The sequence below is a fragment of the Lepidochelys kempii genome, chromosome 2, assembly GCF_965140265.1.
Source record: "Lepidochelys kempii isolate rLepKem1 chromosome 2, rLepKem1.hap2, whole genome shotgun sequence".
NCBI lineage: Eukaryota > Metazoa > Chordata > Testudines > Cheloniidae > Lepidochelys > Lepidochelys kempii.
This window is the reverse complement of record NC_133257.1, coordinates 269509774-269611298: the sequence shown is the minus strand read 5'-3', so window position 1 is coordinate 269611298 and position 101525 is coordinate 269509774. Positions and strand designations below refer to the sequence as shown.

The 101525-nt window shown below is 57.7% G+C and overlaps 5 protein-coding genes across 18 annotated transcripts; 4 read left to right on the top strand and 1 right to left on the bottom strand.

The window, feature by feature from the left end:
• Positions 1-3853: 3853 nt before the first annotated feature.
• On the top strand, positions 3854-12791 carry ZNF467 (zinc finger protein 467). Of its 3 annotated transcripts, none has more exons than XM_073329222.1 (6): positions 3854-3944; positions 5109-5428; positions 6689-6804; positions 7194-7307; positions 8010-8129; positions 8532-12791. In XM_073329222.1, the coding sequence occupies exons 3-6, from the start codon at positions 6771-6773 to the stop codon at positions 10115-10117; spliced, it is 1854 nt and encodes a 617-aa protein (XP_073185323.1). In that variant the 5' UTR covers positions 3854-3944; positions 5109-5428; positions 6689-6770; the 3' UTR covers positions 10118-12791. The 3 variants fall into 3 exon arrangements, with proteins under 3 accessions (XP_073185323.1, XP_073185322.1, XP_073185324.1); XM_073329221.1 differs by having other exon boundaries at positions 3854-4020; XM_073329223.1 differs by lacking the exon at positions 7194-7307 and having other exon boundaries at positions 3854-4020; positions 8532-12785.
• A 16829-nt stretch (positions 12792-29620) lies between these two features.
• LOC140905755 (zinc finger BED domain-containing protein 6-like) lies at positions 29621-39226 on the top strand. The gene is made up of 2 exons (XM_073329171.1): positions 29621-29698; positions 33800-39226. Exon 2 carries the CDS (start codon positions 34469-34471, stop codon positions 37883-37885), a length of 3417 nt encoding a protein of 1138 aa, XP_073185272.1. The 5' UTR covers positions 29621-29698; positions 33800-34468; the 3' UTR covers positions 37886-39226.
• Positions 29624-51959, top strand: LRRC61 (leucine rich repeat containing 61). Of its 5 annotated transcripts, XM_073329298.1 has the most exons (3): positions 40991-43401; positions 44582-44699; positions 48778-51959. In XM_073329298.1, exon 3 carries the CDS (start codon positions 48956-48958, stop codon positions 49745-49747), a length of 792 nt encoding a protein of 263 aa, XP_073185399.1. In that variant the 5' UTR covers positions 40991-43401; positions 44582-44699; positions 48778-48955; the 3' UTR covers positions 49748-51959. The 5 variants fall into 5 exon arrangements, with proteins under 5 accessions (XP_073185400.1, XP_073185399.1, XP_073185398.1 ...); XM_073329299.1 differs by lacking the exons at positions 40991-43401; positions 44582-44699 and adding an exon at positions 29624-29680; XM_073329297.1 differs by lacking the exon at positions 40991-43401 and having other exon boundaries at positions 44288-44699.
• Positions 51960-54749: 2790 nt separating this feature from the next.
• LOC140905807 (retinoic acid receptor responder protein 2-like) lies at positions 54750-58844 on the bottom strand. The gene is made up of 4 exons (XM_073329314.1): positions 58680-58844; positions 56032-56136; positions 55272-55376; positions 54750-54857 (listed from the first exon to the last, which is right to left on the bottom strand). The coding sequence occupies exons 1-4, from the start codon at positions 58842-58844 to the stop codon at positions 54750-54752; spliced, it is 483 nt and encodes a 160-aa protein (XP_073185415.1).
• Positions 58845-66869: 8025 nt separating this feature from the next.
• On the top strand, positions 66870-86240 carry LOC140905757 (uncharacterized). Of its 8 annotated transcripts, none has more exons than XM_073329175.1 (7): positions 66870-67455; positions 74069-74273; positions 75598-75731; positions 76264-76500; positions 76910-77023; positions 77805-77918; positions 78228-86240. In XM_073329175.1, the coding sequence occupies exons 4-7, from the start codon at positions 76398-76400 to the stop codon at positions 80735-80737; spliced, it is 2841 nt and encodes a 946-aa protein (XP_073185276.1). In that variant the 5' UTR covers positions 66870-67455; positions 74069-74273; positions 75598-75731; positions 76264-76397; the 3' UTR covers positions 80738-86240. The 8 variants fall into 8 exon arrangements, with proteins under 8 accessions (XP_073185276.1, XP_073185278.1, XP_073185277.1 ...); XM_073329177.1 differs by lacking the exon at positions 66870-67455 and adding an exon at positions 67519-67633 and having other exon boundaries at positions 74104-74273; XM_073329176.1 differs by lacking the exon at positions 66870-67455 and adding an exon at positions 67519-67633 and having other exon boundaries at positions 74099-74273.
• The last annotated feature ends 15285 nt before the right edge of the window (positions 86241-101525 follow it).

The following is a 101525-nucleotide window of genomic DNA, read 5'->3' as shown; positions in this document are numbered from 1 at the left end:
GCGCCGTCCATGGGGTGCAGTACATCCCACGGCTACCACCAGTTGTCACGGAGTCCGTGGGCGATGCTCTGGAACTGCTCCCCATGAAGCCAGTCAGGACTCTGGGGCAGTCGCCTTCCTGTGAGCAGCCTGTCTGCAAGACACACAGCTCACACAGCTTCCACCTTCCTGGGTCTGACCTCGGAGCATTCAGTATCCTCTGCCCCTCCGTGCTTTTCCCACAGCGAGTCCACTCAGGCAGGGTCCTGGGGAAGCCAGAGGGCCCTGCCCCCCAACTTCGCAGTCAGACGTGACTCTCAGCCAGCCAGTAAAACAGAAGGTTTATTAGACGACAGGAACATGGTCTAACACAGAGCTTGTAGGGCAGAGAACCGGACCCCTCAGCTGGGTCCATTTTGGGGGGCAGTGAGCCAGACAACCACGTCTGTACTTCACTCCATGTCTCCAGCCAGCCCCAAACTGAAACTCCCTCCAGCCCCTCATCCTCCTCTGGGCTTTGTCCCTTTCCTAGGCCAGGAGGTCACCTGATTCCTTTGTTCTCCAACCTTTTAGCTCTCACCTTGCAGGGGGGAAGGGCCCAGGTCATCAGTTGCCAGGAAACAGGGTGTCGGCCATTCTCTGTGTTCAGACCCCTGCACACACCTGCCCTCTAGGGCTCTGCAATTATCATACACCCTTACCCCACCCCCTAGATATTTACAAACTGCATAGGGGAAACTGAGGCACCCCCACACTATTCAAAGGAAACATTAAGAACAGTCCCACTTCGTCACACCACATCCATTTGAGCTTCATGCATTACAATGAGACAGCCCGCAGCACCGCTGGGCACCCTGTCCTGTTGTTCCCAAGCAGATGCCACATCGCTGTCAGGGAAGATGTGGCCATAGGAGGGGCTGGCCAGGGAACAGGGAAGTGTTGGGAACAAGACTGTGGGGGTAGCAGGGAGGATGATGGGTTCATGGTCTCACCAACCCCAGTGTTCTAAAACCATGAGTCAGGCCCCCGAAATCATGAGATTCTTCAAAAATGATGAACGTGGTGCTGGGCCCTCTGTTGTGAGAGTCTGCAGGGGGAACTCGGGTCACGCTCCCCAGCTTTTCTCCACAGCCAAGAGGGCCAGTACATTCCCTTCCCCCCCCTACGAAAGCTGAGATTCTCACGAAACTCACCTGAGTCCAGGGGCTGGGGCATTAAGAGACACACCCAAGGATTTGGAGACTCACCCCCACAGTGCGGAAGTTGGTAGGACAGGGATGTCTGGGGTGCCCGGGGGAGGTGGGACGCAGGAAAGGGGGATGGGAGAAGACAGCGTGCGATTGCGGGGGAACGTGGCGTGGCAGAAAGGGCGGATGTGAGGGGAAAGGAGGGGAGTATGGGGGATAAGTGAATGCCGGGTGTAGGCGGGGGATAGGAGCCAGTGCAGGGGGCCCGCAGCGGGAGTAGGAATGCTGCCTGTCCTGTCTAGTTGGGGGTGGGGGGAACGGGACAGGAAGGGATGGAATCCGCCCCGCCCCTCCAGGGAGAGTCCCTGGAGTCCGCCCCGAGCAGCGCACAGGGGCTCTGAATCTTGGGGACGCGCATTCTGTGTGGCTAACTCTTGTGCATTGACGGCAGGTGACGCAAAGTCAGCCCCCGCTGGATCCAATGCCCCAGTGCGGCCAGAAACTCCCCCATTCATGCCTTTCCGATGGCCTGGGGTCGGGAACCTCTCTGTGATTGGCTGCCTTCCCCACTTCCCTGCGAAGAGCAGCCAATCAGGACCGCTGCAGAGACACACAGCACACTCTTCCCCCCTTCGGCAGCCAGGAAGAGTTTTGGGGTAGGGGAGGGGGAGAGGGAACAGCTGACACTGCTCTCATGGGGAGTGGGGGAAGTAGGGAGCAGAAAGAGCCCAGCAGCGCAGGGCAGCTCCACTCCCTCCAGGCCTGCCATATTTCTCACTAGCTAGTGGCAACACCAGTTCTCCTTCTCTTTCTCTGTCACACACACACACACACACACACAGGGAGGCAGCAGGAGTTCAAAACACACAAGACAGACCAAACAACATGCTTTCATCTTTTTTTTTTTCTTTTTTTACCATCTCCTGATCTGGGAGGATCTGACTCCTGATTTTGAACGTGATCCTGGTGCCGTCTGGGTCTCATCCAAAAGGCAGCACCACCCAGCACATTGCTTCCCCCATCTTGAGTCCCCAGCACCAATTCTGAGGGCCCCTCGGTGCTCCTTGGGGAGCTCCCCCAGGTACTAACCTGCCCTGGAGCTGGCTGCCTCCGAGTCACAGCACAGGCTGAGCTGGCTACAGCCAGAGAACAGCTGTGGCCAATGGCATGTCCAGGGGCCGGTAAGCTACCGCTAAGGATTAGGCATGATCTCTGTCCTCCATCCAGCCATGCCGGAATCACTCCCTCCGCTGCTGAGCTTCTGCGGTGGGCATTGCCAACACCAGGCTGTGCCCCTGCCCAGCTCTGGGCTAACATGGAAGGGACCCTGTCTGGGAAAATTTAGCTCGCTGTTTAGGGTGTGAAAAAGAAGCCTTCCCCAAAGCCCAGGGCGAATAGAACTGTTCCAGGAACGGTCTGACGTGCCATGGAAAAGGGAGTTCAGCCAAAAACATTCCCCTGGTGCATTTGCCACCAAACCACAGCAGAACTGGGCTAGTGCATGAGAGCCCAGGAGGGGGAGACACCTCGATTCCCCAAGAGGCTCCCCCAGAAGGGCAGAGCAGTGTAGCTAGGTCCTGGAGGGGACAGGATGCCAGGGCAGCCTTGCCAGAGCCGGGCCTGCCTCACAGCCATTTACCAACATCCACCCAGCCGCTCTGCAAGGCGGGGCCACGGCCGCCCCTCACCACCCTGAAGTAGGAACTAAGGCAGCCTCTTGCCAAGCGCCGAGTCACTGACCAGACTAGAGCTAGAAATCGGGAGGCGCAAAGCACGGCCCGGACGCAGGGAGGAGAGCCAGCATGACAGAGGCGCTATGCTGCCGTGTCCGAGCTAGGAGGGAGACCACAGAGAAAATACCTCAGACAGTCAGGAGTCCTGTCGCAAAAGGGGACCTGATCCGGGCAGCCAGCATGGCACTACAGAGCCGCCTGCCACTGGCTCAGGGACAGAGATGACAAAGGGACACAGGGTCAACCCCCAGACCCGGGGAGGCTCTGCCCTGGCGTCGGTGGGCAGTGCTGCTCTGGCTAGTTAGGCCAATGATTGAATCGGGGCGTTTTCCCCGTTGCACAAGGGTGACAGAGCCCCCAGTCCTGTGCTCGCCGCCCTTCCCCCGGGGGGGGGGAGTGTCTCCACTGTGGGGTCCTGGCTAGGCCCCCAGCGGGCTAAGCGCCGTGCACGGGTCTCGCAGAGCGTGGGGGAAGTGACCGCTGTTTGCCCTATGGCGGCAGAGGGTTTATCTCCACCTTGCATGGGCCCTGGCAAGACCTACACCAAACAGCCCCGCGTTTCGGTCCCGCTCAGAGCCCCTTTCCCACGGCCGAAAAAGAGCTCGGCCCGGCTGGAAAGCGGGTCTGTCCCGCCCCCCCGAAGCCGGCCCAGCAGAAGACATGACCCTCTGCCCCCTGGGACCCCCGCTCCAGCGCCCCCGGCACGTGGGGCTAGCGAGGCCGAGGGCCTGGCTGCCCCCAGGCGGGGAGGAAGGGAGCAGGGCGGCCCCGGCTGACCCCAGGCGTGGCCGCGCCGGGCTCGGGCTCGGGCCCCTCTCTCCGGCGCCCCGGCCAGCTGGCTGCTCGGGCCCCGCCCGCTGGCTGCTGGGAGATGTAGTCCCCTCCCTGCCGCGGGCCCCGCGGGTACCCGCAGGGACACTACAGCTCCCAGGGTGCCCGGCCGCTCCCCCCGCCGGGCTGCCCAGCGCCTCCCAGCCCGGCCCGCGGCTGCCGCGCCTCCGGCAGGAGGGAGCAGGGGGCCCCGCCGCCGCCGCCCCTGGACCAGGTGCGGTCCCGTCGCGGCGGAGCGGGGGCTGCGCCGGGGAGCCGGGCCACGCGTGGCCGTGGGGGCTGCCGCGCGGGTAGGACGCGCGTGGGGCCGAACTGCGCCCGGGGGCAGCTGGAGCCGGGGGGGGGGGGGCGCCCGACGCCGCGGTGATGGGCGCGGAGAGCTCAGCGCCGCTGGGGTGGGGGGGGCACTTCCTGACTCTCTTTGATGCAGCAGCACGGGGGGGGCTCCTGAGTCCCCCGCTGCGCCCTGTGCTCTGCCCGCGGCCGGTGGGGGAAGGGCTTAACAATGGGGGGGGGGACCATCTAGGCAGGGGCGGGAGATTAGACAGGAGGGGAGGGGCAAAAGGGGGGGGAGAAGTTCTAGGGAGACAGCAGGATCACGGGGGGGGGGGAGACTCTAGGCAGAGTTGGGGGAGGGGGAGAGACGATGCAGGAAGAGGAAGGCGAGATGAAGCAAGAATTGAGGGGAGGGGAGGGGAAGCTGTACAGGAAGGGGAGGGGGAAGAAGGGTTGTGCAGGGTGGGGGGAGGGGAGGAAGAGGGTCTGTGCAGAGGCGAGGCCTTGCAGCAAGGGAGGAAGAGGGTCTGGGTAGAGGGGAGTCTGTGGGGGAGGGGAGGCCTTGTAGCAGGGGAGGGGGTGGAGAGGGTCTCTGCAGAGGAGGGGGGGGAGAGGGTCTGTGCAGGGGGGGAGGCCAGGCCATGTGGCAGGGGAAGGGGAGGTGATAAAGCCAGCCCAGAGAGGGGGAAGGGCTGGGCAGCTGGGGGAGGGCAGGGGAGAGACTGCATGGGCAGGGGGAAGAGGGATGGCCCCCGCGGCAGACACCCCAGTTGCTGGGACAATCTCAGTAGGGTTGAGCCCTGGGGTGGGATTCCTTGCTGGAGGGAGACACCAGCAGGAGCCCAGGCAATGTTGCTGGTCTCAGGCACAGAGTGAAGAGCCACTGGTGCCTTGTCTGGGGTGGGGCGTGAAGCCCTGTGAGCTCAGGGGACACCACAGCCACCTAATAGGGCTAGGAAGGGGTTAACGGGGGTCATGGGGAGAGGTAAAGCTGTGGCTATTGGGGAAGCTGTCACCTGCTAGCTAAGGTGCTGTGCCCATGACTGAGGCCTCCGCGAGAACACCGTGGCTCGCCATCTCACTAGCCTTGTCTTCACCACAGAGCCTTAGCGTGTCCAAACGCAGCTGGGAGGAGTCGGACCCGACAGGACACGCCCACCTCTACGCAGCCCACCAAGCTCCTCCGCAGCCACGTGCTAGCCCGCCAGGGAGACAAGGCCAGCCCCAGACCGTGTGCGCTGAGAGCCCGAGCTGCCAGCCCCGCAAACCCTGCCTGGGCTCTGACAGCCCTGCTGGGTCGTTCCCCCTCGCCTACCATCACTGCCAATGGAGAGCCCAGAGCAGGAGCCAGAATAGGACGCAGACCCCCCCCATGGCCCTGCGGAGCCGACCCAGCTCAGGAGTAGAAAGGAGTCACTAAGGGTACGTGTGCACCGCGGTGAAAGGCCTGCAGCATGGCTGGCCCGGGCTCGGGCTGTGAAATAGCAGTATAAACATCCAGGCTCGGGCTGGAGCCTGGGCTCTGAGATCCTGCAATGTTAGAGGGTCCCAGAGCCTGGGCTCCAGCCCGAACCAGAACAGCTGCACTGTGGTGTTATGGCCTTGCAGCCTGAGCTCTCTGCCCCGGGCCTGAGCCTCGGCGCCCCGGGTTTATTGCAGTGTAGACGTACGCGAAGGGGCATGGGGCACACAGGGAGCAGAGCGCCAGCTGAATCACTGTGCCCCAGCAGGCGGATTTTGTCTGCTCTCCCTGTGATGCCTCCGCACATGATACTGGGGGATGGTCCCTTGTTTAATGCCAGCGAGAATTTTCATTTACCAGAAGATGGGGGCAGGGCTGCAAGCAGATCCCGCATCCTAATGATAAAGGCGTCACTAGCAGCCAGGAGCCAAGCCTGAAGATGAACATCTAAGGCACGACAAGGGTCCCAATCGTACCATCCGCCCTGTGAGCAGATCTGGGCTCCAACCGCTCAGCCCTACTTTAAAAATGATTCTTGCCCTCATAGCAACAAATGAGATGCTGAAAGCTGGAGCCCAGTGTAAGCCGCGCAGGGATGTCTGCCTGAGCTAAGGGACATTAGCTTGGAGGGGTGTGGATTGCCCCATTCATCTCAATGGGATGTTAACTCTGAACCCTACAGATAGCAAGTAATAACCCAACAGTGCTAACTATTTGGGCAGAAGCATCCAGCCGATGTGTTGACCCCACACCGTCAATCAATCTTCCACCCCTTTCCAGCTGCCAGTTGCCCCTCCCCCAGCGGCCGAGACCTTCAGCTTGCCCCTGGAAGATGTCTACAAAGCTGTTCTGTAGTTTCGTTCCCGGATTCGATAGCACGTTGAAAATGGAGTGTGTGAGGACAGCGTGAGGCAAAGCGGATTTAACATCCAAACACAGAGCGTGGAGCTAAGCTGCTTAGCTTCATCCCTGTGTCCACAGAAATCTCCGTTTCTGAATGTTCTTGAAACTGCTGCAGACTTTCCACCAGAGGCTGCAGAATGTAGGCCCAGCTTCTCCCAGAGTGCACCAAGCCCTGACTGTGATGCTGCCCCAGAGCTGAAGTGGATTAGCCCATGGGGACGTTTCCAAAGCCCCTGGGATCTGCTGGGGTATGCCCACTAGGCATGCTGCTCACTCAGCCGCATGTTCTGATGGGCAGGTATCTCTTGTTGTTGCAGGTCCCAGCGAGGTGTGCGGACCAGACCTCCCTTCCCTTCTGGAGCAGTGGCAGAGCGGCACGGGGAGCAGCACAAGACCAGAATGAGGGAGAACTATGATGCCATGATTGCTCTGGGTAAAAACAGCCCCCGCCTGCCGGGTGTGCCCCGCATTGCACAGGGAGTGCTCCGGGAAGAGCCAGCGAGGGGCACCTCCCCCTAAATTCCCTGGGGGGCTGGTGAATGGAGCACCTACAGTGTCAGGGGCTCTCTCCTGGCTGCAAACAGGCAGGCCCTCTGGTGCGTGGCTCATGCAGGAGTTGTTGCTTCCAGAAGCCATTGCAACCCCAGTCCAGTGGCACTGTGCAGGAGTGTTGTCTCCACAGGGACTACGGCCCTATCCGGACTCCTCTCCTAAACGTACCCTCCATCAGCTTTGGGGCGACTGGGTTTGCTGTGCCTGAGAGCCGGCGGTGGACAGGCCTGCCCCGCACGTGGCCAGCAGCCTCTGTTGTGTCTCATGCAGGGTCCCCCGTCGCCAAACCCGAGATTGTCCCACGTATCGAGCAAGCCGAAGAGCCTTGTGCCAAGGCTCCTGGGGAGGCAGAGGAGAGGGAGGCCCCTGGCAGCGCCAGCCCAGGTCAGTTAGGGGCAAGGGGAGGGCTCTTTCCCAGGCGAGATGCTCCAGGTCCTGGAAGCAGAGTGAGGACGTGGGCTGACCAGTGCTTGTGCCGTGTCAGCGGCAGGAGCATCTGGGCACGGTTGTTGCTCTGCCAGCCTGGAGGTCCTGCTGAACCCCAGCTGCAGCTGTTGCCAAGACGACTTGTCATCGCTGGTGCTCGGCCCGAGGTTTGCGTTCCTTCCTGTGGGAAGCAGGAGCCTTTCTCGCGCCTGGCAGGCGTCTCCTGGGGGCTGAGCTGGAGGCTGTAGCAGCCCCCGCATAGCGCCGTGAGCTCGTGGCACTGGTGCTGGCTGCCTGTCCCTGGCTGCAGGCCCTTTGAGCAGTTGCTGTGGCCCCACAAAACCCTTCCTGCTTCGGGTCGCGGTTGCTTATGGGGCTGCCTCTCTCCGAGTGCCGCTGCCAGCGAGTGGTAGCCCCGTGCTGAACGCAGGAGGGAGCCTCTGATGGCATTCGCAGGGCGGGGCAGTGGAACTCCCCTCTCCTCTTGGTCTGCCAGAGCCAGGATGTGCTGCCCTTCCGGTGCCCTGATGCCACGGTGATGGGCGACTTTATAAAACCCTAGGAGATGGAGGGAGGTGCAGCCAGCCACTCCTGGGCTGCTTGTGACACTTCCTGAAGCGTGCGGGAATCTGGGCTTCATTCTCTCTCCCCCTCGGACAGGATCCGTAGTTCCCAAGCCCGAGATCGTCCCGCAAGGTGAGCGAGAGCAGCAGCAGCAGCGTGGTGGCGGGGAGCAGAGGGGTCTGGAAGGACAAAAAGGCCCTGAGAGCAGCTGCTCAGGTGAGACCCCCCCCCCCCCCCGCTGTATCTGCCAAGCTTGGGCAGCCTCAGCAGCCAAGCAAACTCCCTGGCACCATCCGCTGCCAATGTGCCCCAGCCCTGCGGTGAGAGGTGCTTAGTCTCCCCAGCCCAGTCAGCCCTTGGCCAGCGAGGGGACCACTCAGGCGTGCGTGTTGTGGGCCCCGTTCACATCCCGGGCCCCGGTTCCCAGGACTCGCTGGGCCGCGGGAGCCGCACCGGTAGCTCAGCAGGGGAAGGTACTGGAATTGCTGGGCGTGGATCTGTCCCTGAAGAAGCCAGGAACGTGGCTGGCTGATGGCAGGGGGTCTGTGGCTTCAGTGGGTTACCCGACGTGCCAGGCTGTCTGATTCCCCATCTCTCTCTCCCCTCCACCCCGGGCAGATGACTGGCTCATCCGGACAGTGAAGGTGGAGGAGGACTACGAGGAGTGGCCCGCGAGTCTCAGCGCGGAGGCGCTGCTGTCGGGGCAGCTACAGGGCAGCGGCTTGCTGCACCCTGACGGGGGCCACGGCTACCTGGGCGCGTGCAAGCTGGAGAGGCCGAGCCTGGAGGACTACGGCAGCTACGGCGACCTCCCGGGCTTGGCCCTGCAGCAGTGGCAGCTGCTGACCGAGAAGCCGTACGGTTGCACCGAGTGCGAGCGGCGGTTCAAGGACAAGCTGACGCTGCGGCTCCACCAGCGGGTGCACACTGGGGAGAGCCCCTATGCCTGCGGGGAGTGCGGCCGCAGCTTCAGCCAGAAGCCCAACCTGGTGGCCCACCAGCGCACCCACTCAGGGGAGCGGCCCTTCCCCTGCGCCCAGTGCGGCAAGGGCTTCAGCAAGAAGGCCCACCTGACACGGCACCAGCGCATCCACACGGGTGAGCGCCCCTACCAGTGTGCCCAGTGCGGCCGCTGCTTCAGCCAGAAGATCCACCTGGGATCGCACCAGAAGACGCACACCGGGGAGCGGCCCTTCCCCTGTGCCGAGTGCGGCCGCAGCTTCCGCAAGAAGACGCACCTGATCCGGCACCAGCGCATCCACACCGGGGAGCGCCCCTACCCGTGCGCTCAGTGCGCCCGCAGCTTCACCCACAAGCAGCATCTGGTGCGACACCAGCGCGTGCACACGGAGCCGGAGCCGGGGCCGGGGCCGGGGCCGGGGGAGCTGGCCGAGCTGGAGACAAGTGCCCCCTGCAGGCTGCCAGGGGTGGCAACGCCGTCCCCGGGGACCTCGCCGGAGCAGAAACCCTTCACCTGCTCCGAGTGCGGCAAAAGCTTCAGCTGGAAGAAGAACCTGACGTCGCACCAGCGGCTGCACCGGGAGGGGCGGCCCTTCTCCTGCGCCGAGTGCGGCCGCGGCTTCAGCGACAAGCGCCACCTGACTGCCCACCTGCGCAGCCACATGGGCCTCAAGCCCTACGCCTGCGCCTACTGCGAAAAGAGCTTCAGCCACAAGCCCAACCTGACCACGCACCAGCGCACGCACACCGGGGAGCGCCCCTTCGCCTGCCCCGACTGCGGCCGCAGCTTCACCCACAACCAGCACCTGGTGCGGCACCGCCGCGTCCACACTGGCGAGCGCCCCTTCGCCTGCCCCCAGTGCGACCGCAGCTTCAGCTCCCGGCCCAACCTCATCGCCCACACCAAGGCCCACTCCGGCAAGCGGCCCTACATCTGTGAGCAGTGCGGCCGCGGCTTCAGCCGCAAGTCCCACCTGGTGAGGCACCAGGCCGTGCACACCGGCACCCGCCCCCACGGCTGCGCCCAGTGTGGCAAGCGCTTCAGCTCCAAGACCAACCTGGTCCGGCACCAGGCCGTGCACACGGGCCACCGGCCCTACATCTGCACCCAGTGTGGCAAGAGCTTCAGCAGGAAGACGCATCTCCTGAGGCATGAGCGTACCCACGCTGCCCCCCTGCAGAGGGACAGGGACAGCGCCTGGGCTGTGCACGACCCCCTGAGCCAGCAGGCAGCCTGTCTCTAGCGGTGGGGGACTAGTCACTTGCAGGGCTCACCACACCGAGCGACCAGTTGCTCTGCTGTGAGCTGGACAAAGTGCGGGCAGATGCTGTGCCCTCAGTGCCAGCCTGTAACCCCCCTCCCTGCTGTGCTATCCCAGCCCCGGGCCCCCCCTCCCCCCCCGTATTCCAGTCCTTCCAGGTCACCCTGGTTCTGCTCATGCACTTCAGACCCACCTGCAGCCCCCTGCTAATCCAGCACTGGGCTCCCTCCCCCACCAGCAATGCTGGTGCCCCTCATTCCCGACAGCCAGCCATTGCAGTCCTTCTCTAGATCCTCCCTTCAGCCTGGCCCTGCCATGCCCGCTCGGGGCTCCCCACCCACACAGCTCTGCTGGTGCCCCTCATTCCCGACAGCCAGCCATTGCAGTCCTTCTCTAGATCCTCCCTTCAGCCTGGCCCTGCCATGCCCGCTCGGGGCTCCCCACCCACACAGCTCTGCTGGTGCCCCTCATTCCCGACAGCCAGCCATTGCAGTCCTTCTCTAGATCCTCCCTTCAGCCTGGCCCTGCCATGCCCGCTCGGGGCTCCCCACCCACACAGCTCTGCTGGTGCCCCTCATTCCCGACAGCCAGCCATTGCAGTCCTTCTCTAGATCCTCCCTTCAGCCTGGCCCTGCCATGCCCGCTCGGGGCTCCCCACCCACACAGCTCTGCCAGTCGCCCTCAATCCCGCACTCCGGTGTACGGACGGGACAGGAGAGAGAGAACTGGGAAGCCACACAAAGCCACAGGAGAGAATCTGCCTGAGTGTCCTGCAGCGAGACCTGCTTCTGACCCAGACGTGCCATGAGAGCCCAGGGTGCGGTTCAGACAGCCCAGCCCGCATGGGCAGGGACACCACTGGGTGCAGCTGCCCTCAGCCTGTCCATCAAACAGCAGCTGCGAGACAAGCCCTTAACCCTGCCTGGAGAGCTGACCAGGCAGGAGATGGGGTTAGGACTCATCTGTGAATCATTCCTAAACTAGAAAGGGGGATAATACCGTTCCCCTGAGCCAAATGGTGCCATAAACAGTGTTCTCAAACGGTGCTGGAGATGGGTTGGAAGCGGGCTTCTCAGCCTGCTCAGTTCCCCAGTTGCTGGCCAGGGCACCCAGCACTGGTCCAGCGAGAACTTGGGTGAGCAAGAAGGGGTGGGGGTGGGGTGTCTCTGTTCTCCACCTGGGAGGGGGCACAGCAGGGGACCCCCAAGCAAAGGGGCATTTGAATGTTAATGTCCCTCTGTAATTAAAGACGAAACTCAAGCCCTTTGCCTGGCTAGTGCTGTGAGCTGGGCATTTCCTTCTTCACACCCGTCTTGGGGAGTCTCTGAGGAGCCCTCCAGGGTGGGAAGCAGAGGCTTGGCGCTGAGAACAATCGGCGAGATCTGCTTGGGTCCACGGCAAGATGGTCACAGAGTGGGGAAGCTGGGACCGAGAGGGACCTGCTCAGAAGTTCCCGCCGTACCTGCCAGTAGCGTTGGAGCAAAAAAAGAGTTAATGTCCAGTTTGGGTGAAATCACACCAATTACAGCCATGGCAGGAGGGCTGCTAGCTTCTCCCTGCAAAGCACAATTGCCAAGGAGTTAATTTTGTCCCCACCTGCCTGTGTCCCCAGCTCTACTTCCATTCATTCTGCATCACTCTGTCCCCGCATCAGCTGATTCTGTGCCTCTCCTGCCCCTTCGACTCCAGATGTTGGCTCTGGCTCTGCAGCCCCCAGCAATTCTCCACCTCTGCTCCTCCTGCAGCCCGGGAGGCCCTCCCCTCCGCCTAGGAGGGGGCAGCTCAACAGGGACCTGTTCCTCCCTCCCTCCCCAGCTTGAAATGACTGGGTGCAGAGGGAGGGTGGAGCAGAGCCTCCCTGAGCTGTGCAGGCTGCTCCCTCTTCCCCATCCCTGACCCAGGATCTCCTAGGCAGGGCAGAGATAGGCCTGCTGTGGGCAGCAGGTTGACCCCCCAGCTCCCTGAACCTGTGGTACTGACATCCCTGTCCCGGGTGCCAGCTGTCTTAACAAGCAACGCAGAGACAGTGGGGCTGGGGAGCAGGAGCAGGCGTGGAGATGGCTCATGAGCTCAGTTGGGCAGGGACTGTCCAGTGGGGCCCTGATCGCTGTCTGGGGCACGCAGCAGAAATTGCTCGTCACGCTCGTGGATTTGGTTGGTTACCCCTAGCTCTGGCTGAGGGGGGCTTGGTGCCAGGCCTGATGGGCAGCAGGGGAGCGTCTCTGTGTTGCCAGGGTGCACTCACTGCTGGTGGTGCCTTCTCCTGCCCATCCTGGGGATTAGCTCTGCCAGGCGTTGCACCCTCCACGGGTGGTATCTTCACCCTGCAGCTCCTCCCTCGCTCCAGGAACTGCAGCCACCTCTTCTGGACTCGGCCCTCTGGCCAAGTCACTACGTAGTTCCCCTTCTGGGGGTTACCCAAAGTCCTTCCACACAGCCAGTCCCAGGCAGTCCTCTCCGACACTGTCCTGATGGTGCCACTTCCCCAGCAACCGGTAGGGAAACCAGGGCCACTCACTACTCCCGGGGCTCTGCACCTTGTAACCGGTCTGCTGTCCCGCAGCCCTTGCTGTTCCTTCCTACAGCTTCTGGTCCCCCTCTTCTCTGGGTGAACCAGCTCTAACTTCCTCAGAGGGAGTCACTGTAAGTGCTTCTCCCTGGGAGTGACTGCAGCCCCCTTCTGCTGCCAGCTTTCTGGCTTTATAAACCCAGCCCAGCTCCTCCCTCAGCTGGGCTTCATCAGTAAGTTAGGCCTTAGCATCCCCTGGCTCTTCTCCAGATGTGGTCTACAGGTTAATTGGTCTAATTTACCCCTTCAGCCCTTGTGTGGGGTGGGCACAGCCGATGCTCTCCATCCACGAGCTGAGGGGGGAGGCAGCTGAGCTCCATAGTTAGGAGAGTGGCGGGCGGGTGGTACAATCGGCCATCCAAGTCCTGGAGATAGGGGAGGGAAACTATCTGGCTGCATTTCTGACAGGGGAGGGGACCTTGCCCAGCCTGGGCTGTGAGGGGAGAGCTGCTTTCTGCCCACAGAGCTGGCCAAGGCCCCCAGGGAGACCCTTGAGGGGGAAGCCAGGGACACAGACCCTGCAGCTGGCTCCGCCTGGTCACTCCCTGAAGCCTGCAGGGGCAGCAGTCACTGCAAACACCTCAGCAGGGGCGCAGAGCTGAGGGCAAGAGGTGGGCAAAGGCAGCCTTGGGGGCACGGCTGGGAACCAGACAGATGCAGGACTGAGCAGATGGGTAGCCAGGAATTGGGAGCAAAGCTCAGAGTCTCCCTCAAGAAAACTCCACAGCATGGGGAGCCACCCACCCACCACAAAGCTGAGCAAAATCAAGGGGCAATTCTGGGGTGGGGCATTGCCTGGTGCCATTGGCTGCCAGGCTGGGGCTGGCGCCAGGCTGAAGTACCCATTGCCATGGACACAGGAGTAAGGCACCGCAGCCCAGTGACCAGGCCTGCCCAAAGTTTGGAGCTGGGCCTTTGCATGTGCCCTGGCCACTCTGGGGCTGCAGAGTCCCTAAAGATCAGGCACGGGCGCGATAAAGCTCTCTCAGCTCGATGGGTGTATTGCTGGGGGAGGGGGACAGGTTCTGGACCAGCCCCGCTGTCCTTCCCTGTCTGCTCTTCCTTGTCCCTCCACTCTCCCACTGCATCATAAAATCATAGACGATCAGGGTTGGAAGGGACCTCAGGAGGTCATCTAATCCAACCCCCTGCTCAAAGCAGGACCAGTCCCCAATTTTTGCCCTAGATCCCAAATGGCCCCCTCAAGGACTGAACTCACAACCCTGGGTTTAGCAGGCCAATGCTCAAACCACTGAGCTATCCCTCCCCCACATCGCTCTCTGTCGCTGTTTCAGTCCCAACACCTCCTTTGGGTAGGGCAGGAGAGACACCTGTGCCCCATGTTGGGGGCCCCAGCAGATGCTGTTAGGGGGTAGGTGGCCGTGCATAGGTCAGTACTCGCTAGCCAAACTACACAACTAACCAGGAAACAAGTCAAGCGCCCACCTGCGAATGAGTGGCCTACACACCTAGCCCTGGTCTACACTAGGACTTTAGGTCGAATTTAACAGCTTTAAATCGATGTAAACCTGCACCTGTCCACACAAGCCCTTTATTTCGACTTAAAGGGCTCTTAAAATCGATTTCCTTACTCCACCCCTGACAAGTGGATTGGAGCTTAAATCGGCCTTGCCAGGTCGAATTTGGGGTACTGTGGACACAATTCGACAGTATTGGCCTCCGGGAGCTACCCCAGAGTGCTCCATTGTGACTGCTCTGGACAGCACTCTCAACTCAGATGCACGATTGTTTGCCATTGCTCTGACGCAGGGAGGGGTGACTGACGACACGGCTTACAGGGTTGGCTTATAGGGAGTTAAAATCAACAAAGGGGGTGGCTTTACATCAAGGAGTATTTCAGGCAGGACTTCACGGAGGGTTCCAATAAGAAATGGTGCACCTAAGTTATTGTTCTTATTGGAACAAGGAGATTAGTCTGGCCTCTGATTGATACATGGCTAGATTTACCTCGCTGCACCTTCTCTGTGAGTGACTGCAGTGTGACCTAGAGGAATGAGTCCCCTAGACGGGGGGTGGGGGTTTGCAAATGAGTACAAAACAAATCTGGTCTATTTCTTGTTTTGATACACTCCATCTATCTTTTACATCTTTGGCTGGCAGCAGACGGTGCAGAAGGACTGCATGCCATCCACATCTCATGGCTGCTCCGCAGAAGATGGTACAATAGGACTGCTAGCCATCCTCATCTCTTGCCTGCCCGGCAGAAGATGATGCAATAGGACTGCTAGCCATCCGTATCGCCTGCCCGCTCACCATAAGACGGTTCAATAGGACTGACTGCAGGACTAAAGAGAATGACCTGATCAAGTCACTCCAAATTTAGTCCCTGCGCCCATGTCTGCCCAGGCGCTCCTGATCAACCTCACACAGGCCACCAGGAGCACCTCAGACATGACGATGACGGCTACCAGTCGTATTGCACCGTCTGCTGCCACAAAGCAAGGGGTTGCTGCTGCTGCGTAGCAATGCAGTACCGCGTCTGCCAGCACCCAGGAGACATACGGTGACAGTGAGCTGAGCGGGCTCCATGCTTGCCATGGTATGGCGTCTGCACAGGTAACTCAGGAAAAAAGGCGCGAAACGATTGTCTGCCCTTGCTTTCACGGAGGGAGGGAGGGAACGGGGGCCTGACGATACGTACCCAGAACCACCCGCGACAATGTTTTAGCCCCATCAGGCATTGGGATCTCAACCCAGAATTCCAATGGGCAGCGGAGACTGCGGGAACTGTGGGATAGCTACCCACAGTGCAACGCTCCAGAAGTCGACGCGAGGCTCGGTACTGTGGAAGCGCTCCGCCGAGTTACTGCACTTAATGCACTTAGAGCATTTTCTGTGGGGACACACACACTCGAATATATAAAACCGATTTCTAAAAAACCGACTTCTATAAATTCGACCTAATTTCGTAGTGTAGACATACCCTAGTGAGGGTTCCTTCCTCTCACCCAGCCCCTAGCTCCCGGCCCTGGGCTCTGCTAATGGACACAGTGTGCATGGAGAGCCAGATCTTAGCCCTCTCTCCTGCTGGCTGGGAGGCCAGACTTATGTGGGCCTCTCCCACAGAGCCCTGAACCCAGCCCCTCTCCTGTGGCAGACAAAGAGGAAGCTTCCTATTTCCTCCCATTATCCGGGAAGCATCAGGATAAACTGCAGAGGAGATGGGAGTGTGGAGGCGAAGGGAACCCACCAGTTACGTTAATCCAAGCCTTCCGAGTGAGTCGAGCTACAGGAAGCCGCTAACAGCTCCAGCCACGCTGCAGCAGCATGCTCCATTGCTGACTGCCAGCGACTGGGCATATTGGTTAGACGAGCACTCTCCACCCGAATGCCTCTCATCGCCCACCCCTGCTCACTTCCTCGGGCATTCCCTCTGGTGGTTTTGTTGTTTTCTTATCAGAACAATGCCACTAAAAGGGAAATGTAGGTAACTATTTATGGAGGGTTCTGCTCCACCCTCTTCTCTGCATCCAGCAGTCTCAGGGAAGGACGGTGAGACACAGCCATGCTGGATAAATTGGAGAGAGTTCAGCGAAGGGCAACAAAAATGATTAGGGGACTGGAACACATGAGTTATGAGGAGAGGCTGAGGGAGCTGGGATTGTTTAGCCTGCAGAAGAGAAGAATGAGGGGGGATTTGATAGCTGCTTTCAACTACCTGAAAGGGGGTTCCAAAGAGGATGGCTCTAGACTGTTCTCAATGGTAGCAGATGACAGAACGAGGAGTAATGGTCTCAAGTTGCAGTGGGGGAGGTTTAGATTGGATATTAGGAAAAACTTTTTCACTAAGAGGGTGGTGAAACACTGGAATGCGTTACCTAGGGAGGTGGTAGAATCTCCTTCCTTAGAGGTTTTTAAGGTCAGGCTTGACAAAGCCCTGGCTGGGATGATTTAACTGGGAATTGGTCCTGCTTTGAGCAGGGGGTTGGACTAGATGACCTTCTGGGGTCCCTTCCAACCCTGATATTCTATGATTCTATGATTCTATGGAGCTGCCATCTCTAGGCCTGGGGTGAGGGGTGCAGAGGTGTGGGGATGGGGAGACCTGGTACAGAAACAGAATAAAACCAAATTCCGACACCCTGCCTGACCAGTCCTGGGAAGGGTGTACAGGATTTTGGTTTTATTCCGACTAGAGCCAACTTTTATTATGACTTTAGAAACTTAGATCCAGTTGGGCAAATCTTTTCCCCCTGTGAGCTACAGGCTGCTCTGAGCAGGTTCATTTCCCTCTGAGCCTCAGGGGGGCTGGCGTTGTGATGGGGGCACAATGCTCTATTTCAGCCCCATTGCAGGGTGGGATGATACCAAAATGGGACAAGGCCTGATCCCTGCCGTGGGCCCACACTCCGCATTTGGACTTTTTGCCGCCACAAGGTCATCGGTAACAAAGCCCCATGCTACAGCTCCGATCTAGCCTAGACCAACCATGCACAAACCCACATGGGTGGGTGTGACCAGCCAAAAACCCTGCTCTCTCAGCTCCCGACACAGAGGTCTCTACCCTGGCTAGCACCAGGGCTGTGTCAGAGGGCTGTGGTTCAGCGAGTATGGACTTTGCACAGTGAGGCACTTGGGGGCACGCACACCACGCACAGTGCAGCTGGAGCTCACGGGCTTCGCTGGGCACTTGAACTCCCTTTCACTTTCCCGTCTTGAGTGCCACATCTCAGACAGGATTCCAGTTCCTCCCGCAGACAGGCAGCTCCTCGTATGGCTTCCAAACCCTGGCTCACCCACCTGCCCATTCCATAGCTAAGCTTTTTCCATCCTGCGACGCACTGAGCTGACTCCAGATTTACTCACTTGTGTAGGGGGGAAACCCCCCCAGTTCCTGAGCCGTAAAGGGCTGAGGCCTGTATTCTGAGTAAGAAACTGTGGTTCAACACCCAGTGTTGTCCAAAGGAATCCATCTTTGCCCTGAGCATTTCACTGGTCATGTTTAATAGCGAATGGAAGAGAGGCTAAGCCATGGAAATGTGGGGAGACGAGCCTGAGCCCGTCACGTCTGCAAGACACTGCAACATCCCCTGCAGCCTGCAGGAGGGGTGAAAGGAAATCAACAGTAACCCAAAGAGGCCTTTGTACAGTGTGTGAGAAAAACCAAGTGTCTGACACATCCTGTTCAGCACAGAATTTCTGCCATGCCAGCCTTACAGACCAAAGGGAAAGGATTGTAGACGGCATTCTTTGTATGGGAGGTCTCTGGCCTTGCACTTCAGTGGAAATGGAGAATGCTTCACTGGAAACCATCCAACCCATCTGACAGATCAACACTCACAATTTAAAATATATATTTGCGTATAAGAAATTCCAGGGCATTTTACTGGAGAGAGATATTACAAAGAGGCAAAACCCCCTGCCCCATCCGGCACTTGGCCCCCTTCTCTCCTCCCCTCCCTCAGAACCTGGCTCCTGCCACTGGAGCCCTTGGCTGTTCCCAGGGACCCTCCCCACTCCCAGCACCTGCAGACTGGGCCCAGGGCAGTGATTTCAAAGCTCCTGGCACATTCTCCATGCCCACTGTTTGCCTCTGGGACTGAGGCTGGGTTTGGCTGGAGTTTGGGGGGAAGGGCTCCATCTCTCACTTGACAAAGCCCGGGCTGGGATGATTTAACCCTGGTCTACACTAGGACTTTAGGTCGAATTTAGCAGCGTTAAATCGATGTAAACCTGCACCCGTCCACACAATGAAGCCCTTTATTTCGACTTAAAGGGCTCTTAAAATCTATTTCCTTACTCCACCCCTGACAAGTGGATTAGCGCTTAAATCGACATTGCCGGCTCGAATTTGGGGTACTGTGGACACAATTCGATGGTATTGGCCTCCGGGAGCTATCCCAGAGTGCAACATTATGACCGCTCTGGACAGCACTCTCAACTCAGATGCACTGGCCAGGTAGACAGGAAAAGAACCGCGAACTTTTGAATCTCATTTCCTGTTTGGCCAGCGTGGCAAGCTGCAGGTGACCATGCAGAGCTCATCAGCACAGGTGACCATGATGGAGTCCCAGAATCGCAAAAGAGCTCCAGCATGGACCGAACGGGAGGTACGGGATCTGATCGCTGTTTGGGGAGAGGAATCCGTGCTATCAGAACTCCGTTCCAGTTTTCGAAATGCCAAAACCTTTGTGAAAATCTCCCAGGGCATGAAGGACAGAGGCCATAACAGGGACCCGAAGCAGTGCCGCGTGAAACTGAAGGAGCTGAGGCAAGCCTAGCAGAAAACCAGAGAGGCGAACAGCCGCTCTGGGTCAGAGCCCCAAACATGCCGCTTCTATGATGAGCTGCATGCCATTTTAGGGGGTTCAGCCACCACTACCCCAGCCGTGTTGTTTGACTCCTTCAATGGAGATGGAGGCAATACGGAAGCAGGTTTTGGGGACGAAGAAGATGATGATGAGGAGGAGGTTGTAGATAGCTCACAGCAAGCAAGCGGAGAAACCGGTTTTCCTGACAGCCAGGAACTGTTTCTCACCCTAGACCTGGAGCCAGTACCCCCCGAACCCACCCAAGGCTGCCTCCTGGACCCAGCAGGCGGAGAAGGGACCTCTGGTGAGTGTACCTTTTAAAATACTATACATGGTTTAAAAGCAAGCATGTGAAAGGATTACTTTGCCCTGGCATTTGCGGTTCTCCTAGATGTAGTCCTAAAGCCTTTGCAAAAGGTTTCTGGGGAGGGCAGCCTTATTGCGTCCTTCATGGTAGGACACTTTACCACTCCAGGCCAGTAACACGTACTCGGGAATCATTGTAGAACAAAGCATTGCAGTGTATGTTTGCTGGCATTCAAACAACATCCGTTCTTTATCTCTCTGTGTTATCCTCAGGAGAGTGAGATATAATTCATGGTCACCTGGTTGAAATAGAGTGCTTTTCTTCAGGGGACACTCAGAGGAGCCCATTCCTGCTGGGCTGTTTGCCTGTGGCTAAACAGAAATGTTCCCCGCTGTTAGCCACAGGGACGGGGGAAGGTTGAGGGGGTAGTCAGGCGGTGGGAGGAGGCAAAATGCGACCTTGTAACGAAAGCACATGTGCTATGCATGTAATGTTAACAGCAAGGTTTACCCTGAAAGAGTGTAACCACTGTTTTATAAAATGTGTCTTTTTAAATACCGCTGTCCCTTTTTTTTTCTCCACCAGCTTCAATGATCACAGGAACTTCTCCTTCCCAGAGGCTAGTGAAGCTTAGAAAGAAAAAAAAAACGTACTCGCGATGAAATGTTCTCCGAGCTCATGCTGTCCTCCCACACTGACAGAGCACAGACGAATGCGTGGAGGCAAATAATGTCAGAGTGCAGGAAAGCACAAAATGACCGGGAGGAGAGGTGGCGGGCTGAAGAGAGTAAGTGGCGGGCTGAAGACAGGGCTGAAGCTCAAATGTGGCGGCAGCGTGATGAGAGGAGGCAGGATTCAATGCTGAGGCTGCTGCAGGACCAAACCAGTATGCTCCAGTGTATGGTTGAGCTGCAGCAAAGGCAGCTGGAGCACAGACTGCCACTGCTGCCCCTCTGTAACCAACCGCCCTCCTCTCCAAGTTCCATAGCCTCCACACCCAGACGCCCAAGAACGCGGTGGGGGGGCCTCCGGCCAACCAGCCACTCCACCACAGAGGATTGCCCAAAAAAAAGAAGGCTGTCATTCAATAAATTTTAAAGTTGTAAACTTTTAAAGTGCTGTGCTTAAAGTGCTGTGTGGCATTTTCCTTCCCTCCTGCACCACCCCTCCTGGGCTACCTTGGTAGTCATCCCCCTATTTGTGTGATGAATGAATAAAGAATGCATGAATGTGAAGCAACAATGACTTTATTGCCTCTGCAAGCGGTGATTGAAGGGAGGAGGGGCGGGTGGTTAGCTTACAGAGAAGTAGAGTGAACCAAGGGGCAGGGGGTTTCATCAAGGAGAAACAAACAGAACTTTCACACCGTAGCCTGGCCAGTCATGAAACTGGTTTTCAAAGCTTCTCTGATGCGTACCGCGCCCTCCTGTGCTCTTCTAACCGCCCTGGTGTCTGGCTGCGCGTAACCAGCAGCCAGGCGATTTGCCTCAACCTCCCACCCCGCCATAAACGTCTCCCCCTTACTCTCACAGATATTGTGGAGCACACAGCAAGCAGTAATAACAGTGGGAATATTGGTTTTGCTGAGGTCTAAGCGAGTCAGTAAACTGCGCCAGCGCGCCTTTAAACGTCCAAATGCACATTCTACCACCATTCTGCACTTGCTCAGCCTGTAGTTGAACAGCTCCTGACTACTGTCCAGGCTGCCTGTGTACAGCTTCATGAGCCATGGCATTAAGGGGTAGGCTGGGTCCCCAAGGATACATATAGGCATTTCAACATCCCCAACAGTTATTTTCTGGTCTGGGAATAAAGTCCCTTCCTGCAGCTTTTGAAACAGACCAGAGTTCCTGAAGATGCGAGCATCATGGACCTTTCCCGGCCATCCTACGTTGATGTTGGTGAAACGTCCCTTGTGATCCACCAGAGCTTGCAGCACTATCGAAAAGTACCCCTTGCGGTTTATGTACTCGGCGGCTTGGTGCTCCGGTGCCAAGATAGGGATATGGGTTCCGTCTATGGCCCCACCACAGTTAGGGAATCCCATTGCAGCAAAGCCATCCACTATGACCTGCACATTTCCCAGGGTCACTACCCTTGATATCAGCAGATCTTTGATTGCGTTGGCTACTTGCATCACAGCAGCCCCCACAGTAGATTTGCCCACTCCAAATTGATTCCCGACTGACCGGTAGCTGTCTGGCGTTGCAAGCTTCCACAGGGCTATCGCCACTCGCTTCTCAACTGTGAGGGCTGCTCTCATCTTGGTATTCTTGCGCCTCAGGGCAGGGGAAAGCAAGTCACAAAGTTCCATGAAAGTGCCCTTACGCATGCGAAAGTGTCGCAGCCACTGGGAATCGTCCCAGACCTGCAACACTATGCGGTCCCACCAGTCTGTGCTTGTTTCCCGAGCCCAGAATCGGCGTTCCACAGCATGAACCTGCCCCATTAGCACCATGATGCATGCATTGGCAGGGCCCATGCTTTCAGAGAAATCTGTGTCCATGTCCTGATCACTCACGTGACCGCGCTGACGTCGCCTCCTCGCCCGGTATCGCTTTGCCAGGTTCTGGTGCTGCATATACTGCTGGATAATGCGTGTGGTGTTTAATGTGCTCCTAATTGCCAAAGTGAGCTGAGCGGCCTCCATGCTTGCCTTGGTATGGCGTCCGCACAGAAAAAAGGCGCGGAACGATTGTCTGCCGTTGCTCTGACGGAGGGAGGGGCGACTGAGGACACGGCTTACAGGGTTGGCTTCAGGGAGCTAAAATCAACAAAGGGGGTGGCTTTACATCAAGGAGTATTTCAGGCAGGACTTCACGGAGGGTTCCAACAAGAAATGGTGCACCTAAGCTATTGTTCTTATTGGAACAAGAAGGTTAGCCTGGCCTCTGATTGATACATGGCTAGATTTACCTCACTGCACCTTCTCTGTGAGTGACTGCAGTGTGACCTAGAAGAATGAGTCCCCTAGACAGGGGGAAGCAAATGAGTACAAAACAAATCTGGTCTATTTCTTGTTTTGATCCACTCCATCTATCTTTTACATCTTTGGCTGGCAGCAGACGGTGCAGAAGGACTGCAAGCCATCCACATCTCATGGCTGCTCGGCAGAAGATGGTACAGTACGACTGCTAGCAGTCCGTATCGCCTGCCCGCTCACCATAAGACGGTTCAATAGGACTGACTGCAGGACTAAAGAGAATGACCTGGTCAAGTCACTCCAAATTTAGTCCCTGCGCCCATGTCTGCCCAGGCGCTCCCAGCCGACGTGGCCAGGAGCACCTTGGACATGACGATGACAGCTACCAGTCGTACTGTACCGTCTGCTGCCACAAGGCAAGGGGTTGCTGCTACTGTGTAGCAATGCCATACCACGTCTGCCAGCACCCAGGAGACATAGGGTGACGGTTACCTGAGCGGGCTCCATGCTTGCCGTGGTATGGTGTCTGCACAGGTAACTCAGGAAAAAAGGCGCGAAACGATTGTCTGCCCTTGCTTTCATGGAGGGAGGGAGTGAACGAGGGCCTGACAATATGTACCCAGAACCACCCGCGACAATGTTTTAGCCCCATCAGGCATTGGGATCTCAACCCAGAATTCCAATGGGCAGCGGAGACTGCGGGAACTGTGGGATAGCTACCCACAGTGCAACACTCCGGCAGTCGACTCTAGCCTCGGTACTGTGGAAGCGCTCCGCCGAGTTAATGCACTTAATGCACTTAGAGCATTTTCTGTGGGGACACACACATTCGAATATATAAAACCGATTTCTAAAAAACCGACTTCTATAAATTCGACCTTATTCCGTAGTGTAGACATACCCTTAGTTGGGGATTGGTCCTGCTCTGAGTAGGGGGTTGGACTAGATGACCTCCTGAGGTCCCTTCCAACCCTGATATTCTATGATTCTATGACACTGCAGGCTTCAAGACAATGGGCATACGGGGTGTGAAGAGGGCTGAGTGATAATTGGGAGCTTCTTAGGAATGCTTTATTAGATGCTAAATACTCCCCACAGTTCTGCAATCATGTATGAAGGCTTCTTCAGTTAAAAAAGAGTAACATCCTAGTTAAGAGGGGAAGTCAAATTAGCAATTAAAAGTAAAAACATAATATATAACAAATGGAAAAATGGGGAATTTGATAGCAATGAATACAAACCAATTGTTAAGAAAATGCAGATAATTGATAAGGGAAGCTCAGCATAGCAGTGAAAAAAATCTATGGCCAGTGCAGTTAAGGACAAAAAGAAGGAATTCATTAGGTATACCGGAAACAAATTAAATCCTAACAATGGTATAAGTCCAGTACTAGGTCAGGATGCTAAAATAGACAATCCTGATGCAGAAAAGGCAGAGGTATTGAATCAATATTTCTGTTCTGTATTTGGAATCATAGAATCATAGAATATCAGGGTTGGAAGGAAATGAAGCGTGATGACTTATTCGTACCTCATAGTGATAAGGACAACTTCCTTCTATTCCATCAGGAATCCTGCAGGTTGTTAAACAGCAACAGCTAAAGTTAATTTTTTAATTGGTGGGACAGGATAACTCACACCCAAGCATATGAAAAAAATGGGTTGAGGAGCTCTCTGAACCACTGACGTTGATTTTTAACAACTATGGACTACCCAGGAAGTTCCAGAGGACTGGGAAAAATGCTATTGTTGTGCAAATATTTAAAAAATTTAAATGACGCCAAACTGGATGAGCTGAGTGACTCTAGACCAGTTAGCCTGACTACGATGCTGGGCAAAGTCCTGGCAAAGCTGCTCTGGGATGCAGTCAGCAAAGACTGAAAGGATGGCAGCGTGACTAAGGGCAATCAACATGGTTTTATGGAACACAGGTCTTGTCACACACATTTTACATCACTTTTTGATGAGATTACAAGTTTGGTTGACAAAGATAACTGATGACATAATGTAGCTATGACCTCTGCATGGCTTTTGTCTGAATCCCATATGACATTTTGTTAAAAAAGCTAGCACTATACAAAATCCATGTTACCCGTATCAAATGGATTAAAAGTTGGCTACCTGAGAGATTACAAATGTAATAGCAAACGAGAATCATCGTCCTTGGGGGTGTTTCTCCTGGGATCTGGTTTGTCCCAATGCTATTCAATACCTTTCTCAAGCTTCTGGAAGAACAGAGAAAACCTTTGCTGGTAACATTTGCAGGTGATGCCACAGACATTGGCAGAGTGGTCAGTCATGATGGGCACACGTCAGTTATACAGACCGAGCTGGAGCACTTGGTAAGGGGGGCTCATTGGACTAGTCACTAATTCATTCTCTCGCTCTAGCCCAGTGACTGTTCCACTATGGATAAATGCTTAATTCTCACTGGGTCGGAGACAGAGTGACTCTGTATGTACTCCAGTGCTCAGGGCACACCCCTGGGCTGAGTTAGACCCAGGGTCCAGCCCCCCGCTCTAGTAGCTGGGTCATTATTTATCCACAGTGGAAAAGCATCACAGGAGAGACTGTCGGAGCCCCACATCAGGCCATAGCTCAGTGGTTAGGGCATGCTTGGGACAGCCCTGTTCAAAGCCTTTCTCCTCCTCCAATGGAGGGGGAAACTGATCCTGGGTGAGAGTTCTAATTAATGGCTGTCAAGGTTCCTCCCCCACTCTGAACTCTAGGGTACAGATGTGGGGACCTGCATGAAAAAACCTCATAGATTCATAGATATTTAGGTCAGAAGGGACCATTATGATCATCTAGTCTGACCTCCTGCACAATGCAGGCCACAGAATTTCACCCACCACTCCTAAAAAAGACCTCACACCTATATCTGTGCTATTGAAGTCCTCAAATTGTAGTTTGAAGACCTCAAGGAGCAGAGAATCCTCCAGCAAGTGACCCGTGCCCCATGCTACAGAGGAAGGCGAAAAACCTCCAGGGCCTTCCAATCTGCCCTGGAGGAAAATTCCTTCCCGACCCCAAATATGGCGATCAGCTAAACCCTGAGCATATGGGCAAGATTCATCAGCCAGATACTACAGAAAATTCTTTCCCGGGTAACTTGGATCTTACCCCATCTAAAAACCCATCACAGGCCATTGGGCCTATTTACCATGAATATTTAATTACCAAAACCATGTTATCCCATCATACCATCTCCTCCATAAACTTATCGAGTTTAATCTTAAAGCAAGATAGATCTTTTGCCCCCACTACTTCCCTCGGAAGGCTATTCCAAAACTTCACTCCTCTGATGGTTAGAAACCTTCGTCTAATTTCTAATCTAAATTTCCTAGTGGCCAGTTTATATCCATTTGTTCTTGTGTCCACATTGGTATTGAGTTTAAATAATTCCTCTCCCTCTCTGGTATTTATCCCTCTGATATATTTATAGAGAGCAATCATATCTCCCCTCAACCTTCTTTTAGTTAGGCTAAACAAGCCAAGCTCCCTGAGTCTCCTTTCATAAGACAAGTTTTCCATTCCTCGGATCATCCTAGTAGCCCTTCTCTGTACCTGTTCCAGTTTGAATTCATCCTTCTTAAACATGGGAGACCAGAACTGCACACAGTATTCCAGGTGAGGTCTCACCAGTGCCTTATATAACGGTACTAAAACCTCCTTATCCCTACTGGAAATACCTCTCCTGATGCATCCCAAGACGACATTAGCTTTTTTCACAGCCATATCACATTGGCAGCTCATAGTCAACCTATGATCAACCAATACTCCAAGGTCCTTTTCCTCCTCCGTTACTTCTAGTTGATGCGTCCCTAGCTTATAACTAAAATTCTTGTTATTAATCCCTAAATGCATGACCTTACACTTCTCACTATTAAATTTCATCCTATTCCTATTACTCCAGTTTACAAGGTCATCCAGATCCTCCTGTAGGGTATCCCTGTCCTTCTCTAAATTAGCAATACCTCCCAGCTTTGTATCATCTGCAAACTTTATTAGCACACTCCCACTTTTTGTGCCCAGGTCAGTAATAAAAAGATTAAATAAGATTGGTCCCAAAACCTCCTAAGCTTCTCTTTACCAGCTTAGGTCAAAACTTCCCCAAGGTACAAAATATTCCCCCCGTTGTCCTTGGACTGGCCGCTACTACCACCAAACTAATACTGGTTACTGGGGAAGAGCTGTTTGGACGCGTCCTTCCCCCCAAAATACTTCCCAAAACCTTGCACCCCACTTCCTGGACAAGGTTTGGAAAAAGCCTCACCAATTTGCCTAGGTGACTACAGACCCAGACCCTTGGATCTTAAGAACAATGAACAATCCTCCCAACACTTGCACCCCCCCCTTTCCTGGGAAATGTGGGATAAAAAGCCTCACCAATTTGCATAGGTGACCACAGACCCAAACCCTTGGATCTGAGAACAATGAAAAAGCATTCAGTGTTTTACAAGAAGACTTTTAATAAAAAATAGAAGTAAATAGAAATAAAGAAATCCCCCCTGTAAAATCAGGATGGTAGATATCTTACAGGGTAATTAGATTCAAAAACATAGAGAACCCCTCTAGGCAAAACCATAAGTTACAAAAAAGATACACAGACAGAAATAGTTATTCTATTCAGCACAATTATTTTCTCAGCCATTTAAAGAAATCATAATCTAACACATACCTAGCTAGATTACTTACTAAAAGTTCTAAGACTCCATTCCTGGTCTGTCCCTGGCAAGCGCAGCATACAGACAGACCCAGACCCTTTGTTTCTCTCCCTCCTCCCAGCTTTTGAAAGTATCTTGTCTCCTCATTGGTCATTTTGGTCAGGTGCCAGCGAGGTTACCTTTAGCTTCTTAACCCTTTACAGGTGAGAGGAGCTTTCCCCTGGCCAGGAGGGATTTCAAAGGGGTTTACCCTTCCCTTTATATTTATGACAATGGCAGTATTGCCAACCCCAAACGGTCAAAAATCATGAGTCAGGCTCACCAAAACTCACGAGATTGGCTTTAAAAGCGGGAGATTCCGTAAAAAATAATAGATTTGGCATTCTTTTGATTTGCCTTTTGCTTGTTGAGCCCTTAGGGTGCACGGGGGTGACATTTTGAAGCTTTCTTTACAGCCAGGAGGGGTAGAAACTTACTTGTTCTTTAAGAATGAAGGCTGAAATCATCAGAGATCCACGTGACTCAAGGAGCTGGGGCTTTAAGGAAAACAGGCGTTGTGACAGCAGAGCAGAGGCTCCAAGAACAGAAATAAATAAAACATGGCACTCAGCCCCTTATCTTCCCCCAGCATGGACTGGCCTGTCCCAGCCTGGCGGGCACGGCTAGTGGGGGCTCCCCGAGGCCTGAGACTGCGCTGCAGGGCTGGCACACAGGGAGAAACCACTCGAGATGGCCCCAGGGGTACGTTAGACCCAGTCAAGCAACCAGGGGCCAGAGCGGTGCAGCCAGCTTGGCCTTCCCTGAACCTTGCCCTCAGCCCTCTGGAAGAGGACACATACACCTGTGTCGTCTGTACCCCTGGGCCGGAGCAGTGACAGGGCAGCCAGTCTGCCTCCATTCTCCTGCCCTGGGGGGCAGTGGGGACAGAGGGAGGCCAGGCCAGGCCGGGCGGGGGTGTGTGTCTGGGGTGGGGTGGTAGAGGCACGACCAGCAGCAGGTGAAGGGGTCCTGGATTTGGGGGTCTCGCTAATCCAGGAGAGAGGGGTGGAGTGGGCTGGGTCGGAGAGCTGCCCCTGGCTCTGGCAGCTCTCAGACGCAGTCCAGGAGGGGGATCCCCTCCTGACCTAGCCTCACCTGGGCACCTGGAGTTATGGCCGTTTGGCTGTTTGGGGCGGGCACTGGGCAGACAGCCTGGCCCTGCATCGCTGCCAGCCCCACAAGCTCATGGCAACAGGGCCCATCGAGCACCTACCCGGGACCCTGATCCCACAACTGCCAGGGGTGAGCCCACGCTCCCCTCAGGCGGGAGACGAGAGGCAGCTGGGGGGGGGTCGGTCCGCGCTCCCCTCAGGCGGGAGACGAGAGGCAGATGGGGGGGGTCGGTCCGCGCTCCCCTCGGGGGGGGCTGGAGAGGCAGTTGGGGGGTCGGTCCGCGCTCCCCTCGGGGGGGGGGGCTGGAGAGGCAGTTTGGGGGGGGTCAGTCCGCGCTCCCCTCGGGGGGGGTGGAGAGGCAGTTGGGGGGTCGGTCCGCGCTCCCCTCGGGGGGGGGGCTGGAGAGGCAGTTGGGGGGGGTCGGTCCGCGCTCCCCTGGGGGGGGGCTGGAGAGGCAGTTGGGGGGTCGGTTCGCGCTCCCCTCGGGGGGGGGGCTGGAGAGGCAGTTGGGGGGGGTCGGTCTGCGCTCCCCTCGGGGGGGGGGCTGGAGAGGCAGTTTGGGGGGGGTCGGTCTGCGCTCCCCTCGGGGGGGGCTGGAGAGGCAGTTGGGGGGGGTCGGTCCGCGCTCCCCTCAGGGGGGGGGGCTGGAGAGGCAGTTTCCGGGGGGGTCGGTCCGCGCTCCCCTCGGGGGGGCTGGAGAGGCAGTTTCCGGGGGGGTCGGTCCGCGCTCCCCTCGGGGGGGGCTGGAGAGGCAGTTTCCGGGGGGGTCGGTCCGCGCTCCCCTCGGGGGGGGCTGGAGAGGCAGTTTCCGGGGGGGTCGGTCCGCGCTCCCCTCGGGGGGGGGGGGGCCTGGAGAGGCAGTTTCCGGGGGGGTCGGTCCGCGCTCCCCTCGGGGGGGGGGGCTGGAGAGGCAGTTGGGGGGTCGGTCCGCGCTCCCCTGGGGGGGGTGGAGAGGCAGTTGGGGGGTCGGTCCGCGCTCCCCTGGGGGGGGGCTGGAGAGGCAGTTGGGGGGGTCGGTCCGCGCTCCCCTCGGGGGGGGCTGGAGAGGCAGTTGGGGGGGTCGGTCCGCGCTCCCCTCGGGGGGGGGCTGGAGAGGCAGTTTGGGGGGGTCGGTCCGCGCTCCCCTCGGGGGGGGTGGAGAGGCAGTTTGGGGGGGTCGGTCCGCGCTCCCCTCGGGGGGGGCTGGAGAGGCAGTTTGGGGGGGTCGGTCCGCGCTCCCCTCGGGGGGGGCTGGAGAGGCAGTTTGGGGGGGTCGGTCCGCGCTCCCCTCGGGGGGGGCTGGAGAGGCAGTTGGGGGGGTCGGTCCGCGCTCCCCTCGGGGGGGGGTGGAGAGGCAGTTTGGGGGGGTCGGTCCGCGCTCCCCTCGGGGGGGGGTGGAGAGGCAGTTTGGGGGGGTCGGTCCGCGCTCCCCTCGGGGGGGGGCTGGAGAGGCAGTTGGGGGGGTCGGTCCGCGCTCCCCTCAGGCAGGCCCCACCCCGGGGAAGGGCGCTGTCCATCGCCTCTGCGGTGCCTTCCGCCAACCCCCCAAGCCGGAGAGGCGAACGGGGCGGCCATTTTGAGAGAGGGCAATGGACGTCGAGCCCCTTGCAAACAATGGGAGATGGCGGCCATCTTTACTACTGGCAGGGCGAGGGCGGGATCCGCAGGCCCTGGCGGTGGGTCGCTGCTGCCGGGTAAGGGGAGGGGGCGGCTCTGTGCTGCGGGGGGGACCCCGGGCTCCCCCCGGCAGCCGGCGCCCAAAGGGACGGGGGCTGAGGCCAGAACAAAGGCTGGGAATGGGGCGGGGGCTGCAGGGGGCGCCTTGGCCGCAATGACCCACGGCAGGGGGCGGGGGGCTCTGGGGAGCGGGGGGGGGCTCGGCAGGGGGCGGGGGGCTCTGGGGAGCGGGGGGGGGCTCGGCAGGGGGCGGGGGGCTTTGGGGGTCTCGGCAGGGGGCGCAGGGCTCTGGGGAGTGGGGCGGGGTCTCGGCAGGGGGCGTGGGGCCGTGGGGAGCGGGGCGGGGGCTCGGCAGGGGGCTTTGGGGGTCTCGGCAGGGGGCGGGGGGCTTTGGGGGGCTCGGCAGGGGGCACAGGGCTCTGGGGAGCGGGGCGGGGGCTCGGCAGGGGGCACAGGGCTCTGGGGAGCGGGGCGGGGGCTCGGCAGGGGGCACAGGGCTCTGGGGAGTGGGGCGGGGGCTCGGCGGGGGGCTCTGGGGGGCTCGGCAGGGAGCGCGGGGCTCTGGGGAGCGGGGCAGGGGCTCTGCAGGGGGCGTGGGGCCGTGGGGAGCGGGGCGGGGTCTCGGCAGGGGGCGGGGGGCTCTGGGGGTCTCGGCAGGGGGCGGGGGGCTCTGGGGAGCGGGGTGGGGGCTCGGCAGGGGGCGGGGGGCTTTGGGGGGCTCGGCAGGGGGCGGGGGGCTCTGGGGAGCGGGGTGGGGGCTCGGCAGGGGGCGGGGGGGCTCTGGGGGGCTCGGCAGGGGGCGGGGGGCTCTGGGGAGCAGGGCGGGGGCTCGGCAGGGGGCGGGGGGCTCTGGGGGGCTCGGCAGGGGGCACGGGGCTCTGGGGAGCGGGGCGGGGGCTCGGCAGGGGGCGGGGGGCTTTGGGGGGCTCAGCAGGGGGCGCAGGGCTCTGGGGAGCGGGGTGAGGGCTCGGCAGGGGGCGGGGGGCTTTGGGGGGCTCGGCAGGGGGCACAGGGCTCTGGGGAGCGGGGCGGGGGCTCGGCAGGGAGCGCGGGGCTCTGGGGAGTGGGGCGGGGGCTCGGCGGGGGGCTCTGGGGGGCTCGGCAGGGAGCGCGGGGCTCTGGGGAGCGGGGCAGGGGCTCTGCAGGGGGCGTGGGGCCGTGGGGAGCGGGGCGGGGGCTCGGCAGGGGGCGGGGGGCTCTGGGGGTCTCGGCAGGGGGCGGGGGGCTCTGGGGAGCGGGGCGGGGGCTCGGCAGGGGGCGGGGGGCTCTGGGGGGCTCGGCAGGGGGCACGGGGCTCTGGGGAGCGGGGCGGGGGCTCGGCAGGGGGCGGGGGGCTCTGGGGGTCTCGGCAGGGGCGGGGGGCTCTGGGGGGCTCGGCAGGGGGCACGGGGCTCTGGGGAGCGGGGCGGGGGCTCGGCAGGGGGCGGGGGGCTCTGGGGGTCTCGACAGGGGGCACGGGGCTCTGGGGAGCGGGGCGGGGGCTCGGTAGGGGGCGGGGGGCTTTGGGGGGCTCTGCAGGGGGCGTGGGGCCGTGGGGAGCGGGGCGGGGGCTCGGCAGGGGGCGCGGGGCTCTGGGGAGCGGGGTGGGGGCTCGGCAGGGGGCGCAGGGCTCTGGGGAGTGGGGTGGGGGCTCGGCAGGGGGCACAGGGCTCTGGGGAGCGGGGCGGGGGCTCGGCGGGGGGCTCTGGGGAGCGGGGTGGGGGCTCGGCAGGGCGTGCGCTCCCCTGTGTAGGTGCTGTGCTGCTGCCCCCCATGGTGGGGCGCTGGGCTGCTGGAGGCTCTATCTTTCAGCTGCAAGACCCAGGCTTGTCTCTTCGGGAGGCTCTTTTCTAAGCCTGCGGAGAATTAATCCCGGCGTCCCAGCTCAGCTAATTACAATGGTCCTGATCCTGCAAGCTGCTGAGCTCCCATTGCAACCAGCGTGAGGCCCGGCTGCCTTGCTCCTGCTGGACCGCACCTGTTCTGTCTGTCTTAGGCTGTTGAGCAGAGCTGGGGGAGTAGAAAGGCTGCTGGGTTGCTCCCCAGGACGTTTCAGTGGCGGTTCCCCACAGATTTGTGAAGCATGGGGGTGGGGGGGGGGGAGGCCAGGCCTCTGCACAAATAACCCATAGACAGCTTTAAGGTTGGTGGGCTGCTCCCAGCCCGCTCCCCCTCTCTCCTCTCCAGCCCTGAGGCTCCTGCCTGGCAGATCCACTAAACCAGGAGTTCTCAAACTTCATTGCCCCGCGACCCCTTTCTGACAAGAAAAATTACTTCACAACCCCAGGAGGGTGGAACAAAGCCTGAGTCTGCCTGATTCCCACTGCCCCAGTGTGGGAGCCAAAGCCCGAACCCCACTGCCTTGGGCAGGGAAGGGGTCAAAGCTGAAGCCCAAGGGCTTCAGTCCCAGCCAGGGGGCCTGTAACCTGAACCCCGCTGCCCAGGCTTGAATCGCTCAGGCTTCGGCTTCGGCCCTGAGCAGTGGTCTAAGCCAGCCCTGGTGGTTGTGACCCAGTTTGAGGACTGCTACACTAGACAAAAAAGCAACCGGGGCAGAGAAGCTAGAGCCCTTCTCTGTGCTGCTCACTGCTGCACCCCCCAGGTCAGACCCATGTCCCTGTGGACTCCCCAGCTCAGCTTGGGAGGCGAGCGGGGAACAGCATTTGGGAGCAGAAGGACTGTGCATGTTTGGGGAGGGGCATGGACAGAGGAGGGCACCACATGGCTTTGGGGTGGGGGAGTGGATGTTTTGCGGGGGAGAGAGTACCTGCAGGTGTGCGAGGGAGCGGGTTCAGGGGAGGTGCTGGCGGGGTTAGAGAGGCAGCACAAAGCAGGGCAGTGTGAGAGTGTGTGTGTGAGAAACACAGCAACCTGGTGGATGGGGACAAGCATGGATTCAGGGGAGGTGTCGATTTTCATGGGGTGATGGGGAGAGACTGGGAGAATAAACCACAGAAGTGCTGAGTGGGGAGGAGAGACCGCGAGCGGGAGAACCTGGGGAGAAGAGACCCATCCCAGTTGACAAGTCCGAGAGCACCCAGCATCTGTCCCAGTGGAGCTGGGCGCCCCTTAGCTCTGCCACTGTTGTAATTCTTTAGAATCAGGCTGGTTACCCTGGTGTGTTTGCAGGAGCTGGGCTGGTAACCTATCATTTAAATCTGCTTCTGTACCAAATGACTGGAGGGTAGTTAATATGATGCCAATTTTTGAAAGGGCTCCAGGGGTGATCCCGGCAATTACAGTACATATAAAACGATGGGGTCTAAATTAGCTGTTACCACTCAAGAAAGAGATCTTGGAGTCATTGTGGATAGTTCTCTGAAAACATCCACTCAATGTGCAGCGACAGTCAAAAATGCAAACAGAATGCTGGGAATCATTAAGAAAGGGAGAGATAATAAGACAGAAAATATCATATTGCCTCTATATAAATCCATGGCTGACCCACATCTTGAATACTGCATGCAGATGTGGTCGCCTCGTCTCAAAAAAGATATATTGGAATTGGAAAAGGTTCAGAAAAGGGCAACAAAAATGATTAGGGGTATGAAATGGCTTCCATATGAGGAGCGATTAATAAGACTGGGATTTTTCAGCTTGGAAAAGAGACGACTAAGGATATGATAGAGGTCTATGAAATCATGACTGGTGTGGAGAAAGTAAATAAGGAAGTGCTATTTACTCCTCATAACACAAGAACTAGGGCTCACCAAATGAAATTAATAGGCAGCAGGTTTAAAACAAACAAAAGGAAGTATTTTTTCACACGACTCACGGTCAACCTGTGGAACTCCTTGCCAGAGGATGTTGTGAAGGCCAAGACTATAACAGGGTTAAAAAAAAAAATCAGATAAGTTCATGGAGGATAGGTCCATCAATGGCTATTAGGCAGGATGGGCAGGGATGGTGTCCCTAGCCTCTATTTGCCAGAAGCTGGGAATGAGCAACAGGGGATGGATCATTCCCTCTTAAGTACCTGGCATTGGCCACTGTTGGAAGACAGGATACTGGGCTAGATGGACCCTTGGTCTGACCCAGTGTGGCTGTTGTTATGTGCTTCAGCCTGACTTGGCAGCGACGGGCAGCTTCTCTCCTTGGGCTGCTTTGTAGGGTTCTGAGCTTCCTTTCTGCTGTTGTAGGTCCAGAACTGGTGGAGTCTCCATCTTCCCCAGCATTGTGTCCCTGGGCGTGTCCTGAGAAGCCGGGCTCCCAGCTCCGGATGCATGGGTCTGGCCTGGACACCCAGAGCCCCTGTTGCAGAGACCCCAGGCAGGGGCCCCCACACTGCCTCACCCAGAACAAGTGGGTAACAGCACGAGCTGTAGTTTCCTGTGGACAGACACCGCTGGACAGACAGCAGGATGGGGGCAGCCAGGTGGAGAGGCTGAGGAGCCATTGAGGTCTTAGGAATGAACTGAATTCACGGTGTCCTTTGTGAGCAGACTGGCTACCTACCTGGAAATTCACGAGCAGCTGCGGCCGATGGCCTCCTGCCCCTAGAACCCAGCCTCTGGTGCATTCTTGGTAGTCCCAAGGCCGTTCTGACAGCCTACCCGAGCCACCAGTGCAGCTTTGAGCTCTGCGCTCGCGGACAGGACTCTGCCTCTCCCTGGCTTGGGAGGCATCGCCCTACCTTGGGCCTGCAGCACCTGGCTCAGCCACTGTCAACGAGCGCGTCTCCTGTTGAGGGGGAGGAGAGGGCCTGGCTGGGCGTGGCGAGTAAGAGCAAGGGTGACACCACTTGCCTCGCCAGCTGCCCAGTTGACCCTGGGTGTTTCCATCACTGAACCTGCTCCTTTTCGCTAGGCATGTTGCCGGTAAAGAAAAGCAAGCTGCGGAAGCGGAGGACAGTTGGCAGCTCGGCCATGCTGAGCCCTGGCGTGTGTGCCACTTTACCGCAGGCCGTAGCAGAGCGTGCCGTGGGCGCTTTCCCCTTCGCCATAGCCGGCACTGCCGATGCCCATCTCCACCATCTGCCTCTGGGCTCCGACCACGAGCATGTCCCTGAGATCGAGATCAAGCTGGAGTTTAGTGACGAGGAGGAGGAGGGTCATGAGGGCAGCAAGCTGGGATTCGTGGCAGCCTGTGGGGAAGGGAGCCATGAGAAGAGGAAGGCAGAGCTGGCCCCCCAAGGTGTGGGCAGCCAGCCTCGAGTCACGGCCGGCTGGCAACCCCCTTCCTCCATGCTGGATGTAGACAAGGCTGTCCTGGAGGGATGGGCAGCAAAGCGCACCACACCTCCAGCCTTTGGTCTCCCCGTCCGCACCCGGCGCCGCAAGACCACCTCCGAGGTGTGGCAGTTCTTCTCCCCGGACGCCAGCGACCCCTGCCGGGCCGTCTGCACCCTGTGCCAGGCTAGCATTGGGCGCGGCAAGTTGAGGGGCCACTGCAACACCACCGCCCTCAAGCGCCATCTGGAGGGCAAGCACCCGCTGGAGTGGGGGCAGAGGAAGAGAGCAGGGGGCGGGGCCCAGGAGGAGGAGGAGAATGAGGAGGAGGAGGAAGAGCAGATGAAGGGGTTTCCCTTGCAGGACACTGTGTTTGGCACCAGCCATGCTTTGTGTTCCCGCACCCAAGCCCTCAGCAGCGCGCCCCCCCAAGTGCCCCAGGGTGCCCCCCGCTTCCCGTATGTGATCAGCGACTCCAGTGAGGAAGAGGAGGAGGAGGAGGGGCAGGGAAGGGCAGGCACCACAGTCACTGATTCCTCCCCAGAGTCCAGCGAGGAGGAAAGCCGTGAGAGTAGCAAGCTGCTGCCCCAGGACAGGGGGATGGGCAGGAAGGGCAGGGTCCAAGCAGGGCACTGCAAGCCGGACCTGGCCACACCCTACCTGGAGGTGCTAGTGGGCCAGGGGCTCCCCAAGTCCGGGCAGCTCAGCCGCCCCAACCACCCGCTGGTGCCACCAGGCACGAAGCGCCGCAAGTCCACCTCGGCCGTCTGGCAGTTCTTTTACATCGACTGCAGCAATGTGTGCCGGGCTGTCTGCACCCTGTGCCAGGTCAGCGTTAGCCGTGGCAAACTGGGCAGCCACTTCGGCACCTCGGCCCTCATGCGCCACCTGGAGGGCAAGCACCCGCTGGAGTGGGGGCGGGGGAGGGCTGCTGGCGTCCCTGCCACTCCTCCCAGCAGCACCCGGTCCGAGAGGCTGAGCCTGGGGCCGGCGGAGGACGAGGAGCCCGTGGAGGACCTGTCTCTCACCTCGCCCATAGCGTCGGACCCCCTGAGATTGCCCTGCATCAGCACTGGCGGGGCCCCAGTTCCCTTGTGTGACAGCTGGCAGAGTGAGGCGCCTCCCGAAGGCAAGGCGGACGAAGCCCTGCCCACCTCAGCTGCCCTGCTGCTCCCAAGCAGGAACCAAGCCGGCCTGGCTAAGCGGTGCGAGGATGTGCCCGGCAAATACACCTCCAACCACCCGCAAGCGCAGGCCTGGAACCGCAGCATTGCCGAGCTGCTCTGCGGCATGGCCCTGCCCTGCTCCTTCGTCTCGGCCAAGCCCTTCCACCAGTTCATGGCGCAGGCTGACCCGCGCTACCACGTCCCCTCGCCGGCCTTCTTCTCCCGCAAGGCAGTGCCCCAGCTGCGCCAGGCTGTCGGCCTGCGCCTGGCCCTGGAGCTGCAGCAGGCCAGTGTCAGCCGGGTGCACCTCAGTGCCCACATGTGGGCCCAGGGGCCGGCAGGGGCGTACCTGGCGCTGGCAGCACACTGGCTGGCTCCCTGCTCGGAGTCAGGCCAGCCCCGGCCCTGCAGCCGGCGCAGGCGGGCGGTGCTGTGCGTGCGGGCTTTGCAGGAGGAGCAGGCGCTGGGTGGCATGCAGCAGGTGTTGGCTGAGCAGCTCCAGCTGTGGCTGGCCCAGAACTCCCTGAGCCCCGGCTTCCTGGTCTCGGGCGGCAGCCCTGGTGTGGAGCAGGCCGCGAAGGACGGTGGCCACACTCACATCCCCTGCTTCGCTCACTGCCTGAGCCAGCTGGTGCTGGGCTTCCTGCGGCTCCACCGCAGCATCGAGGGCACGCTGGGGGCGGCCCGCGCCATCTGCGCCCACTTCGCCCGCTCCCCGGAGGCCAGGAGGGGGCTGGCGGAGCTGCAGCGCCAGCACGGCTTGGCCCCGCGCCGGCTGAAGCAGGAGGCCACGGCGAGCTGGGCCTCCACCTACTACATGCTGGAGCGGCTGCTGGCGCTGCAGCCGGCCGTACAGGAGTACGTGGGCAAGTGCCAGGTGGGCGAGGCTGGCCTGGCCCTGAGCGCCCCCCAGTGGACGCTGATGCGCAGCCTGGTGGAGCTGCTGCAGCCCTTCGAGATGGCTGTGCGGGAGGCGAGCGCGGCCGAGGCCTCACTGAGCCAGGTGCTGCCACAGGTACGCTACCTGCACATCTTCCTGCAGCAGATCCGCCTGCGCTTCGAGAGCCAGGCCGGGGAGGGGGCCGGCTCCGCCGTGCGCCTGGCCGAGAGCCTGGCCCTGCAGCTCTCCAGCGAGCCCCGGCTCAGCGAGATGTTCCACCGCCAGGAGTACGTGCTGGCTACGCTGCTCGACCCCCGCTTCAAGGGCAGGATGGATGCCATCCTGCCACTGGGCTCCGACCTCGACTACTGGAAGCAGCTGCTGGTCCGGAAGGTCAAGGAGCTCCTGGCCTCACCCAGCGGCTGCCCTTCCTCCCCCTGGAACGCCCAGCCGGGCAAGGCCTTCTGCGTGGACATGGCCCTGCAGCCCCTGGAGGCAGAGCCGGGGCCAGGGGAGCCCCATCAGGACAGGGGGCTGAGTGGGATGGGCTCTGCGGTGCCTCCACTGATCCAGAAGGAGAAGACGCTGACTGAGCACCTGGAGAGCGTGGGGCTGCTGGCCTCTGAGGGCCGTGGGGCCTCCCTCCCCACCGAGAGCCACTTGGCCTGTGTGATGGTGGAAAGGTACCTGCGTGACAACCAGACCATCGGGGCCCGGGAGGACCCGCTGGGGTACTGGGAGAAGCGGCACTGGCTCTGGCCGGCCTTGGCCAAGCTGGCCATGCTCTACCTGTCCTGCCCGCCCTCGGGGGCCTTCTCGGAGCGCATCTTCACTGCCCCAGACAGCCCCTTCTCTGAGAGGCGTCCCCCGCAGGAGGAGAGTGCGGAGCACCTCGTCTTTCTGAGAGCCAACCTGGGGAACTTCCCCGACTACCGCCCACCGCCCCTCATCTGCTCGGAGAACGACAGCGCGGGCAGCAGCAGCGGGGAGGAGGGGACCCGGCCGGCTTAGAGACTGTCTCCGAGGTACACGCAGCGGGGCACCTGCCCGTCTCTGGGGTACGCCAAGCCGGGTGCATGGCGCTGGGCGGCCACTGGGCCGTTATGGGGCAAAGATGGCTGAAGGGAGAGGGTACAGCTACCCTATGGGCCCTGCTGCTTTTGGTGTGGCTCCTAACCATGGGCCGTTTGGTCTCAATTGCTATAAAGAGGACAATGACCGGTGTGACGAAGCGGGACTGTTCTTAATGTTTCCTCTGAATAGTGTGGGGGTGCCTCAGTTTCCCCTAGGCAGTTCTTAAGTGTCTAGGTGGTGGGGTAAGGGTGTATGATTGTTGCAGAGCCCTAGAGGGCAGGTGTGTGCAGGGGTCTGGACTCAGAGAATGGCCGACACCCTGTTTCCTGGCAACTGATGGCCTGGGCCCTTGCCCCCTGCAAGGTGAGAGCTAAAGGGTTGGAGAACAAAGGAATCAGGTGGCCTCCTGGCCCCGGAAAGGGGAAAGCCCAGAGGAGGAGGGGCTGGAGAGAGTTTCAGTTTGGGGCTGGCTGGAGACAAGGAGTGAAGGGCAAACGTGGTTGTCTGGCTTCCTGCCCCCCAAAATGGACCCAGCTGAGGGGTTCTGTTCTCTTCACCTGCAAGCTCTGTTTTAGACCATGTTCCTGTCGTCTAATAAACCTTCTGTTTTACTGGCTGGCTGAGAGTCCCGTCTGACTGCGGAGTTGGGGGGCAGGACCCTCTGGCTTCCCCAGGACCCCGCCTGAGCGGACTTGCTGTGGGAAGCGCATGGAGGGGCAGAGGAGGCTGAAGGCTCCGAGGTCAGACCCAGGAAGGTGGAAGCTGTGTGAGCTGTGTGTCCTGAAGACAGGCTGCTCACAGAAAGGAGACTTCCCCAGAGTCCTGCCTGGCTTCATGGGGAGCAGTTCCAGAGCATCGCCCGGGGACTCCGTGACAATTGGTGGTAGAGGTGGGATCTACTGCATCCCGTGGACGGAGCTTCCTGAAGTAAGTGACTGGGGAGCAGTAAAATGAAGGGGGATTGACGGGGACCAGGCATGCTGAAGATTCAAAGAGAGACGGTTTCGGGGGGCGGTTAACCCCTGGGAGTGTGTGACCAGAGAGAAGGACTTTTGCAGTCACAGGGTCCCCCGGGGGATTGCAGCGAGCGGTCCCAGGGGCGGAGGAGTCTGCAGCTTGACCCTGACAAAGAGGGGGTGACCTCGAGAAGGGCTGGCACACTAGGGGTTCTCCCTGGAAACTGTGGGGAGCTGAGAGCACACAGGCCTGTGGGTCCACAACAACTTGGGAACAGCGGAGTGATGGCCTGTCACCGTCTCCTTAAGAAGGACATTGTAACCCTGTGCAGAAAGAGAGGGTTGAGCATTGGAAAGTTCACCAAAGCAGAGTTAATCGTGCAGCTGGAGGAGGATGACCGCTCTAAGGAACAGATTCCTGACCCCAAATGGGGCTATGGCAGGATCTGGGAGCAGCTGGAGTGGGAGCCAGGCATTGCCAAGACTCCTGTCCCGGACCAGACGGGGGTCTTCACGATCGGGTTCCCCATCGGGGGATCGGAGACGGATGGGATTGGAGCTGGGTCTGAGAGAGCAAGAGGACTGTGAGAGACAGCGAGAGCCCGAGAAAGAGCTGCAGAAGGAGCAGCAGCATGAACTGGCGGTGGTGGGGCGGAGAGGCCTAGGGGACCTCCCCGGGGTGAGTGGGGATAGACCCCGGGGGGCCAGTTCCACAGGGAACCTCGAGACTAGATTGCTGCCCCTGGTTAAGGAGGGGGGGGATGTGGATGCCACCTCACTGCCTTTGAGCAGGCTGGAGATTTGAACCAGGGGGACCCTGCGGAAAAGCCCCGGTGTCTAGCTCCCTTGCTGGGTCCCAAGGCCATAGACTCCGCCAGCCAGATGGGTGGGGAGGTAGACAGGCTCCCACTCCTGACCCCAACCTATATGTCTGTGCGGAGTTTCCTGGGGTCGGGCCCCTCGGACCTCCAGTGGGAGCAGAAGGTGATGGTCAATGGGGAGACATTCCTGGGGTGGTGAGATCCTGGGACAGAGGGAACTGTTGTCAGGCCCTGGGTGGTGCAGCCTCAGATGGTGAGGGGCTCTATGAGCTGGGTGAGGGTCCCAAGGACAAAGCCCCTCACCCTGCCTATGGCCCAGATCCCTGTGCAGACCCAGGAGGGGTGGGGCTGGCTGGTCGTTGGGGTTCTCCAGGATACCAGCTGCGAGACCCTGTTCTGGGGGGACTGTGTCTTTTGGGACAGGATCCAGGTGTCACGGAGTCCCTGGGCGATGCTCTGGAACTGCTCCCTACAAAGCCAGTCAGGATTCTGGGGCAGTCGCCTTCCTGTGAGCAGCCTGTCTGGAGGACACACAGCTCACCCAGCTTCCACCTTCCTGGGTCTGACCTCGGAGCCTTCAGCCTCCTCTGCCCCTCCGTGCACTTCCCACAGCGAGTCCGCTCAGGCGGGGCTCCTGGGGAAGCCACTCACCCCGGGGAGGTCCCCTAGGCCTCTCCGCCCCACCACCGCCAGTTCATGCTGCTGCTCCTTCTGCAGCTCTTTCTCGGGCTCTCGCTATCTCTCACAGTCCTCTTGCTCTCTCAGACCCAATCCCATCCTGCCCCCCAACTCCGCAGTCAGACGGGACTCTCAGCCAGCCAGTAAAACAGAAGGTTTATTAGACGACAGGAACATGGTCTAAAACAGAGCTTGTAGGTGCAGAGAACAGGACCCCTCAGCCTGGGGTCCATTTTGGGGGGCAGTGAGCCAGACAACCACGTTTGCACTTCACTCCATGTCCCAGCCAGCCCCAAACTGAAACTCCCTCCAGCCCCTCCTCCTCTGGGCTTTGTCCCTTTCCCGGGCCAGGAGGTCACCTGGTTCCTTTGTTCTCCAACCCTTCGGCTCTCACCTTGCAGGGGGGAAGGGCCCAGGCCATCAGTTGCCAGGAAACAGGGTGTTGGCCATTCTCTGTTTCCAGACCCCTGCACACACCTGCCCTCTAGGGCTCTGCAATGATCATACACCCTTACCCCACCCCCTAAATACTTAAGAACTGCCTAGGGGAAACTGAGGCACCCCCACACTATTCAGAGGAAACATTAAGAACAGTCCCACTTCGTCACACCAGGCCTTGCTCCGGTAACTGCCAAGGGTTTGAATTTGAATCCAGGGAACCAATCGGTGGAGAGGGAAATGGTCAGTGAAAATGCAGATGACCTGGCTGGCAGCAGGGAGGAGCGGCTAGGCTCAGGCTACCTGCCTGCCTGTAACAAGACCCCTTGGGCTGGGTGGGACAGAGAGATGCTCCCCGCCCCCCTTGCGCACCAGAGAGGGGGCTCACGCTGGCTCTGATGCAGTGAGGAAAGCAGCGAGCTCGCTGCCTGCCCCCACAGGGACAGAAAGGGCAGCGCTGAGCACAGTGGGAGCTGAGACCCCAGCTGAGGGGGGGGAGACACAGGCAGGGCAGGGGATCTGTGGGGAGTGGCAAGGTGCTTGGTAAGGAAAGTCTGGATGAGCCTAGGCAGCCTTGTGATCTGATGGCCTTGTCTAGTCAGCAGGGTGGGAAGGCGAGGAGAGTGGAAGAGGAGTGTCCCTGGACCTTACCTGTTAGCTGGGTGGAGAATTGTGACAGTGAAGGAAACATGCCTGTGTCTGTCATTGACTTGCCTATGGAGGGAGCTACTCTGATCTCCAACCAGTTGTCTGTGACCAGCCCTGTGTGCTGGGACCAGGGGAATGAGATCCCAAGCTGTGTGTCTGGTCAAGGAGAAAGTGTGTCCGGCTCTTCTTTGTCTGTGGAGCAGACAGAAGGGGCCTTTCAGCCTGTGATGGTTGAGGGTCGTGCAGTTGTCTCAGAGCTGGTTCTGGATTCAGCTAAAGCACAGGAAGGAAAGGGTCCTAAGTTTGTCTGCTCGAGAGAATGGCCCTGTAACTAGGTCGCATCCAGTTAGTGTCTATGTAAAATCCCAGAGCCCAGACAATTCTGGTGCTTGTATTTTGCCTGTTGCTAGTGTGTTGTTGGGAAAGGGTGGAGCAACTCTGTCTAATCAGGGTGAGACCCTAGCCAGGGCACAAGGAGAGCAGAAAGGTGATTTGATCCTGTTACCTACTGAGGGTGTGGAAACCTGTAGCAAGAAGGAAAAGATTCCTGAACTTGTGTGTGGCAAAGGGAAGGAGAATGCTTTAGCCTTTTATCTAGGAAGTCTGTAAGTTTCCCTGAAAGGGGATTGTGTAGGAATCCGCCGGATGGGCCAGAGGTAATTGTGGATGTAAGACCCAGAAAGAGTCTGTTGTTGCTCAGGAAAGTGTTCCTCTAGAGCAAGCCCTCGGTGAAGAGGGTAAGAGCAGAATTTCTGTGAGGGGTGAATTGTTGCATAGAAAAGCCGCTAGGGAAAGGAATCCTCATGGAGTCTTTGCAAGCAGTTTACTGCAACTGAAGGGTGTGAAAGTGATTTAATCAAGAAAGTTTCAGTTCCTAACAGCCAGAAATGTTCTGTTGTGAATGGATCCATTGACTTTCCTGTTGAAAGATCCAGTATGGAGAGCTTTGAGAAGGTCTCAGATGAAGTGAAAGCTGTTAAGAAAGTTAAACAGTCCTATAACCAAGTGGCTGTGTTTGGCCAGCTTGTTGGGGAGAAGACCCAATCCCAGTTTGACCCCCTGGGGTTTTGGGGTGGCCAAAAGGTACGGGTTGCATAAACCTTCCCACATGTGGCGTGCGAGTGGTATTGACCACCCCCGTCCTAAGGGAGGGCGCGAAACTGGAAGGGCCTGGTGTAACTCCTACCAAGGAATGAGAGAGATGCTGGGGCATCCATGGGAATGTTGGTGGCGTCAGACTTCCCCAGGTCACCGGCTAAAGTGACCCCGCTCAGTTCGATCTCGAAGGCGGGAGAGATGTGACGAAGTGGGACTGTTCTTAATGTTTCCTCTGAATAGTGTGAGGGTGCCTCAGTTTCCCCTAGGCAGTTCTTAAGTATCTAGGGGGTGGGATAAGGGTGTATGATCACTGCAGAGCCCTAGAGGGCAGGTGTGTGCAGGGGTCTGGACATAGAGAATGGCCGACACCCTGTTTCCTGGCAGCTGATGGCCTGGGCCCTTCTCCCCAGCAAGGTGAGAGCTAAAGGGTTGGAGAACAGAGGGATCAGGTGACCTGGCCCGGGAAAGGGACAAAGCCCAGAGGAGGAGGGGCTGGAGTGGGAGTCAGTTTGGGGCTGGCTGGGGACATGGAGTGAAGGGCAGATGGGATTGTCTGGCTCACTGCCCCCCAAAATGGACCCAGCTGAGGGGTCCTGTTCTCTGCACCTACAAGCTCTGTGTTAGACCATGTTCCTGTCGTCTAATAAACCTCTATTTTACTGGCTGGCTGAGAGTCCCGTCTGACTGTGGAGTTGGGGGGCAGGACCCTCTGGCTTCCCCAAGACCCAGCCTGAGCGGACTCGCTGTGGGAAACGCATGAAGGGGCAGAGGAGGCTGAAGGCTCCGAGGTCAGACCCAGGAAGGTGGAAGCTGGGTGAGCTGTGTGTCCTGCAGACAGGCTGCTCGGAGAGAGCTTTTGACACGGTCTCCCACAGTATTCTTGTCAGCAAGTTAAGGAAGTATGGGCTGGATGAATGCACTATAAGGTGGGTAGAAAGCTGGCTAGATTGTCGGGCTCAACGGGTAGTGATCAATGGCTCCATGTCTAGTTGGCAGCCGGTATCAAGTGGAGTGCCCCAAGGGTCGGTCCTGGGGCCGGTTTTGTTCAATATCTTCATAAATGATCTGGAGGATGGTGTGGATTGCACTCTCAGCAAATTTGCGGATGATACTAAACTGGGAGGAGTGGTAGATACGCTGGAGGGGAGGGATAGGATACAGAAGGACCTAGACCAATTGGAGGATTGGGCCAAAAGATATCTGATGAGGTTCAATAAGGATAAGTGCAGGGTCCTGCACTTAGGACGGAAGAACCCAATGCACCGCTACAGACTAGGGACCGAATGGCTAGGCAGCAGTTCTGCGGAAAAGGACCTAGGGGTGACAGTGGACGAGAAGCTGGATATGAGTCAGCAGTGTGCCCTTGTTGCCAAGAAGGCCAATGGCATTTTGGGATGTATAAGTAGGGGCATAGCGAGCAGATCGAGGGACGTGATCGTTCCCCTCTATTCGACATTGGTGAGGCCTCATCTGGAGTACTGTGTCCAGTTGTGGGCCCCACACTTCAAGAAGGATGTGGATAAATTGGAGAGAGTCCAGCGAAGGGTAACAAAAATGATTAGGGGTCTGGAACACATGAGTTATGAGGAGAGGCTGAGGGAGCTGGGATTGTTTAGCCTGCAGAAGAGAAGAATGAGGGGGGATTTGATAGCTGCTTTCAACTACCTGAAAGGGGGTTCCAAAGAGGATGGCTCTAGACTGTTCTCAATGGTAGCAGATGACAGAACGAGGAGTAATGGTCTCAAGTTGCAGTGGGGGAGGTTTAGATTGGATATTAGGAAAAACTTTTTCACTGAGAGGGTGGTGAAACACTGGAATGCGTTACCTAGGGAGGTGGTGGAATCTCCTTCCTTAGAGGTTTTTAAGGTCAGGCTTGACAAAGCCCTGGCTGGGATGATTTAACTGGGAATTGGTCCTGCTTCGAGCAGGGGGTTGGACTAGATGACCTTCTGGGGTCCCTTCCAACCCTGATATTCTATGATTCTATGCCCCAGAGTCCTGACTGGCTTTGTGGGGAGCAGTTCCAGAGCATCGCCCGGGGACACCATGACAACTGGTTCTCCACTGAAGGTCGGACTAGAAGCAATGGGCTTGATCTGCAGCCAGGGGGATGTAGGTTAAATACTAGAAAGTTTCTATCCCTGGAGGTTGAACCAACCTATCAGGGTCTAGGCTTTCCTGTGTGCTGCCTCAGTGCAGGGGGCTGGACTACCTGACCCTTCCTTTCCAGACCTATGTGTTTGTGTTTCTATGAGCATCAGTGTGTGTGTGTGAACATGTATGGCGCATGCGTGTTGGCAAGTGTGCAGCATGTGTGAGCATACCCAGGACCTGTCTCTGTGACTCTGCAGCATGTATGTGTGTGCATGTGCAGATCTGAGTGTGACCGGTGTGTATGAATGCATGTGCAATGTGTGTATCTGGGTGTGTGTGCAGAGCTGTGTGTGAAGTGTGTATCTCTGTGTGTGTAAATCTGTGTGCACTGTGTGTGCGTGTGCACAGTGGGTCTCTGCATGTGTGAGCATGCACAGGGTGTATCTGTTCAGATCTCTGTGTGTGCAGATGTGTGAGTGCCCGGGGTGTATCTGTGTGAGCGTGCACGGGGTGTGTGTGAGCGTGCAGATCTGTGTGTGTGTGCCCAGGGTGTATCTGTGTGTGCAGATCTGTTTGAGCGTGCACAGGGTGTATCTGTTCAGATCTCTGTGTGTGCAGACGTGTGAGTGCCCGGGGTGTATCTGTGCGTGCAGATCTGTGTGAGCGTGCACGGGGTGTGTGTGAGCGTGCAGATCTGTGTGTGTGTGCCCGGGGTGTATCTGTGTGTGCAGATCTGTGTGAGCATGCACGGGGTGTATGTGAGCGTGCAGATCTGTGTGTGTGTGCCCGGGGTGTATCTGTGTGTGCAGATCTGTGTGAGCGTGCACAGGGTGTATCTGTTCAGATCTCTGTGTGTGCAGACGTGTGAGTACCTGGGGTGTATCTGTGCGTGCAGATCTGTGTGAGCGTGCACGGGGTGTCTGTGAGCGTGCTGGGTGTCTGTGTACGAGTGTGTGTGTGCACACAGACCCCTGGTAGATTGCTGAGGCCCCAATCCTAAGGCTAAGATTTTGTCACGGTTGATTTTAGTAAAACTCAGGGACAGGGTCATGGGCAATACACAGAAATTCAGGGAGCCCGTGACCAGTCTGTGACTTTACTAAAAACTGGGAGTAGGGCTAAATAGGGGGGAGTGTGGGGGGGAGCTGACAGGCCAACACCACCCCCCTTCTCCCCCCCGGCTCCGGAGCTGGCTGCAGCTGTGGGACAGGGGTGCGCGGCCGCAGGCGGGCGTGTGGCCTAGGGACCTGGCGGGGCGGGGGCTGTGGGGTCCCAGGGGCGCGGGCTGAGGGACACACGGAGCTGCCCCCCCCGCCCCCCCGCTGTGCAGTGCCGCTCGCTGGCCCTTTAAATGTTCCCGGCCAGGGAGCTGCGGCCCCTGCTGCCATGGCAACGCTGGGGGGGGCGCCCAGTGAAGGGAGTGGCCGGGAGCAAGCAGGCGGCTTTGCTGGGTGAGGGGCTGCGGGCGGGGGGCACCGGGCACCCCGGGGGGGGGCGGGTCCTGTGAATGCAGCGGGGGGGTATGGGCCCGTGTGCATGTGTGTCCCTGCGGCCGCCCATGTGTACCTCTGTGTCCATGTGTGTCCGTGCGAGCGTGTTCATCCGTGTGTCTGTCTGCGGTCATCTCTGTGTGTGCGTGTGAGCGTGTTCATCCGTGTGTCCGTCCATGCGTTCATCTGTCCGTGCGTGTGAGCGTGTTCATCCGTGTGTCTGTCTGCGGTCATCTCTGTGTGTGCGTGTGAGCGTGTTCATCCGTGTGTCCGTCCATGCGTTCATCTGTCCGTGCGTGTCCGTGTGAGCGTGTTCATCCGTGTGTCTGTCTGCGGTCATCTCTGTGTGTGCGTGTGAGCGTGTTCATCCGTGTGTCCGTCCGTGCGTTCATCTGTCCGTGCGTGTGAGCGTGTTCATCCGTGTGTCTGTCTGCGGTCATCTCTGTGTGTGCGTGTGAGCGTGTTCATCCGTGTGTCCGTCCATGCGTTCATCTGTCCGTGTGTGTCCGTGTGAGCGTGTTCATCCGTGTGTCTGTCTGCGGTCATCTCTGTGTGAGCGTGTTCATCCGTGTGTCCGTCCGTGCGTTCATCTGTCCGTGCGTGTGAGCGTGTTCATCCGTGTGTCTGTCTGCGGTCATCTCTGTGTGTGGGTGTGAGCGTGTTCATCCGTGTGTCCGTCCATGCGTTCATCTGTCCGTGCGTGTCCGTGTGAGCGTGTTCATCCGTGTGTCTGTCTGCGGTCATCTCTGTGTGTGCGTGTGAGCGTGTTCATCCGTGTGTCCGTCCGTGCGTTCATCTGTGTATGCGTGCGTGAGCGTGTTCATCCGTGTGTCCGTCCGTGCGTTCATCTGTCCGTGCGTGTGAGCGTGTTCATCCGTGTGTCTGTCTGCGGTCATCTCTGTGTGTGCGTGTGAGCGTGTTCATCCGTGTGTCCGTCCGTGCGTTCATCTGTGTGTGGGTGTGTGCGTGTTCATCCGTGTGTCCGTCCGTGCGTTCATCTGTCCGTGCGTGTCCGTGCGAGTGTGTTCATCCGTGTGTCTGTCTGCGGTCATCTCTGTGTGTGCGTGTGAGCGTGTTCATCCGTGTGTCTGTCTGCGGTCATCTCTGTGTGTGCGTGTGAGCGTGTTCATCCGTGTGTCCGTCCGTGCGTTCATCTGTGTGTGCGTGTGAGCGTGTTCATCCGTGTGTCTGTCTGCGGTCATCTCTGTGTGTGTGTGTGAGCGTGTTCATCCATGTGTCTGTCCGTGCGTGTCCGTGCGAGCGTGTTCATCTGTGTGTCTGTCTGCGGTCATCTCTGTGTGAGCGTGTGTTCATCCGTGTGTCCGTCCGTGCGTGTCCGTGCGAGCGTGTTCATGCGTGTGTCTGTCTGCGGTCATCTCTGTGTGTGCGTGTTCATCCGTGTGTCCGTCCATGCGTTCATCTGTCCGTGCGTGTCCGTGTGAGCGTGTTCATCCGTGTGTCTGTCTGCGGTCATCTCTGTGTGTGGGTGTGTGCGTGTTCATCCGTGTGTCCGTCCGTGCGTTCATCTGTGTGTGGGTGTGAGCGTGTTCATCCGTGTGTCCGTCCGTGCGTTCATCTGTCCGTGCGTGTCCGTGTGAGCGTGTTCATCCGTGTGTCCATCCGTGCGTTCATCCCTGTGAGCACCGCGTACTCGTTCACGTAGCTGTGTGGCTCTGCACGGACGTGCCGCCTGCACACCGGTGGGGGGGGATGCACGCGTGTCCATCCGTGTGCACAGGCGTGTCTGGCTCTGCACATGTCGGTGTGCACCTCCCTTCCCAGGGCTCCCGCCAGCCCCGCAACCCCTGCGCTCTCCCTGGCCCCCGGGAGGTGTCGGGCTGCAGACGGCCTGGGGCTCTGGGGGCTTCCTGCAACGGTGCCAAGACCTGGTGTTGAAACACCCTGTTTCCACAACCCTCTTTTGGTTTGTTGGGATGGAAACGCCCCTCCCCCACCTCCCTTGCTCCCCCCGCCCCCCATCCTGTTCGCGGGCCAACCCTTGCAGCTGTGGCCTCCTAGAGCCTGCCTCCCCCCAGCGCCTGGCACTCGAAGCAGCCGGAGCTCTGGCCATGGCCTGGGCACAGAAGAAGCCAGGGAGACCCCTGACCTGCGGGGTGTGTGCGTGTGGGGGGGGTTAGTACCCCAGGGAAGGACGGACAAGGTGTCAGGTCTGAGATAGGCAGTGGGTGATGCCCCTGGACGGAAGAGGCCAGGTGGGTGAGGCTGTGGGGGGCGAATTCCTTCTTCACCCAGCTGTGAGCAGCTGATGCTCGTAGTGTGAACCTACCTCTCGGCCCCTGCTGCTCTCGGGGTCAGGGGCAAACCTCTGACTGCAGGTCTGGCAGCATCCCGCCTGGAGCAGCCTGCAGGAGATTCGGGCCCCCTCCCTGCCCCGCCTCCCCAGCCCAGGAACCGAGCTGCACCTGCCACAGATGGCGGCTGCGAGCACCAGGGGCCAGCAGGCCACAGAGCCGCCCGGTGTGCCCAGCTGTGTGCAGGGGCAGGGCTAAGGGGGGCTCCGGCCCTGCTGGCTGAGGCTGCTGCTGGCGGAAAGGAGGCGGCTGGGCGTGGGCAGGGTCCTGATCCCTTCTCCTCTTCCCTTCCAGGGGCTGGTGCGTTCCTGGCGTGGCCACACGGGCAGAGGCTCCAGGCAGGGGCAAAGCACTTTCCCAGACCTGGCCCGGCTCGCAGTGTGCAGAGGTTCTCCGCGCCGTGGGCTGCCCGGGCCCCGAATGCCAAGCGCTGCAGGCCTGGCCTGAGCCGTAGTGCAGTGGGCCGGCCTCGATGGAGCCCTGGGCGGAGAAGGGGGACGAGGGCGAGAACATCAGGGTCACCGCCCAGCTGCTGAAGGCCAGGACGGGCGAGTTCGCCCTTGAGTCCATCCTGCTGCTCCAGCTGCAGGGCCTGGGCATCTCGGATCTGGGCTGCCTGGGCGAGTGCGCCAGCCTGGAGTGGCTGGACCTCTCCGGCAACGCCATCTCCCACCTGGGCCCCCTGGCTGCCCTCAAGTCCCTGGCCGTCCTCAACCTCTCGGCCAACCGCGTCTGCAGCCTGGAGCCGCTCGGCGCTTGCGAGAGCCTGCAGAGCCTCAACCTGGCCGGCAACCTGCTGAGCAGCCTGCAGCAGCTGCAGGGCTTGGCGGGGCTGCGCCGGCTGGAGAGCCTGCGTCTGCACGACCCCCGGGCCCGCCTCAGCAACCCCATCTGCGCCACCGGGGCCTACCGCAGCGCCCTGGGGGGCCTGCTCCCCGGCCTCAAGGCCCTCGACGGCGAGAGGGTCTCCGGGCGTGGCAGCGAGCTCTACCAGCTCTGCCGGGACCTGGACAGCTCCCTGGAGCGGGGCAGCAGCGTTGGGGTGGGCAGCCCGGAGCCGCCGGGCACGGCGCTGCCCTGGGTGGAGGAGGGCTACTGGGAGCGGAGGCCGGCTCGGCGCAGCTCCATCATGGAGGAGGCCTACAAGCAGTTCAACGACGTGCTGCGGGAGTGCCGGGAGCTGAGCGAGAGGGCGGACGACACCATCTCCCAGGCGGAGCGGGCCCTGAGCGTCCGCAGCGACCCCAGCTCCTATGTGTTTTGAGCCACCTGCCGGGGCGAAGCTGGGGATTTGCCTCTCCATCGCCCGGCTCCACGGAGGCCCACGCCAGAGTCTCCACCTGCAAAGCCCCGTGCCCTCTAGCTCCGGTGCCCTGCCTGCCAGGACACCCCCTTTCTCCCCCCCCCCGCCCGGCCCCCGGCGTTCCTCTTCTCCTGACTGCAGCCAAAATGGATGGGGAGCCACAGCCGGCTTGAGGCCCTGGGGCACTGGCCCCAGCCCCTCATCCCAAGGTGATCTGACTCTGCCCCTACGCCAGAGGGGGCCCAAGCAAGAGGGGCTCCAGGAGCTGACTGGACGGAAGGGCCCAGCCCCGTAGCGAGGCGCACCTGGGTCTGAGCCGATGAGCCCAGCCACGGAGCCCCAGCACTGGTGTGCGCGGGAGCCCCTGGAGCTGGGCCTGTGGAGTGCTGGGCGCTGAGCCAGATCTCCCCACACCACCCCATCAGTTCCCCTTGGGCCTCTGGTGAATCTGCTTAGCCGCTGGCATTGCCCTGGGGCTCAGGGCCGCCCCCAGTTCCCTCCGCCGTGGGCTTAATTTTCAGATTGCTCTGAGAGAGGCCGGGCTGGCGGCCCTGGAGACAATTCCACCAGCTCAGGGCAAGCTGCCCACCACCAATGGGCACCGGCCCCATCTGTGAGGTGGGAGGGGAGCTCTGCTCTGTGGCTCGCTCCCTCGCTCCTTGTCCTCTCAGCTCATGGGGCCAGTGGGGGCCAGAGGCAGTGGTGGGTTTGCGGAGGGGACCACCCACCCCCCACGTCCTTCCCTTTGAGTCTCCTTCCTGCAGGCAGCCCGCCAGCTGCCAGCAGGGCCCAGCGTTCAGTCCCTACTGGCCAGGGTCCTGGGGGAACCAGTCCCTTTACCAGGGCAGCACCTTCCCTCTCCCCCATTGTCCCTCCCAACCCAGTGTCAGTGTGAGAACCGGCTGGCTGAGCCCAGTGGCAGAGAGGAGTCGGGGGGGGAGGAGGGACCTGTAGTCTTTATGAAGCCCAGTCTGCTGGTGAAGGGCAGCTCCTGCCAGCTGTATGGGGCCCTGGCAGGGTCCCCTGCCGGGGAGGGCCAGCTGGGCTCAGGGATGGCATGTGCCCTGGCACATTGCTCTGAGACCTGCCAGGGACTGGGGATGGTGCACAGCTGACCCCATGGGATTTTGCCTCTATCCGAGGCTGGCAGGAGCCCCTCTCGGACCCCTGGCATGGAGGCAGGTGGGCAGCAGTGCCTCGCAGGCTGGACTAGACAGGAGCAGAGACCAGGACCAGCCCTAGTGCAGACTACGGCAAGCATCCCTGATCCGCTGGGAGGAAGGAGTGGTTAGCCTGTTTCCTGTGGGGCAGGACCCAGGGGAGGGGGTGGGGTGATCCCCTGGGCTCAGGGGGAGGAGGGGACACAGCCCGTGGGCAACCAAGGGGAGGCAGGGCCTGGGAGCTGCCCATTCTGGCACCATGGGCCCAGCCCAGTGTGGATGTACCGTGGTGCCATGTGAAGATATTTGCCTGTGAAATAAATGTGTTGTCTCCTCCCTGGCCCCTGCCTCTCTGTGCCCTGTCTGCAGAGCCGTGGGGGCTGCGGGGGCACCCCAGCTGCGCTGCAGGGCCCAGTGACTTTCCTCCAATGAGCTGGATTGCGGGGCCTCACTGCCACAAGGGGGGCCTGATAATCTTGGGGTTCTTAAGCCCCTGCCCTGCCTCCGTGAGTTGTTCTGGGGGGCTGCACCCCTTGCCCCTCTGCTGTCCCCCAGTGTGATGAAGTGGGAATGTTCTTAATGTTTTCTCTGAATAGTGTGTGGGTGCCTCAGTTTCCCCAATGCAGTTCTTAAGTATCTAGGTGGTGGGATCAGGGTGTGTGATTGTTGTAGAGCCCTAGAGGGCCAGTGCGATGGTGTCTGCACAGAGAATGGCCGACACCCTGTCTCCTGGTCACTGATGGCCTGGGCCCCTCTGCAAAGGTGCCAACTGAAGGGGTTGGAGAACAAAAAGATCAGGTGGCCTCCTGGCCCAGGGAAAGAGACAAAGGCCAGAGGAGGGGCGGGAGAGTTTCAGTTTGGAGCTGGCTGGGGAAATGGAGGGAGGCCCAGATGGGGCTCTGGGCTCCCTGGCCCCCAAGATGGACCTGACTGAGGGGTCCTGTTTCCTGTACCTACAAGCTTTGTTGTTAGACCATGTTCCTGTCATCTAATAAACCTTCCGTTTTACTGGCTGGCTGAGAGTCCCGTCTGACTGCGGAGTTGGGGGGCAGGACCCTCTGGCTTCCCCAGGACCCCGCCTGGGCGGACTCGCTGTGGGAAGCGCACGGAGGGGCAGAGGAGGCTGAATGCTCCGAGGTCAGACCCAGGAAGGTGGAAGCCGGGTGAGCTGTGTGTCCTGCAGACAGGCTGCTCCCAGAGAGGAGACTCCCCCAGAGTCCTGCCTGGCTTCGTGGGGAGCAGCTCCAGAGCATCGCCCGGGGACTCCGTGACAACTGGTGGGAGAGGTGGGATCTACTGCACCACGTAGACTGAGCATCTGGCAGGAAGTGACTGGGGAAGTGGGAAGTGGCTGGGGAAGTAAAACGAAGTGGGGCTAACGAGGACCAGGCGTGCTGAAGGCTCAGGGAGGGGCGGTTTCAGGGGGCGAAGGAGCTACGCTTAACCCCTGGGAGTGTGTGACCAGCAAGAAGGACTGTTGCAGTGATGGGGTCCCTCTGGGGACTGCAGTGAGCAGTCTCAGGGGCGGAGGAGGCTGCAGCTTGGCCTTGGGAGAGAGGTGGTGACCTCGAGAAGGGCTGGCACACTAGGGGTTCTCCCTGGAAACTGGGGAGCTGAGAGCACACAGGCCTGTGAGTCCATAACACCTTGGGAACAGCGAAGCGATGGCCTGTCACCATCTCCTTAAGAAGGACATTGTCAACCTGTGCAAAAAGAGAGGGTTGAGCGTTGGAAAGTTCACCAAAGCAGAGTTAATCGTGCAGCTGGAGGAGGATGACCGCTCTAAGGAACAGATTCCTGACCCCAAATGGGGCTATGGCAGGATCTGGGAGCAGCTGGAGTGGGAGCCAGGCATCCCCAAGACTCCTGTCCCCAACCAGACAGGGGTCTTCACGATCGGGTTCCTCATCGGGGGATCGGAGACGGACGGGATTGGAGCTGAGTGCGAGAGAGCAAGAGGACTGTGAGAGACAGCGAGAGCCCGAGAAAGAGCTGCAGAAGCAGCAGCAGCATGAACTGGCGGTGGGGGAGCGGAGAGGCCTAGGGGACCTCCCCGGGGTGAGTGGGGATAGACCCCGGGGGGCCAGTTCCGCAGGGAACCTCGAGACTAAATTGCTGCCCCTGGTTAAGGAGGGGGGTGTGTGGATGCCACCTCACTGCCTTTGAGCAGGCTGGCGATTTGAACCAAGGGGACCCTGCGGAAAAGCCCTGGTGTCTAGCTCCCTTGCTGGGTCCCAAGGCCATAGACTCTGTCAGCCAGATGGGTGGGGAGGTGGACAGGCTCCCGCTCCTGACCCCAACCTATATGTCTGTGCGGAGTTTCCTGGGGCCAGGCCCCTCGGACCCCCAGGTGGGAGCGGAAGGTGATGGTCAATGGGGAGACATTCCTGGGGTGGCGAGATCCCGGGACAGAGAGAACTGGTGTCAGGCCCCGGGTGGTGCAGCCTCACCAGATGTTGGGGGGCTGTGTGAGCTGCGTGAAGGTCCCAGTATGAAGCCCCTCGCCCTGCCTATGGCCCATTCTCTGTGCAGACACCATCACACTGGCTCTCTAGGGCTCTGCAACAATCACATCCCCTTATCCCACCACCTAGATACTTAAGAACTGCATTGGGGAAACTGAGGCACCCACACAGTATTCAGAGAAAACATTAAGATCAGTCCCACTTCGTCACACCCAGATTCCTGACTGCCCGGCCTGGTCCTTCGCCCCAACATCCTCCTGCTTCCTGGTGGCTGGATTGTAAAAGTCGGGTGGGTGCTTCAGGGGGTGATTTCCTCACCCTGGGGCCACCACACCCAGCTAAACCCTCCACCCCCCAGAGCGAGGCGGGGCAGAGCCCAGGGACCCAGCCGGATGGGAGTGGGGGACACAGACTCCTGGCCTGCCCCGCCGGGCGGGAGACGATGCACTGGAGCAGACGACCCACTGAGGCAATCGGGTGCGGCAGGAGCGGGCCCAGGTGTCTGTGCTGCCATATCCCCATGACCCGAGACATCCCCGGGGGGACGGCTGGCCCGACCTCCCCTCCGCTGGCAGGGCAGCCCCGTCCGAATAACAGCCCCGCCCTTCCGAACCGTGCCTCTGGCTTTATTGGGGATGAGCAGCCAGGTGCTGGAGCTGCATGAGGCGGGGGCTGGGGGCAGCAGGATCCGTTGGCCAGGCTGCTCGGCCCGGCCTGGTGCTTGAGCGGGTGCGGTGTCTGACGGGCAGGGGTGGTCGCCGGGTCTCCGCTGGGCGGCCGTGATAGCCGTGTCCTTCCGAGGGTGGGGGGCACCAGAGGTGCCCTGGCATTGTGGGCACTGGCCAGGGGAAGAGGAGACGCGTCATGGGGTTAGCATTGTGGCTGGGGGCTCTGGGGGATCCCCACCCCTGCTGCTCTCCAGGCTGGGTTCGTTTCTGGGGGTTGGAGAGAGCAGTGCCCAGACTCTGCCGCTCGGTCACCACTGCCTTGGGGAGCCCGAGTCTCTGCTGCCCAGGCTGCGCCCCTGAAACCCCTGCCCTTGGTTCCTCCTTGGGGGCGCGGGACGCTCCCGCTCCGGCGCATCTTGGCGCCCTCTACTGGGCTGCGGGATCAGCGGGATCAGCCCCTGGGGAGAGCAATGGGTCACAGGGCATCAGGCCCAAGGGGAGTGGGCACAGAGCGCTCTGCAGCGGGGCTCGGCCGGAGAGCGGGGAAATCTGGTGCCCAGGCCAGGGCCCCCTAAGGGAACCATGAGCAGCCCAGACCCCACCTGGTCCCAGGTCCCTGCCTGGGGGTGCCCGTCCATACCATGCTGTGGATGTGGGGGTGCCGCCCGGGCTAGGACGGCAGCCCTCTGGAGAAGGCCAAGCGGCCGGGATGGTAGGGCGCTTCGCCCGTCTCCTGCACAGTCCTGCACTTCTCCTCATGTCTCGTCGTCTCCATCTCCTGCAGGGGCAGAGGTGCCAGGTCACAGGGAGGCCACAGCTCCGGCCAGGGAGGTGGTGCGGATGCAGCCCCAAGCAGCGCCCTGGGGGCATGGGCTGGGCCCAGCGCTGTTGGCACCATCAGTCTCCACTGAGCCCCTGTGCTCGCGGGTTGCCTGCGTGTGCACGTCTGTGGGCCTGTGTCACGGGCATGTGTGTGTCTTGGCATCCACCCGGGGCACGGGTGTCTGTCCGTCCTGTGTGCGCAGAGCCATGCTGCGCCTGGGAGTGGGACCTGTGGGGCTGAATGGCCCAGCTGAGCCTGGCCCCACCCAGCACGGCTCCCAGGCCCTTTGCCCCACGTGTGGGGTTTTCCCAGCACCCTGCTCCCAGGAGAGCGGCTCTGAGCCCGATCCCTGCCCGCGGGCGCCCTCACCTTCACAGCGTGCTGCGTCTCCGTCCTGCAGTGCATGTGGCTATCCAGCACCTTGCTTGGGCTGCGGGAGTCAAACTTGACACAAGCCAGGCAGATCTGCCTCCTCTGAGGAGAGAGGGACCCAGGGAAGCCTCGCAGCCCAGGGCTTGAGCTGGGGCAGGCTGGGCTGAGGGCAGCGCCTGCGGGCTGCCGAGAGGATGCAGCAGCTCTCCCCAGCCACCTCCCCCGGTGCACGTGTCCCCCGTGCCATCTGTGCCCCTCCCTCACCATGGGGCATGTTCCCCGTCGCACCCGCAGGCCCGTGCACCCCCCCCCGCACCCCTCTGGCCCCAATCCCTGTAGGTGCTGAGCCCCCGCAGTATGCACCCCCCGCAGCCCGTGGGGCAGGGCAGGGCGCTGACCCCAGGCGACTTGTCCCCTGGGGAGTCCCTGGCAGAGCGGGGGCCGGAGCCCAGCACCATGCCCCGAGGGCAGCCGCCTCCCGCCCCCCGACGCGGGGTCTAGCCGGAGCCCCCCCGGCTCCGCGCACACTCAGCCGCGGGCCAGCGTTCAGCCCCTCCCGCCGCTCGCACGCTCAGTCACTCCCTCGCGCCGCTCCTCACTTCTTCCTGGGGCCCGGCGGAGCAGGGGGCTGCCCCCCACCCTCATTCCCGCGGCAGGGGAGAGCGTCACCGCAGCCCTGCTCCCCCGGGGGCGGGAGAGGAAACGGCCCTCTGGAGCAGTGACCCGGCCGCACGGACAGACCGAGGTGGGAGCTCACCCCCCTGCGTTTGAGGGCGCAGTCCTGCCTGCTCCCCGGCTGGTTCGGGCACTGGGTCTGCTGGAGCCGGAGCCGCAGCCGCACAAAGGACCCCGCCGGATACTCCTGGAACCAAAGCGAGAGCAGGGTCGGCAAAGCGCCGCCGGCAGCTCCTGCCAGAGCCCCGGGCTCCCTCACTCCAGCCCAGCCCAGAGCCGGGGGCCTGGGCACGCGGCAGGGACAGACGCCGGCCTGCACCAGGGTAGAGCCCCCGTCGCTCGCCACGGCGCAACCCTGGGAGGGGCAGGTCCCCCCAGGGCCCCTCCCCACGGCCGGCGCGGCGACGGAGGGGCTGGTAGAGGCTCCCTCTGCCCCGTGCTGCCGCCGGGGAAACCAGACGCAGGCCCCCAGGTGGGACATGCCGTCCAGTGCGCCCGCTCCCACGAGGAGAGGTGTCCGCGGAGGAGCCTGGGAGAAGCCCCGGAGCGCCCCGCGGCCTGTGCTGGAGCGTGGGGGGCTTAGCCGCACGCTGCAGCAGCCGGGAAGGGGCTAGCGGCTGGTCAGCTGCGTTGTCGGGGGGGCCGAGGGGCGAACCCCTGTGCCAGCGAAAGTATGGGTCACGGCCTCTGCTGTGACTAAGCCAAGCAGGCGTGGGCGTGTGACTGGCCCATGTGAGTGTACGGCACCATGGGACCAGGTCACTTGGTGCTGGGCTCCACAGTGGGATACCAGTGTTTTTCCACTGCCGGGCGTGGGAACGAAGCTCGGAGACAAAGGGCTCCCGCCGGCTACATCAGGCAGGGGAGTGACATCCTCGGGGTGCTTCACTGACTCCCCACCCGCAGAGACTCCTGGAAACACCTGGGGAAGGAGGAGTGAACCGGGGAAGGGCTGGACGCAGGCTGAAGGGAGTTTTAGCCTGTGAAAGGAGCACCCGGGTTTCAAGCTGTAAGCAAGTGCAGCTGGCCCCTTAAGAATCTCTGCAGCCTGCGTGTGTAACGCTGGCAGACCCCGGTCGGTTGTGGCGGGCAGGATCGAACCGGGGACCTCTGGAGCTGTGTGCCTGAGCGTCTACCGCAGGAGCTAAAAGCCCAGGGCCTATTAGCTAAGGCTGCAAAGCAGACTCAAGCTCTCTCTCTAGGTCGGGGTCCCCAGCGCAGTGCCCAGGGGTGCAATGGCGCCCGCTGGGGCAGTTGTGTGCGCCCGCAGGACACCGTGCCGCCGAAATGCCACCGCTGAGCGCGGCCGCCAAAGAACCACCAGCGCGGAGATGCCGCCGAGAAGCGTTGCGGTTTCTCGGCGGCATTTCGGCGGTGGGGTGACTGGCGCCCGCCACAGTCTTCTGGGAATAGGAATATGCTATTCCTAGTCCCAGATCTCTGGGCAGTGCAAGACGGTATAATTTGGGGTTTACACTCCAGAGGGGTGCGTACTTTAGGAACTGGGAGGTGCCTTAGCGGAGCCTTCCCATGCAGGGGCTGGTGTGGATGTCACTGCAGCTGCGTGTGTCCCGACCTGCGTGAATGCTGGTGAAAGAGCAGGCGGGGAGAGCTTCACACCTAGTCACAGCAGCACAGAGCGAGAGGGAGCCCAGGCTGGTGGGGCAGGGGGCTCAGTGGTACCCCAGTTCCAGCTGGCGCCCTGGGGGGAACCCGTCACCGTGGCTATGCCATGCCCAGCCATGAGAGGGGGCCACCAACCAGTGGCTGAATCTTCTACAAGAGGCAAACACTGCAGCCCAGCGGGCCCCCGGCATATCAGCCCCCTCTGCGGCAGGTCAGCCAGCTCCCGGACAACAGGCTGTCAGTCACTCAGCAGCCTGTGTGGGGAAGTGTCCTAGCAGCAGGGGCCGTGGCCCGTCAACAAAGCAGAGGGGCCTGGAGAAGCGGGAGCTCTGGGACGCTGCTACAGCCCTAGAGAAAAGCCAGTCGTCGACGTCACCACTCGTAGGCCCCGGCAGTGCCCTGCACCCTGTGCCTGCCGCTGGCTGCCCCCTCGGGGGGGCCGGGCACAGTTAATGTGTAGCTGAGCTCTGCAGGTCAATGCCCATTCGCCTCTGACAAGGCTGGCCAGGTGCCCGCAACCCAGCCCAGCCGCCCTGGCCTCATGAAGAGCCCAGGACGCTGAGCCCCATTAGCTGGAACCAGCTCTCCCGACCAACACCCGCCTCGCACTGCCTGCAGGGCCGTGAGCAGCTCCGGGGGGCCAGGCATGGGCTCCGGCTGGAGGAAGAGCTCTGTTCTGCTTTCCCCAGCTCTGAAGAGGCCCTGCCCTCTCCCCTATGCCCCAGCCGGGTGATGCAGGGGCCACTGGGAATGCTGAGCATGGCTGTGTCTGCACCAAGCTTTGCAGAGCTCCAGCTCATCCCAGGCCCCTGCTCACTGCCATCCCACCCCCCGCACTCCCCTCCCTGTACCCAAACCCACCCCTCCCCACATCTCCCCTTCCAGCTAGTCTCTGCAGACCTCCTCCGTCCTCATCCAGGGCCACCCCCAGCGCAAACCCACCCAGATGGGCTCTCAGCAATGAGAGTCACATGTTCCTTTCATCCCACAGGATCCCAAAGCAGCATACAGGCTGGGTAGACAGGAATCGCTTCCCCCATCACTGCAGAGCAGCCACCTCTGAGGAGGGACTCAGCAGCTCAGTGCCGGCTCTCATGCACTCACTCTTTCAGTGACTTCTTCCACCCCCTGCTCCTTGTACATCCATTGCACGACGCTCCTGTTGTGAAAAGCCTCCAGCACCAAGTCCACCACCCTCTCCTGCAGTGTCAATCTGCTCGCCGCAGCCAGGGCCACCAAGCCCAAGCCCAGAACTAGCAGCCCCTTCATCTGTGCGGGTGGCGAATGGATCCCAGGGAGCCGTTTGCCGCTCTCACCCACCCCAAGAACTCCCCTCTGTTGATCTTAGTCTTCCATTAACTAATGCCCCAGAAGCTGCCCTACTCCGCCCCCGGCCCCTGGCCAGCACCCTGCCCATTGCAATCTCTGTCATCGATCTGTTGCCGGGAGCTGATGGAGAGAGGCAGGCAAAGTTGGCACAGCACGGCCTGGGGGGGGCAGGGGGGAGGGCGATCCAGGGGAACGGGATGCCCAGCTCCTAGGGGCATGGAAGCTCTTTCCTGTGGCTGGTCACTAAACCCCTCTAGCCTCTAGGACCGGATTGAACGAGCCCATTCAGTGCTGCAGCTGCAGGTTCCTGGAGCCTGAGCACATTGTTTCTTGGCTCCGCTCCCTGGCTTTCCCGCGGGAGCTGACTGTGTCCTGGGGGAAGCTTTGCATGCCCTGAGGGCCACCGCAATGCAAGGAGACCCACCGCCCTGCCAGCTTGCACCACACCCCAGCCCCCCATCTGACCAGGGACAGGTGTGTGTTTGGGGTGGGGGAGGGGATGCTCAGGAGGTAGAATGGAAAGAGACCCACAGGGATACAGCCTCTGCCTCCCGTTGCAACAGAAGAAGCTTCCGGCCTGGTGCTGGGAGCTCCCCGACCTGGCTTCTCATCACAGTCCTTTGCAATTCAGGGGCATCGCCCATCCCAGGGCACCAGGCCAGTGCATACAGCTTCCCAGCCCCTGAGTGAGGGGGTGGGGCAGGTCACTCTCCCTGGAGCCCAGAGAGAGGAATCTCCTGGCGAGTGAATGGCAGAGAAAGGAACAGGACTCCCAGCCAGGAGGCCATCCCTCTGGCGCTCTTACCAAGGGGGCACGCCCCGAGCTCTGCCCGGGAGTCATGCAGAAGAGCTGCAGGGGTTCTGGCTCTATGGGTGCTGCCCACAGGAGCCCAGGGGACTTTGCAGGCTTTAGCCACCCTCGACCTGTGTGACGTTATTGACATAATTTGGGACCGTATAGATCATTGGTGCAACCAAGGTACTGCAGTGGCACCAAATCTCGTACAAAGGGGGTCAAATGAGGTGTCTCAGACAAGGTGATGGTTGGCTGGTTAGGATTATGTGATCTGTTTGCATGTATCACTTTTGTAGTTAAAGTTATGAACATTGGCTCTACCCTGTCTGTAGTTCAAACGTGTGCTGTGCTTCTGGGGGACACCCCAGACAAGTTGGTGTCAGCTCTGCCCAGCCTGCTGGATGACCCATTAAGGACCATCAGCGATACAAGTGACCCACTGAGAGAAGGCAGACACGCCTGGGGACTCAGCCAGGTGTGCAGGAACATGCCTTTGGACAGAACTTTGGGATGTTTCCAGGCCATGGGATGGGCAGCTTGTCCTTGGGACAAAGGAAGCAGAGACCACATGGCAAGAGATTATAAACAGCTACTGCAGCTCCTCCATCTGGTCTTCAATCCTGCTTCCGACCTCTGGAGGGACTTGGCTACAAACTGACGCTTTGAACCAAAGACTGAATGACCCCTCCCAGCTGGGGATGTTCTCCAGAGGCTTGATTTGAACCTGCCGTTTATTCCATCACTGCTGCAAGCCTGAACCAAGAACTTCGCCACTACTGGATGTCATTGATTCCATTGAACCCATTCTAGCTCTCGTCTCTATCTTTTTCCTTTTATCAATAAACCTTTAGATTTTAGATTCTAAAGGACTGGCAGCAGGGTGATTTGTGGGTAAGATCTGATTTGTACATTGACCTGGGTCTGGGGCTTGGTCCTTTGGGATCGAGAGAACCTTTTTCCTTTTACTGGGGTGTTGGTTTTCATAACCATTTGTCCCCATAACGAGTGGCTCTGGTGGGGATACTGGGAAACTGGAGTGTCGAAGGGAATTGCTTGTGTGACTTGTGGTTAACCAGTGGGATAAAACCAAAGTCTTCTCTGTCTGGCTGGTTGGGTTTGCCTTGGTGTGCACAGAAACCCCAGCCTTGGGCTGTAACTGCCCGGCTCGAAGCAATCTACCCTGTATGGGCACTCTCCGTTGGGTCCCGCCAGAACCAGCCTCGTTACACCCTGTGAAGAGAAAGGAGCTCAGAGCAGCCGCGATGGAAAAGCCTGGTCAGGTCCCACTGAGTCCATCCCCTGGGGATAATGCCAGGCTTGTTCCCTACCAGCTAGGGAACCTGGCTGCGTACGTCCCTGATGCTGGGTCTCCCAGCCCCCACAGCTGGATCACAGTTTGTTTTTCCATTCTGGTCGCTACGTTTTATCTGAAGCCTGACAGATGTTCCATCCCGAGAGAACCAACCCTGTGGCAGAGCTGAACCTTTCCCAGTGTCCCTGGCAGGCAGGGGACTCGTGGCATCTGGTCACTGTCTGGGAGGGCAGGTGGATTATGCAATGTGTTGCCCTGTACAGAGGACTAAGAGAGCAGGGGTTGGAAATGCTGAAGGTCGAGCTGGTTTGAAGTTCAGTATTTCTCCAAATGATCCAAACAGCTGAATTCTCAGCACAGAGTCCGAGCGCTTGGGGAGGGCGGGGGGCAACGGAGCTACTTACCCCTAGATACCGAGCCAGCTCTTCCCTGCTCTGTGCCTCACCCACGCCCCGAACCGTAGCCTGCTCCCCCACCCAGCCCCGATCCCACTTTCTCCCTGCCAACCAGCCTCAACCCTCTCGCGCTGCTCTTCGAATCCTTCTGAAAGTGCTCCCCTCCCGCCTTCAGTGTTCCGAGCTGATCTCCTCTCTCCAGGCCCCACTCCCCCCTGGCCATGCTCTGCTGCCACGCCGGTCTATCCCCCAGCTCCCCCAGACATGTGCTCCCAGCTGAGTCCCCGTTTCCCTGGCTGGGTAGAAAGAAAGGCGGGGGGAGGGGCGTACAGCCGGGGAATCAGGGAGCATTTCTAAAGATAGACTGGTCCAGTCAAAGTGGGGCTGGGAGCATGGGCGCTAGGTTTGGATAATTTTTGGTGGTGCCCAGAATAGGTCCAAGCAGAACCGTCCTGACCATAGGATGGACTGGGGTAACCGCCCTGGGCCCCATGCTTTGGGGGTCCCCATGCTTCAGGGGCACGTGTGGTCCAGGGTGGCCTGGGGGGTAAGCTGGGGGCCTGGCACCATCAGCAGCGAGTGACCCGGCCCCAGCCCGCCCCACTCCGCCCTGTCGGCTCCCAGCATCGCTCAGGGGAGGGGGAGGAACCTGGAAAGGGGCGGGGTGGGGGCTTGGGGGAAGGGGTGGAATGGGGGCGGGGTGGAGCAGGGCAGGCTGGGGCCTGGTTACTCACTGCTGCTGGCACCAGGCCCCCCACTATCCCCAGGCCACCCTGGACCCCGCATCCCCCTGAAGCATGGGGCCGCCCACAGCATGGGGCCCGGGGTGGTTGCCCCGGTCCGTCCTATGGAGAGGACAGCCCAGAAATATAAGCCCAAGCATTGGTGGAGCCGGGCCCACGTTGCTGAACACTGGTGGCGCAGGGGCACTGCAGAGGCTTTTGCTGAAATGCATCAACTGTTTGCCACCCTAGTGTCCCAACCACGGGTGCAGACTTAACACGGACACGTAAACAACAGCCACAGGGGATCGGCAGGCTTTCTACCCACTGGGGCTGGAGCTCAGGTCTCTGTGCCTTGCGGAGCACTTGAATGGCATCAGTGATGCCCAAGCAGAGTGGGGATTTGCCACCCTGACACCTGGGAGTGGGGCTGGTGGGTTAGGAGGTGTGTGGGGCACGAGGGGGGGCCCGGAAATAATAGTTGGGACTCCTGGTTTCTATTTCTAATGTTGCCAGTGCTCATGATTTCACTGAGTTTCACACTAGCTGGTGGATTTTGTTAAAGCCCCAGCTCCTGGAGCCATGTTATTACATGAGAAGCTCAGCTTTCATTTAAGAAAAAGGTAAGTTTCCAGTCCTCACAGTTGCAGAGAAAAGCTGGGAAACATGACCCGAGTGCACCCTAAAAGCTCAGAAATGAGGAGGCAAATAAAAGGGCACATTTATTATTTAGAAATGTTCACTTGACGTTTAAGCCAATCCCAGGCCTGGGGGTGCCTGACTTATGGTTGAGAATACTTGGGCTGATACTAGGGATATCCCCGCCACTGGGAGTGAAGTGGGTTAAAACTAGGGTTGCTAACTTTCCAATTTCTGAAAACTGGACACCACTGCTCTGCCCCCGCCCCCTGAGGCCCCAAGGTCCCATCCAGCTGGGGGACTGCCGCAGTCTTCCCACCCCACCAGTTACCTACAGGGGCGGGGGGGGGGCAGGAGAGGCTCTCTCCATAAGCCACTCACCCAGGTCACACAAGAAGTCTGTGAAGAAGCTGGGAATAGAACTCAGGAGTCCTGGCTCCCAGCTCCCCCAGCCCCCTGCTCTAAACAAAAAACACCATTCCCCTCTCTGAGCCAGGAATAGAGCTCAGGAGCCCTGAGTCCCTAACCCACTAGCCTCCACTCCCCTCCCAGAGCAGAGGATGGAACCAGTGGTGAGCTGGAGCCAGTTTGCACCGGTTCACGCGAACCGGTTGTTAAATTTTGAAGCTGGTTTAGAACCGGTTGTTAAAGGGGTGGGCAAACTCCGGCCCGCAGGCCACATCTGGGCCGCCTGATCTCTCACCCGGCGGTGCTCCGGGTCTTTGGCGGCACTTCGGTGGTGAGTCCTTCACTCGCTCTGTGTCTTTGGTTCTTGATTGGGCACTTAACATATCTCAAGAGCAACTGAAGTAACCAGTTCTTCAGCTTTTGGCAGCTCATCAGTGGATGGAACCCAGGAGTCCTGGCTCCTGGCTTCTACACACCCCACCGTGAGAGGCTCTTGGGGCCCCAGCTCCTGGGCTACCACAGCTGCGGCTGACGCAGTCTGGCTACAAAGTGCCAGAGCCTACCAACTTCTGCTGCCAGAGCGAGCGGGAGCCTGAGTTCTCAGGGAGTGGCACTGGTGGGCAACTGGGCTCCTACCTGGGTGGTGACTGTGCCATGTGCAGAGCTGGGATTGGCAGCCTGGCCTGGCACTTCAGGGGAAGTGGCCCCATGCAACGTGCCAAGCCCGGGCCCCTCTGCAGCCAGTGGGGGGTGAGTGGAGAGCGGCCAGGGGCTGCTCTCCAAATGGCTCCCCTCCTAACATCCATGCCCTGCAGGTAGCGGGTTGCCCCCTTCCTTCCCACTAGGGTCGCCAGGTTTGACGGTGCACCCAATAAGGCTCTATGGAAATATGCTTATGAACATATATATCTGACATAACTGTAATATGGTTTATGCTACATATGCCATGTAACATGTCTCTGTAAAGGTTATGATCTACTGAATCTATTCATCCTATTTGTATGCATGTGTCATTGTTGTATTCGAAGTTGTACTTGCTTGAATTCTAAGTAGACTTAGTAAAGCATTTGGTTGGCTTCTTGAGAAAGGAATGTGCAAGTGCCCAGTCAAGAAGCATTTAACGATCAATGGATGTTGGAAGATGCCAATCCACATAAGAAGTCTTCCTGGAGACATTCAAGATACCATGTGGGCAATGGCTGCTGCCTGTAAAAACTGAATCATGCATGGACATATGACTTGCCCAGGTGACTCCGAAACTCCATCCTGCAGCTGGACTTTGCATAGGAGAGGGGAGGGGGTCTCCTCCCACAAGAGAAAGTCTATTTAAGCCCATGGGAGACCCCTCCATTTTGTCTTCAGCTGGCTAAAGAGATAGCTTCTCCACCCCAAGGATACCTGAAAGAAACTGGAACAAAGGACAGTAACTACAGGGGGTGTGAGTGCTTTCTGGACCCAGACTAGAAGGAGACTAGTCTGTAAAAGGAAGCTTAATGGAATTCCTCTAAGGGTGAGGTTTTATCTGTATTCAGTTTTCTTAGACATAGACTTGCATGTTCTATTTTATTTCACTTGATAATTCATTTTGTTCTGTCTGCTATTACTTGGAACCACTTAAATCCTATTTTCTGTATTTAATAAAATCACTTTTTACTTATTAACGTACAGTATATATTAATACCTGGCGGGGGAGCAGGGGGGACTGTGCATATCTCTCTATCAGTGTTATAGAGGGTGGACAATTTATGAGTTTACCCTGTATAAGCTTTATACAGGGTAAAATGGATTTATTTGGGGTTTGGACCCCATTGGGAGTTGAGCATCTGAGTGTTAAAGACAGGAACACTTCCCAAGCTGCTTTCAATTAAGCCAACAGCTGTTAGGGGATGTGGTTCAGACCTGGGTCTGGGTTTGCAGCAGGCTAGCGGGTCTGGCTCAAACCAGGCAGGGCACTGAATTCCTAAGCTGACAGGGCAGGAAAGAAGGAGCAACAGTAAACTTGGCACATCAATTGGCAGCTGCCAAGGGGTTTCTGTGATCCAACCCGTCACACCAGGCATCCGAGTTGCAACTGGAATGCCCAGTCAAAAAGGGACCCTGGCAGCTCTTGCCATTAAAAGTCTGGTCGGTGGTGCAGTGGGGCTAAGGCAGGTTCCCTAATTTCCCTGGCTCCACATGGCTCCTGGAAGCGGTTGCCAAATGTAGATCTGAAGAATGAAATTATTTCTTTTCTTTAATTACTATTATTAATAAGACTCCATATTGTAACTCAAACTCCATTTTGAAATGCTCACTCCATTTTGTAAACCCTGCTGTAACCTTATTAGTTTAGTTTAGATGTGTGAATGAGGTATGCATGGATAATGGAATCAACCTCCAGCCCCAGCCTGTCCTGATAAAGTTAAGTGCAAATACCAATGGCTGAAGATGCAGACAACAGCCCTAACAAAGTGAGAAGAGTCCACCCCAAAAGAAAAGAACAAAGGTGAAATTGAAACAAGATCAAAGTCAGGTCCCAGGCTGAAAGTCAGGTCTGCAATTGACAGGTGACCAATCACACAGAACCCAGAGACAGCATGACCCAGCAAGACCAAGACTCTTGATTCAAACTAAAGCCTACAAAAAGGATGGGTGAGATGGAAGATTTTGGGTAACGTTCTGCTGCCAGCATCAAATGGCATCGGTGCATGCCCAACAGAGACCCAGCCCTTCCTTGTGCCTGGCTTTCCTGGCCAGTTAGCCACCACAAGCTACAAACCGAAGCTGTGAAATCAAGCCACGGACTCAAGCTATGTTCAGGACTGGTAACTATACAGCAGCTGCAGAACATTTGGGGTGTGTGTGTGTATATATATAGGTATTAGACATTAGTTAGTGGTCATTAATCAAACTGTGCTATCATAACACACGTCTCCGAGGCCCCTGGGCGGGGTGGGGGTTGGAGGTCTCAGTGTGCTGCCCCCGCCACGAGTGCCATCTCTGCAGCTCCGAGGGGCCGGGAACTGCTGCCAATGGGAGTTGCAGTGGCTCTGCCTGCAGGTGAGGGCAGCGTGCGGAGGCCACTGGACACCCCTGTGCCTAGGGGCTGCAGAGACATGCTGGCCACTTCTGGGAGCTGCCTGAAGGAAGCACCACCCACACCCCCTGCACCCCCTCCTGTGCCCCAAGCCCCTGCCCTGAGCCCTCTCCCACATCTCCTCCTGCACTCCAAACCCCTCAGCCCCAGCCCGGAGCCCCCTCCTGCTCCCGAACTCCTCCTCTCCAGCCCACAGCCCACAGCCCTCGCCGGAGCCCTCCCCCCAACCCATCATCCCTGGCCCCACCTCAGGGCCCATACCCCAAGCCCAGAGCCCCCTCCCCCACCCTAGAGACCGCAACCCCAGCTGGAGCCCTCCGCCCCTCCCGCACCCCACCGACAGTCTAAAGTGGGCGAGGGTGGGGGAGAGGCGAAGTGAGTGGGGGGCGGGGTCTCAGGGAAGGGGGCGGGGTCTCAGGGAAGGGGGCGGGGCAAGGGGGTTTGGTTTTGTGCCATTAGAAAGCTGGCAGCCCGCGGCCTCTCCGCTGGCTCCAAACTGTGGGCCCCCCCCGCCCCGCCCCAGCCCCGCCCCCGGCTGTGAGAGCCCCCCCCCAGCCGCCGTGGAGGCCCCCCCCCAGCCGCCGTGGAGGCCCTCCATCGCTCGGCGGGGAGGCTGATCGCGGCTACGCCGGTAACCGGACTTTGCGGCGAAAAACCAGGCACCGGCAACCCTAACTCCGGGCAGGGGCGGGGAGTCAGGCCACTGGGGCTCCGCGGCGGCCTCGGCCCCTCAGGCCTCTGCTCCCCGAGCCTACAGAGGAGGCGCTCTGGTTCGTCTCTATGGTGCTGGGGGAAGGGCGCTCTGGTTCGTCTCTATGGTGCTGCAGCTGCAGGGCCTCCAGGGAGGCGCGGCGCTCCGGCACGTCTCTATGGTGGCATCATCGGAGCGGCGCTCTGGCGGACACGTCTCTATGGTGCCGTGGGAGCGGCGCTCTGGCGGACTCTATGGTGCTGTGGGGCGGCGCTCTGGCCATCTCAGTCAAGGCTCCTGTCTACAGAAAGCCGCGGCGGCCCCTCGGCTCTCCCAGCTCCCGGGAGCGCCCTGCCCCTCCTGGAACTACATCTCCCATCACACCGTGCGGGCCCGTTCTCGCGCGGTGCGTGAGGGGACGCCTGTGCTCGCGAGATTTCTGGCTCCTATCTTTCCCGTGATCCCTTGCGGGGCGGCGCTCAGCGGCCGCGTCTCCGCGGAGCTGGCTGAAGGTGAGTGGGTCCGCGCGTGCGCGTGGTGTCGTCATTACGTTCCGATGTGACGTCAACCCGCGAGGATGGGCGGTCGCCGCGGTGATGCGGGTCTAGGGCTTAGCGCGGGAGTTGGACTGTGTTGCCATAACAATGCGCGATGACGTGTTCCCGCCACAAAATGGAGTCACAGGGTGACGTAAGCGCCGCTGCCGTGACGTGGGCAGGCACTGGCGGGGGGTGTCTGGCGATCACGTGGGGATTTGGGGGTAGGTGTGGGGAGGGGGCAGGGTTAGGCGGGTGTGGGGAGAGGCTGGGGGGAGGGGGCAGGGTTAGGCGGGGGGAGGGGGCGGGTGTGGGGAGAGGCTGGGGGAAGGGGGCAGGGTTAGGCGGGGGGAGGGGGCGGGTGTGGGGAGAGCCTGGGGGAGGGGGCAGGGTTAGGCAGGTGTGGGGAGAGGCTGGGGGGAGGGGGCGGGTGTGGGGAGAGGCTGGGGGGAGGGGGCAGGGTTAGGCGGGGGGAGGGGGCGGGTGTGGGGAGAGGCTGGGGGGAGGGGGCAGGGTTAGGCGGGTGTGGGGAGAGGCTGGGGGGAGGGGGCGGGTGTGGGGAGAGCCTGGGGGAGGGGGCAGGGTTAGGCTGGGGGGAGGGGGCAGGTGTGGTGAGAGGCTGGGGGGAGGGGGCAGGGTTAGGCTGGGGGGAGGGGGCGGGTGTGGGGAGAGGCTGGGGCAGGGTTAGGCTGGGGGGAGGGGGAGGGAGCGGGTGTGGGGAGAGGCTGGGGCAGGGGGCAGGGTTAGGCTGGGGGGAGGGGGCGGGTGTGGGGAGAGGCTCAGCTGAAACTAGGTTTATCCATTGTAAATGCCTGGTGATGAGGCGAGTTAGTAGTTGCGCTGGTAGAAGAATTACTCAGGATGCTGCCAGGGTGGGAAGGTGACTGGGAGTCATGGGCTGGAATGGAGAAAAGGGAAATTAAGGGTAAAATATCAAAGATAATCTTCCTAGTGTATCAGTGACAAGCATGTAAACCCATCTCCTAAGGCAGTGGTTCGCAACCTTTCCACACTACTGTTCCCCTTTCAGGAGTCTGATTTGTCTTGCGTACCCCCAAGTTTCACCTCACTTAAAAACGACTTGCTCACAAAATCAGACATAAAAATACTGAAGTGTCAGTGCACACTATTATTGAAAAATTGCTGACTTTCTCACTTTTACCATAATGTTATAAAATCAATTGGAATATAAATAATGTACTTACATTTCAGTGTGTAGTATATAGAGCAGTATAAGTAAGTCATATGAAATTTTAGTTTGTACTGACTTTGCTAGTGCTTTTTATGTAGCCTGTTGTAAAACTAGGCAAATCTCTAGATGAGTTGATGTACCTCCTGGAAGACCTATGTGTACCGCCAGGGCTAAGCATCCCCCTGGTTGAGAACCACTGTCCTAAGGGAAGGGACGGGAACCCCATTAGGACATTACAAACTAGCTGTGTAAATGGACTGTAGGGGACCATTGTGCCATGGCCCATGGAGGAGGACTGTAGCAAAACAGCAGTAAATTCTCTCTTTAGATCACGGTAATAGCTGGGAACAAGCTTTCAGCTCAGCTCTGTTGATATGTATGTCCAACTCGCTCCCTGCAGTGATAGTTCTGTTTCACTTGAAGTCAGGGCACGGGCTAAAGGAGCCTCAAAGTTGCACTGACTGCCAGACTGTGACTGCTAGTAGATACAGCCTTGTATTGCAAAGATCCTCAGTCTCACTGCTCTGGGACTTCTGTGAAAAACACATCCTGTGTTCAAGTCTCCTGAGGACAGACGCTTTCAGCTTGGATCAACCCTCATTGTCCAGCATCCCCCTATGCTTAACGAAATATGGAAACAACTCAAATTGGTGACGGAGCTAAAGCCTGGATGAGTTTGGGTGTCAGGCAGTAGCATAGGGAGGGGAAGTGCACTTTCTCTTTGTAGATTCAAGGGTTTAGTTGTTCTCATTGTGGTTCAACTGTGTCAATCAATGGAGCCATCCAATGGCCTAAGAAGTCTCTCCCTGTGCGTAGAGGGGGTTCTGCTGGAGCACAGTGGCTGGGGAGACCTGGAAGCCATCATGTGGGGGCAGAGCAGGGAAATGGGAGCAGAACCAAACCGTTGAGTACTTCTTTGTAAATAACTGCAAACCAAGAGAGTGCTGAAAGCCAGTTCTACTCAGATGGTCTAAGCCTGCTTCCCAGTGTCACCCTTTTTGACCTAAGTGGTTAGCTGATATCTGGGGACTTGTGGGTTGTTTCTGTTAAGAGCAATTGATGATGGAATCAGGCATTTCTTTGATGCAACCCTATTTATCTACAAGAATATGCAAAGTCCTGTCTCCATGAACACAGCAGGAATCAAACAATAGGAGAGAGCTTCTTTGCTCATGGTTCTAAGCCCCTTTCCAGCTAGCACTCTGCCCAAGAGCTTTCTCTTATGCTCATGCTACAAATGCTTCTCTGTCTGTCTCTGGTGCTTCCCTGCTGCCTTCTCTGTGTGCCTCTGTGGTGTTTCTGGCTGCTTCTCTCCACATGCATGCACAGCTACATCATCCTTGCTCAGCTCCTTGCATATGGCCTGTGTTTTGGGTGGTGGCTCCTATTGTTTCAGCCATCTTATTCCATAAAGGAATTAATTGTTTCTTACATTTATCCTGAATGAAGGGCAGCTATTACGCCCACCCGCTTCAAGTGCCCACCCAGCCCCCAGCACAGCATTGGGCACTAGCTCTGGGCACTGTGGGATGGAAAGGCCCATCAACACCCCCACATCAAGAGGCTGTCACATGTATGCCTTGGAAATGTGTGTCCAGTTTTGGGCCCCACACTACAAGAAGGATGTGGAAAAATTGGAAAACATCCAGCGGAGGGCAACAAAAATGATTAGGGGAGTGGAACACATGACTTATGAGGAGAGGCTGAGGGAACTGGGATTGTTTAGTCTGCGGAAGAGAAGAATGAGGGGGGATTTGATAGCTGCTTTCAAGTACCTGAAAGGGGGTTCCAAAGAGGATGGCTCTAGACTGTTCTCAGTGGTAGCAGATGACAGAACGAGGAGTAATGGTCTCAAGTTGCAGTGGGGGAGATTTAGGTTGGATATTAGGAACAACTTTTTCACTAAGAGGGTGGTGAAACACTGGAATGCGTTACCTAGGGAGGTGGTGGAATGTCCTTCCTTAGAAGCTTTTAAGGTCAGGCTTGACAAAGCCCTGGCTGGGATGATTTAATTGGGGATTGGTCCTGCTTTGAGCAGGGGGTTGGACTAGATAACCTCCTGAGGTCCCTTCCAACCCTGATATTCTATGATAGTGCTTTCTGGGTGGATAAAGCAATGGTTTCCATGTATGTCTTTATGTGTGTGGGTTGAGGATCACCATTGCTTGTCTCACCTGTCATGGGTGGGTCAGGAGTGGTCCTTCCCCAGTAGTTCTGTGGGAGTGAAGAGAGGGTGTACAGTGGCCCCTGGGTCTCTCCTCTTCTGTGTTTCCTGCAGTGCTAATGTGGAGGCTGGACTCCATCCTGTCCTGCCTCCCTGTCATCTCCCTCCCTGAGCCAAACCTGACCCTGGCTGCTTGCCAGTCAGGAGGCCCCGCAGCACGAGGAGCCCAGCTCTGCTGTCTTTGTAAATAGAACAAGGGGCCAGCGGAGGGATTTCTCTGGTTTTGTTGCAAAGTTCCTGTGCAGTTTTCCTCTCCACACTCCAATGACCCCTCGAGCAAGCTCGGCCTCTTCCCTTCCTTTTGGCTTCTTCATGGGACTGGGATACACACATAGGGCTTCCCAGTGTAGGCTGGGCAGTGCCTCACTTGTTTCAGGTGAGAGTGTGGCTTACTGACGAGAGCTGAGGACTGGAAGTCAGGATGCCTGGGTTCCAAACTCAGCTCTGCTCTGATTTCCTGAGTAGTGCTGGCCAAGTAATTTCCTGTGCCTCAGTTTCCCCATCTGTAAATGGGGCATGATTCTCTTTGTGCCGCAGAGGTCCGAGTGCCTGATTCTGCTGTCATGCTGACTGTACGCTGCTGGAACTCCTGCGGTTACCCCCGATCCTCACCGGGGTGAGATCAGCACAGGCTCCTAGTCTGGTGCACTACTCCAGTTGCCAGGAAAGGTTGAGAACCACTGATCCAAATGAAAAAAGAACAGGAGGACTTGTGGCACCTTAGAGACTAACCAATTTATTTGAGCATGAGCTTTCGTGGGCTACAGCCCACTTCATCGGATGCATAGAATGGAACATATAGTAAGAAGATATACACATACAGAGAACATGAAAAGGTGGAAGTAGCCATACCAACTGTAAGAGGCTAATTAATTAAGATGAGCTATTATTAGCAGGAGAAAAAAAACTTTTGCAGCGATAATCAAGATGGCCCATTTAGACAGTTGACAAGAAGGTGTGAGGATACTTAACATGCTCCAAATGAGCTTCCTTAACTGCTTCCTCTCTTACCAGCCGAGTAGAATCATAGAATATCAGGGTTGGAAGGGACCTCGGGAGGTCATCTAGTCCAACCCCCTGCTCAAAAGCAGGACCCATCCACAACTAAATCATCCCAGCCAGGGCTTTGTCAAGCCTGACCTTACAAACCTCTAAGGAGTACTGAGAATGGTTCTGCCTAGTAGGCTCAGAGACTCACCAAGAGCTGCCACAGCACTAATGGAGCTGGCAGAGGTGGTGGTGGTGGGGGTCTTTTATTAGAATTTGTGGCCCAATACATCTGGGGGTGCAGCAGAGGAGATGGGTGTGGAAGTCCCTCAGCCACTCCCAGTCACCAGTGTCTAACCGGCCTGATGGCACTTGGCATGAAACTTCTTGCCAGTCTTTGCCTGGGACTTCTTCCCCGACACTACCCCTAGGCTGCATAGCTTAGTTGGTCTCCGTAGTGCCCTCCTGTTCCTTGAATGCTCTAGAGAACCAGGAGGAACATGGATTTTAAAGCATCTGAAGGCGCTGAAGTTCAAAGCCTGTTTTCTCAGCTCAGATTCTGATCTGTGATTATGCAACATTTCCCAGCGAGTAGCTTTCCTGCAGGGTGCTGTGTCCTTCCAGCATGAGCCTGGGGTAAACGTTTCCCTTCAAAGCAGAGCATTTGGGCACAGATGAAGATGAAAGTGCAGAAAGCTCCACACACAGAGGTAGAAGAGAAAACAAGTGTTCAGTAAATGCTCCCGCCCCAGAAAAGTGGAACTAACCGCGTTTGCAATGTAAAGCGGGTGCTCTGCCCACTAGGCACTCGTGACAGCACTCCAGGATTAGCTACAGCAAGGCTCCTCTGCTGCCCAGGGAGAAAAATAACTGGAGAGGAGATTGGAGGTAACTGAGACCCATCAAAGATTCCTCCCTCATTACTATGGACATCCGGGGCGCACACAACAGTTCAGTTAAAGTGCAGGGTAAGCATGGGTCCAGAAGCCAGGACCTCCTGAGTCTGAGTCCCATCTCTGATACTCACTAGCTGCAAAGCCTGGGGAAAGTTACTGGGTAGGCTAATGATGGTCAAGCGCTTTGGAAATGGGACATTCTGTCAGCGTGCAGGGCCAGGCACTGGGAGGCATGCAGCTCTCGTGACTTCAGTGGGGAGCTGATAACCAGCCCCTCCAAAACTCAGGGGCTGAGTGCAGTTGTCATGCACATCAGACTTAACCCTTTATGTGCTAGGTAGTCAGAGTTGGAACACACGCAAACAATGGCTACTTTGTAAAGGTTTGGCAGGGGGCTGTAGTGTATGAATCAGGGAGGGTTTCTGGCAGCTTCGGATGAGGGGTGGGGCTCTTGTCTGGAGTGCTGCCATTCTGTACATCCTGTTCCCCCAGTCCTGCATTCTGTGCTGGTCCCCCTTTCTCAAACAAGATAGTGCAGTGATAGGAAGGGGATAGAGGTGGAGCTGAGGCTGGGAGAGATTGAAAAGACTGGGACATTTCAGTGTAGAGAGGAGGAGACAAAGAAATGACTGGATAGACACGTGAATCAGGGGCTCTCATTTATCACTGGCTGCACTACACGAACAAAAAGGGCCATTCAATGACGTTGAAAGGCAGCACATTTAAAACTCATTAAAGGAAGTAATTGGTGCATAATTCACCTGTAGAACTCTCAGCCACAGGATAGCACTAAGGCCAGGAATTGCTGAATTTTGAAACAAATGATGAGATGAGGGGAAATCCAGGTCTGCCGATTTGCAGTCTGCATTCCTGCTTCTTGCAGTGCTACCCTTCAGGGCTGTGGGTCTAGCTGAGTTGGTGGGCTGGGATAAAGGGACCCTGCTTTCACTGTTATCACTGACTGGAGAGGGACAGGCTATCTTTAAGCTGTACCAGAGGCTGCTGGGAACTGTAGTTTTCTCTCCCCTCCCCCATTGTGTACTGTGAAGCAGGCTAGGCAGCACTCACGTATGGTAGCATCCTCTCGGCAGCATGGACTACAAGTCCCAGTAGTGCTGAGCGGGCTGGGGAAGTTTGCAATAACAGGGGCTCTGTGAATTCAATACAGAGCCTGGGCTTAGCTGAACTCTTTCCCTAAGATGGCTGGAGGGAGGTGGGATGAAAGCGTTGGTCAAGTCTCTCTCTGAGCAGCTTCTCAGCCTTTGTGTTGTGCCTCTCTCCTGTCCCCAGCCCCCGTTTATTAGCGCTACTTGCTGTCAGTGCAGGGATCTGTAGCAGCCACTCGAAGAAGCTGTGAGAAGAGACGATTCGAGTTGCCAATCCTAGTGAAAGGTGAAGGGACAGGATCTCGTCCTCACATCCTCCACACAGGATCCACGTCATCTTCCACCGAGTCCTCTCCGATGGGAAAGTGCCTGCAGGGGGTGCTGCCCAGGTAGGCTGCAGCTGGGGGACTGCAGGGTGCCACAGGCTTGCCTGTCTGCTTGCTTTCTTGTGCGCACACATTGTGGACAGGAAGGGGTTAATTCTGATCTCTATTTCCTCCCCCTCCCCCCATCACAGAAGAGAGGCAGATGGTGCTATGGTGGGCAGGGGCAGCCTTTGATTCCTTGTTGCTCTGTGAGGGTTTTGTGGTGGTGTCTGGGGGAGTTGGAGACCTAACAATGTGTCACCCCATTTCTTGTTATTTTGTGCCCTCATTTACACTCCTGGCTGAGCTCCCTGCCCCTTGGGGACAGTAACTGGGCTGCTGTAATAGACCGAGAACTTGGATTCCATGGGCTGTTCACCCTGCTGAGCCTGAGCAGTGTCTAGACCATGTCCGTATGCCTGGCACGCTTCTGGGGTACCAACCCCGTCTGGTACCCCCTCCTGGAGGTGTGGAACCCTGCGGGCCAGTTGCCCTAGGCCCCAAGACCAGTGCTGTTCCCTAAGGCTTCCCAGTATTTAAGCTCTGTCTGCCCGGGCACTCTGGTTTACAGGTTAACCCTGGAGGGACTTTGTTACAGTTAAAGCAAGTAACACAGACATTGCAAAAGTATTTCTGAACTACACATACCTCACTCATACCCAGAGCACAAGGGATATACAGAGCTATGGAGAAGTACCAAACCACTGCATGCAAGAGCCTGCCTCAGTTTCCTCACCTTTCCTGAGAGTCACTGTCCTTCTGGGAGTCCAGGATCCTTCTGTGCCCCCTCTCCTGTTGCCCAGCTTTCTCTTTGGTTCTGGGTTCCATTAGCTAGAGACCTTAGCAACAGTAAGGAATACAGCTTGACTGTTTTCCTGGGAGGCAGAATATGGTGTATCCCCGATTCACGGATGGGGAAACTGAGGCGCAGCAGAGGAAGTGACTTGTGCACGGTCACACAGTGAATCAGTGGCAGAGCTGGGCGTAGAACGCCAAGTCCCCTGCTCCAGCCGCTTCTCCCCCGTGTGCGATGCTGCCAGTCAGCAGTTTGTTCACGGGCGTGTCCCCTGTCCATTCCCACCCCAGCTATCCCAAGCTCCTTCCTCCAGACAGAGCCTTCTGATCTCTGTCATGTCACCTGTTGCACGGTGAGGTAGGCAGGAGCCGTGGTCCCACCAGCCAGCCACCAATATTGTACTCAGCCATGTCGCCCGGTACGAGTGCCTGGCACACCCAGCCTGTTCTCCTGTTTCGGCCAGCACACAATGGCCTTGCCCAGTAGACTGGGGTGGGTGACGGCTGTGCTGCTGCAGCAGCAGTGCTAAGTGGGGGCAGCTTCTTGTTGCAGGTGCCGGTGACGTCTGAGGACGGCAGGGTCTGTTTCTCCCCGGTGAAGTGGGCGGCGTTAGTGGAGTGGCAGAGGGAGCTGTGCGAGCTGGTCACCTCGCTGGGTGAGGACTGTGTCTGGTGCACAAGTTAGAGGTGAGATGCCAGGCAGTAAAAGGGGAACATGTGAGGGGCTGGAGAGTGCTGATGTAAAAATAACTCTTTGGGCGGGGCTCAGCTGTCTCACTGTTTGAGGAGCTGTTACCTTCTCCTCCAAATCTCTTTGCAAGAGTCTGCTTCCTGAAACCAGAGCTGGTACTGCTGATGCATGGGACAAAGCTCTTCCCTCCAGCCCCTAGACGACAGTGTCACTAAACTCACTGCCCGCCTCACTCTCTCTTTCAGAAGAGAAGCAAGACCAGCCTGTGCTCTCCCAGCAGGATCTGGGAGCCAGGAGCGGAGGGAAACTGTACTGGGGCTGCCAGGAGCCAGGCTCTGGACTTCCTAGTGGCTTCACTTTGCAGCCCTCCCTGGCAGGGCAGAGGGCTGCTCCCTGGCTGCAGTGGGTGGCTCTGGGTGTGACCGTGAGGGGTGCTGGAGAGGCTCACTCTCTTTGTGATGTACATGGCTGGTTGGTGGGGCAGCAGGAGCACCCTGCCCCCTCCTCATTCTTCCCTCCCCTCCTCAGGGGCCTCGGTGCAAGCAGCTCCACGGGGAAGAGCGATCAGGCTGGGCCCCTGGTGGAGCGCAGGCTCAGGTGTTGCCTGTTGCAGGGTCTGAGAGCCCCACACAAGGCAGCTGGCCCTGCGGCTGGGTGTAGCCATGTCTGAAGAGTCGCACCCATCAAAGGAGGGGGCCGGATGGCACCGCGAACTGGAGATGGGCTGTGGAACCTTTTCTCGTGGCGCCACCAATTCAAATCCAGGTCAGTGCTGCTCCAAAGTCATTGCCATCTGAGCCTCTTTGGAGACCCTCATGAAATTATTTGGAGGGCCTGGGTCCACTTTCTTAGGGCACCTCCTAAAATCCACCCCCAGCCTGGCCCTGTTGCTGTCCATCTTGCATGGCACACTGGCGGTTGAGTGGGCAGTGGAGACTTATTCCTCCCCGCCCCCATGGGCGCTAGAGGTGCTGGGTATGATTATGCCATTTTCTATTCTCCACTGTCTGACCATAGCTGTGCTCTAAACAGCCATGTCCCTCCACCCAGCGCCAGCTAGCAGTGCAGCGGGGCCAGAGTCGGTGTGATGCTGAAGGCCCTGGTCCTGTTGACTTCAGTGCGGGCAGCAGTGGTCGAGCACCTGCTAACAGGAATATTTTCCCCCCCGAACCAGGCCACCCAGCTCTCAAACCTGATCTCTTGTTCCGGATTGAACGAGGGGAACCCCCAGGTGTTGGGGTTCAGCTGGTCTCTGGTGGCTTAGAGCGTCCGCCAGATCCCTGCGCAGGTGAGTGCTCAGCACAACAGCTAGTTAGCAGCACGCGAGGTCGAGAGAAGCAGATGAAACTGCCATTGGCGTAATCCTTTCATGTCTTTACTCACTTAGTTCAGATTAAATAGAATTTGCTAGAGTTTCAGGGGACGCGTCCATCGTGGTTTTGCACCAGTACTAAATGACATCTGGCTGTCGCCCCTCCCTTTCGATTGAGCGGTTCAGGGAGGATTAGTGGACAAGGCAAAGGACAAGTTTAGGCTCCCGGTTTCTAATCCCAGCTCTGCCACTCTGACCCACTGTGCAAATTTGGGTCAGGCCACTTAACCTTCCTGGACCTCAGTTTTTCCCTCAGTACAGTATGGCTAGTGATCCAGATTTTCCTCCCAGGAGACAGGCTGGAGATGTGATTCATTAACACATGTTACAGGCTTTGAGAGTCTGGGTTGAAAGACACCAAAAAAGAACAAAGTATTTTTATGAACATTTGGAAGATACGTTGAAAGCTCACTGTTTTCCTGGCCAGATGTGCTCTCCTCTGTCTGCCAGTCACCCCCAGGACAGTGGAGAGGAAAAGGAGGGCTAGCCAGGGAGCTTGATGGTGTGTTGATTGTATTGTCCGGTATCTTTAATTCCACATTTGGCAGTAGAGGCTTAGAATAAAGAAAAAGGTTCCCCTGGGACTCAGGTTAATTATATGATTTGTGAAGTAGCATATGCATCGTCTCCAGCACAGTGGTGTTGTCACTGGATGTGCCTAACCATACATGGTGACATCCTCTATCCCCTCAACCAGGCTATGGATTTTTCAAGCCCGATGGTTTATTCCATATTGAGCAATGGGAGGAGCGATATATCGAGGCTCAGCAGAAACTGGAGGAGAGCAAGATCCCCGGAAGTGCCTGCGTAGGTGAGTGAGAGCAGCAATTTGTTCTGCTCTGGGCTCCCCTTCCAGCGGAGGCTGAGATCAGCACAGGGAGTGGTTTGCTGGACCTGTTGTCTCAAGGGGCTGCAGTTCCATAGCAAAGATGAGGACAGCAGCAGTCTGCTCTGCTTTATGCCAGTTAGCTGCGTCCTCTGCTGTTCTTGCAGGCTGCCAGTGCAGCCTCAGCTGGGTACAGTCTGGGTCCAGCCTTATGAGCTGCTCATTTCTGTAGAGTTTTACGAATGGCAAGGAAAGCCCATGAGTTAATGCCTTCACTTTCTCTTTGCAATCCAGCAGAGCATGGGGGTGTGAACACAGTGGAGCAGGAAGAGAACTCTGAGAGCTTTGCTGCAGACTTAGAGCTGTCCCCTGTGGTCTGTGACCTTTCTGATGGCTCGTTTCACAGTCGGCAGCTGGTGTCCAAGAGTCAGCAGAGAAACCAGACCAGGATCAAGATGGAGGAATCAGCCGGCTTCAGCAAGTGTTCAGATGCCGTCGTATGCCAGCTAGGGGCTGGGCCTTTCCAGTGTGCTGAGTGCGGAAAACGCTTCCGCCAGAAGCAGAGCCTCATCACGCATGAGAGAATCCACACAGGAGAGAAGCCCTACAGGTGTCCAGACTGCGGGAAGAGCTTCAGCCAGAAGCCCAACCTCCTGACTCACCGGCGGATCCACACCGGGGAGCGGCCCTTCTCCTGCACGCAGTGTGGGAAGAGCTTCAGCCAGAAGGCCAATCTCATTGCCCACCAGAGAACCCACGCAGGGGAGAAGCCGCCGCTGTGGGGTGGGCTTGGGGGGAAGCCAAAGTCCCCAGCACGCCAGGGAGACCATGAGGAAAAGCGGCCGTTCGTATGCCCCGAGTGCGGGAAAAGTTTCACGCAGAAACCCAACTTGGTGACTCACTACCGGACCCACACGGGCGAGCGGCCCTTCAGCTGTGCCCAGTGCGGGAAGAGCTTCAATCAGAAGACCAACCTGGTGACTCACTACAGGACCCACACTGGGGAGCGGCCCTACGCCTGCCCCCAGTGCGGGAAGCGCTTCACCCAGAAGACCAACCTGGTGACTCACCAGAGCACCCACACGGATGTGCGACCCTACCCGTGTGGGGAGTGCCAGAAGTGCTTCAAGGACAAGGTGTCCCTGAAAGCGCACCAGAGAACCCACAGCCTGAGCCAGCCCAGACCCTGTGGGAATCCAGAGCCAATCCCACTCCACGGTCCCCCCGCCATGCCGCTCCAGCCCGCAGGCGCTGAGCAGGAGAGTCAGCGCAATCCTGCTCAGCCGGTGCTAGCCCAGAAGATCCCCGGAAGCCAGGCACCATGTATGTGCACTGACTGCGGTAGCAGCTTCCCGCAGAAACAGCATATCCCACTGCCCCAGCAAACCCCCTCAGCAGAGCAGCCCTTCCTGTGCATGCAGTGTGGGGAAAGCTGCCCACAGGCGGCTCTTCTGAAGCACCAGCCCAGCCATGCCAGGGAGAGGCCCTGTGAGAGCGCCCAGTATGGGAGAGGCCTCAGCCTGAACCAACATCTCCTCAGACACCTGGAACCCTGCCTGGGCCCTGGTGATGCGGCGCACGCAGCCCCCGGGGCAGAGCGGCCCTTCATCTGTAACCATTGCGGAAGCAGCTTTAGCTTTTGGCCGGCTCTCATTGCCCATCAGAGCAGCCATGCAGGATGGCAGCCGTATCAGCTTCCTGAACGTGGGAAAGGCCTCAGGCCCCGGCTGTCCCTGCCAGCCCAGCAGGATGCGCAGGTGCGGGAGACAGCCTGGACGTGCCCTGAGTGCAGGCAGAGCTTCAGCCAGCACAGCCAGCTGGCAAAGCACCAGGAAAGCCACGGGGGCGACAGGCCCCATCGGTGTGACGTGTGCGGGAAGAGCTTTGGCTTGAAAGCCAACCTGATGACACACCAGCGGCTCCACACGGGCGAGCGGCCCTTTGCCTGCAGCCAGTGCGGGCGGCGCTTCAACCAGAAGGGGAACCTGGTGACTCACTACCGGACCCACACGGGTGAGCGGCCTTTCTCCTGCCCCCAGTGCGGCAAGAGCTTCAGCCAGAAGCCCAACCTCCTTGCCCACCAGAGAACCCATATGGGGCGGCGGCCCTTCGCCTGTGCCCAGTGCCCCAAACGCTTCAAGGGCAAGATGTCCCTGAAGATCCACCAGCGTGTCCACATAGGGGAGAGACCTCCCGCAAGGCCGCTGAGCGTGGATCTGATGGAGGCCCACGCTGGGAAGAGGTACTGTTCCCACTCCCCCTGTGGGAAACCCTTCAAGGAGCACATAGCCCTGCAGCTCCCCCAGCGAGTGCCCGGTGGGGAGCGGCCGTACGCCTGCCCGGAGTGTGGGAAATGCTTCCGGCAGAAGGTCACGCTGGTCACGCACCTCCGGACCCACACTGGAGAGCGGCCGTTCCAGTGTACCCAGTGTGGGAGGAGCTTCAGCCAGAAGCCCAACCTCCTCACGCACCAGCGGACGCACACTGGCGAGCGGCCCTTCGCCTGCACCGTGTGCGGGAAGGGCTTCAGCTGGAAGCCCAACCTGGTGACCCATTACCGCACCCACACCGGGGAGCGGCCCTATAGCTGCTCCGACTGCGGGAAGACCTTCAGCCAGAAGCCCAATCTCCTCACTCACCGCAGAACGCACTCCCAGCAGAGACCGTATGCTTCCCCCAGTGCCACGCAAGCTTCCCCCACGGACACCCCTTCACCCTGCGCCGCTGTGGGGACTGGCCCCACGTGCACTTGGCCCGCAGAGGGGGCCTCGGCCACTGCGTCTCCCACGGCAGGGAGCTCCTGAAGCCAAGCAAGCAGAGATGTGGTGTCCGTGCAGCGGGGGTGGCAGGAGCTTGGAAGATCTGTGAGCGAACCCGAGAGCGCCCGCCCCCGGTGTGAGCCAGAGCGAGTAGAGCGTGCACCTGGTTGGCGAGCTGTACAGTGACTGGATCTGGGAACGTGGGGCTAACCAGTGCTGCTGTCGCACCCACGACACCAGACACGGACAGGGGAACGTTACAGCCAGAAGCCAGATCTGACTTCATTCTACACACACCGAACTTCAGAGAGGGCACAGCTCCTGACAGCGGGCAAGCCGGCTGGTTGATCAGCACGCACTGCTGCAGGGTGCGAGGAGACGCCAAGTACTGCTGTGAGCAGAACGAGGGGAGGGCGCAGCAAGCTGGCAGGCCTGGGACCCTGTGGCGAGTGTCCTGGGAAACCCAAACCCTGCAAGAGACTCCCTGGGAGGGAACGGCCCATGGAGCTCTACGCTGTGGCCTCCCTGGAGCTAAACGTGGGGTGCGGGCGGCTCTTGGAAGCTGTGATCCAAACAGAGGTGGAGCCTGGCTAGCCTGGGCGTAAGTTGTACCGAGGGTATTGCTGGGCTCTGGATCCCCCCCCAGAGCCATCTGCAGGGAAGTGAAAGGCCACCTGGGGCTGCAAGCTCCAGCCCCTGTAGAAACAGTTACAGCGTCCCTTTTATTTTCGTGCCTTCCCCCCAGAGTGTCTGCACTTCATGGGGGTCGGGGGGCAGGAGGCCCAGCCCCAGCCCCAGAGAAGGCTGCGGTTGGTCTGAAAGCAGTGGGGGCCCCACGAGGATGAGGTGCCCTTCCTGGGGAGCAGGAAGGAGAAGCTGGGCACTGATGCCCTGGTGGAGGAGGACTGCGTGCTGGGGCAGAGCTCTGCTCGATGGCGTTGATAACTGTAACACGATAACTACGCAGCACTGCTGCCCGTCAGGTCAGAGCTGAAAACCGGAAGGGACAGCCGGGCGACACGGGGAGCCCTGGTACCTGGTTAGCTGAGCCCCCAGCCTCAGCCAGGTGTGTAACTAGCTCCACGGCAGAGAACAGAGCCATGAATAGGTTCCAGCATGATCTCCCAGCTACGCTCGTCCCGTCGTCCCAGCAAGAATGTGGCGACACCATGAATGACGTATGTCTCAGGAAGAAAAGAAATACTAATGGCGGGAGGACTGTGTGGGGGTTGGGGCACACACAGAACCCCAGGCAGATTGTGGAGGGCAGAATGGGGGGCACACAGAGCCTCTAGCATGAGGCTGTGGGTTGCAGCAGGGAGCCCCTGTACTAGAGGGGGAAGGGAGGGTGGCACCCGGGGAGCTTGGGGGAATGGAGGGACCCCTGGTGTGTGTGCTGAGCTTGGCCTGCAGAAGTGACAGCGCGTGTGGTGACCCTCTCGTAAGTCTCTTACATGAAAACGCAGCTAGCAGTCCCCAGGTTGTTATAGCTAAGGGGGTATCCCCTGGGTAGGTCGGTCACTCAGCAATGGGCCAGGCTCTGACAGCTGCCCCCAAAGCCGACCCCAGGGCTGTGCAGTCCCAGGCAGCAGTGGACGTCTGGCTCTCAGGCCTCCCCAGGATCCCTTGTGCTGGCAGCGAAGGCATTGCCTGTCTGTGGATTGCTGCTGCAGGGTGTGGGCGGGACTGAAGCTGCAGATGAGTGAGCAGAGGTGGGGAGGGGACAGCCTGGCCTGTGGGCGTGGCTGGTTGAACAGGGTCGAATGAGGGGAAGGAAGAAGCCAGGGCTGCTTGGGGCAGGGGGTACCAAATCCCGTCTTCACTTAGTGACAGTGAGGTGGGGCCTGTGCTGCGCCATCTCTGCCCGGGCACCAGCCCCTGCTGTCACAAGCACAGGGCTCTGCTTTTCCCACGGGCTGGGGCAGGAGGTTGGGACAGGCTGTGGGAAAGGAGCCCTTTGTGTGACCATCTCAGACCGGTTCCTGCCAGTCATTGCCAGCCTGGGTCCTGTTGGACAGTCCCAGCACGCAGGCAGAATGGGCCACTGGCCCTGGCCTCCCCTGAGCCCCAGAGGTGATCTTCTGGGGCAGGGTTGGGAGATGTGCGTGCGTACATGTGAAGCTTGCAGGGCCCTGCCGTATCTGCTGACTGGTTCACAGGGCTGCTAGGCCAGCGCCTTTCTCCCGCACTGACCTTACATAGCTCCCCAGGAGCGCTGGGGGAAGAGGTGGCTACGGAACCCACTGGGGCTTTTCTCTCCTTGTGTTTTGCTACCTGACCACGCTCTGTCTCAGTGCTGACATCTCCCGAAGCTTTGGGGCCCCTCCCAGCAGCAGCTGCTGGCTAGGGTGAGAGTGGGCACTTGGATGGGAACAAACAAGCGTGTGTTGCTTCCTTTCGTTCTTGTCTAGCATCTGTAAGTCCCCCCAGCATGCCAGAGAGGCACCGCTGTGCAGCAGGGCCCATGGAGCACAGTGCTAAGGAGGGGTCACTGCCCCAGGTGGTGGGTAGTGAAAGGCTGCACACACCCCACAAACAGGATGAGTTGGTAGGGGACTGGGGTGCTTTCACCTTAAAGTACATTTGTGCAAAAGCTGAGAGCCGTGCGCACCCCGTCCCTGCAGCCATCTCCCCGCTCTTCTCTTGCTTGTGGGCATGGAGCCACTTTGTTCCCAGCCACTGAGCCGCACCGGTGAGGACCGCGTCCTGCTCTGGATGTTGGTTAGTGCTGGGCGTGACACAGACTTGTGCCTTCAGAAGAAGTTCTTCAGGGCGGGCACTCTTCCTGCACCAGGGCTCTTGGTGCTATGCTAATACCCACGATAACTGTGTGTGTTTGTACTTGCTGCAGGCCGTGGGCACTCACTAGGTTATAGCAGTAGGAATGGGCGTTTCAGCCCTCTGTGGTTGGTAATCTAGGCCTGCCCTGTCCCACGACAGGCCCTGATGTGCTGCCATTGTCTGCCACTGCGCAAGGTGTGCGTTTCCAATGTGCCAGGGAGCCCATGGACCGGAGGTGGCATGTCAGTTCCTTGGGGGTCAGCACAGCGCTTCCCCACTGAGGTAGGCAGGCAGAGCCTGGAGGAGCGGTAAGGACTGAGCGTTACTCGCTGATCAGGCTCCTGGCTTAGAACACACCTGACTAGGCAGCCAGCTGGATGGGACTGGGAGGGGCAGGAGGCTGCTGGATAGGGCGGGATGGCACAGTTGCTCAGCATGGTTGGGGACCATTTCGCTAGCATGAGGTCAAACCTGCTGCATACCTGCAGCCCTCTCATCACCATCTCGTGCTGCTGCTGTGTGTTCATGGCATGGCCCTGGTGGGAAATGCCCCTGTCACCATCCCTGTTAACCCAGCCCCGCGCTCCTGCCGTCTTTAATGCCTGGCGAGTCTATTTCTGCCCAGTATGTTCATTTAAAATAAAAGCTTTGGGGCAGCAGGTGAGTTCTGTGTTTGTGGAAATGCCTGTCTGGGTTCGGGGGCTGCTGGGGAACAAGGCACAGCGGCAGAGGGGATTGGGTTGCAGCCTCTCGCTTCTAGGCTGCCAGGCTGAATTCAGGCCAGGCCAGCAGTAACTGCAAACCTTTGCTCTTGGGTGGCTGTTCAGAGGCCTGTGAGAGGCAGGTGTCCATAGAGCTCCTAGCTCTCCTCGGTGCTCAGCTTAACTTCTGTGTATTGGCATCTGTGGGTCTTTCCGAGCAGTGGGGCAAGGAGGTTGGAGCTCCTGGACACCCTGCAGCGTTAGGCCCATTGACCTGATCCTCAGACACAACATGTAGGGACTTGTTTGATGTGAACAAACACTCGTCCTCCTCGTGCAGTGTTCATGGTGATGCCAGGACAGTGAACTATCCCAGGGCGATTGAAGCTCTGCAGTTGGCTGGAGAAGCACGGCTGGTTGGCTGAGTGCTGCTCCTGGGGCTGGGATGAACGTGTCCTAGTCAGCTCGGCAGAGACACTGTTTAAGTGATTGAAAGTGTGGCCGAGTCTGGTGCATTGGCGTGGCTGGGGAAGGAAAGGGGGGAGCTGCAAACTCCCTGTGGATCAGCCTCTTGCACTGCTGTAAAGTAGCCTAGCTACCTCCTAAATGCAGCAGGGTTAGCGTGCAGTGTGGTGGCGGGGGTGCAGTGCGCTTGCTCCAAAGCTGCTACCTCCCTTGCTCTCAGGTGGCTCTCGTTCAGTTATTCTCTTCCCATGTTTTACACCTGCATAACTCCTGTTCTGTTTGCTGGTCCTCACTGGAAATTGCAACTGCTCCCCACGTAGTATTCTCTGAACACATCTGCTCAATGTGCAGCAACAGTCAGAAAAGTTAACAATGTTAGGAGCCATTAGGAAGGGGATAGGTAACAAGACAGAAAATATCATATTGCCTCTATATAAATCCATGGTACGTCCACATCTTGAATACTGCAGGCAAATATAGGCACCCCATCTCAAAAGAGATATTGGAAAAGGAACAGAGAAGATCAACACAAATGATGAGGGGGATGGAACAGGTTCTGTATGAGGAGAGATTAATAAAACTGGAACTGTTCAGTTTGGAAAAGAGACGACTAAGGGGGGATATGTTAGAGGTCTATAAAATTTTCACTGGTGTGGAGAAACACAACACAAGAACTAGGGGGTCACCAAATGAAATTATTAGGTAGATTTAAAACAAATACAAGGAAATATTTCTTCACACAACACACAGTCAACCTGTGGAACTCCTTGCAGAGGATGTTGTGAAGGCCAAGACTATAACGGGGTTCAAAAAAGAACTAGACAAATTCATGGATGATAGGTCCATCAATGGCTATTAGCCAGAATGGGCAGAGATGGTGCCAGAAGCTGCGAACAGGTGTCGGAGGGTTGCTAACCCTCCCGGTTTTACCGGGAGTCTCCTGGAATCGGGCCCTATCTCCCAGAGGCTACTGACTCCAAACTAAGAGATTTTTAGGCTGCCAAAAGTCTGGCGATGCAACGGGGCTAAGGCAGGTTTCTTGCCTGCCCTGGCTCTGCGCCACTCCTGGAAGTGGCTGGCACATCTCTGTGGCCCCTGTGGGGAGGGGGCAGAGGGTCTCTGTGTGCTGCCGGTGCCCCGAGCGGAAAGTGTGGCCAATGGGAGCTGGAGGGGTGGTGTTTGCGGTGCAGGCAGAGTGTGGAGCCCCCACCCCCAGGGGCTGTAGAGACACGCTGGCCGCTTCTGGGAGCGGCGTGGGGCCTGGGCAGGCAGGGAGCCTGCCTTAGCCCCGCTGCACTGCCGACCGGGAGCCGTCCCAGGTAAGCACCTCTCAGCTGGAGTGTGCACCCCCAACTCCCTTCTGCACCCCAATCCCCTGCCCTAGCCCTGAGCCCGCTCCAGCAGCCAAAATCCCTCCCAGAGCTTGCATCCCGCACCATCTCCTGCACCCCAACCCCCTGGCCCAGGCTCAGTCCGGAGCCCTTCTCACACACTCCGAACCTCTAAGCCCCTGCCCAGAGACTGCACCCCCTGCTATACACCAACTCCCTATCCCAGCCTGCTAAAATTAAGCGAGGGTAGGGGAGAGTGAGCAACGGATGGAGTGTGCAGGGTGGGGCCTCAGAGAAGGGGTGGGGCAAGGGCATTTGGGTTTCTGTGATTACACAGTTGGCAACCCTAGTGACGGGATGGATTCACTTGATGATTCCCTGTTCTGTTCATTCCCTCTGGGGCACCTGGCACTGGCCACTGTCGAAGACAGGACACTGGGCAAGGTGGGCCTTTGGTCTGACCCAGTGTGGCCATTCTGATGTTCCTAGGAGGCTATTAAGAAGATTGCTAGCCCTGCTTCCCGAGATACCACAGGTAGTAGCTTTGCCCAGCCCAGCACATTGCCAGTTCTCATACCTTTGATTAGTCTTTCAGCCAGGTCCAGCCCACGTGCCACTTAGGGTTGCCAGGAGTTTGATTTTCAACTGGAACCCCTGGGTGAAAAGGGACCCTGGTGGCTCTGGTCAGTCCAGTCAGTGGTGCAGCAGGGCTAAGGCAGGCTCCCTACCTGCCCTGGCTCCGCGCAGCTCCTGGAAGCGGCTGGAATGTCCCTGCGGCTACTAGGCTCAAGGGCAGCCAGGGGGGCTCCGTGTGCTGCCCCCACCCTGAGCACCAGCTCCGCAGCTCCCATTGGCTACTTCACCTGCAGCTCTCTTCTGCTGCCTGCTTCCTGGCTTTATACCAGCCCTGTCTGTTCTGTCTCAGGGGGGCACCCTCATCAATCAGCCTATCAGGTTAATTGACCTAATTCAGTGATACTCAGACCTCAGTGGTTCAGGAGCCAAATTAGCCATCAGCATTACCCAAAGAGTCACAGTTGTGTGAATTCATTGTTTCATTTACTATAGTGCTATATATACTATAGTCCTATTTAAACAGTATGATGGAAAGATTTAGTTTATATACATAGGAACCAACTCTGTGGGTGCTGCAGGGCTGGAACACCCAAGGGGAAAAATTAGTGGGTACTCTGCACCCACTGGCAGCCAAGCTCCCTGCCCCTCCCCCACCCCTCCTCCTCCCCTGAGCGTGGCATCCCCGCTCCTGCCCGTCCCAGCGTTTCCTGCCTGCCGCCTAACAGCTGTTTGGTGGCACTTATGCCTTTCTGGGAGGGTGGGGGAGGAGGCAGTAAAGAGGCGGGGCAGGGACTTGGGAGAAGGGGGGGAATTGGGGCAGGGTGAGGGTGCAGCAGGGGTGGGGCCAGGGGAAGGGTGGGGGTCGAGCACCCACGGGGCAGAGGGGAGTCAGCGCCTATGTTTCTATAGATATATATGTTATTCCTACAGCAAAATGACTGACCAAGTATTATTTTATCAACAATTGGTTAATGACACAGTAGAAGTCTCCTGACTGGTTAATAACTTAGACTGGTGACTAATTCAATCACATGTTGTTTTAATATCACGTGCTGCAACGGGCCCCAGGAGACGTTAAAGAACCACTTGCAGCTCAGGACCCTCAGTCTGAGCATCACTGGTCTAACTCAACCTGCTTGGCCTTGTGTGGAGCAGGCCCCCCATCCCACTTCCAGAAGCTGGTGGGAGCGAGACCCGGACAGTCTGCAGCAGGCGTGAGAGAAGGCCAAGCACCTTCCACTCCTGCTGGCTTCCCCGTCTTCTAAATGGCGAATGGGAGCCAAAATTACTGACACTGAAGTACATGAGAAAGCAAAATTGTCAAGTTGAATTATTAGTTTCCACCACAGACGTCTCCGTTGGCTAGGACACCTGCCCGCATGGACGCTTTCCAAAGGGTCTCCTGCATGGAGACTGTGCCCGTGGTCCAAGGCCACAGGGCCAAACTTGCCTCAGGTTTAAGGATGTTTCCAAGAGGGACTGGAAAACTGTCAGCATCAGCACAGCCAGCTGGGAAGACGTGGCAAGACACAGGCCGTGCCGCACCCACGAGCCACAGGGGGTGTCTACACAGCAAGTTTCCGAGCCTGGAGCTCCTGCCACGGTGCTAAAAATAGCCACATAGGCTTGGGCTTGGGCTGGAGCGTGGGCTCTGCACCCACCATGCCTCCCTGGGGTTCAGAGCCCCACGTTTATAGGGCTATTTTTGGTGCCACAGTGCGAGCCCTGCAAGCCTCGGACTACCCGTGGCAGGGGGTGCTGCTTGCTGTGTAGACACACCCAAAGAGGCTGAAGAGAGGGGAAAAGTAAACAGGAAAGTGCAGCAGGCTGCAAGGGCTCTTGGTGTGCCAACTTTATCTTCCCTCCCTGCGCTTCACTCCCGCATTACAGGCAGCTGTCACGCGAGAGCTGTCGTCTGTGGTGAAGTTGGAGCCATGTTGGCCCCAGGATCTGAGAGAGGCCGGTGCGGGAGGTCATGTCTTATTGCATCAAAGCTCTCACCAACCGAAGTTGGCGAACTCAACGACTTGACCTCCCCCACCTTGTCACTCAAGAACTGGACATTTTAGGTACTCGCGATGCTGCTGCATGACACACAGTCACCCAGCTGCAGATGTGAACGGTGCTGTACAGTGGGTACAATGGACCAAACAATGAATAGTGCCCCAGCCGTGTCTCAGCGCCGAAGCTGGTATCGTGAGCCAACACCAGCCATGCTGGGTGCTCGTCTCCATGCCCTGCTGAGCCCTGTTTGCCCTGTACACACCCCCGCTCCTGGAGAGACTGGGGTTAATTCGATCACTTCCCAGTGCTGTGGCTGGCCAGCCAGCTGGGGAACCTACTGGCTCTTTATTGGTCCCTGAGAACAAAGGCCCTTCCTCAGAGCTGTCAGCTGCCCCCTCACCTCCCCACCGTCCCCTACAATAGGAGGGTTTGGGTCATCTGAGAAAAGGAGCCAATGGCAGCTTCCTGCTACCCTCAACTCTGGCTGCTTTTTTCCCCCTCCAGAGCAAACCTTTGAATTGCTCTGGCCCTTTGGATTGTCAGGGCCCCCAGCCAATCCTAGGGCCGCAGACCGTCCATGCCTAGCACAGGCAGGACTCAACTGTCAGCCAGGAAAACAGTAACTGAGCCCAGGCACTAAGTGTTTCCCCCTTTAGGGTCAAAGTCCAAAGGTATTTTCTCTCTCTCTCTCTCTCTGGGATGCTCTTTGGAGCCCCTGTCTCCAGCAATCCGAATGTGTGTGTGTGTGTGTGTGGGGTGTCTATGTAGATATGGGGATGGTGTGTGCATCTCTCTCTGTAATCTGGTCCGCTCGACAGGATCCCTGCATCTGCTGTTGCATGAATTCTGCATTTCACGGGCAGGACCGGTGCTTTGCCCCCCTCGGTCAGGCTCCCTGGATGGCCTGGCTTGTGGAGCTGAGTGACTGATGTCCTTGTGGGGTTGCCAAACCTTCCCACAATCTCCCCTCCACTTGGAAACTTTTGTTGTAGTCTGTGCAAATAGGGGGTGGTGGGCAGGGTTGGTCCCACTCCTCTGGGAAGTGGGTGGAGGCCAGGATGCCTCCTGATCAACCAGATTAAAATTGGGACAGGAGAAGAGGAAACCAGCTGGCCAGTTCCTGGGCCAAAAGGGGCAGGCGAAATGCTCAAGGGGCTTGCCCAGGTCAGGCCACAACGCCGGCTGCATTTGGGTGCAGGTGGCCAATACCCTGGTGTCTGTGCATCTCTGTGTGGACAATGGATTGAAGCAGAAGTAGAGGGAAACAGGTGCTGAACAATGGAGATTATTGAAACTTTACTTCACTTGGTAACTGCTGGAGAACAGAGGAAAATCCCCCCGCTATGGGGGTTGGAGTAAATCATCGGATCCGTAACCTGAGTTTGAACTGTGAAATAGATGGTTGTTCTGTAATGCTGCAGCCTCTTTCGCACAGGGTCTTGCCCGCTGCGCAATGAAAAGGAAGTCTTTACAAACGCAGGGTAAGAAAAGCAGCCAAGCAGGTGACAGGTTTGCTTAGATACAGAATGTCAGGAAAGTGCCATGGGTGGGAGATGGGCATTGCATTTGCTTATACTATTGGTGACCGGTCGGCTTAGGAGATTCCATGGGGAGATGATTCCAGACATGGGGACTGTAATACAGAGAGAGGATCCAGGAGAGGGAGAAAGGTTTGGGCTGGGAGCCACAGGGGCACTGGGACTGCAAAGGGGCACTGACCTGAGGATGTAGGTGATGAGAGTAAATATCAAGGAGGAGAAAAAAGTGGTCATCAGAGGTGACAGAAAACATAGGGGGTTTAAGTGAGTTAGTAAAAAAGAGCTGAAGCAGATGGACTCCAAAGATGGGCAATGAAAAAGGCTAGAGGGATTGGTACGATTAGATCTGTTTACAGAGGAGTCACATGAGAGGGAATGAAATAGATACCAAAATAACGACTGGTCCAGAGAAGGTGAATCCCATTCACACTTTCCTGTGACCAGAGAATGAGGGGACCCCCACACAATGAAACTGAAAGGGAATACAAGGACATTTTTATACAGTGCATAATTAACCTGTGGAACTCACTGCCACATGATATGCTAGAGGCAGAGAGGAAGCTTGGTCTTGTGGTGGGTGAAGGTGCAGGACCACACTAGATGCACCCTCCCAGTTTGGCAGCAAACCATTGATAACTCCGCTTTGAGTCCGATCTTTCAACCAGTTGTGCACCCACCTTGTAGTGATTTCATCTAGATCATATTTCCCTGTGTTTTCTGAGCATTCAGAATTGGCCACCCAGATCCTCCACAAAGTGCCCTAAGAGAATTCCCCACCAAGGCTATGGGAAAGTCGTGTGAGAACAGGGGCGAGAACTCAGGAATCCCTGTTTCCCTATAGCCCATCCTGCTATCCAATCCGGTGTCTCTGTCGCCACCGTCGGTCCCCCAGTACCACAGCTTATTGGTGCTACAGGGCGAGTCATTTAGCAGGAAGCTCTCCAGGTCAGGGAACCTGCTTGGACTTTTGGCTGCTACTGTAATATAAATATTTAATAATAATAAAGGTTGTGTAGATATAAGCTGCCTCTAAAATACTTCAACTTGGCTTTAGTCTTAGAAACAGCACTTTGCAAACAATCTCCTTTTCCTGCATTTTACTATCCAACTTGTAAACAGCCCAACGTACAGCACGTGCTCCGGGGATGCTTTTCCACACCAGCTGCTGTGCCAGAAGTGAGCCCTCAAAAGCGTGGAAAGCTCAGCGGACTGTTCTACTGAGATGTGCTGGGATGGGCACCTGGACCATTCACAGGCTTTGGTATCTCTCAGTGTTCTCTGTATCTCCGGGAGCTGGGGATTGCACTCTGGCTCCATGAGGGACAGTAACTGACCTTGCTGCAGGAACTAAAATCAGTGGGGGGTAATTACTGTAAATCACTGCAGAGTAGGGTGACCAGATGTCCTGTTTTTATAGGGACAGTCCTGTTTTTTGGGACTTTTTCTTATCTAGGCGCCTATTACCCCCACCCCCTGTCGTTTTTTTTCACAGTTGCTATCTGGTCACCCTGCTGCAGAGAGATACCACCATTGCCTCGGCCGCGTCTACGTGGCCAAATGCTGGCGACCTAACTTACGTCGGCACGCAGCTATTAAATTGCTTAGGCGTGTGCACACATTGCTCCTTGCGCGGGCGGTGTGTCCCCTCACCGGGAGCGCTTGTATCAATTTTACTGTCAGTGCAGGGCCTGGTGGGAGGGCTCCCGGGGGCCAGTAGCGGTCGATGTGAGCAATGCCGTGTCTACACTCACACTGCGTCGACCTACTTATATCGCGCGTGTCTCTATGCCGCTCGGGGAGGCGGTGTGACTGAATCGGCGCAGAGAGGCCCTGACATCGGCAGGAGCCAGATTTAAGTGAAGACAAGGCCACAGCTAGGTCGATGCAAGGCAGCTGCATCGACCTAACCCTGCAGTGTGGACCAGGCCCCAGACTGGCGCTGATCAGATTCTGGAGACAGAAAACAGGCTTTTGGTACCAAGAAGCAGCCTGGACTCACTCAGTGACCCTCCTTTGAGCCCTGAACTGACATGCGACTGTAACCAAGAGACTGGCAGGGGCTGAGGGACCAGAACCTGCCAGGGTCTCCATGGGGGAGATGGGTAACACCTGGTAAATTAGCATGTGTTTTATTACATGTTTTCAGACATTCCCAGGCCAGCAGGGACCATTGGGATCAGTCTGACCTCCTGCATAACACAGGCCAGAGGACTTCCCCGGAACCACAACTTCCGAGTTAGAGCATCTCTTTAAAGAAGTTCCAAACCCTTCCAATCTTCATTTCAAAATATCCAGCGATGGAGAAGCCACTAGGACCCTCCCTGTGCTGTTTTTGTCCTAAATAAATGTACTGGGCATTGTGACAGCTGGCTGGTCTCTAGTAATCCCCACCAAAGCCCTGGGAGAGTGAGATGCAGGTGCTGGACTAAGGTCAGAGCTGCTGGGATAATCACAGTGAATTGCAAGCGGGGGCTGCAAGCCTAAACTCCTGGTCTGGAGGGAGAGGGATGTGGGTTCTGGAGCGCTGAACCCTAAAGGAGACCCCATAGGGGCAGAGGTGCAGTGAATCCTGGGTCTGTGACAGGCCCCACATCTGCACAAGTGCCATGGGCTGTCCCAGTGCAGCCCCCCAGCTTGGCCCCCTGGCGCCACAAATATGGCAGAGCTGGTGATATGGTGCTGTAGGTGTGCTTGGTGCTGTACAAACCCATGCAAAGGCTTTGCACTCAAATCCGGAGTCAAACTGAGGGATGAGCCCTGTAGTTTCCATGAGCCATGCCACCTACCCAAGGGAGCCGGGTGCCACACCCACGCCAGCTCTTGCCCTGTGCAGGCAGGGTCGAGGGTCGCGCAGTATTTTGTCCCTTCTGTGGCTCTGCATTGCTGGAGGTGAGGTGTGGTGGTGGGAGGGCTGCAGCGCCGGGAGGGGTTGAGCTGGGGGGCGGGGTGGTTTCAGAGCAGCCGGAGCATGAGGGGGAGTATAGCAGAGGCTGTTTGGTGGGGTGTCATTCCATTACTACTCTCCACCCATTTGGACAGACCCTGGGTCACTCGTGTTGGCTCCTTCTGGAATCAACCAGTTGCCGGCCTGACCCCAGCAGGCTCATCCCAGTGCTGCTGCTTCTGGGGACCTGTGTCCCCACCGCAGGGCAGCCTCTTCCCACCATTTGAATGACCTTTTCCCTACCAGGTCCTCCAAGTCTGTGAACCTCGCCGCCCAATTACAAGGATGGAGAGGAGGCAGGAGCTGGGCTCCCTGCATCAAAGGGACTCCACAGAGAAGGAAATGCCGAGAAATGTCTGCACGGGTGAGTGACAGCCACTGAGAGCCTGCCTGGACAAAGCAAACCAGCAGAGCCCTGTTTGTCCCAGACTACGTCGAGCCCGCTCGCCTCATGACGTTAACCGTGGTTCTCCATGTGCTTCTGCTGCTCCGGGTTAGCCTCAGAGTCATTTTACAGCAGAGCCTCGGCGTTACGGACCCCTCGGGGCTGGAGGCTGCTCGTCACTTGGAACAAAGCCTGAGGGTTGTTCCTTCAAAAGTTTACAACTGACCAGTGGCTTAATGCCGCTGTGAAATGTTACTGTGCAGAAGACAAATGCTGCTTTTAACCATCTTGATTTAAATGAAACAAGCACAGAAACAGTTTCCTTCCCTTGTCAAAACATCGTAAACTTTTCCTTGGTTTTATTCGTAGTTGACGTTTCACCCAGCACTGCACTGTGTTCGTTTTTGTGTGCGTCTCTGCTGCTGCCTGACGGTGAACTTCTGGTTCCAAATGCGGTGTGGGGTCAACCAGTCGGATTGGGATTCTGAGGTTTGTAACTCTGTGGTTCTCAGAGCCCTAGAGAATCCCCACCCAGCATGTCCAAGGGGCTCTGGAAAAGTGTCCTGGCCCCCTGAGTAGTTGCACAGTCACTGGACCCCCAAACTCATCAGCCAGGCTCCCAGGATAAAAACTCCTCTCTTTGTGGACTCATTTCAAATCTTGCTCAGTCATTCGCAAACTGTTCCAAATAAGCCGGTCACACTGTGGGGTATTGATTGGCCGAGGCTTGTTTTCAAACCCTAGTCATCCCAACTAAAACAACCTAGTTTGGTGGCTTCCTATGATTTGCAGTGCCTATAATTTTCAACTCGAACCCGATCATTTTGTTATTGTCAAAAATCTCCTGCCTGGGCTGAGCGGCTGCTTGCCCGGTTTCGTTAGGAATGAAGGGTGTGAGAGAACGGTGGTCAGTTCAAAGCTCTCGGTTACGCCAGCATTAAAGGAGCTGCTGTCCTCTGGAAAACCTCATTTCCCTCTGAGCACTTTGCACGTGCTTTGTTACAAGTCACACCGGAGAGCCCCGTGACAGAAACAACCCTGCTTCTCTGCTGTTAACATGTCTTTGCTTTGTGCATTGAGACCACCTTGTGTGGGGAGCCAGCTTCATTGTTTGGCTGATGGTCAGTTGCCTTTCTAATCAAATGCACTAAGACAAGGGTTCTCAAACTGTGGGTTGGGACCCCAAAGTGGGGGTCGCCAAGGCCGGTGTTGGCCCTGGGCCCCAGCAAGTCTGAAACCCAAGCCCCACTGCCCAGGGCTAAGGTTACATGCCCCCGGCCAGGGCAGAAGCCCTTGGGCTTCAGCTTTGGCCTCCCTGCCCCAGGTGGTGGGGCTCGGGCAGCTGGGCTCGGGGGGGAGTGGGGAAGGGGGCTTAGTCTTTGGTCCCCTCCTGGGGCCATGTAGTAATTTTTGTTGTCAGAAGGGGCGGAGGTCACAGTGCAATGAACTTTGAGAACTGCTGCACTAGGATGATAACATCCCTCTCATGCCCGGACTGGCAGAGCTCAGATGCACATTGCTCCCTAGCCTCTGTCTGGGGGTGTCTCCCAGGAAGAAGAGCAGCAAAGCTCAGCCTAGCGAGATGGCAGGCAGGCCTGTGGGTATGGAAGTGGGAGAGGAAGAAAGGTCTGAACAAGGTTGTTGATCATGCACTGGCTGTGCTTAAAAGACCTTTGTAACGATGCTGGTTCTGGTGGGACACAACTGAGAGTGCCAATTCAGGACAAACTGCTTAAAGCAGGGCAGTTACAGGCCAAGGCTGGGGTTTCTATGCACACCAAGGCAAACCCAACCAGCCAAACAGGGAAGACTTCAGTTTTACCTCACTAGCTAACCACACAAGCAATTCCCTTAGACACTCCAGTTTCCCAGTATCACCACCAGTGCCACTCGTTATGGGGACGAATGGTTATGAAAACCAACCCCCCAGTAAAAGAAGAAAGGTTCTCTGGATCCTGAAGGACCAAGCCCCAGACTCAAGTCAATATACCAGTCAGATCTTACCCACAAATCACGCTGTTGCCAATCCTTTAGAATCTAAAATCTAAAGGTTTATTCATAAAAGGAAAAATATATGGATTAGAGCTAGAATTGGTTAGGCCGGGGTAGAGACTGTCGAATCATGGAAATCAATGAATGGCTATGCAGGTGGTGTCGGAGAGAAGGCTTTGGATTCTTTGACCATGGGATGGCGTTCCAAGGAGGAGGAGTGCTAGGCAGAGACGGACTCCACCTAACGAAGAGAGGGAAGAGCATCTTCGCAAGCAGGCTGGCTAATCTAGTGAGGAGGGCTTTAAACTTTAAACCGGGGGAAGGAGACCAAAGCCCTGAGGTAAGTGGGGAAGTGGGATACCGGGAGGAAGCACAAGCAGGAGCGCGCGATGGCTCCTGCTTCATACTGAGAAAGAGGGATGATCAGCGAGTTATCTCAGGTGCCAATACACAAATGCAAGAAGCCTGGGAAACAAGCAGGGAGAACAGGAAGTCCTGGCACAGTCAAGGAATTATGATGTGATCAGAACAACAGAGACTTGGTGGGATAACTCACATGACTGGAGTACTGTCATGGATGGTTATGAACTGTTCAGGAAGGACAGGCAGGGCGGAAAAGGTGGGGGAGTTGCACTGTATGTAAGGGAGCAGTATGACTGCTCAGAGCTCCGGTACGAAACTGCAGAAAAACCTGAGAGTCTCTGGATTAAGTTTAGAAGTGTGAGCAACAAGGGTGATGTCGTGGTGGGAGTCTGCTATAGACCACCGGACCAGGGGGATGAGGTGGACGAGGCTTTCTTCCAGCAACTCACGGAAGTTACTAGATCGCAGGCCCTGGTTCTCATGGGAGACTTCAATCACCCTGATACCTGCTGGGAGAGCAATACAGCGGTGCACAGACAATCCAGGAAGTTTTTGGAAAGCGTAGGGGACAAGTGATGGAGAAACCAATTAGGGGCAGAGCTCTTATTGACCTGCTGCTCACAAACCGGGAAGAATTAGTAGGGGAAGCAAAAGTGGATGGGAATCTGGGAGGCAGTGACCATGAAATGGTCAAGTTCAGGATCCTAACACAAGGAAGAAAGGAGAGCAGCAGAATACAGACCCTGGACTTCAGAAAAGCAGACTCTGACTCCCTCAGGGAACTGATGGGTAGGATCCCCTGGGAGAATAACATGAGGGGGAAAGGAGTCCAGGAGAGCTGGGTGTATTTTAAAGAAACCTTATTGAGGTTACAGGGACAAACCATCAGGATGTGTAGAAAGAATAGTAAATATGGCAGGCAACCAGCTTGGCTTCACAGTGAAATCCTTGCTGATCTTAAACACAAAAAAGAAGCTTACAAGAAGTGGAAGACTGGACAAATGACCAGGGAAGAGTATAAAAATATTGCTCGGGATTGCAGGAGGGAAATCAGGGAGGCCAAATCACACCTGGAGTTGCAGCTAGCAAGAGATGTTAAGAGTAATAAGAAGGGTTTCTTCAGGTATGTTAGGAACAAGAAGAAAGACAAGGAAAGGGTGGGCCCCTTACTGAATGAGGCAGGCAACCTAGTGACAGAGGATGTGAAAAAAGCTAATGTACTCAATGGTTTTTTTGCCTCTGTCTTCACGAACAAGGTCAGCTCCCAGACTACTGGACTGGGCAGCACAGCACGGGGAGGAGGTGACCAGCCCGCTGTGGAGAAAGAAGTGGTTCGGGACTATTTAGAAAAGCTGGACGAGCACAAGTCCATGGGGCCGGATGCGCTGCATCCGAGAGTGCTAAAGGAGTTGGCGGATGTGATTGCAGAGCCATTGGCCATGATCTTTGAAAACTCATGGCGATCGGGGGAAGTCCCAGACGACTGGAAAAATGCTAATATAGTGCCCATCTTTAAAAAAGGGAAGAAGGAGGATTCTGGGACCTACAGGCCAGTCAGCCTCACATCAATCCCTGGAAAAATCATGGAGCAGGTCCTCAAGGAATCAATTCTGAAGCACTTAGAGGAGAGGAAAGTGATCAGGAGCAGTTAGCATGGATTCACCAAGGGCAAGTCATGCCTGACTAATCTAATTGCCTTCTTTGATGAGATAACTGGCTCTGAGGATAAGGGGAAAGCAGTGGACGTGTTATTCCTTGACTTTAGCAAAGCTTTTGACACGGTCTCCCACAGTATTCTTGCCAGCAAGTTAAAGAAGTACGGGCTGGAAGAATGGACTATAAGGTGGATAGAAGGTTGGCTAGATTGTCGGGCTCAATGGGTAGTGATCAATGGCTCCACGTCTAGTTGGCAGCCGGTATCAAGTGGAGTGCCCCAAGGGTCGGTCCTGGGGCCGGTTTTGTTCAATATCTTCATAAATGATCTGGAGGATGGTGTGGATTGCACCCTCAGCAAGTTTGCAGATGACACTAAAGTGGGAGGAGTGGTAGATACGCTGGAGGGTAGGGATAGGATACAGAGGGTCCTAGACAAATTAGAGGATTGGGCCAAAAGAAATCTGATGAGGTTCAACAAGGATAAGTGCAGGGTCCTGCACTTGGGACGGAAGAACCCAATGCACCGTTACAGACTAGGGACCGAATGGCTCGGCAGCAGTTCTGCAGAAAAGGACCTAGGGGTTACAGTGGACGAGAAGCTGGATATGAGTCAACAGTGTGCCCTTGTTGCCAAGAAGGCCAATGGCATTTTGGGCTGTATAAGTAGGGGCATTGCCAGCAGATCGAGGGACGTGATCGTTCCTCTCTATTCCTCATTGGTGAGGCCTCATCTGGAGTACTGTGTCCAGTTTTGGGCCCCACACTACAAGAAGGATGTGGAAAAATTGGAAAGAGTCCAGCGGAGGGCAACAAAAATGATTAGGGGACTGGAACACATGACTTATGAGGAGAGGCTGAGGGAACTGGGATTGTTTACTCTGCGGAAGAGAAGAATGAGGGGGGATTTGATAGCTGCTTTCAAGTACCTGAAAGGGGGTTCCAAAGAGGATGGATCTAGACTGTTCTCAGTGGTGGCAGATGACAGAACAAGGAGTAATGGTCTCAAGTTGCAGTGGGGGAGATTTAGGTTGGATATTAGGAAAAACTTTTTCACTAGGAGGGTGGTGAAGCACTGGAATGTGTTACCTAGGGAGGTGGTGGAATCTCCTTCCTTAGAAGTTTTTAAGGTCAGGCTTGACAAAGCCCTGGCTGGGATGATTTAGTTGGGGATTGTTCCTGCTTTGAGCAGGGGGTTGGACTAGATGACCTCCTGAGGTCCCTTCCAACCCTGATATCCTATGATTCTATGATTCTATGAAATGGAATCAATTACATATAGTAATGTCAAAGTTCTTGGTTCATCATTCAGTCCTTTGTGTAGAGCTTCCGTTTGTAGCCAAGTCCCTCCAGAGGAATGAAGCAGGATTGAAGACCAGATGGAGGAGCTGCAGCAGCTTTTTATAGTGTCTTGCCATGTGATCTCTGCTTTCTTTGTCCCAAGGACAAGTTGCCCATCCCATGGCCTGGAAACACCTCAGAGTTCTGTCCATAGGCAGGACCCTGCACACCTTGCTGAGTCCCAAGGTGTATCTGCCTTCTTTCGATAGGTCAGTTGTGTAGCGGATGGTCCTCAATGGGCCATCAAGAAGGCTGGGCAGAGCTGAGACCAACTTGTCTGGGGTGTCACCCAGAAGCATAGCATAAGTTTGAAATACAGACAGTATAGAGCCAATATTCATAACTTTAACTAAAAAAATGATACAAATACACAGATAGCATAATTATAACCAGTCAATCATATTCTTTGCTGCACTGGCTTTATAATTAGACAATTCTGTTTTGAGGGCGAGATGTGACTCCGTGGGGGGCCATTGTGTCACCTTGGTGGTGGTGTTTTATTTTAAGTGTGTATGTTTTCATTATCATCAATATTTTAACCTCTTGGAGCACGTACAAGAAGGGAGAAAGAAACCTCGGCAAAATCCAAGCCCTTAACAGAATCTGACAAGACGTGCTAGTATTTAAAGACCTGTGAAGTTTTGATTTCTTAATGATTGGAAGCCAGGTGCAATAGTGAGAATTATGCGTGTGGACAGAGGGAGAGAGACATTTGGTCTCTACTGCCATTAACATTTTCATTTACTTTTACACTCCTAAGAAGCTAAAGTCATCGTGGCTAATGCCAGCTTTGCTGGCTGTTGCAGTGTCTAAAGTACTCTGTGTCATTCTTCTTCGCCAAGGGGGAAGTCTCCATACGTGGTCCCGTATCACCCCCCACAGAGGTTCAAGCAAATGGCCGGAGTTCTGCCCCAGGTCTATGCCCGTAGGGGGAGCTGAGCATCAAAGTCTGACTCCGGACACAACATGGGATTCCGGGGGCAGAATCTTGCCCTGAGTTTGCCCCTTCCAACGTTAGCACCTCCATGACCTGCCATAGCTGCTTGTCGGGGGGCTGATCCAATGCCTACTGAAGCCAGTGGAAGTCGAGGTAGCAACAGTGGGCGCGCTAGTGTAGACAGGGCACAGGTGCTCTCATCACCACGTTGTCTTAACTTGCTCAGAGCAGGTCAAGATGGTTCAGTGGTTCAGATGTTGGTAGAAAACTCTCCAGACAAGAATCCCAAACCGGCATCCCTCAAAGCCACCAGCCTCTGATCTCCACCCTACCGCCTCCTGCTCGCAAACAGGCCGTGTACACAGGGTAGGAATAGTTAGCAATTGTGTACGAGGTGCCCAGGGCCTGTTCTCTCAAGGGGCTGCGTGCTCTTGACGTCACCGGGAGAAGGCTCTCAGCACCTTACCAGTACTCACTGCTGTGCTGATGTGTAATTCATGGTGTGTTATTTTAACCTCGCCACTGAAACACATTGGTCTGTACAGGGACTAGTTTTATTTATGAAATGAGAATACAGACCTGCTGCTGTACAGATGAGACTGTAACTCTGTACGCTGCTACGCAGGCCGGCCGGCAGCAAGTCCGGGCCCCTGTGCACGCACAAGCTGGGCCCACGCGGAGGTGGTCCGCCTGACATTTGGGTGGTGTCCCCTGCGCTGGCTGGTGCCCAGCGGGCTGTGCTGCCGGGAGTGCTCTTCTGGCTAGGGTGACCAGATGTCCCGATTTCATAGGGACAGTCCCGATATTTGGGGCTTTGTCTTATATAGGTGCCTATTACCTCCCACCCCCTGTCCCCATTTTTCACACTTGCTATCTGGTCACCCTACTTCTGGCACAGCCAGGGCTTGCTCATGCCTGCCTGGTCGGGTTGCCAACTGTCTAATTGCACAAACCCAAAGACACTTGCCCCGCCCCCTCCATGAGGCCACGCCCATCCCACCCCTTCTGCGAGGCCCCGCCCCTGCTCACTCCATCCACCCTCTGTCGCTCGCTTTCCCCTACCCTCACTCACTTTCACCAGGCTGGGGTGGGGATGCAGGCTCTGGGAGGGTGTTTGGATGTGGGAGGGGGTGCAGGCTGTGGGCTGGGGCAGGGGGTTGGGGTGGAGGCCTTGAGAGGGAGCTTGGGTGTGGGAGGGGGTGAGGGGTTGGGCTCTGGGAGGGAGTTTGGGTGCAGGAGGGGGTGAGGGGTCAGGCTCTGGGAGGGAGTTTGGGTGCAGGAGGGGGTCGGGGCTCTGGGAGGGTGTTTGGATGTGGGAGGGGGTGCAGGCTGTGGGCTGGGGCAGGGGGTTGGGGTGGAGGCCTTGAGAGGGAGCTTGGGTGTGGGAGGGGGTGAGGGGTTGGGCTCTGGGAGGGAGTTTGGGTGCAGGAGGGGGTGAGGGGTCACGCTCTGGGAGGGAGTTTGGGTGTGGGAGGGGGTGAGGGGTCGGACTCTGGGAGGGAGTTTGGGTGCAGGAGGGGGTGAGGGGTCGGGCTCTGGGAAGGAGTTTGGGTGCAGGAGGGGGTGAGGGGTCAGGGATCTGGGAGGGAGTTTGGGTGCAGGAGGGGGTGAGGGGTCGGGGCTCTGGGAGGGAGTTTGGGTGTGGGAGGGCGTGAGGGGTCGGGCTCTGGGAGGGAGTTTGGGTGCAGGAGGGGGTGAGGGGTCGGGGCTCTGGGAGGGAGTTTGGGTGCAGGAGGGGGTCGGGGCTCTGGGAGGGAGTTTGGGTGCAGGAGGGGGTGAGGGGTCGGGGCTCTGGGAGGGAGTTTGGGTGTGGGAGGGGGTG

Bases quoted from the DNA above. Each gene is read 5' to 3' on its own strand.
- ZNF467 (XM_073329222.1), top strand. From the start codon at position 6,771: ATGAGGGAGAACTATGATGCCATGATTGCTCTGG. The intron at 6,805-7,193 runs GTAAAAACAGCC...TGTCTCATGCAG, and splicing joins TGATGCCATGATTGCTCTGG to GGTCCCCCGTCGCCAAACCC. The intron at 8,130-8,531 runs GTGAGACCCCCC...CACCCCGGGCAG, and splicing joins CCCTGAGAGCAGCTGCTCAG to ATGACTGGCTCATCCGGACA.
- LOC140905755 (XM_073329171.1), top strand. From the start codon at position 34,469: ATGTTGCCGGTAAAGAAAAGCAAGCTGCGGAAGCGGAGGACAGTTGGC.
- LRRC61 (XM_073329299.1), top strand. From the start codon at position 48,956: ATGGAGCCCTGGGCGGAGAAGGGGGACGAGGGCGAGAACATCAGGGTC.
- LOC140905807 (XM_073329314.1), bottom strand. From the start codon at position 58,844: ATGAAGGGGCTGCTAGTTCTGGGCTTGGGCTTGGTGGCCCTGGCTGCG. The intron at 56,137-58,679 runs GTGAGTGCATGA...CTTTGGTTCCAG, and splicing joins TGGAAGAAGTCACTGAAAGA to GAGTATCCGGCGGGGTCCTT. The intron at 55,377-56,031 runs GTGAGCTCCCAC...CTCTCTCCTCAG, and splicing joins GCGCCCTCAAACGCAGGGGG to AGGAGGCAGATCTGCCTGGC.
- LOC140905757 (XM_073329175.1), top strand. From the start codon at position 76,398: ATGTCTGAAGAGTCGCACCCATCAAAGGAGGGGGCCGGATGGCACCGC. The intron at 77,024-77,804 runs GTGAGTGCTCAG...CCCCTCAACCAG, and splicing joins TCCGCCAGATCCCTGCGCAG to GCTATGGATTTTTCAAGCCC. The intron at 77,919-78,227 runs GTGAGTGAGAGC...TTTGCAATCCAG, and splicing joins CCCCGGAAGTGCCTGCGTAG to CAGAGCATGGGGGTGTGAAC.